At 38.9% G+C, this 144,179-nt stretch overlaps 1 protein-coding gene across 3 annotated transcripts; it reads right to left on the bottom strand.

The window, feature by feature from the left end:
- Positions 1 to 13,663: 13,663 nt before the first annotated feature.
- Positions 13,664 to 91,025, bottom strand: LOC135218372 (synaptotagmin-14-like). Of its 3 annotated transcripts, XM_064254627.1 has the most exons (11): positions 90,270 to 91,025; positions 45,086 to 45,247; positions 39,082 to 39,408; positions 38,221 to 38,540; positions 37,562 to 37,720; positions 36,824 to 36,932; positions 34,413 to 34,570; positions 32,508 to 32,668; positions 29,767 to 29,847; positions 26,049 to 26,208; positions 13,664 to 24,060 (listed from the first exon to the last, which is right to left on the bottom strand). In XM_064254627.1, exons 1-11 carry the CDS (start codon positions 90,295 to 90,297, stop codon positions 23,863 to 23,865), a joined length of 1,863 nt encoding a protein of 620 aa, XP_064110697.1. In that variant the 5' UTR covers positions 90,298 to 91,025; the 3' UTR covers positions 13,664 to 23,862. The 3 variants fall into 3 exon arrangements, with proteins under 3 accessions (XP_064110697.1, XP_064110698.1, XP_064110699.1); XM_064254628.1 differs by lacking the exons at positions 29,767 to 29,847; positions 90,270 to 91,025 and adding an exon at positions 89,945 to 90,251; XM_064254629.1 differs by lacking the exons at positions 29,767 to 29,847; positions 90,270 to 91,025 and adding an exon at positions 89,945 to 90,250 and having other exon boundaries at positions 26,049 to 26,190.
- Between the last annotated feature and the right edge of the window lie 53,154 nt (positions 91,026 to 144,179).

Consider the following 144,179-nt stretch of genomic DNA (forward strand, 5'->3'; position numbering starts at 1 on the left):
GGGGGGAGGGGTAGGCAAGGCCTATAGAGGAGCCCATAAAAGGTCTGAAAAAGGTGTTTCGCGTTGAGTTAAAGGTACAGGAATTTTACTATTGAATATTTATTTTTTATTAATTAGAATGTAAGTGTAATAAAAAATAAATGATGCATATGATAAACAGTACAGAATAATTGTTTCTGATAAAATATAGCGTATTTATTTCAATTTTCTTTGGTGAAACTACTGTGCGCAGTTTGAATGTAGATTTTAGCACGCGCCCCGAGTAAGCCGGAGGGCATATCACGCCTTGTTTTTTTCCCCTAAACGAACGAAGCACAAAGTCTTCACGGGCGCATATTTTTTTGGCAAAGACGAAACGACCAATTCGCCACAGGGCCAATCCAGCACAACTATAACCTGACAATCACGTTCCAGGCGAGGGGCTCCATTTCGTCCGCACCTCCACAAACTGATCAACCAGATGGTGGCCACGGGGATCGTAGACTACTGGGTGCAGAATGTGGTGTACATGAAAATCCTCCGAAGCAAGGCGGAGGCCGCCCACGAAGTGGGCCAAGGGCAGCAGCTACAAAGTCAGAGTCTGGTCGAGGACGAACTCCTCAGCGCGCAGCTGGTAAGTGCGTGAGAAGAGCTGGTGTTGTTTCTTTCTCTCAGCCTCTCTTTGTCGTTAGTGATGTTTCTCAAGGTAGCTTATCTTGCAAGTGTGGAGTTTTGTATTTTGGCGAAAGGGCGTATTAGGCCGTTCCTGGAGCAGGGGTGGCTAGACGGACTTTTGGGCTCCGAGATCTACTAAAAATAATCAAAAGACTGTAACTCTTTTACGAGCTACCATAGTACATAATCACATATTATTACGTGTGGGAAAAAAACAAATTTCAAATAGCGCTATAGTACGATAAAACATGAGTACAATTGCCTCACTTATATATGTGTGTGAGTAATATATATATATATATATATATATATATATATATATATATATATATATATATATATATATATCTATAGATATATATATATAGATATATATATATATATATGATACGTGTGTGTGTGTGTGTGTGTGTGTGTGTGTGTGTAAAAGTATAAAAAAATTAACTTCTGAAAAGCCACAAAGATTAGCGAATAGAACAGAACATAGGATTTAGGCCAAAGGCCTAGCACTGGGATCTATGAGGCCAATCTGCGCTGAAGCAGAAATTGAAAGCCAAAGAGTTTGAAAAATGTAAGAAGAGGATAACCTCGATGTTGCGCTATGAATCAATTGCTAGGGGAGGGTTGAGGAAAGAGAATATGCATGGATGTACAGTAAAAGCAATGAAGGTGGTAGCAGCTAGAACCTTAAGTAAATGCGGTGCACTGACGACAGAGAGAAATAGTATATAGCTGTGTCTTAATGACTGCAAAAGTCTGCCCGACGCCACTCGTCCTAATGTGTCAATGATTTCGCCAACAGGACGACGGGAAGGCCCGAGTTCTCCGTCTGGTCCACATGATGGGGGTCTTTCTCATCCTGATTTCGGGTCTGGTCATCTCGTCCCTCGTCTTCTGCGCCGAAAAGCTCATCAGTCGACGGCGCAGATATCGAAGGAAGCGTCCTCATGTTTAAAACTGCGTATGGACACACACGCACACACACACACACTCAAACACATGCACAGACGCAAAAACTGCATCTCAATATTGCATTCTTTTCCCACCAGGAATGAAATGGAATATAGTGGAGTTGAGTTGAATATAGAATTTAGGCCAAAGGCCAAGCACTGGGACCTATGAGGTCATTCAGCGCTGAAAGGGAAATTGACAGTGAAAAAAGGGGTGACAGGAGGGACACCTCAAAGCAGTTGGGCTATGTAACAATTGTTATAGTAGATTCACATCACCCGTGCATCTAATGTCTAGGCCCGTCCCTTACGACGCTCTTGATTGGCTCTTGATAAGCCAATGACAGAGCTGGAAACTCTCAGTCTCTTTCGAGAGTTCGCATAGGTAGCAAGTATGTTCCACCTCTCCTGAACCAGTCCTGACAGGCTTATCAACAGTCAATCAGGAGCGTCGTAAGGGACTGGCCTAGACGTCAGATGCAAGGTTGAGGTGAATCTACTATAGGAGAGGGTAGAAAGTAAGATGGAAGAAAGGGGGACATGAACGGAGGTACAGTAAAAGGTCAATTCGTGTATGACATACGTTTAACGAGAATCTGTCATACGGTAACCCCTAATCAGTTCAATACTTTTCACTTTCATTTTCCAGAGCTTTGGACGAAGTCGTTACACTGACTCTTTTGTATGTCAGGTTTGCTTAAGTGTTTCAATAAGATGCGGATTGTTGAAAACGTAATAAGTCTCATCGACTGCAGACTTTACCCACCTTCCACTCGTGGCGTCTCTAAACTAACCCCAAATTTAACTTAATTCACAGACACAGAACTTCAGGATGCTGTCACTTCACACTAACTTACCATAAATTAAAAGAAAAAAACCTAGTCTCAACCCATATCAAGTTTCAGCGTATGGCTGATGTCTGCCTTTCTTTAGATAACTCTTTATAAAAAACAAAATAAATAAAACTCCTTTTTTCAGTACGATTCTGTCTAACCTGACGCATTGCAAACCAATTAGGTCAAAGTTCCTTTAAAGATAGATTCGTTGCAAACTTCTGGTGATTGCGTCGACAACATTTTCGGTTAGAATCAAACGCCCTTATATTGATACTTTTGTTTGTATGATGTTTTTACTATATACAATACCAATCGAACCGTTCCGACGTCGAGTCCGCTATACAATCTGTCAGTGATGCCTTCTCCGATGAGGAAATCAACATTGCATATACGAAATGCAAAGATCTGATACCAGAGAGCATTCTCAAGGAGCGATCCGCGAAGAACTTGTCCTCTCACAAGAAAATATCGTATATCACTAAGTGGCTAAGGACCTGCTCAGTGGAAATCTACGCCGATGACCCTTACAATCTGCCTCCAAAGGGGCCTGCTGACCTAAGCTTACCTGCGGTGTACCACACGGCAGAAACTGCCTTCCAAACAGCAAAATCTCTCTCAGAAATAATTGGAAAAAAACTCTGAAAAAATTGAGGAGACAAATGATAAATTATCAAGAATCTGAGACGTGATCAAAGGACTAAGGAATCCCTAAACAGTCTTAAAACGGTGGAAACAAATAACCTCACACGGATCTGGGATGCAATCAAAGGAGTGCAGGGATCGATAGACAATCGCACAGATAGCCACCAGACTCCTACGAATGCGGCATCCAGTTTTTCCTCGCCTCCCAGCAACACGGAAGTGCCCCCGTCTCCTGTAGACCGTTCCGAGGGGACTGTTGGTCTCCCAACCTCTTCTCCCCGCCCCCCCCCCTCCCCCAGTGCCTCCGGTGGAAGATATATCTCGGTGACGATTACTAGCCCTTGTAATCCTCCCCACCCTATCTCTCCCCCCCAACCCCCCACCGTAGATGCAGATGAAAGTGATCATGAGGGGTCTGGCGGCTGGCAGATACAAACAAGCCGAAAGAAGAGAAGAACCTCTCGTTTGGCCGCTGGACCGGAGCCCAACATTCGTGTTTCACCTCGCCCGACACCTGAGAAGAGATGTCACGTAGTAATTCACAATCTGCGCTCATCGGTGACGCTAGACGCCATAGTAGAGAGAGTCAAGCTTCTCACTGGCTCTGACCCACTCATCTCTCACGAACTCCCATGCAGGATTAAACATAAAGTGGCTTACAGGATTACCTGCCTCGACGTTCTTAAAGGCGAGAATTTCGGTCCTAATATATTAGTTTCAAGGTATAAATTATTCCGGGATCAACCACACCCAGGGGAACTTACTGACACTCCAACCAGGGTCATTTCCACCGCAAGTGCCAGTCAACCCTCCACGGCGAATGACTGCCCACTCCCCCTGGCTAACCCCCCATCCACCCAAATGATCAGCGCATTCATCTCCCATCTTCGTGAGTAGCCATGGATACATTAAACATAATCTCTTGGAATATTTTTGGCCTCAAGCGGAACATTCCTCTCCTAAACATGTTCTGCAAAAACTTCAAAGGCATCATTGCATTGCAAGAAACGCTCCTCTGGCCACATGACCTTGCCATCTGCGATTCAATTCATGAAGACTTCAGAACCTTCTCGACTTCATCGATGCAAGTTACAGATCAAATCATAGCCGGTCGTTAGACAATATGATAAAGGTGATGACCTACAGGAGTGACAGATTGCTTGGGCTTCAAGTGACAGTAGGGAACTCTAAAATCCTAATTATTAATGTTTATATGCCATGGGAAAATAACAACAATTTTGATCATTACTGCATGATCTTAGGGGAGTTACACAGTATTATTCATCATTCTCCTGCTGATCATATTTGTATAATCGGGGACCTTAATTCTCACCCCACAAAACAATTTTATAATGAACTTACTCGCTTCTGTCAAAATCATGCTCTCCAAATTAGCGATGTAATGCTCCTCCCTCCCTCCTCCTATTCATATGTACATAATAGAGCGGACGCTATTACAACCTCCTGGCTGGACCACTGCATCACATCTCCACAACTTCATGATTCTATTATGACCTGCAATATTCGCTATGATCTTGCAACGGGCTACGACCACATCCCATTACAGGTGTCATTCAGTACCCCATCCCTCCCTACCGTGAACCCCCTAACTGTTCGCCCACCAGCAGTAAACTGGGATTTTAAAAACCAACAGAAAACCAGATACTTTAGGGCGACCACGGAAACCAGGTTGCGGTCAATAGTTCAACCGGCAGACGCCTTACTTTGTACTAACACAAATTGTAGAAAAGACCACCACAGGAGGGACCTGAATGAATTCTATTCGAACATAATCTCCGCTATGCTTGCTTTGGGCAGGACTGCCTACAGATTTCGTCAAGGTAATTCTCATAATATACCTGGATGGAATGACTTGGTTAAAGATCTGTATACATACTCACGAGAAATGTTTTTACTGAGGAGGCAAAATGGTAGCCCCAGGGAAGGGCACACTGCATTACTAATGAGACAGGCGAGAGCGCAGTTCAAACTTGCTCTTAAGCACTGCAGGTTAAATGAAAAACAACTAAGAGCCGATGCAATGTCTAGAAACTTAGAATCTGGTGATTATCCTTGTCTTTGGAAAGATATCCAGTCCTTAAATCCCAAAACTAAAAAGCTATCACAGAGAGTAGGGGAAGCAGTCGGACACGAAGCTATCGCAAATATGTGGGGCGATCACTTCAACAATATCCTGAATTGCATAAATGATCAAGATTCCCGAATGGATGTTGATAACCTCCTTACTGACAACATTCAGTTTCATTTTGCAGACCGTATTACGCCAGGTAACATCAGCGATGCCATAAACAGCCTACCTAATAATAAATCGCCCGGCTGTGATGGTCTTCCTGCAGAGGCCTTCAAATTCTGCCATCCGATAATTTACATTTTGCTAGCTGCCCTATTCAATGCGTGCATAATTCACCGGTTTCTTCCAGACTCCCTACGCTTAGTCCATTTGATACCATTAATAAAAAACAAGCTAAAGGACGCAGCTGACCCTGGCAACTACCGGCCGATTGCAATCACAACGATCGCATCGAAGATACTTGAGTCTGTTCTTCTAGTGAGACTTCTCCCCTTTCTACACACCACTGACAACCAGTTCGCGTTTAAAGCAAACCACTCAACCGACACCTGCATCTACATACTGAAAGAATTGCTGAATTACTACCCATCATCAGCCTCTTCTGTTTTCCTTTGTTTTGTAGATGTGAGAAAAGCATTTGACAGATAAACTACCTGAAGTTCTTCCTGAAGCTGCATAAAAGGGGCACACCCCTGTATCTAATTGGCATTTTGCATTGCTGGTTCTCCACACAGCAATTCTGTGTCAAATGGGGTAACGTATTATCTTACACCTTCGGCTCCCTAAACGGGCTTCGGCAAGGGGGCATTCTCTCTCCATACCTGTTTAATACGTACACAGATGCCTTGAATGTCAAACTGAACTCACTCCCAATCGGATGCACCGTCAATGAAACAACTATAAACAACCTCTGTTACGCCGACGATATGGTTCTGATTTCCCCATCAGTGCAAGGTCTCCAACGACTCATCGACACTTGCCGCCAATATGCAGAGGAATTTGATATAATCTACAACGAAACCAAGACCCAGTGCATGTCGCTGCTCCCGAGATCGCTTAAGCATATTGCAGAACCACAAATTTTCCTCGGAAACCATCGGCTGGAATTTGTGCACAAATTTCCGTATTTGGGTCACATTATCACCGACGACCTAAAAGATACGGCAGACATTGAACAGAGGCGTCGTAAACTATGTGCAGCTGGCAACATGATTGCAGGGAGGTTTGCCTTCTGTCACCGAGACGTGAATCTGCTGCTCTTCCGCTCGTACTGCTACAGTATCTATGGGTGTTCCCTCTGGACGAACTATACCCGAGAGACCATGAGACGCATCACTGTTGTGCACAATGACATCCTGAGACGCCTCACAAACACTCCACACTACCACTCCGCCACTAAGATGTTCTTAGAAAACCACCTGGACAATTTAAAAATCATTGTTAGGCGAACAATGTCCAGTCTGGTAACCCGAGTGAGAAACAGCAGCAACTCGCTCATACAAAGCATCCTAAGGAGTAAAGCAAGAAGATCTAAATTGTGGGAAAGATGGGAAAATGAGGCCTTTGTCCCTGAAAGGACTTAATCTCTGTATTGGCAAGATGTCATCTGCAGCTTTTGTCATTATTACATTTATTGCTGTTATTTTAATTTTTCTTTATTATGTGATTACTATCAAGTTAAAGTTTTTTGTTTTTTTACATTCGATTTTTGTATTTAGCCTGCTGGACCTGACTACTGTAACCACCTAAGGTCTCTAGTTGAAATTTAAGTTATATAATTTGTGCACTAACTGTTATTACTCTCAATGCATATTTTTTTTCTCACCAATATTATTACTGTTATTACCAGTATTATGATTACTAGCTTTTATGCTACCTCAGCTATTTTGTGGATAAGTGCCGATTATTCATTTTCTTTTTTATCATGTCTCATGTATCTAGAAAGTGTATGTTACTGTCTGCATTTTGTATATTCAATGTATATGGCCCTGAGCTGAAATAAAGCATATTATTATTATTATTCAGCAACGGGACCAACGGCTTTACGTGACTTCCGAACCACGTCGAGAGTGAACTTCTATTACCAGAAATACACATCTCTAACCCCTCAGTGGAATGCCCGAGAATCGAACTCGGATTGATACTTTCGGATCCTACGATACCTACCTTATATAACGTATTGCTGTCCAAGTCAAAAGGATCATCCCGTACCGGGGTAGTGCCGTCAGTGCAATGTAGGCATTACTTAAGGTTCTTTGCAGCGTCCCTTCGGCCCCTATAGCTGCAACTACTTTCATTCCTTTTACTGTACCGCCATTCATATTCCCTTTCTTCCACCTTTCTGTCCACTTTCTCCTGTTACACCTTTCAAACCTTTTCACCGACAGTTTCCGTTTCAGCGCTGAATGCCCTTAGTTGCCCCAGTGCTTGGCATGTGTAACAAAAGTCTATATAAATCAATCAAAAGGGTGAATAGAATGTTAGATTGGCAGTACATAAATCTACTCTTCCCTTCATGAAAGTTAATAAATATACCCTTTCACTTTGAAGGATGATGTTTGCATTGCTGTTGAGTTACGAAGCAAAAAATATCGATGGGAATATTATATAATTCATTTAATGACGTAATTCATCAAGCCTTCTGATAGCTCTTAGAGACTGGCGTCTCTCTCCCAAAGTGAGCAATTGAGGGTTGTTTGTTTTTGAAACTTTTTTTTTTTTTTTTTTGTGGGACGCTTTTCCTACATAATAAGAGAGGTCGTTTAAGCTTATGTATGATGTATTTCTCTCTTACAACTTCTACTATTTTAATATATATATATATATATATATATATATATATATATATATATATATATATATATAGAGAGAGAGGAGAGAGAGAGAGAGAGAGAGAGAGAGAGAGACCCGAGAGAGACGAGAGAGAGAGAGAGAGAGAGAGTATATTGCTTAAGTCTCGTAGTTTTTTGCATTATACCAAAGACGTGCTTAATATTCATTACATATATATATATATTATGCACAAGCTACGAATGGCCCACTTACCTCCAGATTGCACCAAAATAGACAATCAACTATAGAGATAATTTAGATTATGCAAACATTAATTAATTTGATGATAGCAACCCATTCCATATAAGCAAACTTCAAACGTTTTCCTTTAACCTATTAGATTCAGCTATCACCAAAATTTAATTGCGGGAATATACCTATAAGTAAGCAGTCTTCTCCAAACGCCAATAATTTTTCAGCTTCATATGGAAGAGCAGACGACATTCCCACGATGTGTATCACGTGACCATAAACACAAGAGAAACAGTTTCCGTGGGTTTATCGGTAAGCGTTCTACAGTCATTATCGACCAGTCACGAGCGCCAATAACCGAAACCACTTGGAACAAGTGACATAAACAACAGAATGATTATGGTTTAGATACACTGATATGGAACTTTTATATACGTATGAGATTTCTTACCTTGAGGTGGCGAATCAAGCAGCACTTGCTTTCTGACAAAATGCGCGAGGCAAACTTACTTCGGGAGTAAACACGAAATATAAACGAAGTAAACAAAATATAGACGAAACAAGGACAACAGAATTTCTAATAAAGGTTATGCGGTACAGCACTACTATGCACTCTATTGCCCAGATGCCCGAAATATAAGTTTATTTATTAAGTGAACATTATATATATATATATATATATATATATATATATATATATATATATATATATATATATATATATATATATATATATATATATATATATATATATATGTGTGTGTGTGTGTGTGTGTGTGTGTACATTACATTGTATTATATATATATATATATATATATATATATATATATATATATATATATATATATATATATATATTTAGAAGTAAACAACTCAATTACTGACTCACATCGGGATCGAACCCAGGTCTTGCAATTGAAAAGCAAGGCAGCAGCGTTGATTGCTTCTAATCATATTCACTCAGAATAGATAATTCAAATAAAATTATGTCAATTAGGTCTCTGGTGGGTCGGGAGGTTGGGTAAAACACGATGGTATGCTAGGCAGTAAGCCTGCCCAGGTAATGCCTTGGGTATAGTGGTATACTTAATTTCCAACATCTTTTGTGACTTGTGTGGTTCAGTTGGTAGTGTCCTTGCTGTCTTTCAATTGGAAGACATGGGTTCGATCCCAATGTGAGTCAGAAATTTATAATATATATATACTTACATATGTATATATAAATAGAGGTGAGGTTGCTGGCCTTACACCACCCATTTATCATCATCCTCGTCGACACTGATACATAATAACAGCCGAGTTGACAGCTTGACAATAATCTGCAAAGCTAGCATCAAGATCAGTTATCTCCATTGATGGCTGAGTGGGTGAGGTGGCTGTCACCTTTGTACTTACCCAAAAGGCATATGTTTGAATCATAAGCAGGTCAAAGGGGTGTGAAACTCCATAGTACATGCAATGTGTTGTGTCTGTCACGTTCACACTTAACTGAGTCACAGATGAAATTCGTGTGCAAAAAACTTCCACAACAAGACTTGGTTTATGTACGTACACTCACCAGGGGCTCGTCAAAGTCCCCTACACCCTCTTCTATCGCGGATGAACTTGAGTTGAAGTGAACAATTGCTTTTTGTCAAGGATTGAGAACATTCTTTCCTTCCTAGAATACTTAAATTTGTGAAAAAAAGTCATTAGCTAATAAGAAAAGCACTCCTTAAGAAGTTATTTTTCATTAACCTTAAAAAAATACGGTTAAAAGAGACTAAGGAATTAGGACCGGCTTACTTACTTTACTATCTGTACCTTGTGACCTTGACGTCTGAGACGCCATAGGAGACCTGTTTCTAAGCAATTTCAGTAATGCCTCATAGATTCTTTACTCTTCCGTGTAGAGAGACACTTGGTGCTTTTCAAAGGCCTCTGAACCTGCAGTAGTTTCTGCACAGGACAACTGACTGTGAAATCAGCACTTCATTTCATAAATAAAATATCTAAAATTCTCCATTTTCTTATTCATCAATTTGAATTATATCTGCAACACCATGAAAAATTTACATTAGTTGCAGTGGATCTGATTTACTGATAAATATTAAGAAATGTAATAAATCTGTCATAGTCAAGTTTTTCTAGAAATCTTCATTACAGTACGACACTTGAGTTGTCACTGGTTCAGGCCACTCAGACAGCTTTCATCATTACAGTACAACACTGAGCTGTCGCTGGCTCATACAGCGTCTGGAAAACGAAGGATAATCGTAAGAGAAACAACAGAGTTACGAGTGATCTTTTATTTACCCTCCTGGTTTTAAAAATGTTAAGACCGTCAGCAAATATTTATCCAAAAAACAGACTTGTAATAATGATAACCAGGTTGATGAGGAGGAGGAAGAGTTCCCGGAATCAGGAGTCGGGAAGAGACTCGCCGCCATTGAGACACGACTACACCGATGCCATCTGTTGGCTGCTTCTGCTACTACTACATCGAGACTCTCATGACAAAGGGTTAAAAACAAAAGTCGTGGCTTCTATAGTCTTCATCATTACCATCAGCTTAACTGTATCGTGTCAAAATGGGCAGAGCATTTCCCAATTTCCAAAAAGAAAAAAACCTGTTATGAGATATATGTTTATAATATATTTATGTAAATGTATAACGAGCGAAATTATTAGGAAATGTAGAACATCAAAAACTCTTTTTATTTTATTCTTTCATTTCTCTTTTCTCTCGTCACTTGTAGGTACTATGTGGATAACCTCTTTTGCACAAAGAAAATAACAAATATTCGGTTAAAGACACAAAAAACAGTCATTACATTCTTGGAATAACTATCAAACGGGAAAAATTGTTCAGCGTCTTCTAAAAGACTCTCTGGGAAGGTGAACGGCGAAGTGTACAGAATCAGATTCTTTGTCGTTTTGAAAACTTTAAAAATGATTTTCGTAACATGTCAAATAGAATTTGTTTTCCTTTGTCATCATATATATACACACTCAGGCAAATCGAAAATATATCTCTACAAAAGATATACAAAGATATATACGTCTTAAAATGCTTTCCTCACTAACTTTCTAATCAACGTATCCGGAACGTAAAGTACAGAACACCTTTAACCGATGGAAAACGAGGAGGTCGGATATTACAAATTATTATTATTATGCCATCTTCTACATTTGAGAGATTGTCTTCTTATTATCCCTTACACTTACTATTCATTATTATTATTATGCTGTCGAGGAGAGCACAGCACTTTGCACAGAAAGTTAAAAAGGAAAAAGAAAGTGTCGTACGGCGCAATCAAGACGGGAAACAAAGTAGGAAGAAAGGGGGGGGGGAATAGTTGTTCAGGTTGTACTGCTGCTTACTTTTCAAATATGCTGTTAGGTTTTTCATACTGTACTTCAAATAACAATGGCATAAAATTTCAACTTATATTTCATGTTCAGGCAGCCCCCGGATTATGACAGGCTTGGCTTATGGAGTTCAGAGCTTACAACACTCTTCAAATATATTCATAAAAAATTATTTCCCAGTTTACATCGCATGTTCCAAGGTTATGACACTTACGATACCAGTCGAATAGAAGAAATATGGCTCTAAAACAGCAGAATGATAAAAATGTTGAGGTTTCTTTGTTGAAAAACTCAATAAAAATGCAGGTTACGTTGTTTTCAATATACCCAAAGGATCAAATGTAAGGTTTCCTTAGGATTTTTACAGATTTTTTGGCTTACGGCACAGCGTACAAATGGAACCCTGTCGTAAACCTGGGACTGCCTGTATATATATATATATATATATATATATATATATATATATATATATATATATATAATATATTATATAATATATATATATATATATATATAATATATATATATATATATATATATATGTGTGTGTGTGTGTGTGTGTGTAAAGCTGCTTTTACAAATTAGTAATGAGGGCAAAGTCTTTAACATTGACCCAAGAGGAGACTGGTGGGTTCAATTCAAGATCATTCAAAGTAAAAAAGAAGAAATTTACACAAAGTGTAGAATCTCCAACAATCTCTTGCGATGATAACCCCCTTAATCATGGGTAGTTACAGATAATTATCATTTAGCTTTTGAAGGATTATAGGAATGAATTTAGATTTACCAACGGTTATTCCTCCAAGTTCGTCTAGCAGGAAAATATTCAAGATACAAAAAGAATTAACATGAATACATATGCAATGAAGCAAATCAAATTTGTCGACAACCCACTCACGTTCTCATTCATCACATGAATACGCCAACGGAACCAGCACAATGAAAATAATGAAGTCACCATACAATAATTCGGCCGAGAGAAAGCCAATGACAATAATGCCGTCGTTTCGACGAAACGAACCCTGTTTCTACCAAATCGAAGAGTTTCTTTCGAATAGGTCCGCATCTCAATCCCCGTGACGTGCAACTGAGACGAGTCCACGAGAGACTCGGCCGGCATACCGCAGGGCGGGACACTATCGTCCTTTTCCTTTCCACTTTCACTTTTCGTGAGGAAACCACTGGATTCTTTTATTATCATCATTATTATTATTATTAGTCTATTCTTGAGGTGCGCTGGGAGCTAAAACTACGATACTGTGGTGTCCAACTACTAGTTAGTGGGTGCAAATCTTCCATATTTATAATTACACAAAATGTAGGTAAAGGCATTTTATTGTTTAAAGATGTGTACATTCATATGTACATGTATGTATAGACGTGAGCGCGCACACACACGCTAGCTATATATAATATATATATAATATATATATATATATATATAGATATATAATATATATATAATTTACGTGTATGGATACCCATCTAGCAATAATTAAGAGCATGGTTATTTAATCCACATATCGATCAAATAAAAAAAAAATATATAAAAAAATGCCCATATGTTAATCTCTATGCCCTGCCTGGAACCAAGTATAAGGGCTGTTTTGCTGTTGGGTGGGGATTATGATGATATATAAATATAAAGAAAGGCGAGAGAGAGAGAGAGAGAGAGAGAGAGAGAGAGAGAGAGAGAGAGAGAGAAACGACAAGGTCTATTATAAAAATATACATTTATGAAACAGGTGAATGAACGTCGCTAAATCTACCCTACAGCGCTTTTGGAACATTTCGAAAAAAAACTGGGTGAAACTCTTCTTCTTCTTCTTACTTTCTATCATTCCCTCCTGCCTTCGTGGTGAAGTTCGCCCGACCAGTTTGAAAGGGTTCAGATAGACGGTTCAACTTCTTCCCCCCTTTTTTTTTTATCTTTCAGTCTGCTCTTCCTTCATTCATTTTTTCTGCCAGGGAAAGTATGGTACGAGACGAATACGTACTAGAGATTCGCACAGTAGAAAAGAAAAACAAGGCGCGCTCGTCATCAAACGACCTATACGTATAATATAATTCAACGACTGGACCGCATTGAGAGGGATCCTATAACATCCAGTCCTTAATTTCTTTTTCTTTTTTACAAAGTATTTATCTACACCATCAGTTCCAGAGGCTCATCTCGCATCGAAGCGAGGACGCTCTCGAGGAGAGATAGAGAGAGAGAGAGAGAGAAAAAGTTAATAGCGTCATCGCTATAGGCGACTCTCGCCGCCATTTGGAGGACGACAGATGACAAACGACTCCCCGTTTGCGTCCGGGGGGCGCGCGGAAAAACATCAAAAGTCTCAGCCTAGTTCCCGAGGAGCTGCTGCTACTATGTACAGAAAACCCTGCCAGGACACTCGGATATGACCTCTGCGAGAGCGCTCTTTTCGGGTCAACCTCGGTCGACCCATGTCTTCTATTTTTCATTTGTGGAAACTTCGAACGAACACAGGATTTAAGGCAATCTTTGGAATTTCGTGGCGCCGCGTCAACTGAGGTTTACGAGACCTGTTTTGGTCGGTTCGTCTAATGAATTTACTCCTAAGATTATTTTAGTTTTTAGGTTAAGCCAGCAATGCGCCGGCGGCGGCACGGGCTCTTGCTCCTAAAGCCGCTACCCGCAAGAACAGCTAAGCTCCATTTTCGGATTCACAATGAACTCACCTACTTTCAAAAAAATAATCCTAAGGACTCCTTATATATGACTAGGCCTAATCGCAGGATTTCCACGGTCAAATAACGGTCACACGAATTATAATAATACTCAAGGCATGCCAATAATTCACAATCATAAAAATGCGACCCCTCTGCTGACCTGTACCCACAGGTCGAGGGGTCATGACCCGCCGATTGGCATCACTGACTGTATCCAAAGTTGATATACACTAAGAGTCAAACGAACAAACATAGACACACAAACAATGTTCATACATATATTATATATATATACACTGACAAACATTAACTATGTCAAAGTGAAGGAGGGATTCAAACAGTTGGCCCGAGACCTTTTTCAGGGCGACGGAGGAAGTAATTAATTATATATGACCCAATTGTTTACTTCCGCCCAGTTTCGAACGAGACTTTGTTCCAGATTGATGCTTCGTCATACCTAGGACTATGATCTGGTGTCTGTGTGTGTGTGTGTGTGGTAAGTGTATGAGTCTATGTTGGGTGAATCCGTCTTTAGTCTGTGTGTAAGTATACATGCGTCTACGGTGGATGAATATGTCTTTAGTCTGTGTGTAAGTACATGCGGTTACGGTGGATGAATCTGTCTTTAGTCTGTGTTAAGTTCATGAGCCTACGGTGGATGAATCTGTCTTTAGTCTGTGTTAAGTACATGAGTCCACAGTGGATGAGTGGGTCTTTAGTCTGTGTGTAAGTACATGAGTCTACGGTGGATGAATCCGTCTTTAGTCTGTGTTAAGTACATGCGTCTACGGTGGATGAATCTGTCTTTAGTCTGTGTTAAGTTCATGAGTCTACAGTGGATGAATGGGTCTTTAGTCAGTGTGTAAGTACATGAGTCTCTACAATGGATGAATGGGTCTTTAGTCAGTGTGTAAGTACACGAGTCTCTACAGTGGATGAATGTGTCTTTAGTCTGTGTGTAAGTACATGAGTCTACAGTGGATGAATGTGTCTTCAGTCTGTGTGTAAGTACATGAGTCTACAGTGGATGAATGTGTGTTTAGTCTGTGTGTAAGTACATGAGTCTACAGTGGATGAATGTGTGTTTAGTCTGTGTGTAAGTACATGAGTCTACAGTGGATGAATGTGTCTTTAGTCTGTGTGTAAGTACATGAGTCTACAGTGGATGAATGTGTCTTTAGTCTGTGTGTAAGTACATGAGTCTACAGTGGATGAATGTGTGTTTAGTCTGTGTGTAAGTACATGAGTCTACAGTGGATGAATGTGTCTTTAGTCTGTGTGTAAGTACATGAGTCTACAGGGGATGAATCTGTCTTTAGTCTTCCCACAACTTATTAGCCTATGGGGAACAGTTTCTCCCTACTAGAAGAGGCTGTAAAAATGATCTCTCAAAGTTCCCTCAACCAAACTCGCAACAACCCTCCCCCCCCCCCCCAAATCCCTTTTAAGTTTAGACCTATTCGTAAACTTTGTTTATTTAAGTATCTGCAGACTTATGCTGCTGTTGCTTCATGTTAAATAACCTGTCAATTGCAATTAGGTTAATGATCTGTTTGGTGTTTTTTTTTCAGTTATAAAGAAATGTTCAACCAGCATCATCCAATCGTTTGTGCTATTGTAGATTCACATCAACCGTGCATCCGATGTCTAGGTCAGTCCCTTACGACGCTCCTGATTGGCTGTTGATAAGCCAATCATAGGGCTGGAAACTCTCTGTCTCTCTCGAGAATTCACATAGGCAGGATGCGTTCCACCTCTCCTGAAAGACGTAACCCTCCTGCCTATGTGAAATCTCTCGAGAGATTGAGTTTCCAGCCCTCTGATTGGCTTATCAACAGCCAATCAGGAGCGTCGTAACGAATGTGACGCGTTTAGACGCCAATGACATGTCTTGTCTGATACTCCTCCCACCCTGAAACGAGATCTGGGCCAACCAGAGAGTTTTGTGCATCGGTGTTTCAGTCGTTCAAAAAAGTTGTCTCTTCCTTTAAAAAAAAAAAAACTTTTCAAAAAATATTCCAACACGGTTATAAATACGCCTTTTCTTCTTCTTATTCTTCTTCTTCTTCTTCATCTTCTTGATCCTAAAACGTCGCTATCAGAAGATACGAAATAACATCTAAACCAAAACACAAGAGTGAGACCAACGTCAATATAGTAGCTCTTTCAGTGCTTAAAATACTATAATATATCTGTATAGACAAGAAGATATAATATAATATATATATATATGTAGTATAATTTATATCTGTATTTACATTCACCGGATTCAATATTTGATGAGGAAACTGGGAAACGAAGTGAAATGAAAATGGAACCGTGAATTATTGTTGTTGGGGCTATCTGGAGGCTTTTTCCGTTTTTTACACTTTAAAATCTTTATCGCATTTTTTTATTGAGAAAATATCTTTAGGTTTTTAGTTATTTAAAAAAACATATTTTTCCAGGTGGCTTAGGAATTCATGCGAGGCAATAATAATAATAATAATAATAATAATAATAATAATAATAATAATAATAATAATAATAATAATATGTAAATCTCTTAAATTATAACATTACCTGCTTCTAAGCCTCATAATTTCATTTTTAATGAATATATATAAATATATACATATGTATGTTGTATATATGTACGTATACATATATATATATTTCTTTCAGCTCCAATGAACAAAGCCACTATCACTTGAAGAGACCTCAGTTGCCACACTGGACACTACATCAAAAGTTACACTTTAAAAATAAAATGATTCCTCATCTGAAAGCCCACACAGACAGACAGACAGACAGACCATCCCTTTTCAAAAAAAAAAAAAAAAAAAAACAGACTCACAGACTTCCAATTCGGTTTGCGGTGTAAATTTCAGTTCAACAACAACTCAGTTCCACAGTGTGTACGAGGTCAGCGAGTGACTACAGTAGGTTCACATCAACCGTCCATCTGATGTCTAGGCCAGTCCCTTACGACGCTCCTGACTGGCTCTTCATAAGCCAATGATAGGGCTGGAAACTCTCAGTCCCCCTCAAGAGTGTTCACATAAGCGGACGTATGTTCCACCTCTTCTGAAAGACGTATCTTTCAGGAAAGGTGGAATATACATCCTGCCTATATGAACTCTGGAGAGAGACTGAGAGTTTCCAGCCCTATCATTGGCTTATCAACAACCAATCAGGAGCGTCGTAAGGGACTGGCCTAAACATCAAATGCACGGCTGATGTGAATCTACTATAGTTCATGAAACTTGAGAATAAGCCACGAAGACTTGCAAAGTCAATGCTGTTGTGACGTGAAGTGTGCAGGGAACGCAAAATCGCTGAAACATTACAAAAGGCTTTCGATTGTCGATATTTACGAAGCGTTACGTTGCACATTATTGAAATGGAATGAGCTGTAAGAAAGCAGCGAATGAAATGCAATGATAGAACTCATACGCTTTACACACTTATATAGTTAACAAATCATTACTTATCACTTAATTGATAACAAGTTGTTGACAAATCTATATATAAAAAAACTAAACAACACATACTTAGGCCTACTTCTTCCATGTAAACACTACTATGAGCTAACACTTCAAGAAGATGTCAACATTCTAGACGCAAAAAACGAAACTACCGAACGTGACAATCATCGTGAAACAAAAGAAGTAAGTATACACCAGAAACTGCACTACATACGAGAGTGGTAGTAGTACCTGTTTCTCGTCGAATACGCAAAAACACCACACGAATGAGCTTCCTCCTTCTCGACCATCAGCCACTACACCAAAAGATCTGGCTGCAGATCTGACGAATAATTATTATTATAAATGATTCTCCACCATCACCCCAACGCGTCCTGGCAGGAGTGAAAAGTCCGTGGATGCCAGCCAGGCATGAAAGAGACGACGCAGCAGACAGTGAAACAATGAGATAAAAAAGAGAGCATCACAGATTACAGACAGGCCTTGTTGTCTCCTCACCTACTATACTTCAGCAGTGATTGGTACTATACGTACATACAAATACACTCTTTTCCGCGTGTATATGTCATATGTAGATATATATACTCTATTCACCCATATATACATTGACACATAAACTTCGAGTTTGTCCTCGTAAATCTATCACGACAAATAATAGCTCGCGTTACGAAGAGGGGGAACAAGTTGTGCAATAGTATTCACTACCTTGTAGGCCTAACATAGCACTGGCGAGCGCGAACGAGTAGTAGGATTAACGAACAGCCAGTCAGCCCAAGCGTCCTAATCGAGGGAGCCATTTACATTATATCAAGTATCCCTATCTTCGCCTTCACAGCAGCTCAGTGACCCGTCTAATGCGAGCCTACTCCTCCGTCTTCTTCTTCTTCTACTGCCTGAGCCAGAAACCACTTCGAAAAAACCACCAAAACAACAGCCAACTTTTTGCATTTCACCGACCAACTCGAGACTACATACTGGAGCCTCCTTGGGCGCCATGTTGGGGAGGAAGAGGGCTAGGCCTTGACGTACGTGAGCACTAACCCCACCTCGCTTCGATTCTCTCTTCCGGGCAAGACCACATCGGACCACGACGGGTAAGGAAGTGAAGGGGTCCTCCGTGGATTTCAGATAAGCGTACTGGCAATGGGAGATTGGAAGAGAAATATGCACTGATTGTAATATGTAGTACGGATGCGCCGTTGCACACGGGCACTGCACACGTGGTTTTGCACGAACACACGTACACATGTGCACTTATGAATAAAACGAATGTAGGTATTGTCAGACACGCTTGTACCGGCAAACGCTCGAAGTTGAATACGTTCTTTACACACACTAAAACACACACACACACAAACACACACACACAAACTTCCTCCTAAACTGAGGTTCCATACACCATCAACAACTGCATAAAGGAGCCATTCCCCCAATCATTGCGGATGTATTTACCTGTGTATTTGCACAGTGCACAAAGAAGTGAGTCGACGCACAAAAAACCACGTGCGCACGCGCGCACAGCCACGTTGCCCCAAGACCAGAGAAACTTACAGCCGAAAACACTAATGACAAGTTGCACCAGACGATCTAAATTGACGGTATGTACAGACGCACACGGAAATGTCAGTAGTACAAAAATAAATGTACGTTTTCAAGAGCAACGAGCATAAGGAAGGAAAAGGATCTCAGAGAAAGTTTCCAGAGAGAGAGAGAGAGAGGATGTAGCAGTTGCCTAAGACTCCTAATCACCTTTAAATCTATAGAGGTCTATGTTTATATATAGGTCTAGGAGTGAGATGAAAAATACGAGCGCTGCTTGCTTGCTTGCTGGCCATCTCTTATCTGGCAAGCACAGCACTTGCCCAAGCACTTCCCAAAAACCACTTTAATTTTATACATATTTTTTCCTTCTTATTTTCGATTCCATCCAGCAGGTGATTTCTGGGTTACCAGGTTCAGGGAAATGTGAGACGAATAAGAGTTGTAAGTTTTCCAATCCGTTAGAAATAATTTGGGGATTTATTTATTTATTTTTTTTAATATCGAGTTATCATTGTCTCCACTGAGGCTGCGATTTCCAACGAATTATTAATATTGATAACAATGATCATACAATAACTTGAAATTTCAAGTTCGTTGATTCCTTTTCGTTTAAAATTTCAAACACGTTACTCCAATCTTTATTTTAGAAAATAGATTTCTATAATAAAAGCAACGAGGAAAAAAGTGTGATAACTACAGTCCCAGAGATGAATTTCATTCAGCACCGGAAATCAATCAATTTGGCAGGTTTGAAACTTTACAATAATTGCTCAAGGACATTTTTTTACCGGTCACAAATATATTGTAATCACTGCAGTCCCAGAGATCAATTGACTTTGTAGGTTCGACACTGAACGACGATTTCCAAGTCTCCGTAACCCGAGAACCATCTGGACACCTCAAAAAAGTGGCGCCACCTGGGCCCCAAAACCAAACTCCACTACAGTTGGTCTCCCGTATTTGCAGGGGATGCGTACCACATCCCCGCGAATAGCAAAACCCCGCGAATGGTTGGAACCTCTAATAAAAATGCTTAAAACGGCCTATTTTGTGAGTTGAAACTCACGAAAAACACACTAAAAACTTTTATATTTGGTTTTTTAAATAATTTTATCACAAAAAGCGCATTTCATAATTAAACTGATAACAAATAACAAAACAGGAATTTGTGGATATTTCTCAAAGAAAAACACCGCGAATGTGCTTATTCCCAGCGGATAATGGGGGTATGTTACAGAGGGAAGTCCGCGAATCCAGAGAACGCGAATACGGGGGACCCACTGTATATATACACTGAAATGATCCAAAAGATCCGTTGGTGTTTTTTTTCTCTTGTTTGGCGTTTTTTTTTTCTTTCCTTTCCGAAACAAACGCGTCTCAGGATCGTTGAGCTGGACAAGCTTATTATTATAATTATGATGATTATTGTTATTGACAACAAACAACTTTGGCCTGAATTCAGCGATTAAATAGGATACTATCCACTCACATTATGGAGAGCAGAATTAAACAGAGAGAGAGAGAGAGAGAGAGAGAGAGAGATACACACTTGAGATTCCAAAATTTTTTTTATTTTTATTATCATAGGGGCATCTCTGGCGCTGCCGAGACACTGGCTTGACTGACTGATTGATTGATTCAAGATGAGGCGCGGCAGACTCCAAAAAAGGTATATACTCTCCCACCAATCAGTGGGTCGAGTCTAATATGTACAGGCGGTGAGTCTGCCACTGCGAGAGGTATATATTATGTCAACAAACGCGAGAGAGAAGCTGGTGAACTTTGAAAGGCTCCGATCCGGCGAGTAGTCGAGTTGAGTCTCAGTGGGAAGAGGCGGCTTTCCAAAAAAACGACTTTTCCTAGAACGACTTTCCCAAGGACGACTTTTCACACAACGACTTTCCCCAAGGACATTTCATAGAACGACTTTTCAATGAAGGATTTTTCGTAGAACGATTTTTCTGAAAAGAGCCTGTTAAAGAACTTTTCACGGAACGACAGTTCAATGAACGATTTTTTTTCAAAGAAGACCCTGTCAGAGAACGACTTTTCTACCACACTTTTCAGCAAGTGAGTTTTCTCATAACGACTTTTTCAAATAACAACTTTTCAAAAGACGACCTTTTCTCTTCAGCCCGTCAAGCTATTAAAAAAAAAGTGCTAAAAGAGTGACGGCGACTGACAGATTTATATCTGACTTTCGTTCCAGACTTTATCATTATTATAATTTTTTCTTAGGCTGTCACTTGCACAGCCTGAAGAAGACATTGAAGAACACTGGGAAAAAAAAAAAAAGACATCTCATGTTCGCTCAAAATGGTCGTCGTATCGTTTCTTACGAAATCATTTCCAGGCATACGTAATTCATACGTGTACGATGTCTGTCGCTTTTGTCTACTGTAATCGGGTTTTCCAACGTCTTCCTGTCAGAGAAAACGCCCCTATGAGTTCCGCTGATGTTCAGATCGAGACTCCATACAGAAAGTCAGTATTAGTCAGTTCGTGAGGCTAAGTATCGACAATGAAGCTCGTATGATTTCCTATATATATATATATATATATATATATATATATATATATATATATATATATATATATATATCTTACCAGGTTGCTCGTGGCTTTCGCTTCTAATTCCTTCCGAGCAACGCGAGTGTTGTGCTAACATGTCAGAACGGGTTTACTGATTTACAGTCTCGGGGTTAAACAAAAATAAATTGAAAATGGAGTCATCTATGACTTTCAAGCGAGCGTCCACTCTGCACCAGATAAAATTCAAGCGAGCTTCCATTCTATACCAGATAGAGAAAAATTAAAAGAACCAGCAGGTCTCATCATTATGGCTTGAAAAAAAAAAAACTATATTAGGAAGACAACGCACCTAAGCAGTACTTTATAGTCAATAACCGAGAAAGAAGACGCTTGTCAATAAGAATTTTCCTCTGGTGACAAATTTCCTTTGGCCACCATGTGCTGGTAACGTCATCCGTGCTGTATACGCGTTCTCTACCGAATTTCGGAGTTACTGATGACGTAATAACGTAGTGTTTAAAAATTTTTTCAAAAGGCAGATCGCAGGAAAGAGTAGCGTTTCAAGAATATAGTCGAAATATTTTTGTAAATGAACACCCATATTATGTGGATTAAAGACGCCGATGTAACGTGTCATGTTTGTTTAGCTGATACTTTAGTTACGGGTTTATTTTGATAAATCCCAGGAAAAATGACTGTATGTATGTATGTATGCATATACATACATACATACATATATATGCAAATGTATTATATATATATTTATTCATTTATGTATATATAAATGTATATATATTATATACGTATGTATATACATACGTATATATATAAACTTTTTTGGTTACCAATTGAAAAATACCATTTTTGTTCACACTCCCTTTCCTAATCAATTCTCCCAATTGTATAGGCAAAATACTAAATAAACTTTGCTCATCTCTCAAAGACCAACTCTCACGAAGGAAGTCGTCTCCCGCAGCTTCGGATACACATTTCTATCCCGGGTCGCATATTCCCGAACTGTAACCGAGTACCGAACCTTCCCTGATAAAAGCGGGTCGCCATATCTTAAAAACTAACCATAGAATCTTCTTGAAATTAATCTCAATATGTTTCCCACACCCAAAATGCTAGCAGAACGCTCCTTTGAGCTGCGTTGGCCTGAGCTAACCTAACCTAACCTAACCTAACCTAACAATACCAGTATACATTTCGGGGATTTGCTTCCCGGTCAAAGAATCCTATTGATAAGATAGAGCCTCTACGAACAAGAATTCACCAAGAGAATCACAGACTAGAGAATCACAACAGAATAGACTTCCGCGACGTTATAGCAATCGTCATCCATTAACAATACAATAACTCTGGTTATAAGCATTTCTACGCAACAGAATATACCTCACAGTGTCTGCAAGGATTCAGATCGATTTCTTTCCTGGATCATTTGGTATTATGCGTCATTCATCATCAAATAGTATAATAATATTCATCTACGTCAATCGAGTGATAACAATCTATATATATATATATATGGACATCTTTAAAGGCTATATAATTTTAAACGAGAATTTGGGGGAACATCTAGAAAACATTTATAACTAGATGATCGAACGTTCTTCTAGAACGTAAAAGACCTCTGAGTGAAGAAAAATATATCTGGAGGTACTTACTCTTTTTCTCCTTATGAATGAGAAAGTTAAAACGTTATTTATAATGGTAATTAGGTTATCGGGTTAAATTTCTTTTAAGATTTTCAGTAATGAGGAGACTGACTCGAGACTAGATAAAATCACTGAAAAATGCGTGTCGGTTAACAGAAAAACTACGATGGAAGTAAACATCTCTCTCTGAGAATGAACGACATACTTTGAACACCCAAACCTAACCTGAAAAGCTTTCTCTCCGAGTGAAGGAGAACACAGTCCCGGACCCTGAGACCAAATGTTCCATCGCAGATCTCCAAGAAGATTGTATGACCTCACTCTAGACGAGGAGGGTGCATCCTTTCTCGCGGTGTTTGTGTGTGAGTCGGTTGTCCTTGAACGAAGGACTTTTGAGGAGGGGGGACTGAACCCCCCCCCTAGGATTCAAGAAGGACGTGCCACCGGCACACCTGTTCGCCCTTGGAGTCTCTCATCTGGTTCCAGTGAGCGAGTTCCTCTTCTCCCGAACTGTTGAGACCGAGGGCGAACCAGCCAATCATGTCTTTTCTCTTCATGCTCCTCTTCGTGTACACTGACACCATCAAGGTTACATCGGGCAGCTGAAACAGCGCAACCTGTGTTTGGAAGAGTGGGAGTGGAGGTTATGTTACCTGCATTGGTGAAACAAGGAGATCGTAGTTAAGAATGTGTGCTGTTCTAATATGTAAACATAGGTACTGTGCTTCTAAATACACACACACACACACATATCAGTTAAAACTGGATGGTATTGTTCTACGGATACTTGCTGATGAGGACTGTTTGGTCTTAGAAACTTGCAACATTTCCTGAATAAGTATCTTCGCTAAATACCATCCAGTTTCAATGAGGTCCTCTTAGTAATTGTATTAATGCACAGAACACTCGCGTAAGTGATCAAGTTCATATACATATAAATAAAGTCACCTCTTAATTTCAATTTCTTAATATTTTTGGATATATGTTCAACTGGAAAACCTTCAAGTTAGGAAACAAAACTGAGAAACTCATCCACACCAGAATTCAAACCCAAATCAGGCTCAGGAGAAAGTTGTTTTTATCACTATTCCCATTCTCTTGCATTTTATCATTTTGGTATTCATTTTCGACTAACTCTGAAACCTCTAAAAAAACAAATAAGTGTTTTATAAAACCTTCATAGAGTTCAATCATTGTTCGAATTGAGCAGAACAGATCTGTATAAAAATTACTGACCCAGGAGCCTTAACGTTTGGGTGGTTCACTCGAAAAAAATACAACTCATAAAAGTACTACATGGACACCACATGTTTACATAAAGACCTATAATACTTCCTTTCAGTTCTGTGACATTCTCACTTTGAAGTTTTTCTAATTTCATGTCAACTTGTATTTGTGGAATGCATGAATTATACAGCACTCTTCAACTTACTGTATTATCTACGACTGTTGAGGTTACTAAAAAAACTGTTGAGGTTATAGGGATAAATGTTGACCTTATTAGGAGGAAAACCTTTGAGGTTATTGGGAGAACTAAGACATAGGACCAGAGAGTTTGCATGGATAAATACAGTGATAGCTTTGTGAGATCAAGATTAATTGGTTGACCAGGACGTATATTTTGTCTGAGGGAGGGAAAGTTTCTAGAGAACTGAGTTTTGGGATGGAGGTGGAGGAGGAGAGGGAAATCTTGGAAATCCTGGATAGGTGGCGTTGAAAGAGGTGTTAGAAAGGAGGTGGTTTGTCAAGGAAGCGACTGCATGTGAAAGATAGAGGCTCGTAAGAGTGTGTGTGAACATATGGGGGTTCAACATTGCTGACCCCTGTAGGCATGACTTAAGGTTCTTTGTCTTCGGTCCTTAGTTGCAACCACTTTTCGTTCCTTTTACTGGTGCAACAACGAGGTTTTCCTCCTGTTACACCTTTCAAACCTTTTACTGTCCATGAATCAGTGGTTCCCAATTTTTTTTTTGTGGGGGGGGAGGGGGGCAATGCCCCAACTGATCACCGAATGATTAGATATTTTTACGTAGTTAGGAACTAATTGGTTACCTAGCAACGGGACCTACAGCTTATTGTGGGATCCGAACCGCATTCTATCGAGAAATTAATTTCTATCGCCTGAAATAAATTCCTCTGGTTCCGCTTTGGCCGAACCGAGAATCGAACTTCGGACCACCGGATTGGTAGCCGAGCGCGAAATCTACTCGGCCAACGAGGAACTGATTCCCCCTATGGTGATATATAATTCTTATATATTCACGTGGAGGAAGCCTAAAAGTTCATTAACATGGTTTTAACATTCTCAAATTGCCCCCTTTCAAAATCAAATTACCCTGTGGTGGGGGTTAGTTGGGAACCACTGTCCTAAATTCTACATTCAGTTCAATTCTGCACTGCTGATGAGCCTTCTATCTGTGTCTAAGAATCGGGTAAATGTCTTGGAAGCTGAATCTCAAGTCTAGCAGTGATCACTGTCTCGACTTCTCCCAAAACAGCCCTGAATAAAGGTAATGTTTTGGAAGCTAAATCTCAAGTCTAGCAGTGATCAATGTCTCAACTTCTCCCAAAACAGTCCTGAATAAAGCTGAGTCTTATTTATTACCTGGAACATGAAGGTTTCCTTGAAGAGTGGGTTGGGTTGTCCGCGTCTGACGGAGGTCTTGCTGTGAGCGATCTCCTGTCCACTGGACGACATCAGCACGAGCTTCACGTAGGTGTCCGGGGCACGGGTATTGGCCATGTTCCTGAAATCATCACTGTTCCTGTAAAACGATTGCACAAGGCTGTTACTACACACACACACGTGCACAAGCTGCTACTGCGAACACGAGACAGGTAGTACTAAGAACCAATCTATGGGGGACGGAGAAATGGAATTCGTGGGAGCACAAGTTAACTGGTCACGAGCACCAACTACCGAACTACGCACATCGAAGTACATGGTCTCAACTATCTGCCAACCAGCTATTACTGTGCAGCATCTACAGTGCATCAGAAATAAGAAATGGTTCAACTTTCAAATAGTACATGATCTGCAAAAAAATCAAGGTCATGGCAAAAGTACAAGCTATTTGCTCAGGGAGAATGTCTAAATAGGGAGCAGGGGCACACATCCATGGCATTTTTTAGACACCATCCTAAATTCAAGCTACTTTCTCCATGACGATGCTCTGTGTTAGGTAAGAGGTCTCCTACACTACGTCTGTTTTCAGTCAAAGAGTGTATCTCCATTTGATTACAGCAGCAGTTATTAACCGTGAATCAAATAGTCTCCTTTGGAGATGCTTTAAATCAACATAATACAAAACTAGTGCATCCATACCAACAAATTTAATGGTCACGTAACAGAGGTTTGAAATTGCATGATCTGACCCTGGGGACTGTTGGTACTGTCCTGAATTTGAGACTAAGGTACCATCATTCTACTTGTCAGTTTAGCAAGAAGTTCACTCGGTAGCTTTCATGCTCTGTCAATGCAAACTCTACATATTTCTTAAGATATCTTTCTTGCCTCTTGGTTACTCTTTCATCTCCATGTGTTTCCCATCCTGCTGTATAAGCAAAGCTTGGCATTAGTGAAGATTACTCGTGTAATTTAACAGTCCCATAACCCAGGTGTCTAAGCTGACCCTAATGATGGTGACAGCCAGCAAGAGCACTGGACAGAATTCATGAACACGAAAAGATTCAGTAACTTGAAGCACAGGGAAATATCTAAGGTCACCTAATTACAACTAAATGTACATGGAAACCAATTTCATAAATCCACATAATTATTAAGTATTTGAAAGAAGATTGGCATAAGAATACTTAGAAACTGAAATGAAATAAGTGCTCAAGTGTAACGAAGAAGCTAAGTCAATTATAAGGTGCCTGGTCCTACCTGCAATTTAAGTTTGTGCTCTGGACATTATTTAGCAAAGCTGCAAAAGCAGATGAGATGGATACGTACAAGCAGCATATCAGGTATGTATATGGAACAATACATAAGGACAGTATTTCCATCTACATACATGCATACATACAGACAGCCATACATACACTTTCATGTGTCTAAATATGTATACCTTAAGCCGCAACGGTAAATTTCTCGTATCCACTCTGAAGAACTTGAGTCGGCATAAGAGTCTTACAATAAATGTTAAAGTCTCGACTCAGACTTCAAACCCCTGTTGATTAATAAGTGCAACTCAGGCCTTACAATATTCACATCAGCAAACTACTCTTAACATTATGACTGATCTTGCTCCCTTTGATTCATATTTGGATTAACGTGATGAGAAATTTAGAATATAGATATTCGCAGTGCAGTTCCTCTTACAATACAAGCTTTCTGGAATGGTGCGATTAAAGTGTGTAAAATTTTAATATTCGTCATGACGGCTAGAATTCTCTTCCCTTTCACTTTTAATCTATCAAACTCTTTCCATACTTAAGTCTTAGAATGCTGGTGGTGAAGGTACCAACAAAACAGAAGTTGAAATGTTTCTAAAAGGAAGTAGCTGCAGTTGGGGTCTTTATAATAACTTGTTATGACATAAACTGCTGTTCATCTAGATAGGGAGTGAGTCAACTAAACTGGATAACCAGAGAAGAAGTAATGGCCTATCAGGTTCAGTCGAAGGTCTGAGACCTTCTTGCCTATTGCCCTAACCTTCAGAGGGCTTTTGGAAATAACTCCAAAAGAAAAGCATCTTTAAATTAGGGTCAAATTGACAAGTATCTTTTAGATTTAGAATGCGTAGAGCGTTCAAACCAGAGCTACAATTTTGAATCTGCAGTCAACCTATAACTCCATGGGATGGTCTAACTTTTGATATTAGTCTAGAAATTGAGGATCAATTACCTTTGAATGTGCAGTCAACCTATAACTCCATGGGATGGTCTTACTCTTGATATTACGCCAAGAATTGAGGCTCAATTATCTTTCTATGTTATTTATCCATCCCTTGTAGTTTTGCTTTCATTGTTCTTGCCTTCTATCTTGATTATATGCTTCCATTAATGCACCTGCTTCTGCTCATAAGGTGTTGATCCATTTATTTACTTAATCTCATTAATTCACTAAAGTTCTCAGTCTTGACATAATACCAGCACTTTATTGGGTTTCTTTATCACATTTGAAAGACATTTTGGTTTCTTTGCTTTATTTTAATAATAGAAATTTGAGAAAACGATTGATATATCATTAGATAACGGAAACTTTACTGGAACTACATTTTGTCGACAGAATTGGCTCAGAAAAGTTCTTTCTGCCAAAACAATATGAAAACTAAAGCCTACAAAGACAACAACCAAAGTAATGACAATAAGAGTGATGGCAATAGGGGCAAAAGTAAAACAGAGAGAGAGAGAGAGAGAGAGAGAGAGAGAGAGAGAGAGAGAGAGAGAGAGAGAGAGAGGAAAACCCATGTTTTTTCTCGTGCTAGTAAAGATACTCCTATATAGTCCCATATTTAACTTCAATAAAAACTTTTCAAATCACATCACATTTCTCAAAAATCATGACATCTTTTAACATTAGAGACGCTAAGAAAAACCTAATTCCTTGTAAGAAATTGATGACTTCTCTGCCCTTGCAATTGCACTGCACGCACCTAACAAACACAGACAGGGCAGTCAGTGAAAACCATGAAAAACAAAATAAAAAATCAAAGGAGATGGATCAAGCTCAACATACAATTGGGTGTCTTCTGGCTATTGGGGTTCCTAGGCTTAACACTCTACAAAAAAATGCCAAGCATCAAAAAGTCAAACTAACTGAAAACCTAATCTATTTCTCACAATCACTGGGACCTGGATCCCTCTGGACCAGACAAGCTACTGATCTAATCTGAGACTCTCTGTAGGGGGGGAAAGGAGGGACTTTAGAGGAGGTGGGAGGGAGGAGGAAGAGGCCTTGGGGCAACATAGGGGTGTGTCAACACTGCAGGAAAACATGTCACGAATACCATCGGCAACTTATCACACGCACATCACATTCAGGTTTAATACATGTCAACAACTTATTGGTAGTCTTAGCCATTGATTCAGAATATTATCCAGCATTTGCCAAAGGTAAGGTCCTTTCTCCACTTACTGTTGTTGACTTGTTTTAAACAAGTTTGTGATATGTGGCAAGTTTCCGACATGTGTCGATGATGTTTTCATTGTACAGTGCGGAGGCACCGGAAGAGGTCAACGGAGCTAGTAAAAATCGAACTAATCTCGGAAAATGAGAGAGATGACAAAAATAGTGGCTAAAAATCTATCGGAATCTATCGTGTCTTTTCTGTCAGACGGGGGCAAAAGGGATTTGAAAGGAAGAGAACCCATAGCACCTCATAATTGGCCCTGCTCGTCGAATATCCCTGGGTAACACTCTCCACAGTCCAGGAGGAATTACACTATCGATGTCGTTACTGCAAAGTATGGTGCAAACACAGACAAGTGAGCACAGATGCACACAGACGAAAAGAAAGAAAGAAAAAAAAAACAAGTAACATACAAAGGCAGAAAGTAAACAAATGGAATTTTAATGGATATAGTGAAATTTACCAAGAGCCTTAACGGACGTTTATGTCAGATGCAAAAGATACATGCAGAGTATAAACATTGCTTCATTACTCAAAAGGCATCGTATATACACATTATACATATATATAATTGTATATATATATATACAAATATATCTACATGTAAATACTTAAGCATTCTTTATAAAATGACTTAGCCAAATAGTTATACATTGTTGTTCTCAAGATTCCTGTTTAACGGGCAACAGTGGAGTTGCCCTTACGGAAAAGACAGGATGCACTGTATATATATATATATATATATATATATAATATATATATATATATATATATATATATATATATATATACACTGCAATATTTGATTGTAAGTTTACTAATGGTTTAACCATTTGAAAAATAAAATAATAAAAATTCTCCAATGTTATTTTTCAATCTTCAGCCTACAGAACTGCTTGAATTTAGATCATTACATAACCGAAAAGATCATATTCATCTTATTCTTTTTGCACTCTCAGATTACTAAAAAGTGGAACATTTAATTCCAACTACTTGAAGGAGTGAGATATACCAAAGATGTGACTATTCTTGGTCAAATTATGAGGAAGAGAAGACGGTGATAGTGAGAATCGTCAGATACTGGCGAGAGGAGTGAATGAAATAAAGCCGGTGTAAGTTTGGTGTACAAAGTTGGTTCAAGTTTGGTGTGATTGTTAATAAACGAATCATGGCTAAAATGAGAAAAAAACACTTAAACTAGAAAGGACGAAGGGTCATGGCATCATGCTCAGTTAAGAAAAATTACTGGTACCTCTTTTGACTTAGGCAATGATCGACTTAGTCAAAGCAATGAGTCCACCTGTCCTGGTTTCTACTTGAACAAAACTATAATAATTATAATAATTCGGGTAAATTTAGCCGCTGAAGCAGTTGAGAGGCTGTCTAGCACTTGGTAACTTTCTATTGAAGCAGAAAGCGCGTCAGAACCCCAAGCCAAAGCGTTGTTTCATAGCCTTCACTTCTAGATAGTGCCCTGTCTGGGTATTATTACTTACTGACTCAAGACAACCACAGCTAAAATTCATTGGTCTTTAAGATTGACCATTTTGTAAGCAAAGGCCTCTATCTGTTTTATAAATTCACATACATGGGACACATTTCATTAAACAACTTGGGTAGCAATCTCAAGTAAAGAGGGCACAAGCAAAGTTCTTCAAGGTCCACAATAATATACTGATGGAAGCAGTAATAAAATTTTTATAAAACTATGTAAAAGCTTTCGAACCCTACCCTGGGTTCATCTTCAGTCGACTGAAGATGAACCCAGGGTAGGATTCGAAAGCTTTTATACAAAGTTTTATAAAAATTTTACTACTGCTTCCATCAGTATATTACTGTGGACCTTGAAGACCATTGTGACGAAAGTGAGGGATCCCCGAAGAAACATTTCTAACCAATAACAGTGATTTTAATTTGTAAAGATACTCTCAAGATTAACAGCGCCTGGGTTACCAGTTCTGAAGTTTTGCTCTACTGCGGAAACTTCAGAAAACGGATTCAGAGAATTCTGGTGAAATTGAAGACAATAGAGAAAATATTCTGCTGACATTTTGGTGCTGTGTTGTTGACGCCATATATCGGCTAAAATGATGGTAATAATCTCTCGTCTGTATTTGTGCCGTTTTCCAGACATTTTGTAACCTGCACTTGACACTTGACCTTAGGATCCTAGCGTGAATGGACATTCGTCACAATGAGGCCTGAGAACCGCAGTGCCAGTAAATTAGCTGAACTGTTATCATTCATCATCTTTAACTGTCACTGAAACTCTTCCACATGACCTTAAGATTCTAGCGTGAGTGGGAATTCGTCACAATGAGGCCTGAGAACTCCTACATTATCAGTAAAACAGCTAGACTGCTATCATTCATCATTTTTAACTGTCACTGAAATTCATGAGTAACCTTAGAGGTCTTGTGTTGGTGGCAATGGGTGATAACGATGCTGTGAGCCATCAATGTAAGTTATGTTCTAGTCAGATTAAATCTCGCGACTTTCAGAAATCACTCAATTAATTCAGTTCATGAAGAAAGACGAAAAGAAATTATGGACTAATAAAATAAACTCAAGAATAAGAAGGCTTAAAAATGGTGGAATGGAAGTATCTAATGGAAAAAGTGCAGATGGTAGAGAGAGAGAGAGAGGCAACAGATCCTGGTGAAAGTGGTTGGGTGGAAAAAGTCGAATTGGTGAAAGTGGAGAAAAGTGACCAGGACTGAAGGAATTCTGTGAATATCTGGCTATCAAAGATTCCAAGTCTGAGAATGTGTACCTCGCAATCTCCCTCTCTCGATACGATACAAAGAGTAACTTGTATACGAATTCCCGGGTCATTTATTTAGAAATAAAAAATATATATAGATTCAAAAAGCAAAATGTGCTTTGGTGAGCGTGTGCTAATTAACAGCCACATGCAATGTGCTAAAAATGTTAACAAGAGAGAGAGAGGAAAAAAACTATCTTAACGGCTGAGGTTAATGTCTGACCTGAAGTGTGACCCCTTGATGACCTCGACTGCCAGCCTGCCCGTGGTTCCATTGTAGGTCAGGCCTACCAGCAGCTCTGGGACCCCGCTGTGGACAGAGTGGGTGGACCCCGTGGAATCACTTCGGGTTAGACTACAGACTTCGCTTCGGCTCTCCGAACGCTGGAAGAAAAGGGAGGGGCTGAGTTAGTCTGCATCAGGGGGTCCCCTAACCCCTAGGGGGTCTCCACACCCCTAGGGGGTATGAGAACCACATGCTGGGGGTATGGGACCTGATCTCTGGATACTTGTATATACATTTGATTTTAATGTGCCAATGTATACATGGGTAAATTTTTTAAATAAATAACTACATAAAACTGTTAATGCTTTGGATTTTCTTGCATGTTCTATTCCTAGCTATTCATGCCTAGAGTATGTATTAACTAAGTATAGTAAGTTATATTGTCAGCAAATAGGACATAAGTGGACTTAAGCAAAGGGGGTATGGAGCAATATTGGGCATTTCATTGAGGGTCTAGACTCTAGTCTCATCAAAAGGTTAAGAACCCAAAGTCTAGAGGAAAATGGTCTATACAACTTTAAAAAAAAAACACACACACACTTAGAGAAAAATATATTTAAAAAAAACGTCCTAAATCTGCGGATTTTACGTTTCAAAGTCCGATGGTGATTTGTGACCTAAGTGTTCTAAAATTCTTCATATATTAATTTGTTGTAATCTTTGGAAAGAAGTTTAACCAGCCCGAGAAGAGCCGTTGTTGGGCTCAGAGGCCTGGATAAACTTATCCTTTATATAATAATAATAATAATAATAATAATAATAATAAGAATAATAATAATAATAATAATAATAATAATAATTTGGAAAGAAGTAATTTTGAAGTTCACAGAATTCAAATTTGTTCTTAGAGAATGTACACCTACATTACGACTTTTAGAGTCGACGCTTTGCCAAAACCGTAAATTTTACGTAAGACACGAAAATGGTATTTGAATATTATTACAAAAATGTAATTTGCAGGCAGTAAGAGCAAAAAATTAAGATAATTATATATTCTACTCAGAAATTCTAAGTTATAAATTAAGATAATTATATATTCTACTCAGAAATTCTAAGTTATATTCATGGAAATCTCATTTCATTTGGAAATGTAGTGAAAATTATTGATGAATTTTACATTGAAAATTTTCCAATCTATTTCCGCCCCTTGAACTTTGCGAGGTATTAAAATGCTCATTTCTGGGTTCGACCTGTGTCTGCCGGTGAAAAGTTCCTGTAGCTCGCGAGGGTAGTAACCTCAGCATACCATGCTAGCTTTTTTCTCTCTGGTATATTTAGAATCTATATATACTAGAAAAGTGAGCTACAGGAACTTTTCACAGGGCGACACAGGTCTTCCCCCAGAAATAGATGTTTCCTTCGTCAAAATCCATTTTATAGAAATCTCATTTCAATGAGAATTTTAGTGTCATTTGATTGTATTCAGTAGTGAAATACATCTAAAATAATGTCGTCTTTTATCAATCTTATATTCAGCTGCAATCACAGATTAATAACAGTCGTTTTAACAAGTTGGGTAAGGCTTTCATTTGATTGTTTTCTCTCTCTCTCTCTCTCTCTCTCTCTCTGCTAGACAAAATCATTAGAACACTGTGAAGGAATGGTAAAACCTGCTCTTAGAGATAAGTAAGCATATGATGTCTCCTCGGAGAGACTAATAAGTCTTTGAGACACCCTAATCCTTGTAACTCTCTCTCTCTTTCTCTCTCTCTCTCTCTCTACTCTGATCAATTTCATATGCAGTTGCAATTGCAGTTGCTTTGGAATACATAATCTCTCTCTCTCTCTTTCTCTCTCTCTCTCTCTCTCTCTATCTCTCTCTCTCTCTCCTCCGCTACTCACAGCTAAGTTCGCCCTGGGTTCGAGCGTGAGCCAGAAGGTGTTCCCAAGGGTGAGGTTGATGGAGGCGAAGGGCATGATGACCTCGCCCACCATCTTCTCTCGGCGCATGCGCTCACAGCCGTACAGGCGCAGACGGACGCCTAGTTGCTGAACGTCTTCTGCGGAAGGAGAATAAAGAATCTAGGTCAAAGGCTGGGACCTATGAGGCCACTCATCAACACAAAACCACGAACAAAAATGTTTGAAAGACCTCGCAAACCATGAAAGGGGTTGCAGCTAGGGGTCGTAGGGCCGCTGCAAAGAAGCTTACCCCACCGAATCCGTCGCGGCGCGTTGCGTGCGTGCAACACGGCTATCCGTCTACAAGCGTCTCCGTCTTCTGCGCGTGTGGCCCAACCAGACAAACGAGTGACGGTTATAAGACGGACAATTCAAACTTCACCAGTACTTGCCGTTATGAAGGGAGCGCGCGAGGTTTTCCTCTGACTCGGTGCTGTCAACCAAATTAGAGGCGTTGAACAGTAGGAAAATCTGGACGTATGACATAAATTTAGAAGAGGAAAGAGTGGAGAATATGCAAAACTCTTTCATAAGTTACGATAGCGTCCAGACAAGTTTTTTTTTTTTTTTTTTTTTTTTTTTTTTTTTTATTGTCGGATAACGCCGAAAACCTTTGACTTAATTCACGAATATCAAAATTTGATACCAATTACAGAAGATCCGTATCAACGTAAGAAACTTGTAGTAACTCTGAGGGAAGGATTACTGATTTCGAAATTTGTAAAGTTGCACTTTATTTTATTTAATACAAAAATTAAGATACGTAGAATTGTGTGTGAACTGAACACTTTGATACAGGAACTTCTGAAACAAAGATATTTACATAAATGTATCCATTAGAATATAATAAAAAAAATACTTTAATCCTTTATCATAACCACAAATCATCACATTTGATTATAACTCAAAGTTGGGCAGGTGGCTCAAATGCAGGTTGTTGTAGGTCTACCACAATTTCTTCCTTCATGCGGACCCCAGCTCGGAGACGCACGTCCACGTGCGGCTAAAAACAAAATGTTTTGTTCCTTGTGAGTCTAGTCCGGTAACGCACCTGACGCCACGCACGCTCATGCGCCGTGTGGGGCCACTCGTGTTTGAACTATGACAGTTGATCGAAACGCACAAAACGCGTAGTCGTGTTGGACGCACGTGACGCGCCGCGACGGATTCGGTGGGGCCTTAGCCTAAGTAATGCCTACAGTGCACCGCATGAGATGCACTGACGGCACTAAATTCCCACCCCCTCCCCACCACCCTTTAGGGGTCTGTGATAGGAGGAATGTGAAGAGTATTACAGGAACTCATGGGGTCACAGGTCAGTGGATAATTCTGTAAGCGCTTGGTTCTGGGTTGACTAAAAGGGACACTTGGTTCACTTTTGCGGGCATCAGGGTGGTTCAAACGGGCATATGGTTAATCAGTTGGGTACTAGGTTAGCTAGAGTGGGTACATGGCTAACCAAGAAGGCTAGTGGTGCCCGGCTAGCCGAGAGCAGAACGATGGCTAACCAGAAAGGTATATATACTAACTTTGCGGAAACACTACTGAAAGACCTTTTGAATATTTTAACATTTTTTTTTTCTTTTTAATTAAACATTTCAATATTTTCATATTTGCATGGTCTGATATTTTATCATTTCAGTATCTTAATATTTCAAAATTTACCTATTTCAATATCATAATACTTCAATCCTTTACTACTTCAATACTTTAATACTTTAATCTTTTATCATTTTAATACTTAAGGGTTTCAGTAATCTAATACTTGAATATTTTAATATTCTAATATTTTTTTATCTTAAGAATTATCACAATACTTTAATACTTTAATCTTTTATCATTTTAATACTTCAGTGTTTCAGTAATCTAATATTTAAATATCTTAATATTCTAATATTTTCTTATCTTAAGAATTATCACAATACTTTAATACTTTAATCTTTTATCATTTCAATACTTCAGTGTTTCAGTAATCTAATATTTAAATATTTTAATATTCTAATATCTTCTTATCTTAAGAATTATCACAATACTTTAATACTTTAATCTTTTATCATTTTAATACTTCAGTGTTTCAGTAATCTAATATCTGATATTTTGATATTCTAATATTTTCTTATCTTAAGAATTATCACAATACTTTAATACTATAATCTTTTATCATTTTAATACTTCAGTGTTTCAGTAATCTAATATCTGATATTTTGATATTCTAATATTTTCTTATCTTAAGAATTATCACAATACTTTAATACTATAATCTTTTATCATTTTAATACTTCATTGTTTCAGTAATCTAATATCTGAATATTTTAATATTCTCATAATTTCATTATCTTAGTCATTATCACCTGGATTGACTTTGGTGAAGACGAAAGCTTCGTTGAACTGTGGATTGTCTCCTGGTCTGATGCGGGTCTTGTGTTTTTGCTTCCTTCCTGGTAACAGCAGGACCCTCACCTGGAAAGCAGATAACAATAGAATGGAATATAGAATTCAGGCCCAGTCACCCCCCACCCCCCCCAAAAAAAAAAAAAACAGTCTAAGTATCTCTTAGTTTAACCAGACCACAGAGCTGATTAGCAGCTCTCCTAGGGTTGGCCCGAAGGATTGGATATTTTTTACGTGGCTAGGGACCAATTAACTTATGAAATTATACAATTAAAAAGTTAAATATTTCTTAGTTTAAGCTGACCATTGAGCTTATTAACACCTCTCCTAGGGTACCGGCTTGAAGGACTAATAAATTAGTTATTTATTTGTGTGGCTAGGAACCAATTATAAAATTAAAAAGGTTAAGTATATCTTAGTTTAGCCAGACCACTGAGCTGATTAACAGCTCTCCTAGAGCTGGAGCGAAGGATTAGATTTTTATTTACGTGGCTAGGAACTAATTGGTCACCTAGCAATGGGAACTACAGCTATTATGAGATCCGAACCACATTATATCGAGAAATGAATTTCTGTCACCAGAAACAAATTCCTCTGGTTCCCCGTTGGCCGAGCCAAGAATCGAACTTCGGACCACCGAAAGTCACTCGTCCAACGAGGAACTACCGCCTGAAGAAGCAGGGCATCATCCCCTTTACCTGGGTATTGGTGGCCCCTCCTCTCTCCTTGCTGGGCAGGTCCTTCGCCTGGAGGACGTGCACCGTCAGCGTTTTCGTCGGAAGGTCGTAGGCGAAGCCGGCTTCCACAGAGCCGCACCTCAATAGGAGAGCCTCCCCGGCAAGGCCGTCCTCTCCTCCCTGCGAGAAAATTTGGTGAAAACTGAGTCAGTGGTCAAGAATGTTGCGATTGGAAAGAAATCCGCAATAATTATATATTATCGTTTATGGCATCATTCTAATTAGTGAATGATAATTATGATCAACATACGAGATTCTTCTAGACATTTATCATGTACTGCATAAAAATTACCAACGATTCAGCGAGATTATATGAGCTTATTTTGTTCAGTATCAGTTACAGTAGAATAAAAGTGAAATAGCCTGTTTAAGTAGCACAAAAAAAGCCGCTGCTGAAGTAGCCATTACTTTTAATAAAGTATGCTTGAGAGAGGGTCTGCTTCCTAAGTACAACAATAATAATATATTTTATAGTATAATAATACTAATTATTGAATGAATGATAAATATTATTTTAAATAACTTTATCTTATAAATAATAATAATAATAATAATATTTATGGTACAACAATAATTATTGAATGAATGATTATTATTACAATCATCATCACTACACCCACCGGCTGATACCCTTCATCGTAGGGCGACCTGTTCGGCGACATCTGGCGGTAGGCCCGGGGGTCCCTGTGTCGCAACGCCCGATGCGTTAGGAGGTCGTCGTCGCCACTGGTCGTCGACCCCGACGAAGAGGCCGACGAAGACGACACCCCGACTCCCACGCCCACGGGGTCTTCCTCCCCCGCCCCTCCTCCTCCTCCTCCTCCTCCTCCTCCTCCTCCGCCGACGCCGCCACCGCCGCTGCCCGCCACGCCCGCGCGACCCTTCTCGGCGAGGGAGATGAGGTCGCTCGTCGTGTCGCACCCGCAGCCATCGGTTCGACCTGGGGACGAGGATGAGAGTTTTTTTTAAAGGCGGTTCGGTCTTGTGGGGAGACCGGTTCATAATATCAGTGAATTTTTAAGAATGTAAACATCAGCAGGAATGATTTCTAAGGAGATTTGGTCATATGGAGAGAGGAGGACGGAAAAGACTTTAAATGATGTAGTATATTCTGGGAAAATTATGTATATTTTTTTGGAGACTTAGCAAATTGGTAAGTTGGAAACTGACGATTGTAAGCGATACAGCCAATGTCTCTGAGGCGATCAAATCATATAGGGAAAGTGAGAGAACAAAGCTTAACAATTTATATGTATATATATAAATAATATATATAATATTATAGCATTTATAGGAGTATCACATTACAAAAATCTTGTTGGAAGTCTTGGGAGGGCAGTAATAATATTATTATTATTATATATATATATATATATATATATATATATATATATATATAATAGTATAGGATATATATATATATATATACAGGCAACCCCATCACAACCACGAAAGCCCCTCCCCCCTCCCTCCTGCCATACCTGCAGAGCCGCCTTCCTCAGGAGCCGAGTATTGGGAGGATGATCTCGACGGTCCCAGCTGATGGTAGTTGAGGTGATTGTAGTGATTGTAGGAGTGGTAGGCGGAGGAGGAGGAGGAAGGGGCGTGACTGGTATGGGGGACGTGGGTGTGATTGTGGGAGTGGTGATTGTGGTGGGCATGATTGGAGTGTAGATGGTGGTGGTGGTGGTGGTATTGGCTGTTGTCTCGCAGGGCCGAGGGGAAGCTCTTCGAGGTCGACAGCCGATTCGTCAGTTCCTCCTCCGAGTCGCTCGAGCTCTCCCCATCGCCGTAGTTGTAAGCCGCACCTGCCGTGGTATAAACAAAGATGTCACTTCCATGTCATACATAACATGATATAAACAAAGTGGTCACTTCCATGTCATACATAACATGATATAAACAAAGTGGTCACTTCCATGTCATGCATAACATGATATAAACAAAGATGTCACTTCCATGTCATGCATAACATGATATAAACAAAGTGGCCACTTCCATGTCATACATAACATGATATAAACAAAGTGGTCACTTCCATGTCATACATAACATGATATAAACAAAGGGATCACTTCCATGTCATGCATAACATGATATAAACAAAGTGGCCACTTCCATGTCATACATAACATGATATAAACAAAGTGGTCACTTCCATGTCATACATAACATGATATAAAACAAAGGGATCACTTCCATGTCATAACATACATGATATAACAAACAAGGGGTCACTTCCCATGTCATAACATAAGCATGATTAAACAAAGGGATCACTCATGTCATGCCATACATGATATAACAAAAGTGGCCACTTTCCAATTATACACCAACATGATATAAACAAAGGGGTCACTTCCATGTCATACATAACATGATATAAACAAAGGGATCACTTCCATGTCATACATAACATGATATAAACAAGGGGTCCTTCCATGTCATACATAACATGATATAAACAAAGGTGGACACTCCATGTCATACATAAACATGATATAAACAAAGATGCACCTCCATGTCCATGCATAACATAAACAAGGTGGTCATTCCAGTTAACAAACACTGAACAAACAAATATTGTCACTCCATGTCATACATAACATGATATAAACAAAGGGTCACTTCCATGTCAGCATAACAATGATACAAACCCCAAGTGGCACTTCCATGTCATACATAACATATATAAACAAGTGGTCACTTCCATGTCATTTACCATAACTGATATAAACAAAGGGGTCACTTCCATGTCATTACATAACATGATATAAAACAAAGGGGATACTTCCATGTCATACAAACATGATATAAACAAAAAACAAAAAAAAAAGATGTTCCCCGCCATGTCATGCATAACATATAAACAAAGTGGTCATTTCCATGTCATACATAACATGATACAAACAAAGTGGTCACTTCCATGTCATACATAACATGATACAAACAAAGATGTCACTTCCATGTCATACATAACATGATATAAACAAAGGGGTCACTTCCATGTCACATAAACAGATACAAACAAGTGGCCACTCCAGTCATACATAACAGATATAAACAAAGTGGCCAATTCCAATGTCATACATAACATTATCTAAACAAGTGGAATTCCATGTTTTCATACAATAAAATGGATATAAACAAAGTGGCCACTTCCATGTCATACATAACATGATATAAAGGAAGTGGTCATTTCCATGTCATACATAACATGATACAAACAAAGCAGTTACTTCCATGGTATACAAACATGATATAAACACACCGTACATTTCCATGTCATGAATTATATAAACAAAGCAGTCACTTCTATGTCATATATAACATGATGTATAACATAATATAAACACAGTGGTCTCTTCCATTTGACACATAGCACAATATAAGCTTTCTGTAGGGTTTTACTGCGCTTATTATTCTAGGGATGATTTGCACACAGCCCTCGTACTGTATGTACAGGCCTGAGGTACCACCAAAGTCATCTTTGAAAACCAGTAAAACCTACCCTAACCCAACCTAATCTAACCAGAAACTACATGGCCTGACCGTATGGTCATCAATAAGACAATTATAACAGGTGAAACTGATTAACTGATTTGTGTCTATTAAAACTGGCGTCACAAAGTAACCAGTAATTCTATACAGATGATATCATGTTCCATGACATCCTGCGCTTTTGTTGACCAAAGTCCTAAGAAGTTAAATTATTAGCCTGGTTCTTCATCAACTTTGGTCAGTCACATCAATGGAGGAGAGAGTGCACATAAGGGTAGTAACCTCAGAACAACAGAATTGTTGAAAACGAACAGGCAGATGGGCAGATTTAAACAATATGGAGCTCTGGTAAAGTATGTCTGAATTTGACAGACATATGTGTAGGGTTAATTAGACAATTCATGTCCATCTTTGTATCAAAGCATGTTAGCTGGACCTTGATAGACTTACTTAATGTCCTGAGAATCCTGCCACATATATATAAATCTAATTGCAACAAAGCCCTCTTAACTTCTCAAATTCCTCACAATAATCGCCTGTCAATACAAAGCCTCTAAGATCCAGGTGAAAGAATTTCTTCACATTCTTCCATTTGGATCTGAGGTTTTGTAGTGACGTGCGTATCGAAAAAGTGTGAAGAATTCGGATAAGCTAAGAGGGCCATTGCATTCACCAACGTATTTGGTAAAAATGGACCAGTAGATTCGATTATACAGAGAGAGAGAGAGAGAGAGAGAGAGAGAAGAGAGAGAGAGGAGAGAGTTAAAGCTGAAAGGTTGAGCTCTTTAAAGTAGCATTACCACGAACAAGGTTAAGCAAAGAGATCGGTTAACCTTCACCTTTGAATTTCGTGGAAAGTGCGACTAGGGGATCAGTACCTCAATGACATTTAAAGGTATCAAGACGACGACGATGAGTCTACGAGTCTCGGCATCGTGGTACACTTGGACTGTTTCGACCAAGGTTATCTAGGTCTTGGTTTCGACCAAGATGTGTATTGTACTTATCAAACTTCATTTCCTTATCTCTCATCTCACATCTTTGCACCCATGGCTTCATCATTATTATTATTTCAGTAGATGAAACAAACCAGTTCACATGGAACAAGCCCACCAAAGGGCCACTTACTTGAAATTCAAGCTTCCAAAGAATGCTGGTTTCAACCTCTCACCCCGGACCCCACACTGCAGCAGTAACTGATCGTGGTACAAAGCCAGTGATTTTTCATTGCTCTGGGGGAGACGCGAACTCGCGACAACTGAGTGGCGTTCCACGACACTAACCATTGTATCAGCGGATCAGTCACGGCAATGTAACATAATATCAAACAACTTCAAAGTCATCATCAAATGAATATGGGGATGCTGCATCTTCTCGTACCAGGGCAATTTCGACATCAAACCAGACACTCTCCGGTCTCCATTTCTAATGCAAACTGGGCTTACATGACAGAAGCTCTGCATCAGTAAACTGTCTCTTTTCCCTCTCTGCTGATGCTATCACAAATTTTATAATTTCATGAATGCCACGTACATCTCATTTACTTTTATTCTAAAATTTCTTGCATAAGTTTACATTACCAAAAATTCAAACACATACACACACACACAAATAATATATATATATATATATATATATATATATATATATATATATATATATATATTATGCAAGTATATTTACTGAATATATACACATATATATATATGTATACACGAATACATAACTTTTTCTCTTACATATGGGTGGCTCCAATTGATCTAAGCTTCCGGTTCCTTGAAATTTGGGGTGGGGCGGGGGGATTGCTATCCTACCCCTTTAACTCTAACCTAGACCAACACAGTTAAAAAAAAAAAAACTCCAAGGTAAATAAGTACACAACTCACACCAGAAAAACCACACACAATAAACAAACGTACTTAAACCCCCCTCGTGAGATCGATCCCTTTGACAGGTGGGTTCGAGGCAGAGAAATGGAGATTGACATGCGAGGGAATTTCTAGAAGGACGCCCACGAACGCCAACGGGAGACCCCAAGGTCAAGGAATGGCATTGTCCCCACGACGAGGGGCGTCGATGACCTGAATTCTTTAATCCCCTCTTCAGGGTGAGGATCTGTGGCCACTGCGCGGGAGGGGAAAGCCGTACGATTCCCAAGAATGAGCTGGGAATGAGAACTGCATTCCCAAGAAAGAGCTGGGATTGAGAATTGGATTCCCAAGAAAGAGCTGGGAATGAGAACTGCATTCCCAAGAAAGAGCTGGGAATGAGAACTGCATTCCCAAGAAAGAGCTGGGAATGAGAACTGGATTCCCCAGAAAGAGCTGGGAATGAGAGCTGCATTCCCCAGAAAGAGCTGGGAATGAGAGCTGCATTCCCAAGAAAGAGCTGGGAATGAGAGCTGCATTCCCCAGAAAGAGCTGGGAATGAGAGCTGCATTCCCAAGAAAGAGCTGGGAATGAGAACTGCATTCCCAAGAAAGAGCTGGGAATGAGAACTGCATTCCCAAGAAAGAGCTGGGAATGAGAACTGGAATACAAGGGATTTTCCCCATTTCTTACTGAAGGACGTCGGGATTGGAATATAAAATTCAGGCCCAAAGGCCAAGCGGCGGGACCTATGAGGTCATTCAGCTCTGAATGGGAAACAGTAATAAAAAAGGTCTGAATGGTGTAACATAAGTATATCTTAGTTTAACCAGACCAATGAGCTGGTTTTACAGCTCTCATAGGATTGACCCGAAGGATTAGATATTTTTCACGTGACCAGGAACCAACTGGTTACCTAGGAACGGGACCTAAAGCTTATTGTGGGATCCGAACCACGTTACATAGAGAAATTAATTTCTAATCGCCAGAAGCAAATTCCCCCGATTCCTCGCTAGACGAGTGGGTTGCATGCTCGCCTACCGATTCGGTAGTAGCGAGTTCGATTCCTTGCTCTTCCAACGTGGGATCAGAGGAATTTATTTCTGGTGATTAAAAATTAATTTTTCGATATAATGTAGTTCGGAACCCATAATAAGCTCTAGGTCCACGTAAAACTATCTAATCCTTCGGGCCAGCCCTAGGAGAGCTGTTAACCAGCTCAGTGGTCTGGTTAAACTTAGATATACTTAACTGCCTCTAATTCCACGTTAGCAGAGAGGGGAATCGAACTCGGGATTACCGTATCGGTAGGCGAGCCCGTTAAACCACTCGAGAGGGTTCAGGAAAGTATGATGGAAGAAAGAGAATGACAAAGATAAGTGTTACAATAAAAAAAAAGGAATGAAGGGGGTTGCAGCTAGGGGCCGAAGGAACGTCACAAAGAATCTTATGTAATGCCTACAGTCCACATAAAAATGTTCTGTTACAACAGAATTAAATCTTATAAAAGGAGCCCATAAAAACGTCTATATATATATATATAATATATATATATATATATATATATATATATATATATATATATATATATATATAGAGAGAGAGAGAGAGAGAGAGAGAGGAGAGAGAGAGAGAGAGAGAGAGAGAGAGAGCAGTCTCTGGAATATAGCACTTACTTTCTATATTTTGACGTTTTTATGGGCTCCTTTTATTAGATTATAACTATTATCTTATTAGATTATTATATTATAATAATATATATATATCTATATATATATATATATATATATATATATATAGATATATATATATATATATATAATAATATATATACACAAAACATATATACCATTAAATATCACAAAATACACATACGGACTCAATTCACAGATAACCTACCACAACCCAAACCTGCCACAACAAATAAACCTTTCAGTCAGTCACTTACATCATCCCTGGAAACTGGTAAAGGCAGCAAAAGAATAATAAATAGGAGATTAAGCGACATTGGGTAAGCGAGGCTGTTACCCTATAAGACTCGCATAGAAAACGGGAATACTACACTCGAAAAGGGGGTTACTCACCTAACTGTTTGAGCTAAAAGGGGGTTACTCACCTAACTGTTTGAGCTTATCTGGCTTCGCTAAGGAGTCATCGCAGCATGGGAAGTTTCCCACGGTGTAGAAGCAGAGCTTCTTGTTCAGGTACAGAAATAATACGAAGAGAAAGACTACGAAGGCAGCAACCGCCCCCAGAAATGCTGTGGCCTCCACCGGCACTGAAATAGAGAGATGGCAAGATTAATAATAATTGGGGTGTTAGATTTTGAGACGTGAACGTCAGCGTCTTCTGGTACCTGAGTAGTTGATTCAGTCAGTCTTTCTCTCTCTCTCTCTCTGCACACACACACACACACACACACACACATATGTATAGATAGATAGATAAATAGATAGATAGATATGTATGTATTACACACACACACACACATAATTTCAATCTCAGTATACATATGCACGCGACTTCAATTATATAAGCGAATACCACAGGAAAATGACATTCTAGAGGGTTAGTGCCAAGCGCTTTCACCCCGTTCATTGGGGCATCGCCGGGCAAAAGGAAAAATAAATAAATAAATAAATAAGAGAGAGAGAGAAAGAGAGAGATCGCTTGGTAGTGACCTTCTGCCTGGCTGTCATTTTCCTGTGGAATTACCTTACATATACTATATATATATATATATATATATATATATATATATATATATATATATATATATATATATATATATATATATATGCAAACAAACATATACATTATATATACGTACATACATGTGCGCTGGTGCATGTAAGTATCAATATAGTTATAAATATACATGATTAGATTTCACTGCTACATCACTACTATTATAAAAACAAAATTAAACTAACATCTTACCTTTGATCAGAATGAGTCGAAAGTTGATGAGACTTATTCATTTCGACTTATCCAGCAAGTGGGGGGAACCTTATCATGAATTTACAATTGACAATACTCAGAATTCCTTACCTTACTTTGTAACGATAACCAGGGTTGCCATATAACCAGTAGCGTTCTGACGTCTTGGACCGCGCCATAGCTATATATAGCAATCCGCGCTTTTCCTTACTTATTAAGATATGCATACTTCTGGTCATTTTGTCTTATTATACAAAAGTTTATTTGTTGGCTGCTGTTTTTTTTTTCACAGAATTTTGAATCTGTTTACCGGTACTTTTTCAGAAGTTTTGAGAATGGTAATTATATATTAAGGATATTTTACTGAAAACAGGGCGTGGTCCGACCTTCAGCTTACTCGGAGTGCGTGCTAAAATCTACGGTCAAATAGCGCGTTGTTTCGCCCACGTGAATTAAAATAAAAAATAAGCTATATGTCATAAAAAAAATAATTGTTCTTGTTTGATACGCACATCATTTATCTATTTACATTTTCATTCTAACAGATAAATCATAAATATCCTCCCCTATAATTCCTGCATCTTCAACTCAACGCAAAACACCTTTATCGGACATTTCTAGCGATAATAATAATAATAATAATAATAATAATATAATAATAATAATATTAATATCAGCAATTTTACTGATACAAATTCATACTTCAACAGAATTGGTATATTTATTATTAGCACTTCTTCAGAAGTTTCATATGGAATTATCTGTCGCTTATAATAATAATAATAATAGAGGGAAAAAATGGATAAGTATCAAGATCTGAAAATAGAAATAAGAAGGATATGGGATATGCCAGAGTGGAAATCGTACCCATAATCATAGGAGCACTAGGCGATCGGATCAAGATCCCTGAAAAAGAATCTGGAAAAAATGAGGCTGAAAAAGTAGCTCCAGGACTCATGCAGAAGAGTGTGATCCTAGAAACGGCGCACATAGTAAGAAAAGTGATGGACTCCTAAGGAGGCAGGATGCAACCCGGAACCCCACACTATAAATAAATACCACCCAGTCGAATTGGAGGACTGTGATAGGGAAAAAAAAAAAAAAACAAAAAAAAAAAAAATAATAATAATAATAAGAAAAAACCCTTCGTCCATGATACCACACACATGGCTAATAGAAATGCCTGATATATGGGGCAGAGGAAAAAACACCATCAGCTTCCTCAAAAATACAATGCGCAACTGGAATACAATACTTACAAGCTCTGGAATAAGACTAGCAGAAGGTTAATAATCAGGAGAGGGATCTTCCAGGGCGACTCACAGTCCCCTACTACTCTTCGTAGTAGCCATGATTCCCATGACAAAGTACTACAGAAGATGGATGTCGGGTACCAACTCAAGAAAAGAGCAACAGAATCAACCATCTGATGGTTCATGGAACGACATCAAGCTGTATGGTAAGAGCATCAAGGAAATAGATACCCTAATCCAGACTGTAAGGATTGTATCTGGGGACATTATGGATGGAGTTTGGAATAGAACAAAAATGCGCCTTAGTCAACATACAAAAAGGCAAAGTAACGGAGAACGAAGGGATAAAGCTACCAGATGGAGCAACATCATACACATAGATGAGACAGGATACAAATACCTGGGAATAATGGAAGGAGGGGATATAAAACACCAAGAGATGAAGACACGATCAGGAAAGAATAATTCAGAGACTCAAGGCGATACTCAAGTCAAAACTCAAAAACGCCGGAAATATGATAAAAGCCATAAACACATGAGCAGTGCCAGTAATCAGATACAGCGCAGGAAATAGTGGATGGACGACGGCAGAACTCCGCAGCATAGATCAGAAAACCAGGAAACATATGACAATACACAAAGCAACTACACCCAAGAGCAAATACGGACAGACTATACATAAACACGAAAGGAAGGAGGGAGAGGACTACTAAGTATAGAGGACTGCGTCAACATCGAGAACGAGCAATGGGGCAATATGAAAACCAGTGAAGACGAGTGGCTAAAGATGGCATGGGAAGAAGGACTAATAAAAGTAGACGAAGACCCAGAAATATACAGAGACAGGACAATGACAAACAGAACAGAGGGACTGGCACAACAAACCAATGCACGGACAATACATGAGACAGTCTAAAGAACTAGCCAGCGATGACACATGGCAATGACTACAGAGGGGAGAGCTAAAGAAGGAAACTGAAGGAATGATAACAGCAGCACAAGATCAGGCCCTAAGAACCAGATATGTTTCAAAGAACGATAGACGGAAATAACATCTCTCATATGTAGGAAGTGCAATACGAAAAATGAAACCATAAACCACATAGCAAGCGAATGCCCGGCACTTGCACAGAACCAGTACAAAAAGAGGCATGATTCAGTGGCAAAAGCCCTCCACTGGAGCCTGTGCAAGAAACATCAGCTACCTTGCAGTAATAAGTGGTACGAGCACCAACCTGAGGGAATGATAGAAAACGATCAGGCAAAGATCCTCTGGGACTATGGTATCAGAACGGATGGGGTGATATGTGCAAATAGACCAGACGTGATGTTGATTGACAAAGTCAAGAAGAAAGTATCACTCATTGATGTCGCAATACCATAGGACACCAGAGTTGAAGAGAAAGAAAGGGAAAAAATGGATAAGTATCAAGACATGAAAATACATATAAGGATATGGGATATGCCAGTGGAAATTGTACCCATAATCATAGGAACACTAGGCACGATCCCAAGATCCCTGAAAAGGAATCTGGAAAAACTAGAGGCTGAAGTAGCTCCAGGACTCATGCAGAAGAATGTGATCCTAGAAACGGCGCACATAGTAAGAAATGTGATGGACTCCTAAGGAGGCAGGATGCAACCCGGAACCCCACAATATAAATACCACCCAGTCGAATTGGAGGACTGTGATAGAGCAAAAAGAAAATAATAATAATAATAATTTCACTTATATAAATGCATACTTCACCAGAATTGGTACATTCATTAAAAATATTTAACTGGAAAAAGGGACTGAAGCTCATTTCTACAATGGCCCTAAAAAACCAGAAGAGATCAAAACTCAGGGAAAACTCTTGGACAGACTCTTGATTAAAGTCTCCAGACCAAAGACCCTGAAAATGGAAAAGACAACTAGAGTCTTAGCTCAGGTTACTCCTTCGTGATGTTCTCATGTGCTCTAGAAAGACGGTCTGGAACTAAGCATCCGAGGAATTCCAGGATGCTCTAGAAAGACTATTGTCAATGCCCTGGACTGTCTAGTAACATTGCAGGATACTCTAGACACTTAAAAATCTTCTAGAACACTTTTGAATAGCATACACTAGACACTCTTAAAATGCTCTAGAACACGCTTCAATAGGATACACTAGACACTTAAAATGTTCTAGAACAAATTTGAATAGGATACTCTAGACACTCTTAAAATGTTCTAGAACACGCTTGAATAGGTATTTGTAGACGATAGGGCTTTTTTTTAACGATAAAAAATCCATGGAAAAGCTGTATAATATCATCTCAAAACATATTCGAATATTTCTGGAGAGATTATAAGTCACCCTGGAAATAGCCAGAGTTATCTAGAAAGTGGAAACGTGACGAAAGCCCCTTATGCCCTATGGGCTGAATCTTCAAACGTCCTAGAAAACACTTCTATAATGTCCTTATAGATTATAGAATACTGGAAAGCCCTAAAACGCCTTCAAATCATAATCAAAGGTAGAAAGACTCAAAGCTATTTAGAAGTATCCTATGGGCCAAAATCCCGTAGGAATTATGCAGACTCACATCGACAATTATTAAAATACTTTATAAAAATGCTTTAGCAGTTTATACTGAAGTCTCCCTCACGGACGCTCAAACCATTGAGAAATTTTCCAGAATGTCCTGGAAGCTCCTGGAAGGGAGGAAGGGAGAAGGGAGGCTAGATGGAGGAGAGGTGGAAAGGCCTGGTGTTAGGGGGGGTTAAGGTCACGGCTCCCCCAGAGGAGGGGGGGAGGGGAAAGGATAACTTCCGTCACACCAGCCGAGAGACGACTACTGTAATGATGCTGGGTGACGCAGTGTGTGTGTGTGTGTGTGTGTGTGTGTGTGTGACGCAGGTCTCCCCCCTCCCCTCACCCCCCCCCCGCCCCCCAATCACCCCACAAGGCCTCCCTGCCTTCCTTCACCCGGCACAATCGATAGATGACTGACCCGGGATACGGGAATTGGACGTGTAACATTTATCATCCTTTTCCTCGTACGAAACAGATGTTTCTTCTTCAGATTGGGAAAGATTGACGTATTTCTATTTGTTTCATATATTCACCATACATCTATACACTGAGAATAGTGTTCGATGACTAGAAACGTTTTAGAATTGTTAACGAAATCTCGATAAACTCTCACACAGACGCATTAGTCGTCCACTCCTACTGCAGAGAAAGAAGAAGGGGAATAAATTCCCACAACGAGTGGATATCAACATTGCTCGTGTCGTGTTACAAGGACACTTCTTACGTCAGGCAGGAACGACGTGTCTATAGTGGGGAATGGCACTGACCTCTATACGTCATTCAATTGAATTTGCTGTAAAAGAGAGAATTGAATAGTGTCTGAAGCTACCCCACCGAAGGAAAAGGGAGTGAATATCAATAATAATAATAATAAATAATAATAATAATAATAATAATATCATATATTATGTCACACTTAGAAAGAGTGTGATTCATATTTCTTTAATAACATTTGTCTCCTAAATGCTTCAGTCCTCTCTCTCTCTCTCTCTCTCTCTCTCTCTCTCTCTCTCTCTCTCTCTCGTCAATTACAGATTTATGCATGAGTTCCTATGACCTTTGTGTCTCCGATAAGGCTCAGTCAGGTTTGACCTTCATTCAACGGATAAATAATCTAGGAGAGAATACAGACTCTCTCTCTCTCTCTCTCTCTCTCTCTCTCTCTCTCTCTCTCTCTCTCTGCAGTTGGAAGCTCTCTTTGTTATCTTTGTGGTTCTGGAAACTTTTTATTATTATTATTATTATCATATTATTATTATTATTATTATTATTATTATTATTGTATAGTACGAATTGGTTTTGAAAACTGGCTTATTATTTTGTACATCATTTCCTAAAAAACAAATAATAATAATAATAATAATAATAATAATAATAATAATAACAATAATAATAATACCCCCACACTATAAATACCACCCAGTCGAATTGCATGACTGTGATAAACCCAAAAAATTAATAATAATAATAATAATAATAATAATAATAATAATAATAATAATAATAATAATAATATATAGGTAGATATATACATATATGTATATATAATGCAGCTTATGAGACTATCACTTTCAGTATAACAATAAAAACAAAAACAACAACAACAACAATAATAAATAAATAAATAAATCAAACAAACAGTATTAGGAAAATCTATTAGATAGGCTACTTGAATTCTTGTGCCTCACTGTGGCTCATTACTCTTCAAATGGAACTCCGCAGACTACTGCATTTTTTATGAGCCAAGTCCCAAGAGAGTGGCAACCTCAACCTTATATACACATCTAGCCCAGGCCCAAAAATGGATGGGCGGTGGCTACAAAGAATGAAACAATACACTGCCCGTTAGAGAAGGATAGATTATTAAATTATTACGAGTCGAGAGAAACATAAAATATGGGAAGAGATTGCCCTTTGGGTGTTACAAGGTGGGAGAATAATTCTCTCCTTGAGTTCGAAGGATTCGTAATATAATCTCTGCGTTGTTTAATTCTTTCGGCATATCCTAGATTTTGAAAGACTCTCTCTCTCTCTTATCTTCGTTCTGTCTGTCTTTAAATCTTTTTTTGCCCTATGCCTGCTCTCTTTCTTAATCCTTGGAATTTCTTTGTCTCTACTAATACGTAGTACACATAATCCTCTCTCTCTCTCTCTCTCTCTCTCTCTCTCTCTCTCTCTCTCTCTCTCTCGGTTTCCTTAAATACAGATATTCACAGCTACGGAAGATTATTATTTAGAAAGTAATAATAATAATAATAATAATAATAATAATAATAATAATAATAATGATAATAATAATAATAATAATACTTTCTGAATCATAAGCCCTACATATTTCTCGAGAAAAAGCACATCTCATATGAACAAAATTTTAAAAAATTAATAATAATAAAGTAAAAAAAAACACATGAGTGTGATTTGTGACACCTTACCATTCGCCAGAAAATAATATAATATAAAACCGTTCTATAAGTAGCTTAGGTAAGTAAAGGCTGGGCAAAGTAGCTTTACACTTTTCACTGGAAGATAAAGTCAAAACTGCTGAGCAACAGGAAGCCATTGAGGTGGGTTGGTGAGTGAGATACATTATTCCCATACATAATAAGTCACTAGAAGGTTAAAGTGTGACACACCGTCAGCAAAAGCTCTTTTAAATTGAAAAGGATTATGACGTCCTCTGGATGTTTTCGTTTTTGAAGACTTAAGAGTGAAAGTGACAGAGGAGAATCGTCTTGAGTTTGTCTGAAGCTGACTGGAAAGTACCAGTGTTATTGTATTTGCCATATTATGCATGCTTAGGTTTGGTTAGCCTACGTCAAGTTAGGTTTAATTCCGTTCAGGATAGTATGTACTCATTCTAAATTTAAAAAGAAATAAAATGTTGTCTGGATATTTCCGTATTTTTGAATAGTGGAAGCTCTTGAGTTTGTCTGCGGCTGAATGGAAGGGACCAGTGTTATTTTTTCTACAGTTACATAATATTATGTGTAGGTTTGGTTAGGCTGCAGTTGGGTTAGGGAAGGTTAAATTATGTCAGAATAGTACGTATTTACACTCACGCTGGTCTCAAAAGAGGATAAAAGGAGAGCCTAGAAGGGATCTATGTTAATTTATCAAGTTACGAAAGCGAACGTTATGTTAGTCTTGGTTAGGATAGGTTAGGTTGGATTCTGTCTTGAGATTACATATCTAGACTCGTTGCTGGTCTCAAAACAGAATCAAAGAAGAAGAAGAAGGATAAACTTACAGACTAGTAGGGACCAATGTTATTTCCACTAGCACCAGATCGCTTGGATTTGTTGCAAGTTTCCGTAACACTTAGTATCTGACTACAGGCATCGCAAGCTGCCTTTCGATGTCATGATCACGTCATGATTTAGGATAAGGCAAAAGCTAAGTCCTATTTTGATATGTTTAGCCTTGTGGCATTTGAAAAGGAGCGATGAGAATCTATTTCTGAAGCTGCTATATGCTGTATGTAAGTGGCTTTTAGGACGTTATCATGCTCTATGAGTGGCCTTAAGAAGCATCATGCTCTCTGAGTGGCCTTTAAGAAATATTATAATGCTCTACGAGTAGCTTTTAAGAAGTACTGTCATGCTCTATGAGTGGCCTTTAAGAAGTATCATGCTTTATGAGTGGCCTATAAGAAGTACTATCATGCTCTATGAGTGGCCTTCAGGTAGTAACACGCTCCATAAGTGGCCCCGGATCAAACGAAGGTAAATTTTAGCTAAGAACACTGAAGACTGGGACTAATTTCATCTCGATGGTTAATCTCTAATCTCCGGGTAACTGCCATAAAAGTGCACTGAGAAGTAGCCCCCCTCCCCCCCCCCAAACACCCCCTCCTCCCATACTCTTTCTTTGAAAGTGGCCCTTAGAAAAGTCCAAATTAATTCCTAGTTAGTTATATGTTCAGTATCGAACTCCTGGAAATACCCTCAGTAAAGGCTGTTCGATTATAATATGCTCTACAAGTTGCCTCTACTTGAAGATCGACTGTAAATAGTTTTCCTCGCTGTAATATTATGCTCTATGATTGGCCTCTATAAACGCAAATGGTAAATCTAGGTTTTTCTAGAGATTCCCTACATATTCCCTCTGTAATGTTGACAAGTAAAAATCTATATTTATCCATAATACGTTCTCAAAGTGGCATCAGCAAAGAGACCACACTTCTTCATGATCCGCTTAACTCGCTTCGTAAAAGAACAAGCAAATGCCCGGGATAGCTTTAAAAAAGGCAATTTTTAGCACGACTTGCTCTGCAGTCGCTCTCCGAAAATAGCAGAAGGAAGAAAGACAGATGCTCTGTAAGAACAGGCGAAAGGCTGCAGAGAGAGAGAGGGGCTTCACACGGTCGTTTAAACAACACAGACACATGTAGACAGAAAGACAGACAGACAGGAAGGAGCAACAGACAGCTGGAGTGAGAGATATCTGAAGAGTAACTGGATAATAGGTCTACCATAGTCATGGGTCTACCTACCAAATGTGGGTACGCCTTATCCAGCCCGTGCAATTTAGTAGCATATTGAGAGGGTATATATTTATATAGTGTGTGTATATGTGTGTATGGATAAGGATATGATCATACGTACATGTGTGCGCGTAGATCAGTGGTAGGCCTAGGCTACTGGGCTCAAACCCACAATAGTCAACTCCTTCAATTAACAACAGCGGATGAGAGAGAGAGAGAGAGAGAGAGAGAGAGAGAGAGAGAGAGAGAGCCAAGTACCAAGTATGGCTTCATCTTGACATAAATAGGGAGTGCGAACGCAGCAAATCTCCCCTGAAAACCTGAAAATAGGAATGGACGTTTTCAAGGTTTCAGCCGGTTCCGAATTTACTTTCGTAACCTATAGGGCTTATGTCTAATGTGCTCACGGCTCTCTCTCTACTCTCTCTCTCATCCTCTCTCTCTCTCTCTCTCTCTCTCTCTATGAAGGCTGAATAAATAAATAAATGAAGAACGACTAAAAACGAAAGAAAATGGAAGGAGAAACGTAAATTTTTAACGAACCAAACAAACTGCTAGACCTATATGATTAGGCACCCGGTTTGAGTACACTCAGCGTGGAACCAACCACTCTCCTCTTATAGAGAGCCCTTGATTAAGCTTATCAAAGCCAAAGCAATTAAAATGAAGGGCCTTGCCAAGAGCCACGATATATATATATATATATATTATATATATATATATATATATATATTACAATATATATATTATATAAATATAATATTATATTTACAATATAATGAAATTCGCGTGTTTCTGTGTCATCCGCTCTAGACCGCTCACTAAGTAGCATATAGTGATATCTCTACATAAAGACTATAACTGCACTTATAATAAAATCATTACAATAATGAGGTAGTTTTGCAAAACAAATGTTAACAATAAAATAAAACGCAAAAGCTTCCTCCACGTGCCAAAAAGGAGCAGTATTATCAGAACAAATGAAATGCACGCCATTAGCAGCTAGAGTAGGCCTAACACAGGATTGGAACTGCTAAGGTTTCCATCGAGAGAACGAGCGGTTCTCGGTGGGGTAACTGCCAAGATGGCAGAGTTGTTTTAACGATCATTACACATCCTTAAAACTTAATCCCATTTCCTTAAAAATTATTATATTTCCTTAAAATCTTGTTCAGGGTTATGCTTATGCCACATTCAGTAACAGCTCGCTTGAAACTGACGTAGAAATCGTCGAAGCGAATATTTTTAAACATGTTAAGGTCGAAGTCTATGAAATTTAATTTTGAAGTGATGCCAAACTCTTTGCTACTTAATATTAAGCTGATTAATATTATGGCTGTGCTACTTTCTGTTAAACTAGAGCCTAGGTCCGTGGAATTTTTTTATTTCACATATGGTTAGGTGGTAGAATTTTACGGCAATTCTTGGCATTAACCCAGCACATACGTATCCACCTACGCGAAGATTATCGTATATCATTATAATTTGTCGACCACACAATATAGAAATAGGTATGTGTATGATCCTTTGATCCCCGAGGGACTAGTACTAGACACGACGCCCCAAGGAGCTTCCGCCATGTTTAGTACTAGACCTCGGAGTGGGTGGATACATAGCGGATTAATGCCGTAATGCTCTTGGCAACTGATATTGTAAAGTAAGCTCTATATAAGTTTATTGCTGTGTAGCGTTGTAGGGTTTCATTAAAACATATGCCTACATAAGCGAACCTGAACCAATGTCAGCGACTATTTGAATCAATGATACGTACATATAAAGGAGAGAGAGAGAGAGAGAGTTATTTACAGACGCAGTTACGCTTCATTACGACCTGGTAATTAATTTGAGGGGTGAGGTTGCTAGACGGCTTAGATCAAGAGGTGCAATGAATGATCATGTTAGTGAATCATGTATAACTGTATAGAACTGATGTATGTCCTTGCGAATGTATCAACTAAACAGAATCTAGACCGATATCTGGAAAAGTCTCTTAGAGTCTAGACCTTCAGAATTACGGACAACTTCGATTTCAACAACAAATATTGTTTTCCCTTTCAACTCGCTCTGAAGGCCTTGTTTTCAGAACTCCATCCAACTTGACTGACCAACAAGAACTGGCGTCACAGCAACCTAGGTCAGTGCGGTGGTGACGCAGTTTGAAAGAGAGAGGGGGAGAGAGATAGAGAGAGCGCGCGCGAGAGAGAGAGAGAGAGGGAGAGATAAAGAGAATTCCCGCTGACGTCAAAATTTGCGAGAAATGCTTTTGAAGTCTGTTCTAAGAATGGCTTCGGCGTTGACTTGACGAATATCGATTTCCTGGGTTTGAAGGAGAGGAAGCGCTTGTGACAACAATCAAGTGTGGTATCGAGTAGGACGATTGTTTAACATTCAAAGACGTAATCAGTGATGAAGCTGTGTTTCAGAAGCAGCAGGCAGTGATACTGCGATTGTGATCAATGATCAACTGTTTCAGCAGAAACAGCAGCTGTCAGTTAGTTGACTCAGTTCAGTGGCACCTTGCTGCCAGCTGCAATGCTTCCAGGGACGTTTCCTGGTGCCTTTGAATGCTTCTGAATGCTTCAGACACAACTAAATGGTGCGATTGAATGCTTCAGATACCGCTGATGATGTATTTAAATGCTTTAGATGCCATTAATGGTGAATTTAAATGCTTCAAATAGCGTTCGTGATGTATTTAAATGCTTCAGGTACTAATAATGGCGAATTTAAGACCGTTGGTGTTGTATTTAAATGCTTTAGATGTCACTAATGGCCCATTTAAATGCTTCAGATACCGCTGATGATACATTTAAATACTTTAGATGTCATTAATTGTACATTTAAATGCTTCGGATAACGTTGATGATGTATTTATATGCTTTAGATGTCACTAATGGCCCATTTAAATGCTTCAGATACCGTTGATGATGCATTTATATGCTTCACATACCGCTAATAATGCATTTATATGCTTCAGATACCGTTTATGGTGCACTGAAATGCTTCAGATGCATTCAATGGTAAATTTGAAAGCTTCAGATACCGCTGACGCTACGTTAAATGCTTCGAATAGGACTACCGATGCTTCGGACAGCTAGCTAATATAATGTGCGAGTGCTTCAGACTCGGTTAATCATGCGCATGAATAACTCAGGAGATACGAGGAGTTTGAATACATGATGTGTCACAGCGTTCCGGACACTGTTAATATGTGATTACTGTAGGTTTACGATCTATTGGCAAGTTTGATTGCCACTTTGACATTGTATTCGAAACTTCACATTAATTAAACGCCGATTTGGAATGCTGCGTATGCTTCAGTGGTGCGTTCGAAATGACTCAATACAATCTACTGATACTCTCTTCAAATATTTCGTACACTTAGTTAAACGATGTCCCAAATGTCAAATACAATGTGTTCGAGTGTTCCCACATAACCAAGGGTATTGCGTTAGAACACTTCAGTACAAGTCAATAACCTCGTCGAAAGGTTCACTACAGCCAATCAATGGAACCGCGTTAGAACTGGTTAGCGGACAGATGGTAACGGTTGGAAATGGCGTGAGAGGCATTTCGTATTCTGGGGTTTCCTCTTTCTGAATTATTTGGGATGGCGTCTGTAACGTAGACCAGGCGAAGAATGTAAAATCTTTACCGAGAAAGTCCTTCTATACTGTCAAAATAAAATGCAGTAACTTGAATCTTCACTGGAGTACTCAGTGATGCTTCTAGGCCTAAAGAGGTTTTTTCTCGATTTAACAAACGTCTGGGATACTGTAGCAAATAGCGAAGGTGAATAGGAATTAGGTTAATCGTGCACTGCACAGTCGCATTTAATGGAGATCCAAACTAGGACTGACCTAGGATTAACCAAGGATTAGAATATAATATTATTCCTGATTCTTGGGATTGAAATCTTTAAAAGACTTGACTTAACTTTTGCAGTGTTTAGTACTTTCCCCTCAGCGATCAAAGATACCGTTTATCAATGTATAGAAATACATAGAAATGGGTATATATAACGCTTTGCTCCCTAGGGACTATAGTAGATTCACATCAACCGTGCATTTGACGTCTAGGCCAGTCCTTTACGACGCTCCTGACTGGCTGTTGATAAGCCAGTCAGGGCTGGAAACTCTCAGTCTCTCGAGAGAGCTCACATGGGTAGGATGTATGTTCCACCTCTCCTGAGGGATATGTCTTTCAAAAGTATCCCTCAGGAGAGGTGGAACATACATCCCGCCTATGAGAACTCTCTCGAGACTGAGAGTTTCCAGCCCTGTGATTGGCTTATCAACAGCCAATCAAGAGCGTCGTGAGGGATTGGTCTAGACATCAGATGCATGGTTGATGTGAATCTACTGTAGTATTAAACACGGCATCCCATTGAGCTTGCTAAACGAGCTTTCTCAGGAAACGTCTTGCAGAGTCCTCCTGTTTATCCTAAGGATCCTAGGTCCTGAAGAGCATCTGCAGCGTATCTTATATGGTATCCTACCAACCTACTGACCTTACAGAAGCCTAATGGATTCACACAACAGTGAAATATGTTAAAGCATGTCAGGAACTTGTCTTATACATATCAGAAACAGGTTGAAACAGATTATATTTTTTTGAAGGTACTATAGCAACTTAGTACGAAGGTTCGGGCAGCAACTTATCATGACGGCTCTTATGGTATCCTATCATGAAGGCTCTTTTAGCAACTTATCATGAGGGTTCTGATAGCAACTTATCATGAACGTTCTCATAGCAACTTATGAAAGTTCTGATACTACCTTATACGAAGGATCTCATAGTACTATCTTATCATGAAGGTTCAGGCAGCAACTTATCAGGAAGGTTCTGATAGTATCTTATTATAAAGGCTCTCATAGCACTATCTTATCAGGAAGGTTCTGATAGTATCTTATTATAAAGGCTCTCATAGTACTAACTTATCATGAAGGTTCTGATAGTAACTTATCTTGAAGGTTCTGATAGCAACTCATCATGAAGGTTTCGATAGTATCTTATCATGGAGGTTCGCACAGCATCTTAAAGAAAGGTCAGTTCCTGTTTCCTTAACAGATCCCAAAGAGCAAAAACATCAGTTACAATAACAACGATAAGATGTTCAAACCCTTACAACCAAAAGGCTATGGAAGAGAGAGAGAGAGAGAGAGAGAGAGAGAGAGAGAGAGAGAGAGAGAGAAAATCTATGAAAACTCCAGCCGGGAGCGTCCTTCGGGCAATTGATTTCCAAGCAACAGTTTCATCGATGGAGACGAAGGTCTGTGGGATCGCTTCCGGCGTTTTGGCTTTAAGAGTACGACGCCCTTGGCGCCAAAAAAGGCGAGGGGGGAAGGAGGGAGGGGTTCCCTGAGAGATATTTAGTATCCTATTGTAACGCAACTTAGCATAAATGGGTACCGTCAGTACAGATATACATATATAAAAAATGGGTGATTCGTAGGCTCCATTGTAAGACATTGGTGCCCAAGACATATAACGGTTTTCCTATGGAAGTTGCTCTCTCTCTCTCTCTCTCTCTCTCTCTCTCTCTCTCTCTCTCTCTCTCTCTCTCTCTCTCTCTGTGGCCAAAACTATACCAGGAAAAATAAGGAAAGCACACAGGACATTAATCCACTACGCACCAGCATCGATAATGCAGCGTCTATTCAATGCGTTGCCAGCTCATCTGAGGAATATATCAGGAGTGAGCGTAGATGTGTTTAAGAATAAGCTCGACAAATATCTAAGCTGCATCCCAGACCATCAAAGATTGGAAGATGCAAAATATACCGGAGGATGTACTAGCAACTCTCTGGTAGACATTAGAGGTGCCTTACACTGAGGGACCTGGGGCAACCCGAACAAGATGTAAGGTCTGTAAGGTAAGGTCTCCTTCAACTGCATTCCAGTACAACTGAATTACTACTAGAAATGTAGAATATTAAAGAAAAAGAAATTCGAGTACGTCTTTTTATTCTGCGGTCACTATATGCCGAAATGGGTTTGAAATCCCATAAAGTCTGATTTAAGAGCAAGAGCCCGTGCAAGGTGACACTAGAAGGATAAAGTAGTGTTGTGGAGTTCAAAAACCCTTCGGAAAGCCAATAATCACGCTTAGCTGAGCTGTAGTACTACAGCATTGTCTTATAGTCTAATACTCCTGGAGATCTTTCATTCACCTATAAAACCCCAACAAAGTAGACAATCTGGGTGACCTTTTCCAATGTATCTCGAACATTTGTGTGACCTTTTTCCATAAAAAAGGTGTCTCGACCATAGACCTAGTATCCTACACCTTCCGCACGGAGAGAGGGCGTGTGAGTAACTGACCTTCAGTAAACGTGATGGGAATAGGTCTATCCTTCTTTAAAAAAAAGGACGGATTATGGGTCTACCAGCACCGCAACCTCCCCCCCCCCCAACCCCTACTCTCTCCTATACATCAATACCACTACGAGGCTGTATCTGTAGGTCGGGCTGAACCTTTAAATAATTCGACTGATTCTGTCGTAGTGTTTCCAAAATCTAACTCTTCAGTTTGCTTACCAACTCGTTTCTTCGGATAGCTTCTCACTAGACCCATATCTCCGGGTTTAGTCTTCTTAAAACAGCAGATTAATGACCATTTTCGGGTTTGGAGAGACATACGACGGTAATGGAAGCCATTTTACATCACAGATCATTATCATTCTTATCATTAACGTGAATGAATTGATATGGGACTACCACTAGAAAGCCGCTACTTGAATAGAGTCATATGGGACTACCACTAGAAAGCCGTTGACGTGCAGGACAGTTATGTGAAAAATTAATAATAAAAATTCCAGTAGCTATAACGCTACAACAATGAACCAAGCCACTTTATATAAAAAAAAAGAACCCTAATTCCTAAGCTACAGGCAATTGTTATAAGATTAAATAGACTGTTTACGCAGAAAATGAGGCGTTTGTCTGCCCCAGGTGGTATAGTCTATCACAGAACTGACAACTTCGTAGTCAAGACATCATGAATCAATGAAGATGAAGACACGTAGTAATTGGTGGCAGATTTAAACCTTAACGTTTAAAACTACTTTTGAAGGTACAATGTGAGAAGTATTAGTATATTAGTATTAGAATTAATATTATTTCTATTATAGTTTGCTTTTCCTCTATGATCAGTCTATGGAATCATTCAAAACCGCCTTTTTAATTCACACGTGTTCCAACCGACTCAGTCCAGTGCTCAGTAGTTACCAGTTCCAAGGTTCGTGACCTTGTGGACATTCCAAAAGCTCTCTCTCTCTCTCTCTCTCTCTCTCTCTCTCTCTCTCTCTCTCTCTCTCTCTCTCTCTCTCTCTCTCTCTCTTTCTTTTTTCTTTCTCTCTTTCTCTCTCTCTCTCTCTCGGGGGTATCTTTTTCGCTTACTCGAGGAATAAGCCTACAAACTGCTTTGTTGTTGTTGTTGTTTAGGGGGGTAGGAAAGGTCGATGGAAGGGCCTACAAAAGGTCTGATAAAAGGTGTTTCGCACTGAGTTAAAGATACAGGAATTTTAGGATAGGATATTTGTGATGTATTTATTAGAATAAAGATGCAAATAAATAAATAATGTGAATGTTAAACCGTAAGGAACAATTATTTCTAATAAAATACAGCGTATTTATTTTAATTTTCGTTGGTGAGACAAGGTGCTATTTGACTGCAGATTTTAGCACGTGCCCTGAGTAAGCTGGAGGTCGGTTCACGCCTTGTTTTTTTTTTTCATAAAACCCAAGATACAGAAATAAATGGTTACCGGAAGTCTTTCCCATATTGCTTAGTGAATGATTAAGACCACAGGCCCCATAGGAGGAGTTGTGCCACCAGTGCTCCTCATACGGTGCACTGTAGGCATTACTCAAAGTATTCTGCAGCGTCCCTTCGGTCCGTAGCTACAGCCCCCTTTCATTTCTTTAACTGTACCTCCGTTCATATTCTCTTTCCTCTATCTTACTCTCCATCTCTCCTGAATGACCTCATAGGTCCCAGCGCCTGCCCTTCGGTCTAAATCGTTTATTCCCATTCAAATCACGGGTCATAACAAAGGGATTAGATTATAGAATTTAGGCCGATGGCCAAGTGCTGTGACCTACGAGGTCATTCAGCGCTGAAAGGTGAAATGGACATAAGAAGGTTTGAAAGGTGTATAAAAGGATGAAACCCTCTCAGTTACACTGTGAAATAATTGTTAGAGAGGCTGTGTGAAATTATTGTTAGAGCGGGTGAACAGTCAGAGGTACAAGAGAATATGAGCGGAGGTCCAGAAAAAGGAATGAAAGAGGTTGCAGCTTGGGATGCTGCAAAGAACCTTAAGTAATGCCTACAGTGCCCCACGTGAGGTGCACTGACAGCACTGCCGCCCCAAGGGGGTAATAATAAAAGAACCCTAGCGCAAGACTGTTTAGTACAGAGCCCACTAAGACCAAACCCTGTAAGACCAAGCCTTCTAGGATACAACCCTTATAAGACAAAGACCTCTAAGTTGAAACCCTGTAGGACAAAGTCCTTTAGGGGCAAAACCTTGTAAGGCAAAACCCCCTATGATAAATCTCTGCAGAAGGAAGTCCCCTAGGAAAATACCTTATGAAAAAAAAACTTACTATGATAAAACCTTCCAGGGCAAAGCACACTAGGACACACACACAAAGACATAACCCTCCAGGACAAAAAGTCCTTCAGGACAAAACCCTAAAAGACATAACCCTCCAGGACAGAACTTAAACAAAACTCTATGGAACAAAGTCTCCCTAGAAACAACAAACCTTTTTGCAGAAACAAAGTCTCCTTAGAAACAACAAAACCCTGCAGAACAAAGTCTCCCTAAAAAGCAACAAACCCTGCTGAACAAAGTCTCTAGAACAAACCTCTAGACAAACAGAAACTGCAGAAACAAAGTCCTCTAGAAACAACAAACCTGCAGAACAAAGTCCTCTAGAACAAAACCCTGCAGAACAAAGTCCTCTAGAACAAAACCTAAAGCCTTGAACAAAGTCCTCTAAGAAAGCGAAACCCTCGCAGAACAAAGTCCTCTCGAACGAAACCTTGCAGAACAAAGTCCTCTAGAACGAAATCCTGCTGAACAAATCCTCTAGGAGCCAAAAATCCCAGCACAACAAAAGGAAGTCTCCTTAGGAACAAATCCCTGCCCTGAACAAGTCCCTCCCTTAATAAAACAAACCTTGCAAAAGAACAAAGTCCGTAGAACAAACCCTCTGAACAAATAAAAGTCCCTCTAAGTAAACCAATCCACCCTGCAGAACAAAGGTCCTTCCCTAGAACAAAATCCCTGCTGAACAAAGTCCTCCCTAGAAACAAATCCCTGCAAAAGAACCAAAGTCCTCTAAAGAACTGAAAACCCCTGCTGGAAACAAAGTCCTCTAAGAAACCGAAAATCCCTGCAAAGGAACAAAGTCCTCTAGAACAAACCCTTGCAGACAAAGTCCTCCTAGAACAAATCCTGCAGAACAAAAGTCCTCTAGAACAAAACCCTGCTGAACAAAGTCCTCTAAGAACAAATCCCCTGCAGAACAAGTCCCTCTAGAACAAAACCCTTCTGAACAAAAGTCCTCTAGAACAAAGAAACCCCCCCCGTCTCCCTGCAGAACAAAGTTCCCTCTAGAACAAACCCTGCAGACAAAGTCCTCTAGAAAAAAGCAAATCCCAGCCAACAACAAAGTCCTCTAGAACAAAGAGCCTGAACAAAGTCCTCTAACAACCCGAAAACCTGCAAAAGACAAAGTCTCTAGAACAAAACCCTGCGAACAAAGTCCTCTAAAGAAACAAAACCAAATGCAGAACAAAGTCCTCTAGAACAAAGCCTGGCAGAAACTAAAGTCCTCTAGAACAAATCCCTGCAGAACAAAAGTCCGCCTTAATAACTGAAACCCTGCCCTGGAACCAAAGTCCTCTGAACAAATCCCTGCAGAACAAAGTCCCTCCTAAACAAATCCCCGGCAAGAACAAAAGTCCTCTAAAACTAAATCCCTGCAGACAAAAGTCCTCTAGAACAAAACCCCTGCTGACAAATTTCCTCTAGAACAATCCCTGCAGAACAAAAGGTCCTCTAAAGAACGAAAGTCCCCTGCGAACAAAAGTCCCTCTTAACCAATCCTGCAAAAAGAAACAAAATTCCTCTAAACAAAACCCTCAGAAACAAAGTCCTCTAGAACCGAAAAGCCCTGCAGAACAAGTCCTCTAGAACAAACCCTGCAGAACAAAGTCCTCCCCTATAACAATCCCTGCAGAACAAAGTCCTCTAGAAACAAAACCCTCAGAACAAGTCCTCTAGAACAAATCCCTGCAGAACAAAGTCCTCTAGAAACCAAAAACCCTGCTAATCACCGTCCTCTAGAACAAAATCCTCAGAACAAAGAGAACCAAAACCTAGACAAATCTGCCCGAAACAAAGTCCTCTAGAACAAATCCCTGCAGAAAAAGCAAAGTCCTCCCTAAGAAGCAAAATCCGTGGCAAGAACAAAGTCCTCTAGAACAAAAACCCTGCGAAACAAATCCTCTATAACAAATCCCTGCAGAACAAAGTCCCTTTAAGAAACAAATCCCTGCCTGAGCAAAGTCCCTCCTAAAGAACAAATCCCTGCAGAACAAAGTCCCTAGAACAAACCCTGCGAACAAAGGTCCTCCTAGAACAAATCCCTGCAGAACAAAGTTCCTCTAAACAAAACCCTGCTAACAAAGTCCTCCCTAGAAACAAATCCCTGCAAACAAAGTTCCTCTAGAAACAAAACCCTGCGAAACAAAAAGTCCTCTAAACAAATCCCTGCGGGAACAAGTCCTCTAGAACAAAACCCTGCGAACAAATTCCTCTAAACAAATCCCTGCAGAACAAAAATAAAAAAGGTCCTCTAGAAACCCGAAACCCTGCAAAGAACAAAATTCCTCTAGAACAAATCCCTGCAGAACAAAGTCCTCTATAACAAATCCCTGCAGAACAAAGTCCTCTAGAACAAATCCCTGCAGAAACAGAAGTCCTCTAAATAACAAACCCTGCAGAAACAAATCCCTCGCAAAACAAAGTCCCTCTAGAAACCAAATCCCTGCAGAACAAACCAAAGTCCCTGTCCTCTAGAACAAAAAACCTTGCAGAACAAAGTCCTCTAGAACGAAAGCCCTGCAGAAACAACAAAGTCTCTATAAACAAATCCCTGCAGACAAAGCCTCTAGAACAAAACCCTGCAGAATAAAGTCCTCTAGAACGAAAGCCTGCAGAACAAAGTCCTCTAGAACGAAAGCCTGTAGAACAAAGTCCTCTATAACAAATCCCTGCAGAACAAAATCCTCTAGAACAAAACCCTGCAGAACAAAGTCCTCTAGAACAAAACCCTGCAGAACAAACTCCTATAGAACAAAACCCTGCTGAACAAAGTCCTCTAGAACAAAACCCTGCAGAACAAACTCCTATAGAACAAAACCCTGCTGAACAAAGTCCTCTAGAACAAAACCCTGCTGAACAAATTCCTCTAGAACAAATCCCTGCTGAACAAAGTCCTCTAGAACGAAAGCCTGCAGAACAAACTCCTATAGAACAAAACCCTGCTGAACAAAGTCCTCTAGAACAAAACCCTGCTGAACAAAGTCCTCTAGAACAAAACCCTGCTGAACAAAGTCCTCTAGAACAAATCCCTGCAGAACAAAGTCCTCTAGAACAAAACCCTGCAGAACAAACTCCTATAGAACAAACCCTGCTGAACAAAGTCCTCTAGAACAAAACCCTGCTGAACAAAGTCCTCTAGAACAAATCCCTGCAGAACAAAGTCCTCTAGAACGAAAGCCTGCAGAACAAAGTCCTCTAGAAAACCCCGAAAAGCTGCAAAAGAACAAAGTCCTCTAGAACAAATCCCTGCGAACAAAGTCCTCTAGACCAAAACCCTGCTGAACAAGTCCTCTAGAAACAACCTGCAGAACAAAGTCCTCTAAATAACAAATCCCTAGAACAAGTCCTCTAGAACAAATCCCTGCGAAACAAAGGTCCTCTAGAACCAAAAACCCTGCGAACAAAGTCTCTAGAACAAATCCCTGCAGGAACAAATCCTCTAGAACAAACGCCTGCAACAAGTCCTCTAGACAAACAAATCCCTGCAGAACAAAGTCCTTCTAGAACAAAACCTGCAGAACAAATCTATACAAACAAAATTTCGAACAAAGTCCTCTAGAACAAATTCCTGCAGAACAAAGTCCTCTAGAACAACTGAACTGAACAAATCCTCTAGAACAAAACCCCTGCTGAACAAAAGTCCGCTAGAACAAATCCCCCTGCAGACAAAGTCTAGAAACAAACCTGTAGAACCAAAATATAATAAAAGAACAAACTGGAACAGCCTCTAGAACAAAACCCTGCTGAAACAAACAAAACTAACTCTAGAACAAACCTGCAGAACAAAGTCTCTAGAACGAAACTGCAGAACAACCTATAGAACCCCTGGAAACAGACAAAGTCAAATCTAGAACAAAACCCTGCTGAACAAAGCCTCTAGAACAAAACCCTGCGAACAAACTCCTATAGAACAAACCTTGAAAATGACAAAGTCCTCTAGAACAAAAACCCTGCGAAACAAACTCCTATAGAAAACAAAACCCTGTGAACAAAGTTCCCTAGAACAAAACTGAGCAAACTCAAAGTCTAGAACAAATCCCTGCTGAACAAAAGTCCTCGAGAACGGAAACCTGCAACTCAGGTCCTCTAGAAACGAAACCTTGCAGAACAAGGTCCTCTAGAATGAAACCCTGCAGAACAAAGTCTCTAGAACGAAAAAGCCTGCTGAACAAAGTCCTCTAGAACAAAAACCCTGCAGAAAACAAAGTCATCCTGAACAAAGTCCTCTAGAACAAATCTGCTCTGAACAAAAGTCCTCTAGAACAAAAATCCTGCTGAACAAAGTACCTCCTAGAACAAAACCCGCAGAACCAAGTCCTCTGAAACCAAAGTCTCTAGAACAAATCCCTGCAGAACAAAGTCCTCTATAACAAATACCTTCAGACACAAAGTCCTCTAGAACAAATCCCTGCAGAACAAAGTCCTCTAGCACAAACCCTGCATGAACAAGTCCTCTAGAAACAAAAATCCCCTGCAGAACAAAGTCCCCTAGAAACAAAACCTGTGAACAAAAGTCCTCTAGAACAAATCCCCTGCAGAACAAAGCTCTAGAACAAAAACCTTGTTAGAACAAAACTCCTATAGAACAAAACCCTGTGAACAAAGTCCTCTAGAACAAAACCTGCAGAACAAAAAAAAAAAAAAAAACAAAAGTCCTCTAGGACAAAACCCTGGAACAAATCCTCTAGAACAAAACCATGCTGACAAGTCCTCTAGAACAAAAACCCTAACCTCTGCTGAAAACAAACTCCTCTAGAACAAACCCTGCTGACAAAGTCCTCTAGAAAACGAAACCCTGCAGCAAACCAACCTCCTATAGAACGAAACCTTGCAGAAGAACAAAGTCCCTCTAGAACAAACCCTGCGAACAAACTCCTCTAGAACAAAACCTGCTGAACAAACTCCTATAGAACAAACCCTGCTGAACAAAGTCCACTAGAACAAAACCCTTCAGGAACAAACTCCTATAGACAAAGACCCTGCTGAACAAGTCCTCTAGAACAACCCTGCTGAATCAAAGTCCTCTAGAACAAATCCTGCTGAACAAAGTCCTAGGGAGAACGAAACCTTGCATAACAGAGTAGCCTCTAGAAACGAAACCTTGCAGAACAAAGCCTCTAGAATGAAAACCCTGCAGAACAAAAGTTTCTCTAGAACGAAAGCCTGCTGACAAGTCCTCTAGAAAACAAAACCCTTGCAAAACAAAGTCCTCTTGAACAATAGTCCTCTAAACAAAAACTGCTAGAACCACGTCCTCTAGAACCAAATCCTGCTGAACCAAAGTTCCTCTAAGAACAAAACCCTGCAGAACAAAGTCCTCTGAACAAGTCCTCTAGGAACAAATCCCCTGCAGAACAAAGTCCTCGATAACAAATCCCTTCAGAACAAAGTCCTCTAGACAAAATCCCCGCAGAACAAAGTCCTCTAGCGCAAAACCCTGCTGAATCAAAGTCCTCTAGAACAAATCCTGCAGAACAAAAAGTCCTCTAGAACAAGAACCCTGCTGAACAAAGTCCTCTAGAAACAAATCCCTGCAGACAAAGTCCCTCTAGAACAAAAAACCCTTAGAACAAACGTCCTATAGAACAAAACCCTGCTGAACAAAGTCCTCTAGAACAAAACCCTGCAGAACAAAGTCCTCTAGAACAAAACCCTGCTGAACAAACTCCTCTAGAACAAAACCCTGCTGAACAAAGTCCTCTAGAACGAAAGCCTGCAGAACAAAGTCCTCTAGAACGAAACAGCTCCTGCACAGAACAAAACTCCTATAGAACAAAACCCTGCTGAACAAAGTTCCTCTAGAACAAAACCCCGCTGAAAACTCCTCTAGAACAAACCTGCTGAACAAAGTCCTCTAAACGAAAGCCTGCAGAACAAAGTCCTCTATAACGAAACCCTTGCAGAACAAACCCTCCTATAGAAAACAAAAACCCCTTGCAGAACAAAGTCCCTAGAAACAAAACCCTGCCCTGAACAAACTCCTCTAGAACAAAACCCTGCTGAACAAAGTCCTAATAAACAAAACCCTGCCCCTGAACAAGGTCCCACTTTTAGACAAACCCTGCCCAGAAACGAACTCCCTATAGACAAAACCCTGCTTAACAAAGTTTCCTCTAGAAACCAAAAACGCCCTGCTGGAACCCAAAGTCCTCTAAACAAATTTCCCCCTGCTGAAACAAAGTCCTCGAAGAAACGAAAAACCCTTGCAGTAACAGAGTCCTCTAGAAAGCGGAAACCTTGCAGACCCAAGTCCTCCCCCCTAGAAATGAAAACCCTGCAGAACAAAGTTCTCCTTTAGAACGAAGCCGCTTTTTGGAAACAAAAAAGTTCCCCCCCCTCTAGAACAAAACCCTGCATAAACAACCAATTCCTCTTGAAAACAAAGTCCTCTTAGAAACAAAATCTGCTGAACAAAGTCCTCCCCCCTTAGAGAACGAAACCCTGCAGAAACAAAAAAAATGTCCCTCCTAGAACGAACCTTTGCTTGAACAAAGTCCCTCCCCTAGAACAAAACCCTGTCAGAAAAAACAAATTCTCTAGAACCAAATCCCTGCTGAAACAAAGTCCTCTGGAACAAAACCCTGTCAGAAAAAAGAGCCCTTCAGAACAAAAACCCTGCTGAAAAACAAAGTCCTCTAGAACAAATCCCTTCAGAGAACAAAAAAGTTTTCCTCTAAGAACCAAAACCCTGCCCCTGAACAAAGTCCTTCCCTAGAACATACACCCCTGCTGAACAAATTCCTCTAGGAAGCAAAACCCTGCTGAACAAAGTCCTCTAGAACCCCCAAATCCCCTGCGAAAAAACAAAGTCCTCTGAACCAAATCCCCTGCTGAAAACAAAGTCCTCTAAACCCAAACCCTTGCAGAACCCCAAATTCCCTCCTAGGAAACAAAATCCTGCCTGAACAAAGTCCCCTTTCGAGAAACAAAACCCTGCAGAAAAAAGTCCTCTAGAAACAAAACCCTGCCCCTGAACAAGTCCTCTAGAAAACAACCCTGCTGAACCCCAAATTCCTAGAACAAAAACCCTGCTGAAAACAAAGTCCTCTCTAAAAACAAAATCCCCTGCAGAAAACAATAAGTCCTCTAGGAACAAAACCCTGCAGAACAAGGTCCCCTCCGTAGAAGAAACGTAACCCTGCAGAAAACAAAAGTCATCTTAAACAAACCCCTGCCAGAAACCAAAGTCCGTCCTAGATAACAAAACCCTGCAGAAAAAAGTCCTCTAGAAACCGAAACCCTTGCAAGAAACAAAAGTTTCCCTCTAGAACAAAACCTGCTGAACAAATTCCTCCTAGAAAAACCCGAAATCTGCCCTGAACAAAAAAAAAGTCCTCTAGAACAAAAAAACCCCCCTGCTGACAAAGTCCTCTAAAAACATAAAAACCTCCTGCTGAACAAATTCCCCTTAGCACCAAAACCCTGCTGAAACCAAAAGTCCTTTCTAGAACCCAAATCCCTGCAGACAAAGTCCTCTGAAAACAAAACCCTGCAGAACAAAGTCCTCCCCCTAGGAACGTAACCCTGCCGAACCAAAGTCCCTCTTTAGAACAAACCCCTGCAGAACAAAGTCCTCTAGAACCAAAACCCCTGCAGAAAAAAGGGGTCCCTCCCTTAGAACGAAAACCCCTTGGCAAGGAACACAATCCCTCCCTTAGAAAAAACGAAAAATCCCTTGCAGAACAAAGGTCTCTAGAACGAAACCCTGCTAGAAACAAAGTCCCCCCCTCTAAACGAAAAACCTTGCAGAACAAAGTCCTCCCTAGAACGAACCCGCAGAAACCAAAGTCCCTCTTAGAACGAAACCTTGCAGAACAAAGCCTCTAGAAAACGAAAACCCTTGCAGACAAACTCGCTCCTAGAACGAAACCTTGCTTGAAAACGAAGTCCCTCTAGAACAAAACCCCTGATGAACAAAGTCCCATATAGAACGAAAACCTTGCAGAACGAAGTCACCTCTAGAACGAAAGCCTGCAGAACAAAAAGTCCTCTAGAATCAATAAAAAACCCTGCTGAACAACGTCCCTCTAGAACAGAAAAAACCCTGCTGAACCAAAGTCCTCTAGAACAAAATCACCCACTGAAACCAAAGTACCTCTAGGAACAAATTCCTGCGGAACAAAGTCCTCTAGAACAAAACCTTAAGAACAAAAAACGTCCCTCTATAACAAAACCAAAACCTTGGGGCTAGAAACAAAGTCCTCTAAAAGGAACAAATCACTGCAGAAACAAAGTCCTCTAGAACGAAACCCTGCAGAACAAAGTCCTCTAGAAACAAACGTCCCTGCTGAACAAAGTCCTCTAGAAACAAATCCCTGCAGGCAACAAAGTCCTCTATTGAACAAAACTTTAGATAGAACAACAAAGTCCTCTAGATACAACAAAAACCCTGCAGAACAAAGTCCCTCTAGAACAATACCCCCCCAACGAAAAATTTTTGTCCCTGCAGAACAAGTCCTCCCCTAGAACAAAATAAAACCCCTGCAGAACAAAGTCCTCTAGAACAAAAACCCTGCTGAACAAAAGGTTACCTTCCTCTAGAAGCAATCCCTCCGGCGGAACAAAGTCCTCTAGAATTTTCTTGAAAGCCCTTGCAGAACAAAGTCCTCTAGAAACAAAAACCCTGCAGAACAAATCCTCTAGAACAAAACCCTGGCTGAACAAATTCCTCTAGACACAAACTCCCTGCGGAAACAATAAAGTCCTCTAGAAACGAAAGCCTGCAAACAAAGCCTCTAGAACAAAAAACCCTGCTGAACCAAAGTCCTCTAGAACAAAACCTTGCAGAACAAAGTCCCCTAGAACAAAAAAAAACCCTGCAGAACAAAAGTCTCTAGAACAAAACCCTGCTGAAACAAATCCTCTAGAACGAAAGCCTGCAGAACAAAGTCCCCTAGAACAAATCCCTGCAGAACAAAGTCCTCTAGAACAAAACCTTGCAGAACAAAGTCCTCTAGAACAAAACCTTGCAGAACAAAGTCCTCTAGAACAAATCCCTGCAGAACAAAGTCCTCTAGAACAAAATCCCTGCAGAACAAAGTCCTCTAGAACAAAACCTTGCAGAACAAAGTCCCTATAGAACAAAACCTTGCAGAAACAAAGTCCTCTAGAACAAAACCTTGCAGAAACAAAGTCCTCTAGAAACAAAAAACCCCCCCTGCTGAACAAAGTCCTCTAGAACGAAAGCCCTGCTGAACAAAGTCCTCTAGAACAAAACCCTGCAGAACAAAGTCCTCTATAACAAATCCCTGCAGAACAAAGTCCTCTAGAACAAAACCTTGCAGAACAAAGTCCTCTAGAACAAAACCCTGCTGAACAAAGTCCTCTAGAACAAAACCCTGCTGAACAAAGTCCTATAGGACAAAACCCTGCAGAACAAAGTCCTCTAGAACAAAACCCTGCTGAACAAATTCCTCTAGAACAAAACCCTGCTGAACAAAGTCCTCTAGAACAAAACCCTGCAGAACAAAGTCCTCTAGAACAAACCCTGCAGAACAAAGTCCTCTAGAACAAAACCCTGCTGAACAAAGTCCTCTAGAACAAATCCCTGCAGAACAAAGTCCTCTAGAACAAAACCCTGCAGAACAAATTCCTCTAGAACAAATCCCTGCAGAACAAAGTCCTTTAGAACGAAAGTCTGCAGAACAAAGTCCTCTAGAACGAAAGTCTGCAGAACAAAGTCCTCTAGAACAAAACCCTGCTGAACAAAGTCCTCTAGAACGAAACCCTGCAGAACAAAGTCCTCTAGAACAAAACCCTGCAGAACAAAGTCCTCTAGAACAAAACCCTGCTGAACAAAGTCCTCTAGAACAAAACCCTGCTGAACAAAGTCCTCTAGACAAAAACCCAGTTCTGAACAAGTCCTATAGGACAAAGCCCTGCAGAACAAAGTCCTCTAGAACAAAACCCTGCTGAACAAAGTCCTATAGGACAAAACCCTCCAGGACTAAAACCTTATAAGACAAAGCCCTTTTAGGACTAGACACTGAAAAGTATCCCACAGGAATTAAGAGAGTCCCAGTAAGGAGCAGCCCATAGGGGGATGAGAGGAAAACTGGCCCACTTATAATATCCATCATGGGTCAGGTCAAATCAGAAATAACGGATTACCCGAGAGCTTATGTGGTAATCTTGATAAGGAGAGATTAATTTAATGTAAAAGCTCCATAAACATGTAGTATAATATATTATAATAACTTATATATAATTATATATATATATATATATATATATTATATTATATATACTTATTATTATATAATATATATATTATTATTTAATTAATTTATATATATACTGTAACTGTATTGTAAATTTTTAATTGTAAACAATGTCAGTTTAATCCTTTCAATAAAACATGAAAAAATGGCTTTAAAAAAACTAATTAAATCTCACTTGTGTAACTTTGCACTTTGTGAGTATGGTGACTTAAAAATACTGAATTGCAGGATAATACGTTTTAAAATTATTGTATTACTTCGAATTTTCCTAAGTTCATAATTGTCCTATTTTCTGTTACTGTTTCTCCACGAGAATATTTAGTCCTAAAAGGGGCTTCTTTGTATATACACGTACAGTAAGTTCCAAAACTGAAGCGACAAATTTCAGAGGATTTCGTTCGAAATTCACTAACTGGCAACTACAACTCGTAGCTGAAAAAAACTTCTACAGTGAAAGCTCTATCAAGCAAAATACAGCTAACATATGACGCACAAATATCAAATCTATGATATTTACAAAAATCATAAGAAAAAATTACGGTAATAGTAATTGTTGTCAAGTATAAGCAATTACTTCAAACTATAGAAACGAAACAATTTGAAATTCTCTTTCAACACAGGATCACCAACATTACCAATGTTTATCTCGAGCAATGTGGAAACAAATATTTAATATCGTAGTGCATTATCAATTATTTTAGCGAAGATTCATAAAACCATGGAAGTATCAATAGAATGTAAAGGGAAAATCTCCGTGACATTAAACATAATCAACCATGAATGCACCTAGATTCAATAGAGAAGTTGGGTGTGGTTGGTAGTTCTGATTCTAGCTTCTAGGACCGAGCATAAAACACCATCCTCGAGAAAGGCTCTAACCTCTGCTACTACCTTCAGGTGACTAGGCCTAGTTCCGGGCATTGCAAGGCTTACAATGCAGGGCCACTGTCTGTTATTTGGGCAAAGATAGAACCTTCAGGACCGATACCAGGACCTGTCCTTGCACCTGGAAAACAGACTCGCTAAATAAAAAATAAGCAAGACGGTCGCAAGCAAACAGAACACCCCACCCCCCCACCCCTCTACCTCTACCCACAATACTAACTCCACCTTTTTCACTTCAACCTATTACCTCAAATCTTCGAATCATATTCCGACCGTGAAATTTAAGACTGAATTTGTGTAAGTGGGCGTATCGTAAGAGAGTGATATCACCCAAATTCATATTTCCACGGACAACCAGTAATCAGTTCAATCCAGTCAAGCATTATTGTATAACAGAATTTATGATTTTTTTGGGGACATATATATATATATATATATATATATATATATATATATATATATATATATATATAATATATATAAAGAAGCACCCGAGCATGACCAATAGGCCTAGTGCTTGATTCTTAAAACAGACCTCTGGTTATTCCTGACTAGGTCCTGAGAGAGAGAGAGAGAGAGAGAGAGAGGAGAGAGAGAGAGAGAGAGAGAGAGAGAGCATAACAGGAGATACTCGAATTAAAATAATGCTCGCCAAGCATATTCGCACTCCGGATCGTATGGACAAGAACAGTCTCACTTATGCACTGAAAAAAAAAGTGGAAACCTACGAAAATACTTGTTTGGTGCGACCCTCACATGTAAAAATTTGCACAATTGAGAAATTCGATGAAATTATTAACTAACAAGCTGGAAAATATATTTCCTTGATTCTTGAAATAGGCCTAACCATGTTACCAATGCTAAACGCGCACATAACTTGGATTTCGTTTTTTTTTTTTTTTTTAATCAGATGCTAAACTTCTCTGTGCTTTATCAAAAGAAATCATAATAACTTCCGATATAACGCTATAAAAGTAGAAAGTTGATTTACCAATATGAGGCCAATGCTTATGCACACGGTTCCTGCTGCCACTCTATGGTGAACACTACATATCACACAATGAGAGCCGCAGATGTTTCTTTGGGGAAATTCTTTTTTTTTTTTTTCTTTTAATAAACAATTACTGAACTAACATTGATCATTCACTGGGGAAATACTTTGTGCGCTTATACAGTTAATCACTGATACGTATTATCAGATAAATAGGATGACAATAATTGGAATAAAATATACTGACTGGCAACCCCATGAGTTTCTATAGAAGTACGATCAATTCTGAGATTTGTCGCTTCACTTCTGGAACTTACGTACAAGGCGGGATTTTCGTCCTTCAATTGCAGAGAACATCTCGACGATGGGGGTTAGAGAGAAGGCGAAAGGAAAAATGAAGGGAAAAGGTGGAGCGGCGGGTGGACGACGTTGGATGGGTGGGGGAGGGACGTGGTTATGGTAAAGGGGTGAGACCCTAGGAGGAGGAAGTGGACGGCTGCCCCACCTTTTCCCTTGCTACAAACCACTTCCTCGTGTATCCCGTGCATAGAGCTAACATGGCTTCCTTAAAGATCTCCGGGAACTCCCACAATATATATAAGATCCTTCCCCGGCTACATGAGTTTTTTTTTTTTTTTCAAAAGGGAAAAAAGGCTAGCGGCTTCAGCCTGACTTTGACCATTTGCAAGTTAATGCTGAAATTAACGTATGATAGATTCTCGTAGACGCACAAAACCAAGCCAGCGCATTGCTATGGTGCTCTTAACACGGACAGGTTTTATCTTAGCTTGCATGACTCCATAATTATACTCTTAATGCCCTTATGATTGTTCAGTTTGTAGGTAATGTGATTGCGAGAAAACATGATACTAAGCTTATGTTCGTCGAAATATTCGAATGACTAACCCAAAACCAATTCAGGAAGAAAATTGTACTAGTGGATGTAATATTCATCGACTGACAATCCCGTCTCTTAAAAAGGTTCAGTTTAAATTTATTCAAGAAACATATACAACGCAGTCGACAAATGAACTCTAAGAAAAAAAATTAAAAAAACTACGTCTACAGAGACTACGAAAGCCTTGGCAGGTTTTCAATGACACCAGTCCATAGAATCACAGGGCACTGCTCAACAGACCGATAGACCGATGTCTGTTGAAGCAACTTACACAGGCGAGTTTGTTATCAATAGCGATCAGTAGACTTTGGTTTGAACATTTACCACGACATGAAAACTGGCACATATGCGCAGTTGAGGACATGGCAGTAAATTGAAGAAAAAACATTACTCGGTCTAATTTCAGCTCGGCTGTGCAACGCGGAAGTGAGCGAACTCACCGAAGAAATCGTATTGAATGTCGCCGTCATCTTATCCCGTTTCGCGCGATGAGGCGCATTAGCCGTTTACCGCAGCGCTGCTTATTTTAGCACCAATCAACGATCACGAACGGCAAAAAAAGGGAATGCACGATCGTTTCAAGGCGCTGTCGCAAGAATCCGCACAAGTGTCGACCTCCATGCTACCACCAATATTACCGAAAAGGTGGTCGCGGCAAAAGCGAAAGCAACCCGTGTGACGTATATATGTACCGACAAAAGGGGAGAACGAGAACACGAAACGAGAACACGAGCCATTCTGTATTTGCTGATGACTATCTCGAAGCAAACAAACAAGTGGTTCCTGGACACAGCGGAAATCAATAGTTGGGGAACGTCAGATGGGAAGATAGAGAGAGAGAGAGAGAGAGAGAGAGAGAGAGAGAGAGAGAGAGAGAGAGCAGAACGTTCCCGTTAAAAACTGCGTTTAAAAGGAAAAATGATGCAACGCAAGTTATTGGAAAAATTAACTGGCTTAGCTCACCCAAGGTTGTGCAAACCGGAAATAGTGCAGTTTCCACCACTGCACTACACACACACACACACACACACACACACACACACACACACACACGCTGACATATTTTATTTATTCCTTCAACAGATAAGCAGACAAAAGTTGAGAATACAATAGCCTGCCAAATTTATGCTGTAGAGGTTATATGAAGGGGGAATGTCGTCTCTGACAGAAATTAAGTAAAAAATAAAAAAAATAATAATATTCAAAAGTTTCTCGTAACGGAATCCTGCCATATATGAAAAAAAATGAACAGCTATTGAGTTTATTGAGTCTCCACGACTTTCAGACCCGCTCTTTGTGAACGTACTAGACCGATAGCGATGAAAAGCAGTTCGTCCGTTGGTGTTTTATCTCTTCCATCTAAGATGTCAGTATTTAGGCAACACGACAAAGAGATAAGCCGAGGACTGCCAGCCAACGCCTGGTTTTAGACTTATACAGGACCTGGACTTATGCAGTAAAAGGTCGCTGTATTTTCCTGGTGGCAAATATTATTGGAACCAATCTTTTACCGTATAGATTAAGCTTAAATTTGATTAATAATTTGAATTAATTTGATGAAAATTTTGAGTTGATTTGATGAAAAAGTTGAGTTGACTTTATGAATAATTTTAATTGTATTGATAAAAATTTTTGGTTCTTATGAAAATTTCGAGTTTTTTTATGAGAAAGTTGAATTGGTTTTATGAATAATTTTAATTGTCTTGATACAAAATTTGAGTTTTGATGAATAATTTAAGTTGATTAGATAAAAAAAATTGAGTTCCTTTGGTGAATAATTTGAGTTGATTTGATGCAAAAATTTGAGTTGATCTGATGACCAACTAGGGTCCAGTTCTATCTCATTCGAGATTATAGGCTACAGGTTGAAAAGTCGCCAATACCCACCACTTGAATTAATAAACATGACTACATACAATTCCACGCCTTGTTTGGTAATAAAGAAGAAGGCATAGTTGGCATACCAAGAGCATCCAAAGAGCACCAAGTAAGGCAACAGGAATTACCTGTTCACAGTTAGCGCCAAGTTGGGTAAAAAAAAGAAGAAGAAAATTTACAAGGTGAATAGTTGCCAGTAAGTTCCAAGAAAGGTAACAGGAAATTATTCACCAAATACACAAACCGGATGACTCACAACGCTGAGGAATGGTGAATATTCAACATGTGAGTCAGTAAACATGACGCAGACATGATGAAGATCCCATGATACTGATGTTGATGCCAGTAATGGCATCACGAAAAAGATCTGGGGTATGAGATTGTGATACCATCATTAGAAACATGAAATACGAGAGAAACTGAAAAACAGCATCCAATTTTTGGAAATATAAAACCATCGAGCTGAAATGGGAGGAATTATGGATATCCAAGGGAAAGATAATGATCAGAAGACTTGGAATATTGCGAAATGAGATTGTAGAATTCGAGCTCTGGAATATTATTCCAAGTTCTTTCGTGTGAGATCAGATTATGCATCATTCCATGAAAATGTCTTTTCCATTCCTAGCCAACTTTGCGTTAGGATACGACCAGGACGTTCTTTGAAAGTGAAATTCAATATTAATGCTGAAAGCGACTGGACGGCTGAATCTATACTCTGTTTTTTTTTTTTTTTTTTTTTGTTTTTTTTTTTTTTTTTTCATCTGTCCATCCGCCTGTGGTGTTTGTGTATGGTAACACTGCGTCCCGGTCTTTAAATAGTTACGCTATGTGTAAGTTTTAGGTAAATAAAAGGATATCTGGGTGTACATTTGCAACTGAAAAGTGTTTTAATAAATTACTGTATGCTAATTACACCGTTAATATTCGAACTAGGATATTATTATTATTGTTGAATGCAAGCTGAATGTAACTATCTAAAGCCCGGGACGCAGTGTTACCATACGCATACACCACAGCCGGATGGACAGATGGAAAAAAACAGAGTATAGTCACGGAGTGGACTCAGAATCCCCAACCATGAAAACTTAGAAATTTATTGATGGTGACATTATCAAATGAGTGATGACAAACAAATAAAGCTTATTGTGACAAGTGGGGGAGCACTGTGTGTGTGTGTGTGTGTACATACAAACACCCTCACGTTCATACCCACCTACAAGCAGGAGTTACCCGCGTGAAGAACTGCATAAGCTTTCAATTCCATTGAACTCTTATTCATGCGGTTCCCCAGAAACAAAATGGCGGCCGTGTGACAAACACCAGATTTCCTAGAACGGTTATTGGATGAATAAGCTCTTCCCGGAACGTTACAAGTTTGAAAAAAACAAAAACAAAAAAAAAAACAAAAAAACACCTATGTTTATTTACCGTTTACGAGAACCCTCGACAGGATAGGATAAACAGTTCGTGTGGACAGCCGCTCGGTATTCACCCTTTTGTTAATTTATTCATTTTTATTCATTTATCTATTTTTCATTTTATAATACTTCCCCGTTGGACGAGTGGTTTACGCGCTCGCCTACCGATGATTCGGTAATCCCGAGTTCGATTCCCCGCTCTGCCAACGTGGAGTCAAGAGATATTTTTGTTTCTGGCGATTTGGAATTCATCTCTCGATATAGTGTAGTTCGGATCTCACAGTAAGCTGTAGGTCCTCCCGTTGCTAGGTAACCAACTGGTTCCTAGCCACGTAAATAAAAAAAAAAAATCTAATCCTTCGGGCCAGCAGCCCTAGGAGAGCTGTTAACCAGCTCAGTGGTCTGGTTAAACTCAGATATACTTAACTTTTTAATTTCAGAATAATAATAATAATAATAATAATAATAATAATAATAATAATAATAATAATAATAATAATAATAATATGACAAATCCTTTGCTGGTAAAAGAGACATGACGCATGAGGTATGAAAAGAGAACAAACTAAAATATATAAATAAGATTATAACCCCATCTTATTGAAACTCTCGGATTCAGTGTTTGCATCAGGAAGTGTTTCTCAAAAACTGCAAATCTTTTGTTGGACCTGAATATGAACTTTAGGTCATTCAGCGCTGATAGGGAAATTGACAGTAAAAAGGTTTGATTGTTTTGTTTGTATGGTGTTTTTACATTGCATGGAACCAGTGGTTATTCAGCAACGGAACCAACGGCTTGACGCTTCCGAACCACGTAGAGAGTGAACTTCTATCACCAGAAATACACATCTCTCACTCCTCAATGGAATGGCCGAGAATCGAACTGGCGACCACCGAGGTGGGACGCCAACACCATACCAACCACGCCACTGAGGCGCCTTAAAAAGGTTTGAAAAGTACATGAAGAGGAAAACCTCAAAGCAGTTGCACTATGAAGCCCCGCCAAATGGTACGAGAAGACTAGCGTCCTGTCTAGCCCAGGCTCGTAGATAACAGTAAAAAGTGGATTGTATAAATGCACTAATTGTTTATTGATCCTAAAACGCCTCGAAACGAATCTGTGGCTCACACTCTCCATCCCGAGAGCCAAGGCCTGTGGTAGAAGGAGAATGGTGTATATTTCTTGCCCAGGCTCGAAGATGACACGCAAAACATGGAAAAGAATGACGTAAGGCGAGAGGGGCATAACTTCGAAGGGAGCGAAAGACCCACTACGGCCTCTGGAGGGGAAAAAAAAAGAAAAAAAATAAGGAAGGAAGGAAGGGTAGTATTTCAGAAACTCGTGCCGTCTGACGTTCTGACGTCAGAGCTCTCGAAGTTTCCAAAGAATGTGAAGTCTTATCTTCCTGGATGGAGGACAGGCCAAGAAACTATGAAAAAAGAAAATAAAAGTTTCTTTACAGTTTCTCTCTTAGTTTGATATATATCAAGAGAGTTTCACTTCCGCAAGTGTTACAAAACCCTTATTAAATCAAGCATCCAGTAGTCAATGCAAATTTTTATTTTTCCATAACAAGTTGTGAGTGGGAGGGGTTGGTGTAGCCTACTAAAAGGTGTGGAGGCCTGGAATGGCTCCACAAAGTGTTCATAAGCCTGGAGGTCCAGCTGGAATCGACCCACCACAGTCGACTAAATGCCAATTCAATGTTTTACTGCTCTCCTCAACAGGAGTCCAGCAGGCCACTTGTTGGTGTGTTCAGTGTCTCCTAAGCATCCATCTCTCTGTCTCTGTCTGTCTGTCTGTCTGTCTCTGTCTGTCTGTCTGTCTCTCTCTCTCTCTCTCTCTCTCTCTCTCTCTCTATATATATATATATATATATATATATATATATATATATATATATATATATATATATATATATATATATATATATATATATATAAGGAGCCCATAAAAACACCAAAATATAATATTTGTCTCTCTATATTTTGGTGTTTTTATGGGCTCATTTTATAAGATGGAATTCTGTTGCAACAGAACATTTTTACCAGTCATATGTATATATATATATATATATATATATATATATATATATATATATAAAATACATAAAATCCGTTCGTTCACCGATGAAGCAAACACTACGGAACCTCTCTCTCTCTCTCTCTCTCTCTCTCTCTCTCTCTCTCTCTCTCACACACACACACACACACACACACACAAACACAAACTCCCAAAGAGCTCAAAAAAAAACTACAAACCACCGAATCATTATAAACAAACAAACAAAAAATACAAAAAAATTAACACGACCTTTATATCTATCTCTGCATGACGACGCGACGCACAAAAGCGACGACAACGGAAAAGAAAATCTCTGGTCGCTGATTCTCCCCGGCGCGTCACATAGCTCTTGCTTGTTCGCCCGGCGTAAACAGACACTTCCCCCCCCCTCCCCCTCCCCCCAAAACAAAGCCGCTTCTCTGAGGAAATGACGAAATCGCCTATAAGCGCGCGGGAGCCCATGACGTCATAGGCATTGCGAAATGGGGAGGTCGCTAATATACTGATATTATGATTATCTTTCAGTGTTTGTATTGTGCACATGACGATGTGCTGAAGTATGATCTACGTTTCGTTTGGATTATAAAGATGGTCCATTACAGGACAAGGTAATAATAATAATATAATAATAATAATAATAATAATAATAATAATAATAATAATAATAATAATAATAATAAAATCTTGATGCTGAAGTAGTTCCAGGACTTATGCAGAAAAAATGTGCTCCTAGAAACGTTACACACAGCGAGAAAAGTGACAAGGTAATTGACTGTCAATAAAATAATAATAATAATAATAATAATAATAATAATAATAATAATAATAACAAAAAATAGATGCTAAAGTAGCTCCAGGACTCATGCAGAAGAGTGTGCTCCTAGGAACAGGGCATATAGTGAGAAAAGTGAGGGTCTCCTAAGGAGGCAGGATGTAACCCGGAACCGCCACACTATACAAACCGCCCAGGCGAATAATAATAATAATAATAATAATAATAATAATAATAATAATAATAATAATAATAACGTCTACATTTCATTACCAATAAGGAAACCAGCCCAGTAATGAAGAAGAAATAAAGAATGTAAAGAATGAACGACATAAGGGAATTAGCAGAGGAAAACAAATTAGATGAAAAAAAAAAATTGCAATTAAAAAATTAGACTCATCTCAGAGTCATATATCTGAGACTTATCTCTGAGACCTCAAGGGGGAATGACGTAGTCTAGGGAATTAGGATTGCAAAGGATAATGGAAAACATGAAAAAGCTGATAAAAGGAGGAATAATAAACCATCTACAGGAAACTGCTGCAAATGAGTTAAAAGATAAGGAGTAAGAAATTTGATGGCAGTAGAGTTTGAATCCCAAAAACGAAGACTTTTTTTTTTTTTTTTTTTTTATGGTGTTTTTACGTTGCATGGAACCAGTGGTTATTCAGCAACGGGACCAACGTTTTTACGTGACTTCCGGTAAAACTAAGATATACTTAACTTTTTCTTGAACTAACCTACCCTAACCTAGAGCCACGGCAAAACAAATACCGGGGTTGGTGGTGCAATACTTGTATACATTTCTGGAATTTGCATATCCGGAAGAAGATGACCAAATCACTTCAGAGGAAGAGAATAAACCCCACTTCCTCGTGTTGGAAAAGTCTGCAGACCGGAATGAACTCAATTCCCTCAATTCTTTGGCCAGCTGTAAAAAAGAGATCTACTGGGCATGTTTGAGGAACGCGAAGCTGAAGAAGGATCGTCAATGAAATGATCTGGGTATGGCCGCCCCCCACAGTACCCTCAGGACCTGATAACAATGAGCAGCATTTTCTGGCTAGATTTCTGTTAGAGGACCTGCACCCACAGGTTTGCTGTTGGGAAATGGAGTTTGGTATCATCTGCCCGAGGAATTCACTAGTTCTCTTGGCCAAATCATGTGTCTATATAAACCCAGTGGGCCATTTGGAGCACCAAAGACTACAAAAAAGCTACCTGTGGATGGATCTCTTGGTTTAAATAGGTAACGCCTTTTCTGTAACCTTTCCCTTACCTATCTGAAGAGAGAGAGACAGCAGTCTCAGAAATATATGATACTTACTTTCTATATTTTGGCGTTTTTATGGGCTCCTTTTATTAGATGAAGTTCTGTTGTAACAGAACAATTTTACCAGTCATATATTCCTTACATATATAGTCCTTCATAAACGCTCCAAGAAGAGGTCCATTGGAGGACGAAACTGTTGAGCATTTTCTGAATTAAACCACTTTCATTTTCCTACGTGGAATACTACTGAATTACCATATCTTCGTGCCTAAGAAGATCACCGATACAATATATATATATATATATATATATATATATATAATATATAGATATATATATATATATATATGTATATGTATGTAGTATTATATATATATATATATATATATATATATATATATATATGATGTATGTATGTATGTATATATATATAATATATATATATATATATATATATATATATAATATATATATAGGATATATATATATATAAGCGTGTGAATGATGTCCTGCCTATATCACTTTGCCTGCATCAGAACAGTAATCTGAGCATTGTATTTGTTTTTTCAGATCAATGGAAGGACACAAGCAGTTACTATATATTATTCTGTCCCCTGACGCGTCATGATCGACACACAGCAAGGCGCGTGAACGCGCTGGGTTACGTTCGTGGGCGTATTTGTATCTCGATAAGTTTGGCTTCCCAGGAGCTTAATATAGACCCACTGCTGCTGGAAGAGAAGCATTGTTTGCTCTCGCAGAAAAAAAAAAAGAAAAAATAACGGAATTGAGGCGTCTGGTGCGAACGGCAATATGTCAAAAGTTAGGCTCGAGTGTCATGCAATGTAGTGAGTAACGGTGTGTCAACATCACAACAAAACATGTCATAAAAATGTAATAAATATGTTATAAACAAGTCGGCGACTCATCGCATGCGATGCATCACAAGTATTGTTGCATACAAGTCACACAGACTTCATTCGATGTAGTCCTAACCAGTACTTCGTACGATTATAAATCCAGCATTTTCCATAGATTCGTTCTCCCCTCATAGTCGTTGACCTGTTTTCTAGTTGTTCGTGATATATATATATATATATATATATATATATATATATATATATATATATATATATATAGTACTGGTAATCTTCTTTGGCACAAAGATATGGTAATTCAGTAGTATTCCACGTAGGAAAATGAAAAGTGGTTTATCTCAGAAAATGCCCGTTAAACAGTTTCGTCCTCCAATGGACCTCTTCTTGGAGCGTTTATTAAGGACTATATATATAATATATATATATATATATATATATATATATATATATATATATATATATATATATATATATATATATATATATATATAAGGAATATATGACTGGTAAAATTGTTGTTACAACAGAACTCCACCTAATAAAAGGAGCCCATAAAAACGCCAAAATATAGAAAGTAAGTAAATGAGTGGCATCTCATCGAGACAATAACTGTTATTCACGAGACTTATTATTTATCCACATTTCCCCTCAGATGAGACTGAGAAATGAAGCCCTCAGAACTGTACTATGGCGACTTCCTTGTGTGTCAAGACCCGATAAAAAAAAAATTGCAATTAATATTGTGAGAAACGCTGCCAACCACTTCCCAATGAGACTAAATGGCATTAAATGACATTAACAGCAAAGATTTTTTTTTTTTTCGCTGAGGGTTGTAATCCCTGTATGTCTTTTTTTATTATTATTAATCCAGCTGATTGTCTGTCTTCCTTTATGTCACTCTCTCTCTCTCTCTCTTCAAATCATGCGTGTGTATGTTTACTTACATACGAATATATTTTAAAAGTAAAAGTTCTCTCTCTCTCTCTCTCTCTCTCTCTCTCTCTCTCTCTCTCTCTCTCTCTCTCTCTGCGTGGGTCCGTCCGTCTGCGTTTACTGAATTATTATTATTATTATTAGCAATTGTATTAGTATTAATCCATAGTAGAAAGCCAGTCACAGGGCTGGAAACTCTCTGTCTCTCTCTCTCGTGTTCACATAGGCAGGATGTAGCTCCCCCTCTCATGAGGGATACTTTTGGTAGACGTATCTCTCAGGAGAGGTGGAACATACATCCCGCCTATATGAACTCTCGAGAAAGACTGAGAGTTTCCCGCCCTGTGATTGGCTTATTAACAGCCAGTCAGGAGCGTCGTAAGGGACTGGCCTAGACATTGGATGCACGGTTGATGTGAATCTACTATGGATTGATACTACTACAATTGCTAATAATAATAATAATAATAATAATAATAATAATAATAATAATAATAATAATAATAATAATAATTAGTATTAGTAGCATTGAGAATATGTAAATATTCGTGAGAGCAAGAGTATGGAATAAAGTTTAAACACTAAGCCTGGGACCTGTGAGATCATTCAGCGGTAAAAGGGATAAATCGAGAGAAGAGAAGGTCTGAAAGGCGTAACAGGAGGAAGAAAAGTAAGACGGGAAAAAAAGGAACATAAACGGAGGTACAGTAAAAAAAAATGGAAAGGGTTGCAGCTAGAGGCCGGAGGGATGCCGAAAAGAACCTTGAGGATTGCCTACAGTGCACCGCGTGAGGCATTGGCGTATTTAAGGGAGTCGGGGGGGGGGGGGGGGGGGGGGGGCAACTTGGTTACGTGCCGACCTATGGATATGAATAACAGAACATTGTTTTCTTTCAGTAAATCATTATTAGCAGGAGATATTTGCTTAGTTAATGATTATTTCAACAACAGCAACAACTAATGTGTATATGTGTACACGTTATATATATATATATATATATATATATATATATATATATATATATACTATATATATATATAAAATAAACCTAGTGGCTTCCCGCCCTCCCCTGTCTATGCCTACCTAGCCTACCTAGGGTGCTACTCACACTTGCGTTGCAGTTTTCGCTATATCCTAAGTTCTTCTTATTCAAAGGTCAGCTTCATACAGCACTAAATATCCTTTTACAATAAAGACCCGGAAACTTTGAATTGACGAGAATGAAAAGGAGTGGCACTTACCACCCCGAAATAAAGTCATCTTACTATAATGGCTGTTATGTCTGTCCGTCCGTCTGTCATTCAATCACAGCCAAACGGTTGGTCCGATGGGCATGAAACTTGGCAGGGTTATAGTGGGGACTCCTAAGATGGTTTATAATGGGGTTTCATCCTACCTCCACCGCCTCCGAAGCGGGTGAGGGTGAGAAGGGATTCCCTGAAATGGAGCTGGTTCTGCTCATGAAACTGGGCTGGTTAAGCCCGTAGACTTAAGTTACTTTAAGAATATACCATACATAATTTCTGTATACACGTTTGTTAGTATTTTTAACGCTTGAAGAATCCTGGGAAGCATGAAAGAGTCAGGGAAATCAGAGCCGGAAAGCGAATTCCAAAGTATCCGAGTCTTTACAAGAACGAGGGATTAACTGATATAATTTTTCGACTGGCGTCGCTTCTGAAGCTCGATGGATACGAGTCAGCGTAATAACGAGGTTGAAAATGAGGCACAATGATTAAGGAGACAAATACAGAGAAACATAGCTATCTCCTCACTCCCAAAAATCAAATCTTCAGGGGGTGAAAGCAAATGTGGAATAGGCTTTGGAAAAGAGAGACTTTCCGAGAAACCTGAATCACTGAAGATGGAAAAATACGGAACTTGAATTGTACTATTGATTCCACTTCAAGGAAAAAAAACCTCTGTGATCACTTTGATTTCAGATATGGAAACTTTCACATGATCACTGATTGAAAAATGTGGTACAATGTGGTACATTATTATTATTTACATGAAATAAGCGACGAATAAACATAAGTCCGCATAACAAACTCAAGCCAAACTGTGACAACAGAGGAAGTAATATAAAGAAAATAACAGGAAGTAACATAGAGAAAATAACGATGTAAATAACATACTATATGAATGAAAGTGATCAATGCCTCAAGTACTTGACTGTTTATACAAGAGTCACCTTCCTAGGGTCTGTTGCAAGTTCAAGCAATGATTGTAACTGAATTATTGTAACATCTTCAACTATCTCCCCATGCTCTAGGCCACATTTGTATTTGATGGAATATTCTTCTTTTATAAAGATACATTTGCCCTATAGAAACAGGGAGGTTATGATCAAGGAATACAGAAGAAGACAGAAGAGGCCATATTCAGGTTGAGGAGGATATCATTGACCTATCAAAGCAAATGACCCTTGAGTTCACGACTGTACAGATTATATCACTTTGCAGTGATTACTTAATCCGAGGCAATGGGTATTTAGTGTGCTACTGATGAGTCCTCTGCTTATATAAAAAAAAAAGCAGTTAATACCAATTATGTGGAAAAAAACACGTATGAAGACATTCTGACAATAATCGCTGGGACTGCATCCGGGAGCCCTTCTCTCATCTTAAAGATAACTAATCTTATTTTTTCCCTTTGCAGAAGTTCTCTGACTTTACCAAATACAATATAGCCTAACCTTACGTTATCATAAAAAGAAATTACATATTGAGGTCCATACTAACCTAACTGTAGTACTCTGATAATCTAACCTTAACCAAGCCTAACCTAACTAGTGTAAATTTACCTAACCTAAGAGGTATAGGCTAACTGTTAAGCGATCATTCATGAACAGCAGCAGTACTGCCTCGCAATGTCCTAAATAACATATGGTCAGCATAAAAGGCTGCTGAATAATCAGCAATTATCAACACCTCCCTCCACAACAACCCTCAATGGCTCATGGGACAGGGAGTTTATATAGCCTATGGCCTAAGTGATGCTGGCATTCCAGACCCATCTTAAACCGAATTGTCGGCCTCTACCGCAGCGCGACCACCTTCCCGAAAAAGTACTTTAACACGTCCAGTAACCCAGGATAGACGTTAGTTAAGAGCCAGCGTCCCTCGAAGCAACACCTCGAGTCCTGTATTTTCCCCTCGTAGTACGTTTTCTTCTCCCAAGTCACAAATTAAGACAATAATTTCCGATTTCCGGGAAGGTGGTCGCGCTGTGGTTATAGCGGCCGGCCATTCGGTATATATTAGCCAGAACTGTCCTAACCTACCTACCTTCATCAGTCCTAAAATAAATGACGTAATTGATGCTTACTTTATTTCCATTTAAGTAAAAAAAATTTACACTAAACTTAACTAACCCAGGCCTGAAGCCTAACCCCACATTTTTCATGGTTTGTTAAGGCCTAAAAAGACTTAAATACTAGTAACCTGGAATACCCCAGCGGCGAGTCAATAGATAATAATGGTAGAGAGGTATTAACGTAAAACTAAATAAAAAAAACTATACTTGAAGTAAAATATGGATTTTGGGATATTTTCATTCGACAATCATTGACCAACAATGTGATTTTTCGATGGATGAACTATAGACCAAAATAACACACAAACAAAACGGTCACACACGACTGTTTAGCTAAGGCATCTCGCGTTCGAAGAAAGAAATACTACTACTAATTTTCATTTCGAGTTTAGTATAAGTATCTGACGAACGCAAGTTAAAGTATTATCATGAAATAAAGACATTTTTGGGGGGGCTCTGGTAAGCCTTTCAATCAATCTATCCCTCAATTTCCTTTCTATTTAATTGGCCACCAAAACAAATCTATAACTCCCATGCTTTCATATGTTGATCCTATTAACCCTTGTATGTATAGTATGGAGACCCGTAAAGAGTTACAATGAGGCTTGAGATCCCACTGATTAACAGAGGTCACCAACAGTTGTAACGCCAGATAACTCACAATCAATCTACATAGGTCACCGGACGGTAGCGAAGACGTAGACAGACCTCTACGATACACGAGGCCGGAAGGAGAGGAAAGGATGGTAGAGGGGAATGTGGGGTTGGGAGGGGATGGGGGGGTCGTAGGTGGCTGGGACGCGTGGCAATGCGGTCACAATGAGACCAGAAAGCCAGCCAGCAGTTTTAGAAGTAGTATACTAGACTCTGAGAATCAGTAGCAGTACTGATACTAATCGATTATATCTACCGATCCACATCTCCCTATGAAAAACCTTTATTAATACGTCATAAAATAACAGCTTGTCTTATTTTCGTTTCAGAAGTATAGCACCATGATGATAATATTCAGTTTTACCTAGAAGTTTACTAGAGAGGTCATGAAAACTCAACTATAGAGAAACGTAAATGAAGCTAATGGCCTTCGTTTAATAGAGTGTATCACCAACAATCACAATCAGAAACCAAACAGCCATATTAGTATAATGATATCATAATAATAATAATGCTTTTAAGAAATATATAATGCACTCAGTCAGCTTCACCTTTCGACGAGTATGGCAACACTGCGAATACCATCCCTTCAATTCAAGGTGATTTTCTGATTATTACGTCATCAACCATACATACCATATGAGTTTTGCTCAATCTATACATCAAAACGAATAATACACGTTTATAAGGATTGGCAAAATATGGCGTTTTCTTTTTCTTAAAATAAACATATCTACGTCTAAAGAAAGGGTTGCAGTATAAATCTTTCTGCATCAGAGAGAGAGAGAGAGAGAGAGAAGAGAGAGAGAGAGAGAGAGAGAGATTATATTAAAGACAAAACGTAAAATACTGCAGCCACATTGAGATCCTGCAGAGAGAGAGAGAGAGAGAGAGAGAGAGAGAGAGAGAGAGAGAGAGAGAGAGACTTACCTGAGGTGGAGTAGAGAGGCCAGCACAATCCCAGTGATTTTACAGCACCTTTAATATATGACATTTGCTTTCGTTTTCTCTCAAAACTGCCGATGCCAAAAAGAACTTCTCATTCTCCTGTATTATTCTTTATTATCTAATTTGATCAATACTGAATTTTTTTTTTATTTCTCGGCTTTTCATGAATTTTCATGCTGTTGGCTTTTGTTAAAAGACATTTCTTTTATTTAGAGGATGGGGACATTGGACTAGCTTACACACTGTGAAGATGTGCGTCTTACACCTTCCTTCGCATCGTACTGGGTATCTGCGGCTGACATCTTACCTTCGGACACCCCAGGCGAGGACAGCATGGTTACGTCCCCTCCTCTACATAGTGCCAACGAGTCCTCGTCCAAGGCATCGGACGCCAGGCAGGTTTCGCCGCTGGACGTCAACAACACGGCCACCGGTGCATCCGTTGCCGCTCCGAGTCGAGACACTTCGCACACCCAGTTTCAAAAGAGAGAGAGAGAGAGAGTTGGGGGAGGGTGAGAGGAGAGAGAGAGATAGAGAAAAAAAAAAGGATCCCTCACACCACGACAACAGTTAAAACTCCCTTCCTCGAGTTTTCCAAAGGCCGCCAGCAGCAGCAGAAGAAGAAGGTCGCCTCCTCTCTTGGCTTCTTAGCGGCGGCGGTGACCTTCATTGAAAAAGCGCGTGCCTGAGCGAGGGAGCAGCGGTACGAGAAAAAACCGTTATGGCTGCTGCTGCTGCTGCTACGTCTGCACCATTTCCTAGGCCTAATAACAATACTACTACGTCCTCGGGTCGGTAGCATGAAGGACCGTTCGGGAGAAAAAAAAACGCGCACGCACTTCGGACTTCCCTGAGGGGGATCACAAACCGAACAGCATCTGGTACAACAACACCATCCTCCTCCTCGCCTTCGTGTTGTCAATTTCCGCACCGCAACTCGGAAATTATCGATCGAAATGTGCTCTTGGGCGCTCTCTCTCTCTCGGCGAGTCGCTCCGTTCCTCAGTCAGCACTGCTCAACACACATTTACCGCCACCTGCCACCACCGAGCTGCCGTGCTGCCGCTGCTGCTGCTGCTGCCGCTGCTGCCATGACTCAAAACATACACACACACTCACGCACGATACGTACACACACACACACACACACACACACACACTTCAACATAATACACACAGACAATCGCCGGTTAGGTCATGGCAACCTGGTGGATTATCTTTTCCATTAGTTACGTTTCAAAAACTCACTTTTCGTTTCACAATAAAGCTCATGTAGCGCTTTGGAATCGTCGTTATCATAACAGCTCAGTCGTCATTGGTAACCGTCATTGTTTTTGGAATTGTAGAATCGTCAGGAGTGACAACGTTTCATAAAAAATAAGCAAAATAAGAAAGACTTCGTGAATTCGGAGGGTTCGGGGCTGACAGAGCCAGTGTTGCCAACATGACCTATGGGCGAAATCTGTCAATGAATTGAATCGGCTCTAAAGAGAAGACGACCATTAATATACTTTTAGTAGGCCAATGAATATTACTTGACAATGATTATTTAACGTTATATATATATATATATATAGTATATATATATATATATTATATATATATATATGATATATATATATATATTATATATATATTAGCAAAATACTAGGAGCCGTCCATGTTAAGACTAAAATATACGTATATAAATTGCCTTAAATTTATAATCAAGATTAAATTTCGATGCGACCAATTGCCCTTTATAGTATGACCTTGAAGCTAACTTTATTCGGCACATCGTGCCCATCGGTATTACTAGTAGATTATGCATACCAGATATATAATGTCTCTCTCACAGTTACGAGTTATGTTCGAAGGAAACTTCCTGTCTGAACTTTTACCTCTGCTCTTGACTTCACTATGGATCTTTACGTAAATCTCCCAGCGGGTATAGCAGTGTAAATTATGATTCCTCTCTCTCTCTCTCTCTCTCTCTCTCTCTCTGCTCTCTCTCTCTCTCTCTCATGATCAGAATTTTAATGTCATTAAATCTACGGTATTTCATCCCCGCATTTAACTTACTTCAAAATTTGTATACTGTAGTACTACAGGATGCTTAAGTCTAGGCCTATAAACATCATTATTTATGTGCACACGCTATGTTTACTCATTCTTATTTTAATTATATCACTTATGAATGTTTTTGTGTACTAAATTACAGTTTTCACTGTAGAAATTCTTTTGTTGTATACTAAAAAATATTCCGATGTGCAGATACCAAACCAATGTGTCTAGTTCAAAGTATGGTACGAAGCGCGCTTACTTATATCTTAGATACAATTACATCAGTGCGTTGACCGAAAGGAAAAGAAATTAACGTTCCAAGCTATTTATTTCAAGATTAACTCAAATTTAAGAATCTGGCAGACTACTGAATCATATTTGACGTTTCAGATCTGTCACAAATCACATTTTTTACGTTTTTCCTTTGGTCTAATTGAAAGAGAGAAAGAGCAGGGAAGAAGGTCCTTGGGGGTAGGGGAGTAGGGGTTAGGGGGGTCGATTCCCATCAGAAGAAAATTGACACCAGCCGGACACCGGATGCTGCGCGTGACATCATGCGCAGTAAACCTGCTCTCTAACGTTTAGATGATAAACATTTTGACTGACAAGTTAAAACAAATTTAAAGTTTAGTGATTATGGCATTATTGTGAGCTACCATCATACACTAACTTTCTTCTTTCTTTCTTCTTTTTGTCATTATTTCTGGTACGTTTCCCCCAAACCGGAAGTGCAATCACTCCTTGGCTGACGGGTGGAGGTTCCGTCCCCAACCCCACACCAGCACGCAACCCCCTACCCACCCTCCCCCACCCCCACCACCCCCACCTCACCTCACCCACCCCTCTCCGTAGAGATGAAAGGGTCTACGCGTAGTATAGCCTGCCTCCCGCTGCGTGAGGTAGACCGATAGATCTCAATTTCGAAATGCTAACATTTTGAAGTTTATTTGCGAAAAGGTAGAATTACTCAGAATTCAAAGATGAATAAAGAGATGAATAAAGATAGCTATAAACAGATGAATGAGTTTACAAATAATGAGAGTACTTTATCCCCAACCCTGTTGATATTCTCTCCACCATGAGTGTGATCGATTACGAGTTGTGCTAAGAGTTGATATTCTGTTGTTCGTTACATTGTATTAAGGTTTTTGTGTACATTTCTATATATGACTACAAGTAAACCTAGTGGCAATCTGCTAGAATAGGCTGCTCAGGAAGATCTAAAATTGTTAAGAGTAAGAACAGACATATGCAATTGATTCCGATGCATATGTGATGCATATTTATTCCTACTTGCTACGTTTAAAGTAATTTGCTGTTACTTATATTCGCGTTTTCATTGTAATGCTACCGCACCTCGCTATATATTTTATACGGCTAAAGCTGTTTTGCATAAAATTTACAATATTCTTTGGAACTAATTCTCATTTATAATATATATGTATATATACATATATAGTTACTATATATATATATATATATATATATATATATATAATATATATATATATATAAACAGTAACTGTGTATTATTATTCCATATATACAGTTACCACCTCATCTTTTCTACATTTATTTATTTACATTCATTACACACATTTCAGCTGCGCTAAAGTTAATTCACTTATACCCTTCTGCAATCACACTCACCGGTCAACCTTTTGATTCAATTTTCAGCCACGAATTTAATCGAATTTGGCAACTGCTGGGTGCTGAACTTCATTCTAAGACAGCTGCACAACAGAAACTAATAATAATAATAATAATAATAATAAATAATAATAATAATAATAATAATAATTAATAATAATTAATAATAATAATAATAATAATAATAATAATAATAAAAGTTTAGATGCTCCCAATCCTCGAAGCTCATCACCATAGGGAGCATTAGTCTAACAGACACATCAAGTAAGCGGTTGTAAGGCATAGACCCACCCATACAGGGCGCGTGGATTGTATGGGGGTGGTGATGGGGGAGGGGAGATGAGTTTGCAGGTGCATGTAAGGGAGAGGGAGGGATAGGGAGGCTCAATAGAAATGATAATGGCGCCATCATGATTGTTGTGTCATTAAATACAATGGTTGAGCTGTTGTCGATCAATAGCTCTTGGGGGATTCTGAGAGCGGTCCTTGATTGTAACGTAATTCAGAAAGAGAGAGAAGAGAGAGAGAGAGAAGAGAGAGAGAGAGAGAGTGAGAGAGAAGAGAGGGGTGGGTGGTTGGGGGGAGGTTGTTGGGAGGTTGTCCTAGTCAGTCTATAACCATGTACAGAAGAGAGAGGAGAGGGGGGGGGGTCCAGCCAGTCTATAACCATGTACGAGAGAGAGAGAGAGGTCCCAGTCATTCTATAACCATGTACGAGAGAGAGAGAGAGGTCCCAGTCATTCTATAACATGTACGAGAGAGAGAAGAGAGAGAGAGAGAGAGAGAGAGAGAGAGATGGTTCCGCAGCCTATAACCATGTACAGAAGAGAGAGAGAGAGAGAGAGAAAATGGTTCCAGCTAGTCTATACCATGTTACGAAGAAAGAGAGAGAGAGCGAGAGAAGTTCCAGTCATTCTATAACCATGTACGGAGGAGAGAGAGAGAGGTCCCGCAGCCAGTCTATAACCATGTAACGAAAGAAGAGAGAGAGAGAGAGAGAGAGAGAGAATGGTTCCAGCTAGCCTTAACCATGTTAGCAGATAGAGAGAGAGAGAGAATGGTTTTCCAGCTAGCCTATAACCATGTACAGAAGAGAGAGAGAGGAGAATGGTTCCAGTAGTCTAACCATGTACGAAAGAAAGAAAGAAAGAAGAGAGCGAGAGAAGGGTTCCAGTCATCTATAACCATGTTACGAAGAGAGAGAGGAGAGAGAGGTACAGCAAGTCTATAACCCATGTACAGAACGAGAGAGAGAGAGATGAGAGAGAGAGAGAGGAATGGTGCCCGCCGTTAGCTCTTTAACCATGTACAGAAGAAGAGAGAGAAGAAGAAATGGTTTCCAATAGTCTATAACCATACGAAAGAAGAGAGAGAGAGGGAAGGGTTTCCAGTCATCTATAACCATGTACGAGAGAGAGAGAGAGGAGAGGTCCCAGAACCAGTCGTTTAACATGTACAGAAGAGATGAGAGAGAGAATGGTTCCGTAGATATTAACTGTGCGAGAAAGAGAGAGGAGAGGAGAGATGAGACGAAGAGAGATGATAATCGCAGAGAGAGAGAGAGAAGCGTTCCATCCTGATTCTGTAAACCATTTTACGAGAGAAGAGGAGAGAGGAGAGAGGTCCCAGCCAGTCTATAAACCATGTACAAGAAGAGAGAGGAGAGAGAGAGAGAGAGAGAGAGAGGAGAGAGAGAGAGAAGAGAGAGAGACGAGAGAGATGAGAGAGAGAGAGAGATGAGAGAGAGAGAGAGCTTATTTAGTGGTCGTTCAGGGAAGCAATAGAAACTGTGATCGAAAGAAAGGGACATTTTGTCATTGCCCGAGGGTTTTTGTGTATCAATGGAAAATATACTATAATATATATATATATATAATATATATATATATATATATATATATATATATATATACACTGGTTTAAATCACAAGGGTCAAAGAGTATATAAGAAGTTCGCAAAATTCGAGGGTGGGGTCACAAGGAACAGCAGAGAGCGTTTGTGGTTATAGGACCGTAGGAGGAAGGAATAAAAACAGTAAATGGTGAGAGAAAAGACTAAACTGAGAGATAAAATGAAGGTAATGAAAATAGAAAAGGTGTACAAAACTATCAGACTAAAACGTTGATCTACAGGGAGGTTAAGTTCATTGAGAGATATCTGAAGTAGGCCTACAATCTTAATGTGACAGTAAAAAAGCTTAGTGTGAGGTGACTAGTGTTTGGAAGTGACTTGAGAACACTCGAAGCTCAAATAGATAAGAGGATATGGAGTTTGGGAAGACATTCAGAGTTGTTGCGACTAAAAAGGTGTCATGGTACTATAGCGGCCAATAGGTTATTGAGTGGTTGACAAGGGTTTGAAAGGTGCCTCTGGATGAAGGAAGGGTTTTGTGTCTGGTTGTATAGAGATGAAGGCGAGAGAGATAGATATTCCTACTCGCAACATGGATTAACAGTTTTATAAATGAATTTTTAAACGAAAATTTAGAATGTAAAATTCCTAGCTGTGGTTTCATGCTGAGATGGTGTTGCTATTTTTGTGCTATAGTGTTTTTAAAACCCAGCAGTAGACTTTCAAAGTTTGGCGTGAGGAGAAATTGGTCACATGGCGGCACAATATACGTATATATTCTATTGACTGAATGAGTGTGGTAAAGTGGTTTCCACTGTTGCTATATTTGGTAGTCATAACGCCTGCCTACATAACTGAGTTTCCCACCAGCAAATAGAAATGCTTGTCAGTCCTGTCACCCCTTAGCCTTCAAACAGATCGATCTATGAGACTAAGGAAATGTAATCTTCACAACGGCTCCATCGAGAAGTTTCTCCTATGCTTCAGGAGGGGCAGCAGTACGCAGCGGATCACTTCCAATGTACCCAATAACCTGCTTTAGAGAGAGAGAGAGAGAGAGAGAGAGAGAGAGAGAGAGAGAGAGAGAGAGCATGTTATCAGTAACAGCCGGCGTTCTTCTCTCTAAAACTAGCACCCCTTTCCTCTTCCCCCCCAACCCCCTGGACAAACCCCAAATCCCGGCGGATGGAGCCACGGTGTGCTGCTCCAAGCACATGCAACCACGTGATATCACCGGCTTTGGTGTAAGAAGCCCGTGTATCAAGAGTATTGTCTGTTATTTATGGTTTCTTATTTGTTACTAGAAGGATACCATTAAAAAATGAGATGAGTAGGCCTATCGAATGCAGGTCAGTTTGGGTTAAGCCTAAAGACAGCATCTTCAGTAGCTGCTTGCCTGTTTTTCGACGAACATGAGAAGACCTCCAATGATTTAGGTAAGAGTGGGTCATTAAGTTGGTCTATAGATAGCAAGCGATATGTCTGCTGAAGAGTTACCAGTAAGAAAAAAAATCCGAAGTTAGGTTAGACTAGGTTAAGCTAGCTAATCCTATATGTGAAAACAAAAATGTCTATACTATATGTCATCCTAGGTCGTAAGCTAGAATAATTCATTTTCCATAAAAAGGGAACGGTTCAGAAAAGATGTAGATGGGCCTAAGCGTACCTCAGTTGGCTTATTTTAGATTAGTACTACATCTGACAATCAAAATTAGTAACAAAAAAGAAAAAAATAATTAGGCACACCAAAATTTCGGACAGGTCTACCCAAATTACAAAGTGCACATCATTTGCATAATCTGATCTCCAGCTAATGGCAACTATGCTAATTACAACACTAGCACGGATAATCTTTCTCAAAATCGTCTGATTCCCTCTATTCTGGAATGGTGGATCGAAGCACTGTATCCCAGTAACTAATCGAAGAGAGAGAGAGAGAGAGAGAGAGAGAGAGAGAGAGAGAGAGAGAGAGAGAGAGAGAGAGAGCTGAAATGCTAGAATTGCAAATAGAAGGCTATTGTCCCGAAATATCTAAAAAACACTTTAGAAATTTTATTTGAGCACCATACAAATCAGCGTCCTTTTTAACTAAGCTGTAAGGCAAAGCCCCTATAAAACAGACATATCCATATTTCAATGAAAAGACAAATCAGGAATGAAATTAAAATAAGTGGTTGAATACAATAAACGCCTCTGGTAAGCTCCAGACTGCGTCGCGTATCACAAAATTTAAACGAACCCTTATTTTTATTTTTACTTTCGTGTTTTACCGGTTATTCTTGCCATTGTGTTGTTGTCCAGGTAATCTGTTCACAACTCCACAACAGGTTATAGTGAAGAAGAATAAGAAAATAGGCATAAAAAACAAAACCTAGTCCTAGTACTAAAGGTCTGATTAATCTACCGTCAGGAGAACTCGGGGTTTAGGATCTATCTCTTTTTATGCACCTGCAGCAGGACGATGACGACGCCCACCGGTGATCTTACAGTAATACCCCGCGTTTCATAACCTGGGACCCCTCTTCCCTTCACCTGCCGGCAATCCGAGTTTGTTTTTTCTCTTTTTTTCGCCCTTTTTATTTACAGTTTTGCTTCGCGTCGCGACAAAAGCATCATCACCAACTCTACGGCACGTCAGAGCTTTTGGTCAACAGCTCCTGGAATGCGGAAGTAGTAGCTGAACGTCCAAGCCCTTTGGACGCAGCTTGAAGCCTGAAAACGAGACGCTGAAGCTTTGGATGCTAAGCTTAGCGGATGATAAAGAAGGAAGAGAAGGCATGGAGAGACACAGACTCCAGACAGGCAGTAGTAAACATAAAGAGTTCTTGCAGTCGGTGGGCGTGGCAACACTGGCATCCTATTGATCCTCCCCCTCTTGCGGCGTTGCCACTTCACTCTTTCTTCCACCCTCGCTCCGCGCATTTGCATTCGGGTGTATTTTATTCTTTCGTTTTCTTTCTCTATATTTTTTTTTCTCTCTCTCTCTTTTAAAGAGCGTTGTTTCTATCTGTTTGTTGCTATGGTTGTTTGGAGATAATAGACTGTAGATAAGCGGTGTGCAAATGAATTTCTGAAATTCATCTCGCCGATTTAAAGACAAATAAAAAAAGGAGGGGGCTGGGGTGCGGTTGGGGGTGACATACAGTTCTTCCTTGGAATTGTAGACCAAGAGAAACTACGAAGTATTGACGAATGCGAATGACTCAGAGCCGAAGAACGATAGACGGATAGGTAGGTAAATCAGCGCAAGTCTGGCACGTAGATCTATAAGAGGGCGTCATTATGGTACACAAAAGATGAGCATAACACGCATTCTTCAGTTGTGGGTGGCGGTTTTATTCCTGGTAGGGATGAGGAACGGTGGGGAGTGGAGGAAAGGTAGAAAATACCTGGCGTTGGGTTCCCCTCGCCCTCTTCTGCTGTCTCCACCCACAACCTGGTGGTCCCCTTCCAGATCTCTCTCTCTCTCTCTCTCTCTCTCTCTCTCTCTCTCTCTCTCTCTCTCTCGTGGTGTATCAGGATGAATAATAGTACTAACTTGCAGACTTATTTTCCTACACCAAATCGTTAATTATCTTTTTTAATTAAGATATTCCCTTGGACTCCGAATACTTAGGATGACATGAAAACAAATGGGTTGTCTTTCCCTTCACTGACCAAACTAACTGGTCCTAATTTCTCCCTTCATTTTCGACCTGAGTTGTGTTTTCCTTCAGTTACCAGCCTAACCCTTGTTTCCCTTCACTTAACAACAGGATAGAATAGAATTTATAGGATTTAGGCCAAAGGCCAGGCGTTGAGACCTATTAGGTCATTCAGCACTCAAAGTGAAACCAAGAGCAGAAAGGTGTAACGGGAGGAGAACCTCGCAGTTGCACCATGAAACAATTAATGGATAAGAGAGGGCCAATAGCAAGACAGAGGAAAGATAATATGAATGGAGACACAGCAAAAGGAATGATAGGGTTGCAGCTATATGAGACGAAGGGACACTATACGTAGTGCCTTGAGTAGTAATGCCTACAATGCACACCGCGTGAGGTGCACCAACGGCACAGAGTATAAATTTGTTGTGGAGGAATGTTCCGATTGTGTAAGAAATTCTAATCTCTAGAATTACCTAAACAGCAATTAAATCATTTCTTTTTATGGACATTGCAGGTATTATAAACTAATCATGAATGGTGCTAAGGAATAGATGGTTTTATATAATAATTATAAGATAAAAAAAGGGTAGATCTAGGATACTTATCCGCGGCGGCCTAGACTATGGCAGTTGCGGTTTTTCTATGCAGTTTTACCTACTGAACAAGAATTTTAAGTAATATTTATTCGGACGACTGTAATTAAACCCCCAGGGGCCAGTACTAAATACGGCAAAGTACATTGGACGTCCCAATCCCTAGTGGATGTCGTATCCGCGGTTACGTTCCTTGCAGTCCGTGCGGACTGCTTCTGTAGAAATACCAAAAAAAAGGACTACAAGAACCCAAAGTGTAACGACTGCATGGGCCCAATGTCTGTTTTTTTTCTATTTGTGGAAATTCGTCCACCCTTCGGCCTACTTTTCACATTTTTCTTTTAATATTGTTTCTTATCTTCCCTTTTCATTTACAAATCTTCATGCGTCTGACTCGTGCGGGAAGCCGTCTTTTACTGAAAAGAACAGTTCCTTGTTCTACTCTTTGCTTTTGCTTGTCCTCTGTAATCTGGAAAGACCGTTAAATGTCCTTTATTTTCAAAGTTTTCTAAAGAAAACCCGTTACCGGTATAATTTATGCATAATGAAAATACAATCTACATTTTCAATAATTATTTTGTAGAACATTTTGCACATTTGCACCTATCATGGGCATCGTTGCCAATTTAGTGGAAATTGACACACGCCGATGCCTTTACAACTGTTTCCATGAATTCTAGATGTCATAGTAATGTAATGATGATAAAACTGCTCTAATATTTATGTATATATATTACAAATAGATAAGCTAAATTCATTTATCTCCACGGTTTTGTGTAAGCCTTATCCCAAGTGTGGAGGGTAAACACAAACCAATTGGCAACAGTGAATTTATGGGTGTTAACCATTTCTCCTGTTGAATCTGGAAATAACATGAAATGTCCTTAATTTTGAAGGAAAAAAATCCTAAAAAAGCCATTACCTGTATAATTTATCCGCAATGATGAATTTATAAATATGTGCTTTTTTAATTAAATATTTTGTAGATCATTTTGCAAATTTGCTTGTAACATTATATGATAATTATTTCGTTAATCGTCTGCACAAAACGGTACTAACTGCTGAGCGTATTTAATAGTTTGAGTGACGCTTCACTTCACTTAAAAAAATGGGACTCAGTTGGTCCTGTAGGCCATTCCTGTGAAATAAACCATCACCTCAGGGCAAACGTAAACCAAGTTAGTTTGTGAAATTATGAATTGTTTACCTGAGATTAACTGAAATATTATCTCAATGCCTAGTTGGAAACGGGGTAAACTAAATCCTTGACGTTGTGTTACGTTTTAGGCCACGATGTCGTCAAGGCTATAGGCCTAGGCCACCTCTGTGGCGAGATTGGTAAATTTGACGTGGTTTGCGGTTCACGCAAAGTATTAGGCCTAGCCGCTGGATACCTATATATTTGGTTCTTTGCAATATATAAATCTTAAATCTCAGAGCTAAACCTTTGAAACTACTTCCATGAGTATATTAATTGAACACTTATATAGGTACTACTCCTGGAGGTAGTAGCTAGCCTATACTAGGCCTAGGTGCATTCTAGCCCATACAACAAAGAATGTTGGTGTCCAGCGTTATTTTAATTTTATTGCGCGTCTGTTTACTAAAATTTAAATAACTGTTACTAATTTTTTTTCAATGATAAGAGCTCTTTGTGTTATTAATATTGTGCTCATATAAGAAACAAAGTGCATTGTTACGTACTTAAACTTTGATAGGCCTATGTGTTGTAGCCTACACGCAACTTTTAAAAAAAATCAGATGTTCATGATCCTGAAGTCAGAGAACCATCTGCCAGTTCTTTAATGGATGATTATCTTGGAAGCCAATTTGAATTGGAAAACACTTTAATAGCTCCGGAAATGGGGAAAGGGATCAAATATGCTGTGTAGTAGTTCAACACGATTAAAAATTTGTAGTACCTGGATTCACAAGTAACTGCAAAGACATCTAGTATATATTAACGCGTCCCAGGCAATTGTAAACAAGACTTCATTAGTTAGATTTGCGCTACATAAAGCTGTAGGAGATATAGCTAGCTAGAATAGGAGGTAACGTCGCTGGAACTCTAGGTATTTCTACAGAAGCAATCCGCGGTGGCTTAGACTATGGCAATTGACTGATTCCTATGTTATTTTAGTTACTGTACAAGATTTAAAAGTAATATCCATTCGGCCGGCTGTAACTAAGCAGTAATTGACCTTTGAAAGTGACATAATAGCCGCACCAAACTCAAAGGTATATTAAAGTTTAGTTCCAACCAAACGAAAAAAATATTCCTTACAACCCTTGTAAAGCAACTAAAATAACATAGAAAATGTCAATTGCCATAGTCTAAGTCACCGAAGAACGGTCCTATAGGAAGGTACCAAGTATTCGTTACGGTGAAGGAAATGTAAACACAGCCGCCATGTTTAAATTCCCCAACCACCACGGAGCCATATGTTCTCTAATGGGGGGGGGGGGGGGGGTGGGGGGGGGGGGGGGGGGGGGGGTAAGGTGGAAGGTACGAGTTGTCTTAGCAACACCCCACTGAATAGTAACATACCTTGACGCAACTTTCGGCGAAAGCCTAACACTCACTTTCCTAAAAAATAATAAAGAATAATGTTTGGACCTTACCTTAAAGGGGTGGAGGGTACAAAGCAGCAGCTGCCTTTAAGAATGCGTGTAGGCGGGTCTTGGGTTCCTCAAAATGCAGCTTGAAATAAGCAACAGCCAAGTACCCGACGAAGTTATACATTCTCCTCCGTATCTTGGAGTCGACTGCCGGAGTTCCCTCCACCTCCTCTCGATAGTATTAGTATGGGCACCGGTTTCTGGGTCCACAAAGTTCATCGAGTGGTTGACTGTCAAGTGACATAACCTTCATCTCGCAGGCAGTCATAAGCCCTCCAACAGTCAGAAATAATAGTGGTACCGGCACAATGTATTCTTTGATAACTTGCAACGCAGAGTCCCACTTGTCCTGTCGGGTACGGGAACAGCGAAAAACTCCCGGGTCTGCCTGCAGATACCACCGAATACCCACTGGCCTTCGATGAGGCGACCTACGTTGTATTTTCTTCTCCCAAACTTCGCCTCATCGATTTCAACAATTGTGCCGGGCCCACCTATTTGCTTCTTCTGTTGGAAGCACCAATTAACTATGACCTGAAATAAAAGTCAGTGTTAGGGGAGGTAATTAAGTAGGGTAAATTTCATAATAATACAAGGCAGGTTGTGTATGAGAGAGAGAGGGAGGGGGGGAGAAGGAGTGGGTAGGAATGGAAAATGGTGAGGGGATAAGCAAAATGCTTACTTCCCGGGAGAAGCTGGCCCAATCATTAATTGTTGAGTCCGACAGTCCAAGTTCTGTTCTCGCAACCTTGTAAGAAAAAAAATCACTCACATACAGGTATGCGAAGAACAGAATTGTCTCAACATCAAGGTGGGACCCAGAGAACCAAGTGCCCTTAAACAAGGAAAAGTAGTAAGAACAGCGTTTCTTTGCTTTCTTACTATGCGGTCGATAAGACCGGTCACACCTAAAGGTAAACGTGGAGGGAAAAATACCAATTATAAACATGAAAATATGGAGTAGATCATAAATGGTATAGGTGTAATACAATATTGCCATTAATCTAGGGCCGGGTCATATCACGGTTACATGTAGAATCCAACAAACTATTCGTAAGGTATTTACCTAAAGCACTTCTTTTGCAGATCTAGGCGGCATCATTCCCACAATGGGGGCAAAAGACCTGCTTCCTCAGGAGGCCGTGGTCCTGGCATAAAACAGGACCAGCCGTTCATAATTACCTGAGTAATAGGCAAGAAATAAATTCTTTGTAACTGAAATGGGGGCAAAAGGACCTGCTTTGATCAGGAAGGCCCGTGGGTCGCCTGGCAAAAAACGCCGATTAGTCCGATCATAATTACCACTGAGTTTAATAGGCAGAGAAATCTTTGTCAACTCATGTAACAATTGTTACATGAAGTTGGCAAAGAGTTCCTGGTGAGGGGCTGGGGCGAGCGTGAAGTTGATGCAGCAGTGGATATCATGGCGGCAGATTCAACAGTGTTGGAGTTCTACAGTTAGGAGGTGGCAGGAGGCCAGACCGTAGAAAACAGGGTAGGAGAGGTGGGGTGGAGTAGTAAAAATGCTTTGATGCTATTGGTTGAGGCAGGGTGGGGCTGAGGTAAATGAACAAGCACTTAACAAAATAAGTTGGCAATGTTAAGGGTAATAAAAGTAAAATGGGTAGTTAGGAACTAAATGTAATTGTGGGATGGGTTCAAAATATGAATTAATACAAATCATATATAATGGGCCCAGGAGGGGGTGGGGGTGGGATTTAAGTCCTGGGTGGTAAATGTGTAATAGGGCCTAAAGTTGTTTTAATAAATACAAAATACCAAATTAAACATAGGTTAGCATATAACAAAACTAATTAAACTTGTAGGGGATGTTGCCTGACCAGGGGTGGGGTTGGACCTCCTGTAACCCCCCTTAAAGAACCAAACCAACGTAACATAACCTAACCTAGCAGGGGATGTAACCTTACTTAGTAGGAAACTTAACCTAGTAGGAAATGTTGCCAAAGCCCCCGTACCCCCCCTTAAAGGCCTAAACCCCTTTTACTAGTAAGGAATGAACCTAACCTAAAAACCTTAGTAGGGAACTTAACCTAGTAGGGAATGTTGCCTGACCGGGGGGGCTTCGCCCCCTGAAAGGCCTAACCTAACGTAGTAAGGAATGTAACATAACCTAGTAGGGAAGTTAACCTAGAAGGGAAGTTAACCTAGAAGGGTTGTTGCCTAAGTGGGGGGTTTGGCCCCCCATACCCCCCCTTCAAGACCTAACCTAACCTAGTAAGGAATGTAACGTAACCAACCTAAACCTAGTAGGGAAACATTGTCTGCCACCACTAGGGGGCTTCGCCCCCTGTTACCCCCCCCTTAAAGGCCCTAACTAACCTAGTAAGGAACGTAACCTAACCTAACCTAGTAGGGAAATACTAGGCCTAACCTAACCTAGTAAGGAATGTAACCTAACCAACTTAACCTAACCTAGTAGGGAATATTGCCTGACCAGGGGGCTTCGCCCCCCCCCCCCGTACCCCCTTAAAGGCCTCCTAACCTAACCTAACCTAGAAGGAACGTAAACCTAAACCTACCTAGTAGGGGAATACTAGGCCTAACCTAACCTAGTAAGGAATGTACGTAACCAACCTAACTAGTAGGGAACATTGTCTGAACAGGGGGGACTTTGCCCCCACCCCCCTACCCCCCTTAAAGCCAACCTACCTAAGTGGAACGTAACCTAACCTAACCTAGTAGGGGAAATCAGCCTAAATAACCTAGTAAGGAATGTAAAACCTAACCCACTTTAACCTAACTAGTAGGGATTGCCTGAACCAGGGGGGCTTCGTAACCCCCCTTTAGGCCCAAACCTAACCTAGTAAAATGTAACCTAAACCTAACCCTAGTAGAAAAATAGGCCTAACCTAACCTAGTAAGAAGTAACCTAACAACCTAACCAACCTATAGGAATATTGCTGACCAAGGGGGCTTTCCCCCCCGTAGAAATACCCCCCCCCCTTAAGGCCTAAACCTAACCTAGGAAGGAACGTAACCTAACCTAAACCTAGGTAGGAAATACTAGCCTACCTAACCTGTAAGGAATGTAAATAAAACCAACCTAACCTAGTAGGGAATATTGCCTGACCAGGGGTGCTTTGGCCCCCCGCAATTACCCCCCTCCCCCCTTTAAAGGGCGGCCTAACTAACCTAGTAAGGAATGTAAACCTAACCTAACCTAGGTGTAGAAAAATACTAGGCCAAATAACCTAAACCTAGTAAGGAAGTAACCTAACCAACCTTAACCTAAACCTATTAGGGAATATGCTGGGAACCAGTTGGGGCCTTTGCCCCCCGTTTAACACCCACCTTAAAAAGGGGGCCATAAACTAACCTAGTTTAAGGGAACCCCCGATAACCTAACCTAACCCCCCTAGTTAAAGGGAAATACCTAAGGCCTAACCTAACCTAGTAAGGAATGTAAACCTAACCAACCAAGGAACTAAGTAGGATAATTGCCCTGAACCAAGGGGGGCTTTGCCCCCCGTAAACCCCCCCGTAAAAGGCCTAACCTAACCTAGTAAGGAATGTCGGGCCTAACCAACCTACCTAACCTAAAACTAGTAGGGAAAATTGCCTGACCCCCAGTTACACCCCCCCCTTAAAGGACCCTAACCTTAACCTAGTAGGGAATACTAGGCCAACCTACCTAGTAAGGAACGTAAACCTAACCTAACCTAGTAGGGAAATATTTTTTTTTTTAAGGCCTAACCTAACCTAGTAAGGATTGTAACCTAACCAACATTTAACCGTTAACCTAGTTAGGGAATCTGTGGGGCCTGACCAGGGGGGCTTTGCCCCCTGTACCCCCCTTAAAGGCCTAACCTAACCTAGTAAGGAATGTAACCTAACCAACCTAACCTAACCTAACCTAGTAGGTAATGTTGCCTGACCAGGGGGCTTCGCCCCCCCATACCCCCCCTTAAAGGCCTAACGTAACCTAGTAAGGAACGTAACCCCTAACCTAGTAGGGAACTTAAACCTAGTAGACCAAATATTGCTGACCGGGTAACCTAACCTAACCTAGTAGGAATGTAACCTAACCTAAACCTAGTAGGGAATATTGCCTTGACCTGGGGGGCTTCGTCCCCCCGTACCCCCCCTTAAAGGCCTAACCTAACCTAGTAAGGAATGTAACCTAACCAACCTAACCTAGTAGGGAATATTGCCTGACCATTGGGCTTCGCCCCCCCGTACCCCCCCTTAAAGGCCTAACCTAACCTAGTAAGGAATGTAACCTAACCAAACCTAAACTAGTAGGTAACCAAGTAGGGAATGTAACCTAACCAAACCCCCCCCCCGTATCCACCCTTGAAGAACTAACCAACCTAGTCTAACCGGGTAACCCCCTTCAAAGAAGTAAAACTAGTAGGTAAACCAACAAATAACAAACTAACCTAGTAGGGTATGTTGCCTAACCGGGGGAGGGGATTGCCCCCCAGTTCGGCCCCCAGTAGGTAAAATGACATATAACCTAACTTTGATGGGTGTGGAAGTGTTGTAAAATGTTAAAAGTAACCATACATAACTGCATAATAGTAAGGAAACTGGAAGTTAGGTGTAAATTGTAATGTCTGTAAAACTGTATAATGGAATATATATAAATGTAGGTTTTATAATAATAATGGCAAACTTTAATCTAGGTATTGGTATTGGTGAGAAATGCATTGTAAATGGTGTAACGTAAAGAGCCAGTCGTGAATACTGGAAAGGGGAGGGATTGACTTGTGCTAAAATGATATAGGGAGTGTGTATGTAATATGCAACGCAATGTGCAATTTCACATAACAGGTAGGTAGGTAGGTATCGAAACGTCCTAAAACTGAGTTCTATATCAACACGTAGGCATTTTATTTTTAGGGTGTCTGTCCTCAATTATAACATAATATTTTAAGTTATATATGGTGAAATGATTAGATGGGGATATTTCAAAACAGTTATTATACAAATACTATGGAAAAAGGAAAAGGAATAAACACTAGAATTCACATAACATGTTCTTTAATAAAACAAATTAGGTAAATTCTTTTATGTAACTCAACGTATGGTTACCCAGCCAGGGTTCCCAGATGACACCACTACCAACCAGCCAAAGTCTACATGAAACCAGCCAAAATCCGCCAAATGGAAATCCAAACCAACCCAAATAACCGGCAAATATATGTGCGTTATATTTATCTTTATAAATGCATATTTTTTATCATATATATGCTTGTATAGTGGGCATCATAGTTTTAGTTAGATAATATAAACTAATATAAGAATACAGGAAAAAAACGAGAATGAATTGAAATTTTGAAAAGAGGCTCGTTCTCTGAGAATCCGGCGGCCTGTTTTGTGGTCGTCTGGTGTGTGTGTGATTTTTTATTTTTATTCATCTACATATTTGCTTAAATGTTACCAAGTTTTTACTGAAAACCGATTCAAATTCCCCAGATTTTCCTGAAAACCTTCAACAAAAATTCCCGCCCAATCTGGGAGAGATTCCTCAAACGTGGGATCACTGTTTAGCTCAAATAGAAAGTTTTTGAAAACCAGCCAAAATACCACTAACCAGCCAAAGTGAATTTTACCCACCAAATTAGGAAAAAAAGCCAAATTTGGTGAGAAACTGCCAAACAAATCTGGGAACCCTGTTACACCCAATCCTTCACTCAGTCCGGTAGCAATGTAGGGGTCATACTGTAACGTGTTTGGCTAAATACATGTATCCCTCCCGTAAACCCCCATTTGTTTCCTCACTAAGAAGTCTGAGTTTAGGCCAAAAGCTCCCTTACAGTTAGCGCATGCGCAGTAGCATTAGCGCTATGCGTAGTAGGATTTCAGTTGTGGTAGTAGTAGTAGTAGATGAATATGGATGTGGAACGGCTCCACTATCGCTAGTTTTGTTATCTCTTATTTCCGCCTGTATTTCGTGTTTTTAAAAGTGATAAATATGGGAAATACCACAATAACATGGCAAAAACTCCCCCCAAGTGGTTTCTCCCCACCCAAAACCCCGGTTCCCACTGAGGGTCCCCCTTACCGTAGGATAGAGTTGGGGTTTTGTCCCCACCCAAAACCCCGGTTCCCAATGGGGATCCCCTTTACCGTAGGATAGAGTTCAAAGGTAAATTAGAGTCGTCCGAATAAATATTACTTCAAATTCTTGTTCAGGAGGTAAAACTGCATAGAAAAACCGCAACTGCCATACTCTGGGCCGCCGCGGATAGGTACACTAGATCTACCGAACTGTATACCGGCCCTCGCTAAGAAAGGTTGTTGTGGTCTTAGTCAAACACGTGGTTCTGAGCCCTCTTTGAGACTGCTCTTGGTAGATATGGGGTAGTTTATTTTATAAAAATAGATTGTGACGTCTATACTCTGTTTTTTTCCATCTGTTCATCCGTCTGTAGTGTTTCCGCATGGTAACACTGCGTCCTGGGCTTTAAATAGTTACGCTATGTGTAAGCTTTAGGTAAATAAAAGGATATCTGGGTGTACATTTGCAACTGAAAAGTGTTTTAATAAATTACTGTATGCGAATTACACCGTTAATGTTCGAAATAGGATATTATTTAAAAGCCCGGGACGCAGTGTTACCATGCGCAAACACCACAGGCAGATGGACAGATGGAAAAAAAACAGAGTATAGTTAAAATGCCATCCAATGAAAAATACAAGTGGGATTATGCCCGAGCAGTGCTTATATAAAACAGCAATATGGAAGGTTCCCCGATCTACTGAATGTGTCATCTCCAACGAATACTCTAATAACGAAAAGAAAGCAAGTGCTATAAGAGAAATGCCCTTTCATTAAAAATTCTCGAATCGATTTGAATCACAGGCCGGCGGCACGAGTGTTGTCATTCAACAGTGAAAAGTAATAGGTCTAAAAGCAACTGGGAATTCATTGATGCTATATACTTCATGATTGGATGTGCCAAAACTTCCGGAACCACCACCCCAATCGCGGTAAGTTAAACATTGTTTATATCCTATAGGCTATATTTGATCGTGTATATTCTACATATGACCTTAACATTTTTTTTATATACCTGTAAGATGTAAGTAACCTCTCGGCATTTTCGAAAGTTTAATAAGGATTAAAGTTAAGAGGTCATATCTTAATATATATTATATATATATATATATATATATATATAATATATATATATATATATATATATATGTGTGTGTGTGTGTGTGTGTGTGTGTGTAAATGAGAGATGTATCGAATGTCTGAAAATAGGATTTGTGGATGCAGATCATTTCTTTTTCTTTTCTTTTTCTTTTTTTTTTTTTTGCAGATGCAAATTGGGATGCCGATTTCAATCTTAAATATGTGGATGTAGATGCAGATTATTTGGTGACCATACCCTGTGCATACGGATACTTTGTAAATCTAATAATTTAGGGATGCAGGCTTATTCAGACCTTGGCTGATTCGGACCATTTGCTAGGCTGATTCGGACCCATACTAATAATTTTATATTATAGCAATGGGTATTTCTATATAAGCATTCCGCATCGTTCGTCCCCGCGAATACGAAAACCACCAGGAATTGGGGCGTCAAATGTATTTCGCCGTGTTTAGTACGAGCCCCTGGGGGTTAATTACAGTCGTCCAAATAAATATTACTTAAAATTCTTGTGCAGGAGGTAAAACTGCATAGAAAAATCGGCCAATCATATGAAGGTCTGAATAAGCCTGGATAAAGGTCCGAATCAGCCTGGTCCGAATCAGCCAAGGTCCTAATAAGCCTGGATAAAGGTCAGAATCAGCCAAGGTCCGAATAAGCCTGTTCCCATAATTTAGATATATATGATTGTTAAAGACGATATTCAGCCAAATAATTCAAATTAATATTTAATTGTTAAAGAATAATTAGTGTATTAATTGAAAGTAGAAACAAGTAATAGTCATGTATGTGTGTATAATTTCATATGAACGTACAGACATAAACAGCGATACACGAACGTTTTAATTGACTATTAAACATGTTCATTCCATGATAGGGGTAACAAAACAAAGACATTTTTTGAATGAGAGTTTCCTAAAAATGCAATATATACCCTGCCTGTATGATTACAACTGCTCTAAACGATATGAAACTACTTGAGCAAATGCTTTAAGACAAAAATGCTTTAACAGAGCTACTTAAGAAGTATATGTACTGTATGAAATGTGCAATTGTCTCATGTATTCTATAAGACGAAAAATCCAAATTTAGCAAAATACGAAAACAAAATAACCCACTATTAGCAACAATGCACAAGTATGAACGATTAAATACTGCTCAGGGGTGATATCCTCATACTTGCATTCTCAGATGCGGATACAGATGTTGCTCACAATATTAACTCGGATGTTTAGAGATTGTCACTGCGGATGCGGATTTACAAAAAATGCGAATAATCCACGGATATGGATATCCAATACAGATCTGATAATATATAGATATATATATAGATATAGATATAGATTATAGATATATATATATAGATATATTATATCTATATATATATATAGTATATATATATATATTATAGTTAAGAATATATATATATATATATAGATATGTATCTATATGATATGTATAGATATATATATAGATATATATATCTATATATATATATATATATATATAGATATAGATATATATATACAGATATATATAGTATATATATATTATAGATATATATATATATATATATATATATATATATATATATATATATATATATATATATATATATATATATATATATATATATATATTTATTTATATATATATATATAGATATATATATAATAATATATATATATATATATATATATATATATCTATATATATATATAGATATATATATAAGATATATATATTATATATAGATATATATATAGATAGATATATTATAGTATAGACATATATATATATATTGACTTGTACATTTATAGATCGTTTCGTCTACCCCGAAATTAATTAATTAGTTTGATTTGGAAAAGGCAGCCATTTCCTCCAAATATCAGCTGATTTTTAGGAAATGCGGGAACCAAAACCCGCCACCCAGAGGTAGGGAGTTCCCCAGTCTTTTGTCAGCTTTAGGGACGTATCTCAAAGGGAAGGATGTAGGCAGATTGGTACTTCTTAGACCTATATCTTAAGCTCTTTTTCCTGTGACCCCTCTGCTGGCTGTATGTTCGGTTTTCCAGGATTTGCCTTGCTCGTGGGGGGTTAAGCTGAATCCCAACACCCAAGCAAACCGCCTGCGATCTGCCCCAGTCGACTGCAAGACGCGACCTCGGACGGAGGTCCGACCACCTGCCTTCCTGTTAGGCCTATCCAGGGCGTGAGTGGCGCACCAATAGACCCAGGCCTAAGACAAAGCCAGGCCACGTTTTTCTACAAAGATCCACGGAACACGACATCCAGGTACGTCTTGTGAAACAGCATATTGCCAGTTCCTTACCTCCTATTATCTATTTGATCCTCATTTTTCCCAATTCAATTTCAAAACCAAAAAGAACTCATCCTTTTGTTCCCTCTCACTGCCTCATGGCCGCATGCTTCCCCTTGTGTGATCGTCCCCAGACAAATGAAGTCATTGCATACCTCAGTGATACATTAAAAAGTTCCTTTTCCCCAGTGTTAGAGAACTAAACAAATGAAATTGGGCAATAAATCCTTTTTCTTTTATCTTGTTTAATCTGGGATTCTTTTTCCAGATTCCCTGAGTCACGTGTCACGTCTCTCTGCCCGCAAGTGTTGCATTACCCAAGTTTATGAAACCAGCTTGTATGAATCACATCTTAGCCAGCTATCCATTTGTGAGAGATTATAAGTCCCAACGTGGGGACCAATAGCATTTACTTTTCTCCAGGCCAGTACGAGCCTTTTGTAAATAAATAGCTGTAAAGTAACAAGTTGAGTTTCTGGCGACCTATTCCTCTAGATTAAATATTCATTAATAATCAGTTTTACGGTAAGTTCCATTAATTCCTCTTGTCCTCCCTCAATTATTTCTGTTTACGTATATAGCCTCTCTCAAGGCCAGGCTAATACGTAACATTGACGACTGCTTGCCAGCATCGAATCTGGGCTTGCTTAAAAAAGCTTGTAAATCGCATTATCCCTTGTAAAACTAATGTAAATTTTTTTCAAAGCGCAAAATCAAAGCACATTTGCAGAGGAAGACAGACACTGACTCACGGTAAGGTATACCATTCCTTTAATATGATTATTTTATAACAAATGTTATCTTAAGGTACGTTTAAGTATTTTTATTTTCGAAGTGTTTAAAAGAGTGTAGTTAGAAATATTATATTGTAACGGCCAGAGTGCCGAGTGAACTCTATTTGTAAATCGCATTGTTCTCGTCTGTCGAGACACTAACACGTGTGCAGAATAGATGCCAGAAAGGACCAGATCAAACTAGGAAGTGCTGTGCCAGGGTTTATTGCTGTGTTGGAAAGCCTAGCTAGTTAGGAGTGTTTTACTAATAGTTACAGCAAAAGAAGTGTACAATTCTTTTGTCTGTGATATGTTAGGGAATTCATTTTAACTTAGTTTCATTCCAAGTGTTGGTAACCGCTCTCTCAGGCTAGCTTCTCAGCTTCGCGCACGCGCACTCTCATGTCTGCCAGCCAACCTTCGGCTCACTCACAGCGGCAGCCATGTTTGTTATCTCTTTAAGAATTATCTAAACGATTTAAGCAAAGTAACGTAAGTCTTGAAAGTTTAACGTAAATAATATTAACCTCGGTACTAGTATCTATCGTTCTGCCAGAGAAATTAACGTAATTCGCCTTGAATAAGAAATTAGAATTTCGTGTTGTAAATTGCCTCCGCGTTTACAGAGAATCAGCTGATTCGCCATCTCTGCTATCCCGCCCTGCTCGCTCACCGCGTTTCACGTCGCATCGCTCACTCGCTCGCTGAGCGAAAGTTTCATTTCACTTCGTACTTAACATAACCTCATTCACAAATGTTTGCTAACATTTTCATTTTAAAATCCTTACCGTCATTTCACTGTTCACAGGGACCTAGTATACTTACGTAAAGTTAACGTAAATCTTAAAAGTAGAGTAAATTACAAGAATTGTTAACATAAAACGCGTTTTTGTGAAATTCATATTGAAACGCAAATCATTTCATAAGCGCAAGCCACTACTATTAACGTAAAACTCATTCACCGCGAGCGCGTTATCATTTTCATAAAACATTATCCAAAGCAATTCTTTCATTACACGTTAACGTAAGTAAATCATTTAACGCAAGTTGCGTCATCTTAAACTAACATTAGTAGTTCAATTCAATATAAGGGAGTTCATTCATATATCATTTTTCACCCTCTATCTTACCATTAATTATAGCATGCAGAATTAACATTATTTTAGTCTCTTGTGTCTTTCATTTACACTGAGCGTGATACGTACGCGCCTGTGTCCATTGCAGTTTTGCAAGCATTTATTTATTTCATTTACCGAGTACTTCAGCGAGGGACTGAGCATTTCTAAAATTATCATTACCTGTCGTTGCCCGAGTGGTCTTTTCATTTTCTTTATCACAAAAGACTTGCGTATACCGCAAGCACCACCCGCACAGTGTGCCACGCAAATTCATTACTTCCAGACAGGGAAGTCGTTACCAGTTTAGGACTGGCCACCACCAGTGCACGTCAGGTCTTACCATTTCACAGTGCCACTAATTCTTGACACTGTCCATCGACTGGCTGCTGAAGTACTCCCACCTTTTACTTTCTCTCTTCCACTATTACCCTCTGCCACGAACAGAGTACCATTTCACTTCAGTATATTTAAGTATACTGCATGTAGTGTCCGGGACACACCAGCACGCTACCAGTGCCCAAAAGGAACGCCTCCTCATAAGTGCCATTACACCTGTACAGGCCGTACAGGTAGCCATTATACCTGCGTGTCCGTCCTTACGGAACGCCCAAGTAAACCTGCGTGTCCGTCCTTACGGAACGCCCTATTCTTTAGTGTGTCCATGTACGAGGATCAGTGATCTTTCGGACCATTCCAAGGGAACGCCTCCTGAAGTGCCGCAATACCAGCCCTAAGTGCTGTCAAACCTGCGTGTCCGTCCTTACGGAACGCCCAATTCATTAGTGAATCCGCTATCCCGGATCACCCAATCAAGGGAACGCTTCCCGAAGTGCCGCAATACCAGCACTACTAGTGCTGTCTCAAAAAGGAACGCCTCCTGAAGTGCCACGGCACCTGTATAGACGTACAGGTAGCCCTATACCTGCGTGTCGTCCTACGGAACGATCCATTCATTAGAGTGTCCACCATTTTGGATCACTGAACCAAGGAACGCCTCCGAAAGTGCCGTGCACCTGTATTGGACCTACAGGTAGCCCATTCCAGTGTCTCCAAAGTTGGGAACGCCCGTAAGTGTGACGTACACCGCACACTCCATGTGATTCTTTCGCCTCATCAGAAGGTGCCATTCGCAAAGTGCCACCGAGCACCCAGTCTTTTCAGACTTTTCATTACCATTATCGCAGAACCCATTTCCAAGTGAGTGCCGCTTTCCACAGTAGGCACTCCCATTCCATTCAGTACCCTTCCTGGCCATTATTTTCATTTTCATCAGAGCCTCTACTGCAGCCTAAGGGAAATGTCTTCCCCTGCTTCCCGCGACTTCTTTACCATAGAGCTAGAGAAGCTCGGAGCCCACATAACTCTGGGCAAGGAGGCCGGTTACACTGGACCAGCACTTGACCAGTGGATAAAGGCGCAGCAGGATGCCGCGCGCCTACAAGAAAGGGAAGAAAGAGAAAACAAGAGAAGAGCCAGAGAAGCAGAAAGGAAGGCACGTGAAGAAGAGAGAAAGCATGAGCTAGCTCTCAAGGAACTCGAAATCAAGCGGGAGAAGGCCCGTAAGGCGAGTATCTTAGCTTCAGCCACTCTGCCAGCTTCGAGCCCTGCACCCACTGTCTCTCTTAGTCCCGCCGTCTCTGGTCAGCCTGACATCTTTTCTATTTGTGAGCATGGTCCTGATCCAGTGCTCAAGATAGAAATTCCTGCCGCATCCTGCCAGCCTTTTACCATTTTACCGCCTACCTCCTCCACTTTGGAAGAGGTAAGCCCACCAGTTGACCCCGGACTTGTTTCCGAGGGTGATTCAACGGAGGTTTCCTTAGCCTCCCCACGTCAAATCACTGCCAGAGAGGACTCTTCACCTATGCCAGAGCTCACTGCCAGCCTTGGTGACTCCACAGATTCGCAACCTGTGGGGCCATCTCGGCCTTACCGTCCAGTGCCACGGAAGAGGTTCTGGAACAAGTTCTGCCGAGACTGTGGCCGCAAGGGTCACATATCTGCCAATTACGGAGGGTGCGCAAATCACCATATTCCCGCCATCGCAATGGCCGTTACAAATCCTTCTTCACTAGGACCCCCGGCTAAGGGCCCTATAACCGTCGCACCCCTCCAAAGCCATTATCAGCCAAGCCACGTCAGAGCCTACGACGACTCTGGCGCTCAAATCTCCCTGATACGGGAAGACCGAATCCCCCGAGGGGCTAACGTCGATAGACGTCATTTAATCACTATTGAAGGTATCAATCATATTAAACTGATCTTCCGACCGTCCAATTGAGGGTCATCAGACCTCACTTCTCCAGAGTATGTACTCTTGCAGTTGCAAGCTACATTCCAGGAGGTTACGACCTCCTCCTAGGGCAAGACATGAAGTCTCCCTCACATTCCAAATAGCCTAGGGGTCCTAACCCCACAACAAATCACTCCAAGGCAAGGAGTCATTGAAATTCTACTTCCTAAAGGAAGTACATCCACCAACAGTCTCCCCCCGTTACCAAGGAGGGAGATTGATCATTCACAGTTCCGTTGCAAGACCTGCAACGTACTAGGGCACTCCACAAATTGGCCTAGATGTCCTAGCCGACTACCAGCAGCGGACAATGTCCATTTTCCACAAGGCCTAGCCTTCAACAAGAGACAGGAGCCTCTGTCTCCCATTTCCAAGGGCACGCTGAGAGGTATTGCACCTCCGGTACCCACCACAGGTCCAGTCGACCTCAACTCTCTGCCAGTGCCACTTGGCAGCACTTAGCAGTGCGGCCAGAGAGACGTGACACGTGACTCAGGGAATCTGGAAAAAGAATCCCAGATTAAACAAGATAAAAGAAAAAGGATTTATTGCCCAATTTCATTTGTTTAGTTCTCTAACACTGGGGAAAAGGAACTTTTTAATGTATCACTGAGGTATGCAATGACTTCATTTGTCTGGGGACGATCACACAAGGGGAAGCATGCGGCCATGAGGCAGTGAGAGGGAACAAAAGGATGAGTTCTTTTTGGTTTTGAAATTGAGTTGGGAAAAATGAGGATCAAATAGATAATAGGAGGTAAGGGATTAGCAATATGCTGTTTCACAAGACGTACCTGGATGTCGTGTTCCGTGGATCTTTGTAGAAAAACGTGGCCTGGCTTTGTCTTAGGCCTGGGTCTATTGGCGCGCCACTCACGCCCTGGATAGGCCTAACAGGAAGGCAGGTGGTCGGACCTCCGTCCGAGGTCGCGTCTTGCAGTCGACTGGGGCAGATCGCAGGCGGTTTGCTTGGGTGTTGGGATTCAGCTTAACCCCCCACGAGCAAGGCAAATCCTGGAAACCGAACATACAGCCAGCAGAGGGGTCACAGGAAAAAGAGCTTAAGATATAGGTCTAAGAAGTACCAATCTGCCTACATCCTTCCCTTCGAGATACGTCCCTAAAGCTGACAAAAGACTATATTCCCCCAACTGGGGAACTCCCTACCTCTGGCTGGTGGGTTTTGGTTCCCACATTTCCTAAAAATCAGCTGATATTTGGAGGAAATGGCTGCCTTTTCCAAATCAAACTAATTAATTAATTTCGAGGTAGACGAAACGATCTATAAACGTAGCAGCTCCCCCTGTTAAGAAGGCATTCACTCCCTTTCGGGCGTGAAGGTCTTGGCTTAAATAAGTTGATCGTCTCGACTACCCAGTTCTCCTACTCTAACTTGAAGTTTTTAGAGCAGCGATACAGCTAACTACGGTGGCCTACCTAACTTATAGGCGGAGATGCTAAGTGTACTAACTTAATGTAGTAATGTAGTCTAGCCTAAGTAATAACTACGGGTTGTCTTGTGACGACAGTCTACTCTACCCCTAGATGAGGTTACTTGAAAATTTTACTTGCTACTAGCCTAATGCCCTGGTACTAAATCATTAGCCTAGCCTACTCAATACAGTTAAAGGGAGACGCAATCATTCCAGAGTGTGGTACGCACAGCAGTAATGTGTCTCCGGAATTGTTAAAATACATGAGGTGAGGTAATGATGCGTGAGGATGATGAGTGGTTAGTGCATTACCAGGATGGAAATGTAATGAGGTAAATATATTTAAGTGAGGGTTAGTATCACCATTTCTAGGGGTTAGAGGGTTAGTTTACTGGCAGAGATCAGGCTGGCTACCTTCTCTGGGTAGGTGCCAGGATCACTCTGCAAATGAATGTGACACTGTACCTCGGGTACAGTGTCCAACGGAGGAGCATGTGGCTCTTTGGTTAGTGTGTTAATGATTTGTTACGTCCCTTCTTCTTCTTCTTCTTCTTCTTCTTCTTCTTCTTCTTCTTATTCCTCCAGGACCTGGCTATACCAGTCCTAGGAGTAGACGGAGGCACCAACTCTGGGGAAAGGCCAGAAACGCCGGCAGGAGCAGATTATAAGTCCCAACGTGGGGACCAATAGCATTTACTTTTCTCCAGGCCAGTACGAGCCTTTTGTAAATAAATAGCTGTAAAGTAACGAGTTGAGTTTCTGGCGACCTATTCCTCTAGATTAAATATTCATTAATAATCAGTTTTACGGTAAGTTCCATTAATTTCCTCTTGTCCTCCCTCAATTATTTCTGTTTACGTATATAGCCTCTCTCAAGGCCAGGCTAATATTGTAACAATATATATAGATATATATAGATATATATATCGATATATATATATAGATGATATATATATAGATATATATATAGATATATATATATAGATATATATATATCTAAGACGTACATATATATATAATAGGAATAGATAATATATATATAGGATGCGATTATATATAGATGTTATATAGATAGCTATTAAGTATATAGATATAATATATAGATATAGATATATAGATATATATTAATATAGAAGATATATATATATAGTTAATATAAAATAATATAATAATATATATCTATATTAATATATTATAATATTATAATATATATATATTAATATATATATATATATATATCCATCAAAACATACATACATAATAAATTACAACATACATACTACATACACATACATACACATACAGGCAGTCCCCGGGTTACGACGGGGGTTCCGTTCTTAAGACGTAAGCCGGAACGACGTTGGAAAATGTCTTAAACTAATAAAAAGTTATAAAAAAACCTTACTTGTAATCCTTTGGTTACACTTCATGTTGTTTCCTGTAGTTTATGTACAAACCTGGAGTTATTTTCATCAAAAATGCTGGTTCTTGAAGGTAAAAACTATTGTAATCCTCTAGTGACACTACATTCTTGAAGTTTATGTACAACCTGGAGTGATTTTGCCAAATCTTGAGGGCTACAAGAACAGTTGATTACTATTTACGTATCATATAGACTAATTAAAGTAAACATATCTTTAAATAGGCTTATATATTAGTATCAACAAAACATTTACTGGCATGAGTCAGAGGCCGTTTAATGAAACGAACACTTCTCTGTCCTATCTGTTCAGAAAATTAATGTTACGTCAATCCCCAAGACCATTGTTGCCAAGACGCCTCTCTCTCTCTCTCTCTCTCTCTGATCAAGTTACTGGATAATGTCTCTCTTTGGATACTTCGATTTTGCCAAATCGAACGACGGAAAAATGTCTTAACCCTCTTACGCCGAAGCCCTAAAAATCAAAACCTCTCCTGTATGCCGGCGCCGGTTTGGAGTGAGCGCGGAAACCGGAAAAAAATATAATTTTTTCAAAAAATCACAGCGCGCTTAGTTTTGAAGATTAAGAGTTCATTTTTGGCTCATTTTTTTTCATTGCCTGAAGTTTAGTATGCAATCATCAGAAAAAATGGAAAAATAATATCATTATCATATGTAAATAATGCGATATATGGTAACGAAAAAAAAAAAAAATTCATAGATAATTGTATTCAAATCACGCTGTGCAAAAACGGTCAAAGCTAACGAGTTACTTTTTTTTCGTTGTATTGTACACTAAATTGCAATCCTTTTGATATATAATACATAGTAAAACAATAAAAGCAACACCGGAAAAATATTATCACAAAATGATGTACGAATTCGTAACGCACGGACGTAAAAAAATGTTATTTTCAAAAATTCACCGTAATTCTAAATAATGTTCTAGAGACTTCCAATTTGTTTCAAAATTAAGACAAATGATTGAATATTATGATACTGTAAGAGTTTTTAGATTAGAAGTTGCAGATTTCGACCATTTCGGACAAGTTAAATTTGACCGAATGTCGAAATTTTAATATATATATTTTTTTATATGCACATATTTTCAAAGATGGTAAAAAGCTACCAACCTTCCAATTATTTTTTATTGTATTCTTCATGAAATTGCGCACATTTTGATATATGAAACTCTATAAAAAGGTAATATGAAAAGGAGCAAATATTAGGATAATGCGATTTACGTATTTCGGAGATTGCGGCCGCGAATCGGCGCGCGGAGTGAAGGTAAATATATTTTTCAAAAATTCACCATAAATCAACAATATTGTTTTAGAGACTTCAAATTTGTTTCAAAATGAAGAAAAAATGACGGAATATTACTAGGCCGTAAGAGTTTTAGCTTACAATTGCGTTTTTCAACTAATTTCGGTAGAGTCAAATTTGACCGAACGTGGTTTTTTTTCTATTTTATCGTGATTTATATGCAAATATTTCGAAAAAAAGAGGAAAAGCTACAACCTTCAATTATTTTTAGTTGTATTCTACATGAAATTGCGCACATTTTCATATATAAAACTTTATGTAACAGCTAATTTTAAATGGTGCAAACATTTCGACAATCGCACAAAAAATTCCTGATTTTTTCGGAAGAGTTGATTACCCGCGCGAACGTAATGTTTTTTTTTTTTTTTCATAAATTCACCATAAATCAAATATTGTGCTAGAGACTTCCAAGTCGTTGCAAAATGAAGGTAAATGATTGAATATTACTAGAATATAAGAGTTTTAGCTTACAATTGCGTTTTTCGACCATTTCGGTAGAGTCAAAGTTGACCGAAAGTTGAAATTTTTGCACTTAACGTTACTTTTATATGAAATATTTCAAAAACTGATAAAGCTACAACCATGGGTTGTTTTTTGTTGTATTGTGCATGAAATTGCGCGCATTTCCATATATAAAACTTTATGTAACGGCAAATTAAAAGGTGCAAACATGAGGACAATCGCACGAAAAAATTTATCGGAAGAGTTATCGCACGAACGTAAGGAAAAGTTTTTTCATAAATTCACCATAAATCGAATATTGTGCTAGAGACGTCCAATTTGTTGCAAAATGAAAGGCAAATGATTGAATATTACTATAATATAAGAATTTTAGCTTACAAATTGCGTTTCTCGACCATTTCTGTAGAGTCAAAGTTGACCGAAGGTTGAAATTTTTGCACTTATCGTTATTTATATGAAAATATTTCAAAATTGATAAAAGCTACAATCATGAGTATTTTTTTGTTGTATTTTAAATGAAATTGCGCACATTTTCATATATAATACTTCATGTAAAGGATAATTTAAAATGGTGCAAAAATTATGTCAAAGTAACGAAATAATTTCCGAGATGTGTCACTGATACTTTTTGGTGCGATAAGAAAGAAATTCGCGCTTGGCGCGCCTGCGTAGCGATTGTAAACAAAACAACGCTTGATCCGTGAACTCCCAGCATCCCCCAAGGCGCGTGATACAAAAGTTTTCGGCTGGTAGGCCCTATAAGTATTTTTTTCCGCGAATTTTAAAAAAAACTTTTTGAGCCGACGTATGATACGTCCAATCGGCATACGGGAGACATTTTGACTCGACGTTTAATACGTCCAATCGGGCGTAAGAGGTTAAACTAATAAAAGTTATAAAAAACTTACTTGTAATCCTTTGGTTACACTACATGTTGTTTTTCCTGTAGTTTTATGTTACAACCTGGAGTTAATTTGCATAAAAAAATGCTGGTTCTTGAAGGTAAAAACTATTGTAATCCTCTGGTGACACTACATTCTTGAAGTTTTATGTACAACCTGGAGTGATTTTGCCAAATCTTTAGGGCTAAAAGAACAGTTGATTACTATTTACGTATCATATAGACTAATTAAAGTAAACATATCTTTAAATAGGCTTATATATTAGTATCAACAAAACATTTACTGGCATGAGTCAGAGACAGTTTAATGAAACGAACACTTCTCTGTCCTATCCGTTCAGAAAATAAACGTTACGTCAATCCCAAGACCATTGTTGCCAAGACGCCTCTCTCTCTCTCTCTCTCTCTCTCTCTCTCTCTCTCTCTCTCTCTTCTATTCTCTCTCCTCTCTCTCTCTCTCTCTCTCTGGATACTTCGATTTTGTCAAATCGAACGACGGAAAAATGTCTTAAACTAATAAAAAGTTATAAAAACCTTACTTGTAATCCTTTGGTTACACTACATGTTGTTTCCTGTAGTTTTATGTATAACCTGGAATTATTTTCATCAAAAAATGCTGGTTCTTGAAGGTAAAAACTATTGTAATCCTCTGGTGACACTACAGTCTTGAAGTTTTGTGTACAACCTGGAGTGATTTTGCCAAATCTTGAGGGCTACAAGAACAGTTGATTACTATTTACGTATCATATAGACTAATTAAAGTAAACATATCTTAAAATAGGCTTATATATTAGTATCAACAAAACATTTACTGGCATGAGTCAGAGGCCGTTTAATGAAACGAACACTTCTCTGTCCTATCTGTTCAGAAAATAAACGTTACGTCAATCCCCAAGACCATTGGCAAATGATCTCATTTGCCAAGACACCTCTCTCTCTCTCTCTCGTCTCTCTCCTCTCTCCGTCTTCTCTCCTCTCTCTCTCTCTCTCTGTTCAAATTATGGATAATTTTCTCTCTCTGATCAAATTACTGGATAATGTCTCTCTTTGGATACGTGGAATTTGCGCTGTAATCTAACCAAAAACTTTGTTTTGTTATTATTACTGGAAACAAGCAATGATTTTTTCATTATTTGCGCTTTTGGACTGTTATAAACTTTGCGCATCCAAGCTAGTATTCATTCGCTCGGAAACTAGTTCCGCATATGAGGCATCACTAAAAAACATAGAAAAATACGACATAAAAAGTGTCGAAAATCATCATAACCTCAAAATTTTTGTTGCAATCTAACCAGAAACTTATTTTTATTAATATACTGTGCTAAACTATAAAGGATTTTTATCATGGTATGCGTTTTTTAAAAGCGTCGTTAACTCGGAGCGTCGGAAGCGTCAGCGTCGGAACAAACGTCGTAACCCAGGGCGGATTTTTCAATGAATATTTAAGAAAAAGTGTCGTAACCTCGGAACGTCGTAAGCCGGAGCCGTTGTAACCCGGGGGGGACTGGGGACTGTGCCTATATATTAATATATATATATATATAGATATATATATATATATACACATATTGTACTTATTAAATATTTTTGTTATTATAATTTTTCATTCTTTAGGCTTTCCATTCTCGAGAGAGAACTTTTTTCTGCTATTTTTGAAAATCATTCTCCTACCTTATTTGGAAAGCCATGCCAGAAGAAGTTATGCCAGGTATCACAAAGGATGTAGGGTTATTAGCTCATTTACATATTTTAAAATGGTAAATTTTTATGTGTAATAGTTACTTAACAGCAAAGTATTCATAATGAGGAAACCTTCTGCTGTTTAATTTTTCACTCCTATAAATTATAACTTAAAATATGCTTTGATTCTGTAAATGGGTTTAATATAAATTAGAATATCAAATGTAGATCAGAAGTAATCTGAATCACGTTTATATATTTCTCAGAAATAGTTAACTTTCGTAAAATCTTCCTTTTTGATTTATCAAGAGCAAAGTCACTATTTACGTTCTTATGTGATACCCTGTGCAGTTCATCGCTTTCTTTTCTCATGACGCCAAGCACAGTTAGTTTGCCTTGAGATGTGATTGCCTGTGCTTCATGAATTTTTTTTTTAGATGTTGCTTCGTATAAGGGAAAGTTAAATGATTCTGGTCTTGGAAGATTATTTGATACAGGTCTTTGTGGCAAAATTGTCAGGGAGAGATGTGTTTGACGAAAGCATGGAAATGCTTCAGTTCCCCTTGTAGGTTATTATCAACTACAGTGGTACCTTGAGATACGAAATTATTCCGTTCCGAGGCGGCCTTCGTATCATGAGTTTTTCATATCTTGAACCGCATTTTACATGTAAAATGCCTAATCCATTCCAAACCCTACAAAAACACCCCAGTAAATTATATTTCCAGGCCTACAACACATGTTCTAGGGTTACGACGCCGATCCGACGGAAGAAATGACTCCAAAAAGGCAAAATACTGTACATACTTGAGTAATATTCAACTGCATGTAATGTTCAACCCCATTTTTATTGCATATATTAGGACTTTAGCATATGTCTCTTAGCAATAAGGCTAGCCTATGTTAGTGGTTGCTACTGTAGCCTAGTCTATGATTTTGACATCTAAACCTAAGAAGCTAAAAGCTTAGAATATGCCAATAAAATGTATAAATAATCAGTATGCACTCATTTCAAATAATTATTAATTAATCATTAACTATAATACACAAACAAACAAACAAAAAAAAAACCTTCCAATCGTTTGTTTACATTCAGCTCTTACGAGTACCGAACGAACGCCAAGCAATCACTTTTCCTAGGACACAGTAAGCCATAAATTTTCATTAGTATCTCTCTTCAATTAATGAAACTACCAAACAGTATAATAACCATTCATTTCTATTCTTTATTCTATCTTTCACTAATGGAGATACCGAGTTTACTGACAGCTATAATAAACATATACGTAACGTAATATTAAAACAGAAGAATTCTAAAAAATACGTATTTGTTGGCAGTCTGATTTATTTTATATTTTATGATATCTAATTCACATTTTTTTAATTAAATGTATTGCATGTACTCATTTCAAATAATTATTAAGTAACCATTAACTATAATAAACAAAAAAAAACAAAAAAAAGCTTCCAAACTTCTGTTTACATCCAGCACTTACGAGTATCAAACGATCGCCAAGCAATCACTTTTCCTAGTACACAGTAAGCCATAAATTTTCATTATCTCTCTTCAACTACTGAAACTACCAAACAGTATAATAACCATTCATTTCTATTCTTTATTCTATCTTTACCTAATTTTTTTTTTTTATTAAATGTATTGCATGAATAAGTTTTTCAATTTACAGCATCCTTTTACCAATAGAATACTTAAAGCACAAGGGGTAGATGCTGACCAATAGGAGAGCAGGATCTTATGGGGTGACTAGCATCAGGAACCAATGGGAGAGCGGGAGGATGGTGGCGAGTTTACTCAGTTGGCGGCGCGGGAGTTTTAAAATTGTTCTCAGTGGTCTGGGCAAATCTCGGGACTTTACAGCAACAACCTTTTGTAACTTGAGCAATTTTCGTATGTAGAGCCGTAAAATTTTTTGTATTTGCTTTCGTATCTCGAGTTTTTCGTAAGTTGAGCCTTTCGTATGTCGAGGTACCACTGTACTTGCATGCTCTTCATCCAAGTCTCTACTGCCCCTCAGGATAAATTGTTATTGAAACAGTTTATCTTGAAATGCAGTGGTAATGGAATGTTTGTACTATGAATATAGCATATCTCAAGAGCACTGACATTGTAGCCTTTTTTGGGCAGGGGGCCAGTTGGTCTCACTCTAACGACCATATCCTATTCAATGAATTGAAGGCTGCTTGCAGTCACCACACATAACGTAAGAACTTCACTAAGCAGACTGCATTTAGTTAGGGCAAAAAAACTCACATTTTTGCACTCTCGCAAACATCTTGGAACCTGCATTTACGTACATATTTTATTCTCAACTGAAATCTGAGCTCATAGTGCAATCAGGTCATTCATGTTAAACTACCCAGCATGTAAACATTTTCATTGCATTTGGGAGAAATTACTATTCCTTGAAAAAAAAAAAAACAGAATTTGCTTCCTGAACTCTTTTCTCAGTAGAATCATCAGTTAGTTGTTCATGAAAAGTGTCACTGTTTATACCATGCTTGATGTTTTTGATCCTGGGCCACTGATCAGTTTTGATGGTTCCATATGGCTAAGTTTGCTGAGCAAATTTATGGAAATGCTATTAAAACGTTGAATTTGCATATCTTATATGCAGTTTGCTGCCTCAGTACAAGTTCCAGTATAGTATCCCTGTTTGTAGCTTTTGCAACTGTCTGATGTCTTGCAATTTGTGCCTTAGTTTTCAGGGACTGCATCTGTGCATTTTATTTTGTTTTCATGAGCTACATCTCCGCATTTTAGTATTTTGTTTTCATACTAGGTTATATTTGCTACATACCTATCTGCAAAACTTGTAGTTGATCATCAATTAATTCTGATTAATCCATTTTTCTGGAGAACAAACTGTAGTGAATTGCATGGTTTGGTATATTTTATTGTACAGGATATACTAGTTGTATAAAAGTTTGTGTCATTGCAGTAAATTCTAGTAGAAACTACAGTACCTGTAGATTGCTTGTATTATATATAATATATATAAATATATATATATATATATATATATATATATATATATATATATATATATATATATATATATATATATATATATATATATATAGTATATATATATATATATATAATATATCATATATATACATATATTATATATATACATCATACATACAACATACATACATACATGCATACATACATGCATACATACATATATTATAAATATATATATCTATATATATAATATATATATATATATATATATATATATATATATATATATATATATATATATATATATATATAGATATATCTATATATATATATATACATACATACACACATACATATCCATCTTTGTATCCTCCCAAGTACCATCCTCCGAGATATTACGTAGTTGTGATCATTTATTATGTCATTCTGTATTGGCAATTGAATCCATTCTTCTTCCTTCCTCTTGCCTTCGACATAGTGGTTATTGTGCATTTCTTAAGGAGTTTCATGTACGACAGTAACTTATGAAAGTTTGTCCTGTAGCAGGAATGTCAGCAAATAATAAAGATCCAGTTTCAATATTTCTTAACTAACGAGAGAGAGAGAGAGAGAGAGAGGTAGAGAGAGAGAGAGCGAGAGAAGAGAGAGATCCACTTATAAACCTTAACAACCAATTTAGTAAAATATGTAACAGTTTAATTTAATTATTTATTATTTTTTTTTTTTGTTTTTTCAAAGCATGACTGAAGGCAGAACCAATGGTCACTTGTCCCCTGAAAATTGTACATACACGGGGCTGGCCAAGCCTTTATGGGGTCCTAAGCAGGATTGCAGGATTGGATTTGTATGGGACTCTAAGCAGGATTGGATTCCCCCCCCCCCCCCCCCCCCCCCCTTTATTGCCACCACCACCAGTTCTTAGCTTGGCTCGAATACTTATCACTTCGAGCACTATAAAAGCATCAGTAACCATATAAGGGTAGCAAATTCCCAAATATTGTTCAGTGACTTTTCAGTGACTTATTAACTTGCATTTGTAAGTAACAGAACAAATTGGCAGGCAAGTCTACATTTACAATGCAAGAAGCTAACCAATTTAATTGCTTATATTAAAAAAATGGAGAAGTTATTTTTTATATACTTATTTTGTATTTTGTTTATTTAATTTTGCTTTTCTAATATTAGTTGATTTAATATTGTGCTCTTGGGTGACCCCTAATGGTGGGGCCCCCAAAGCAGCCGCTTGGTTCGCTTATTCCTTGGTAGTACTTCATATCTTTCCATTGTTATTAGTATTTCATGAATGACATATCTGGTGCCAAGTAGAAGTAGAAGGATTTGTGAGAACAAATTTAGTTTTTCTCTTTTTATTCTTTTATTTTATTTCAAGACATTCAAAAAATTTGAGGATGACATTCAATCAAGGCAGAACAGAATTCAAAGCTATAAAAGATAGACAGGGAAATTAAGGGACACACATTCAATGTTTTTTCCCATTTTTTTGTGCCTGTTTCCCTACACACTTGAATTTGCCAGTGATACTGTATAATGACCAACAGATTTAAATCAGCTCAGATAATTCAGAATTCATTATGGTACATACAAACTTTAGTTCAAAATGACCTGTCATTCATTCCCCCTACCCTTTTATTTTTTTACCCCAGAAGACCAATTTCAGTAAAGAAAAAATACTATATTCCCTTTATTTCACTCCTACCAAGATTAAATTTGAAAAATTTAATGACTTGAAGTATATACAGTATACTGTGAATTATTAAAGCATAGCATAAGTTATCAATAAATCACTGAAATTTCAGTGTTCAAGTCGGTTTATGGTTTACAGTACATCCAAAACTTTCACGGGTCACGTGACCAAAGTCAGCGCTATGATGCACTGCCCACTAAGGCATTGAACAGCAGCCGGATAAATATAAAAATGAGAAAATGCCCTGCGTGGGTGTTGCATTTACCATGAATGCATTCTAATAACTATCTGAACCTTACAAATTTGGTATCAGCCGGAATTGGATGGCATTAAGTGCTATGTGTCCAGCAAAGCAGATATGGTATAATCACTCTAAAGCACTGCAGGACCTGGAAGGATTTCAATTCTTTACTTGCTAAACATGTAAAAATAGAGCTTCCAAAACTGTGTGAAGAGTTGCAGCTTTTAGAGGCTCACAAACTATCTTGGTAAACTGGATTTTGAGGTTACCTCATCATAAAAAGTGTTAAACTACCCAAACTATATGTGACCTAGATGATCTTTGATGATTAGTGACCACTGTGATGAATATACAGTACAATGAAAACCACTGTTAACTTATCTACCTCTTTCCAGTGAGAGATATTCTAATGGAGACTCCTATGATTAGTATATTAGCTGCATTGATGGCTAGCAGCAAGAGAACACCATGCGATCTGATAGTCTTATCATCCTGTGTAGTACTTGAAAGACTGGTTAGTAGTTACAGACTGAAATCATTGTAAACAGAAGGACTTTATGACATACACTTTGTTTTGAGGAATTATAAATTTTATTTCCAAAGGATATCAAGGAAAGCTAATTACCTTCGATTGGCTTATTTCTTAAAATACTAAAATTCGTGGACAGGACACAAACAGTTATGGGGAACTTGATGTACCTTTGCTGCTAGCCATCACAGTTTGGCAGTGGTTGTCAGTTGCAAGTGATGGGAGACTGAGGCATGATGGCACTCTCAATTATTCACATCCTATGAAAGGCTTCTGTACCAGTATTTTGCTCATACAATATATTGGCTGCCTAACAAAAAATTCATTGTAACATCAAATTAGAACACTGTATGAAAAATAATTTATTCAGCAGATGAAGAAGTCCTCATCCATTAAAATTTATTTAGATGAAACATAGGAACCCTTTGTGATCATTGGATAATTATTATTTAGTGTTTATGTACACTAGTATTATCAGCTGTTTTTACACAATCAGTAACTACTCATCAGATGTAGTTGAAGAAAGCCATGAACAACATGGCATTCACAAGATTTTTCTCTGCTTGTTTATCGGAAAACTGCCCAATATACCTGTTACTTTCTATGTAATGTTATTCCTTGAAAATTCACACAATAAACCCAATCAAGACTTTTTAAATGATTTGTAAAAATTTGTATTTGGGAGTTGATTTTGCAATTATTGCAAGTTTTTGAAGAATATTTTCATACAAAGCCACACAAACTCCAACTTCTGTTTCACTGAGGGTTTTGAAATATATCCTAGTTTCTCAGTCATACAACTAGAGTAATCACCAGCTGCATTTTATTCGCAACAAACTAAGACTAAAGTGAAATCTTGTAAAAACTTGACACAGTTTCTATTACCCACACTGACAATGACACCTTAGTTTTGTCTAGAAAGGGATTGCAGGTGTGAGAAGTACAAATAAACAGAATCAGGCTAAGATCTGCATTCAGAACTAACATATCACGTTATGGCACTAATCTCAAACACATACACATTGCTTATCCACTGTCAATTGCTGCACTATACAGACTTTTCCAGCAGTTCAAAGAATTGTATAGTACTAGCATGGTAAGTGTACTACAGTGCTCAGGTATCTAAATTCATTAATAATGAGGCTACCATAGCAATCAAGTCTTATTGGTTTGTCCTATACCTACTACATCTTGTTTCTGCTGTACGATTGTAATATGCCTAAAGGAATGTCCAAACTAACATTATGTTGCTTACATTCCCATGAAACACAAACTATGGCAACTTGAGTGGAGGATTATGTCCCAGCTTTGTAAAGAAATAAATCTTTACTGGAACTTAAACCAGACCGTAGATAGTCTTGTGTGAGTGGCAGTGTGTCACAATAAGACCCAAGATGCCATCATAGTAAAAACAAAAGTGTGATAGCCTAAGTATGAGCAATATGCTGGAACAAAAGATGAAATGGTGTTACCTAACTTCATGCAATGTCTCAACCTACGTGATTTATGAGGCATCTTCTCTAAGTGTCCAAATATTTGGTCATGTCTCATGATGGGAAATACACCGTGTAGAGGTGAACAATGAGCTGCCTATTCATTTCTTAACAGGAATTTGGACAAATATGTGGAATGTACTAGAATGACATTCATTAATGGCTGAACACAAATGTTTACCGAAATGTCTGAGATGACTGAAGTGAAGATGCACAGCTCAATAGTAGTACATACTGGGATACCTATAGCAGAGGAAAAGACAGCACAGCCAATGTACTGTAAATGGAAGCATAATTATGACAGTATACTCCATACCACTGTATTCCATAGCAGAGTTGGCAGAATTTCAGTTTGGAGATATTTATGGAAATGTCATTTTTATCACTTGACTCTATTTTTCGTAAATCCATATTTTCTTTCTGTCTAAGCTGGATTAGAATCTAAATTCCTAGAACAGTATACGTATGTAGTTCTTGTTCAAATAGAAAATAAAAATAAGTTAATTCTGTTAATTTACCTAATAAAGTTAAGCCATAATTATTCTCTAGACAACACACTTGTTAACCAAATTGGGAGACTTTTCTTAATGATCATCTCATATCTCCTAGAATAGACGTAACATTTAACCATCATGATCTTGGGACCTGTTTTTCTCAAAGAACTTTGACAAATGGCTTTGATCAAGGTGAAAGTCAGTAATGAGGTGTCCAGATTAAACATCCATACCGAACTGAATGAGACCTGTATGATAAAATGGACTTCAGATGACCAACTGAAAACATTTTCATTTTTTAGAACCCTCCTTGAAGTTTTTCTTTAGGTCTTTTGGGGTTATAGGAAACATATAGAATCCTGGAAATGAAAACAACACTGTTTGCAAGTGATAGTGACCAGGAAGCAATGTAATTGAAAGTGAACAATGATCTCAAGACCTGTTTTTCTGAAAGAACAGGGATAAATTTCTAAGATCAAGGTGAAAGTCGATAAATAATGAGATGTCCAGATTAAACTCCCCTACCTAAGTGAGTGAGACCTGAGTGATGATCACCTCAGATGACCGACTGGAGACATTTTCATTTTTACGACCCTCCATGAAGATTGTTCTGTAGGTCTTTTGGGGGCTAAAAGAAACATATATAGGTATAATCCTGGAAATGAAATCAACACTGTTTGCAAGTGATAGTGACCAGGAAGTAGCATGAATTATAAAGTGAACAATGGTTGAGAAAGCTTACTGGCACTGTATTGAAAGAAAATTGTTAGTATACTAATGTAATATGTATACATATAAACATTTTCTTAATGAATAAATCTCGGACAGAAACTCAAGAAGTGAAAAAAGTCAGTGTACTGTACAGTACTAGAACTGAGCCTGTTTATTAGAGTTTGACAAAAAATACTACCTGTCAACATGGCCAGCTCAGCTGTTGGTGTGCACATCAATGGCATGGCTAGTGTCAATCAAATGAAAAGTGAGAGGTAATCAAAGTTTCTAAATGATATATGCAAAAGTACTCTATATATGTACATATATGTACAAAAAAATGATATACATACACAAATACTGATACTGTCATAATATAAAACAGCACACAAAAAAGATGACTTCCATTCATAATACAGTATTAGAATACATTTAAGGCAGTAATATAATGTTTATTAAATTCCATGTTGATGCCATTATTATTGTGTAACTACTATTTCAGGAAAATGCAATTGCCACTAAATACATACAGATGTTCACAGTCAACAGTGTTCAAGCAACTACGTGTAACATCAGAGTAACCAAAATCAGGACAGCTAAAAAAAATTCACTTAAATTGGCGCTGTAACAATATCAGTAAGGAAAGTAAACCATCAAATTGATAAGGGGAAAAGTAGAGGGCTGAATTAATATTGCCCTTGTTTTTTATGCAAGCAACCCAGCCTTATGCGAATTAAGAATTTCGATTTGGTAGACTAGTTAAAACACCCAAGATTATTATTGGGAATTTTTCCAAACCCACAAAGCAAGTTGCTGACCTAGATGAATTTTTCACCCCCTGTTTCACTCACAATTTCCACTGTAATCATGGTTACAGATGAAAATGTTAATTACAAGACTGTCCACTTGCAGTAAAACACTCCTTAAAAATATGTGGTGTGCTAATGTTTCAGTTACAAAATGGAAAACATAAATCACTGCAAAGATATGTTTCAAATTTAAATCAGACTGCCACAGGTCAAGGGTTCTGGTAAAATGTTATTCTTTTAACCTGTATTTAATGAGAAATTGTTTTCAACGTCATGATTAGGGTGCAAGTGTCCTTTGAATTTTCTCTGAAATGGCATGTAATAGCTCTCTGGATAAATGGATGTTAGAGTCAAAGCCTTGGTTCTTGGGCCAGCAGGAGGCTACTGGGAGTCAGGTTTCCTTAGGAAAAGTTTCCAAAATATTTCATCGTAATATTTACCAAAAAAATTTATATTTCAAATGGTTTCATTGGAATGTAACTTTTTTAATCATCTGTCAACAATGGGAACCAACTTTAAACTAGCTGAAACTTCTAGGTATGGAATTAAGTTTGATAGTTTAGGCTGAAGACCAAAATCATCTTTTGATAAAAGTTACTAATCTCTTCAAGACAAATTATACAGTTTTAAAGATTTATGTCAAATTTTAATTTGAAAAGTCATATAGCCCACTTAATAACCAAGTTCATTAACTTGGGCAAAATTTTTGGAATGTTACACTCACTTCTACTAAAATGAATAAAATCTAAACTTCTGCTTGATTTGGGTGATTTGTATATATATAGATACATATGTACTTAAGAAGTAGCAAAATAACCAAACTTACTGTCAACACAGCATTTTACACAGTTAACTTGGGTACACAAATCAATATCTTATTTAAGAATAAGAGTTAACATTGAAATAATACATTTTAAATACCTGTAGTAATTGGATTCAGCTTAGAAGCTTAAAGCAAGAAACAATCTTCCTTTGTAGCCAGTTTTACTTCCCTAACAGTGGGCTATACAAAAACACTTGAATGTCTAGAACAAAGCTCTTAATATAAAAGAAGTTTTGTTTCATGTTTGGTTGATAATTCTTGACCACAGACAGCATATTCTAGCCTCCATCAAGCACCATCTACTAGATTGTTTGTCTGGTGAATATGAGATTTAATCTGATAACTTGTCATTGTCCGATTTGAAGTCCTTAATTCACGTCTGAGCAGAAATACATTAACTTAACTTTTTGCATTGCACTTTGAACATAAAAGTCCTCAAAATATCAGCATGTAAATACCAGTGCTTTAACAAACAGGCTTGCTTACACCAACAACTGTACATCTATACATGAAGATTAATTTAACATCAATAAGGATGTGACCAAGTGTCTGACAGTGGTCCAGGACCATGACCAAGACAAGGGGAACTCAACTCAACATGCACAATATACCTTAATTAAAGTTCAGAAAAATGTTTCTCCATAATACTAATGACAATTGAGATATGAAGGTGGTTTCTTTCAGGAACAGAAATTTATAAGCTATTTTTAGTTGAGTAGGCTGGACTCTTCAGTAAGGATTAAGGTGTCCTAGATGTTTCAGTCTTTGGTATTTTTTATTTTATACATATAAACCTTACTTTTTCTTAAGCCTTCAATGACCAGTTACAGTGGACAGACCACAATCTGAAGAGCTGCTTGAAACAAGCAGTGCTTTATAAAACAGGCGAGACCTATAACTCAAATCTCTCACGGTAGTGACGGGAGATCAGCACTACCAGTAAAAATGAGGTTTTTGCCAACGTTTTTTAAAATAAAATTTATGTAAAATTATGAGATTTCATACCCTAATTTTGAACCTCGGTCTCCTTTGCTTGGGAGAGTGAATTCTGATTCTAATGCAGCTCTTCAGGTACCATTTCCAGTTAACTGAAGATCCCTGACATTGTAAAAGGTAATTTTGTTTTATGGTCTCTACTTAAAATGATTCTCTTGTAAAACTCGTAGTTGTGTGGACAAGTCAGTAGCAAGCCATAGTAATCCATTTGAACACAGACAATGCAGAAACTACATATGTCCACTTACTGTCTGTTTAATACCATGGGTGCATGTTGGCTGTTTTGTTGGTATCTGTGCTTACCATGCAAGGTCAAAAGAAATGAAGTTATGATGATGACGAGAGCTATACAATAATTGACTAAAACATAACGACTGGCTCAAGTCAAGTGAAAATGGATTCACAGAGTCAATGGGACAACTGCTGTCCTTTTTCACATCAATCACTCATGTGGCTGATCTCCTCATTAGTATCAACTTTAACAAATTATCCTTCAAAAAATTTGTGGTAACTGGTGTTTGCAGGATCTTCCAAAAAGCTCCTGGGATAATGCTATGAAAGATGGCATCAGTGGGATGAAGGTGTACGCCACTGGTCATGGGAGCTGTTGTCTGTTCAGAATGACATAGCCTGAGAACAACCACCAGGTTTGACACTTTGGGAGACCAACCAATCTACATACAAAGAATCATTTGGCAGATTTGGTCACTTGAGTAGAACCAGGACAAAGCACCCTTTCCCTTGCTGACTGCAAAAATGATTCTGCCAAACCTATAACAAATACACACACAGTGAAGGAAAAAGGGAACAGGCTACACTTAACAGACCAGTTTAGTGACCATAGTTACATAAAAATATACAAATACTGAAACAAATGCTTCTCACAATGTGAAGATTAATAAGCGCCCGGCATTCTAATGGGAGAATTCATATTACTCAACATAAAAGACCATTATACATACTATATACTAATACAGACACTTGAAATGAATAGGATAGAAAATTAGGGCATGTCGGTGACAAGCAGCCAGAACACTTTATGTACCTACTGTTTCAACCAGCAATTACAGAGTGTATGTTGTCCACCCTAAACAAGTATTAAAGCATAAGTTAAGGATTTGAAATTTAATTCTGATGTATATCTTTATATAAAGTTACAAAGACCAAAATTATTTAATTGATTCTTTAAATAAATAATACTACTTTCCGTCTTTGCTAGTTAAAGGTGTTTATAATATCCTTAGACCCCTTTCTGGAGACTAAAGATCCAGTTGCCTCATTACTTGGCCTCGGTACTATATACTATAATGTTTTAAAGTCTCTTGCTGTGACAGAGTTTACAGTAATTCTTTTTTTCAATATTTCTGTTTCCATAACTATGAAAGACTTTACCATCTCAAAAACATCTAAAGATTTATAACTGAATAAGTAGCAAAGCTGGATAAGTAGCAGTTCTGATGCCAAGTCAGGTGTTTGGCCTTAGTCACATACTGACAAAAGTACTGGCAGCACTCCAAATGTTCATGGATTTTTATTCTGCTCGATGGCCAGCTTTGAGGACTTGATTGCTTGTTATCAAGAGTGATGGATTGTTCATTTCTTACACAGGCTGGAATGTACTGGCAGCTGTGGACCACTTTATACCTTTCCCAAAGGTCTGATATCTCACTAATAACATTTTTTTCTTACAATTTGAAAACTTTGTCAAGAGGACTCTGTTGCCAGATACTTCTTTTGTACCTTAAGAAGTAACCACCAGTTCAGCAATAAAAACCGGCAAGATTAACAATCGGCTGTACGTATTAGCAAGTAAAGTGCACTGGCTTATACCAGTACATAATACTACATAATAGTACAAATCAAAGATAAAAGGAGGCCTATGTTTGAAAAAGTGAAAGTGACCAACCTTCTGAGCTTTGGGGAGGTTCTTATCAGAGTTTCTTTGTGACTTGATCACAGGCACTACGTATCTGTTTGATCACAAGGGCTGATTTCAAGTTATTCACATATTTGCTATGTAGACATCAAAGCTCCATGAACAGTCTGTATGAATGAAAGCAAATCCAATAAGCATACACAAGCCTATCTACTTGGGCAATGCTCCAAGACACAGTAACTCAAGAGGCACACCATTTAAAGAGCTAAAGGAACACTTCCACTGTTAGGCGCACATTTGCGAACTGCAGCACCACCAACAACTGCCAATCATTTCCAAATGTCTTCACTCTGTCTGCACCTAACATTGCTACTTCTAGCTTGTTTTGGAAATTTTGTCAATTATTGCTCTTTTTTTTCTTTCTTCCTTTCATTCTGCTCTTTGTATGCTTACATTTCTCATGTTTTTGGTGTTGTTGTTTTTTGAGGGGTGGGGTGGGGCCAGGTTTCACTGGTGAAGGAACTGCAGTCGTTTACTTTACATGTCTTGAGAAAGGGATGGAATGGTCATCTTTTAGTGGTATGAGGTCATTGGTCAAAGGAGGAAAGGGTGCTCCACAACAATTTCTTAAGAGCTGAAAGTTGTCTTCTTCCATGCCCTTAGGGAATTCTTGAGCCTTTTGTTCAGACAAAAAGGGACAATTCCACTACTATTGTAGTTTACCTGTGAAACAAGGGATATGCATCAACTGGCAATATAGATCTTAACCCCTCCCCTGTCTCCTTCCTCATCTTCATAAAGCTATTCCTTATTTATGAGCTATTTCTCTGAAGGCTGTTGAAGTAACACTTTATGGGAGGGATAAGCATATTATCATATTGCTTGGCCAAGACAAAGAAGATTGTAAACTATAGACCTGTTTACAAGGAACAAGTCCAACTATTATATGAAACATTATTAGCCTAAAAAATTCTTTGTCCAGATCACATTCACCCCTGCTGGTGTTCCAATTGTATAAGTTTTCTACCAGTAAGAGTCCTGTCCTCTTAAATGGCTGCTCAGAGTCATGCAGACTAATGGGATTTGTGTAAAGTTTTTTCCTGTATATGAGATAACTGAATTTATTTGTTTTAATACAAACCCATGTGTTGTTTGACAAGTCCTAACATTACATGGTAATTATTGCCAACCATTGGTGATACAAGGGTTTTCAGTTGTTTGGGTGATGGAAAGTGTTCTTCATTATCAGGTGTGTGTCTTGGAAGTGCTGATCACTTACATAAGCTTATGTAAACTGACAGGTTTGCATTAAACAATAGATTTTGTAGTTTTCATACAAAAAATTGTGTAATTTTTGATAAAGGAATTAAAATTGAAAATGGGCCAACTGGGAAAACTGTTGCAAAGTGGTCACATAAGTTCCAGCTTGTGTAATAGTTACTTGTTAACAAAACCATCTCCTTGGGGATTTGAAATGCCAGCTGCTCAAGCAGTAGGCTAACTTGTCCTTCACTCGGCTGCACATGACATAAAAAGAGAGGAATCAGATATGAAACCTTAGTTAAAGTTGCAGTGGTACCTGCCATGATTCCTTGCATATGCAATTGCAAGTCTTGTCCTTTTCCTTATATGGCTTCTGTAGCCATGTAGATTAAACATTGGTCTACTGCTTACACGGCCACAGTTCAAACCCCAAGGAGGTGGTAGGTCGGTTTAGATTAAGCTGCATTATGCATGTAGGCTATGGGACCTTGCCTTAAGACAAGTTCTATGACCATGTGTGAAATGGATTAGGAGGCCTAGTGTGGACATCTGGACTCTGCCCAACAATAAAGTCTATTCATTGCCTACTTATAATGTTTTCCAATGTAGGCTTTAAAATTTCTGAATAATAAGTCACATAATTTCTAACTGAGAAGGGGACTTTAGGATATTTCATCATCTGTCCTTTGAAATTTGAGAATAAGCTACAAGACTTCTGTGTCATCTCAGTGTCAGAGAAAGACTGAATATTGTAGGCATTGCCTCTACCAACAACTAACAAATGACATACTCTGTGATCTGGACTCTTATCTGATCTTTATGAATATTTACAGTACACTGTACATCAGTTATTTGTATCTTTTACCTATGTTGACAATATTTGGATAGAATCCACCATTGCACAGTTGGTTGGCCACTGCTGTTAGTAGACTTCCAAATCCACATTGTTAAAGGAAAAATCTTCCCCTTCATCACCTCAGTTTGATAGATTCATACTTTTTATTTGGTTGATCAGTTGTGAGTCTAGTTAATACCACTGCACATTAAAAAAGGCATCCATAAAAAGCCACAATATGTAAAGATAAAAACAAATATTTCACATCCAGAACACACTTCAAATTTTACATTTAGTACACACCACTCAATAAAAATGTCATAAACAGTAATTACCTTTGCAAGTAGAAAAACTTCAGTATGAATAAAATTAAATACCATTGCATTTATAAAACTAGTTTCTTTTTCATAAAACCCCATCTCTCACATGAGCTGACATTCGTGATCTTTTTATGTCCCTAGATACACTACACATTTTGTCCAACAGATAGAAGAAGAGTGATAGAAAGAAGCTCAAGGCCAGGCATGCCTGGAACCTCGAGTACCCATCTGCCACCTCCCTCACTTTTCATGTACTAGTCTATACATATATAGGTGCTGCTCTTGTTTAGTGCACTGGGCTGATGGGAAATCATTTTATGAGTTTGAGGGATGAAACTATTTTTGTCATAGAAATATTTGGTTTGTTTCTTCACCACCACCCCATCACTCACTCACTCACTAACGTGAGAATCACAATTTATGTTAGAGGTCCCAGGTGCTGGATGCTCTCAGTGGTAATCAACACCTTTAGGGTATAGGGAACCATTTGTGGACTAAGGTTAGGAACTCAATGCTCCACTAACTCACAAGTCTTTATGAGTGAAAGAAAAATCCCCTTTGTTTTACAGAATTAAGGTGTATGTATATGAATAAGTGGAATAAGTGGCAGGTGAACAGGAAAGAGGACATGTACATAGTAGCACCTCAATGTACCAGATGCTTGATGGTGTGTTTATAGCCTGCACTTGAATATTGTCTAGATGTCTTACAACTAACAGAAGTTTCACATTGTTTCTAACCTAAACTACCCTTTACTTTACACTCAACATTCAGTTTAAGAGATTTATAAAAAAAAAAAATGCATCACCTAAAATATTAGCATACCAAAAAAATAATCATAATAATATACATGATAAGTACAGAAGTCTGTTAAAAGTAGAGGTGTTACTAGATGCTACTAACTTTGGGAGTCTGCGTACATCTCTAGGATGTAATAAATGAAGGAGTAAGAGGTAAAAAGTGTTAACAAAAAGAAAAGCGATTCCCCAAAGTCCATCAACGCAAGTCGACCTGCTGCCTCCACCACTCCTAAGGAAAGTGTCCAGGCAATTATGAGTTGCATGTCTATAGTAAAATCTGGCGAAAGAAATAGGTTCTTCCAGGTACTATACCTGCATTTAATTCTTTGAAGTTGTGTTGATGTCAAATGACATGTGCTAATTTCATCTATTGAGTTTTTTTTTGACATCAAATAATGTCTTGCAGAAAGTTTGTAAAAGTTAGCCACAAAATTCTGGCATATGCAGCATTAGGGTACATCTGGAGAGTGTTGGGGGATAGTATAACTCTTTCTTCCATGCCCATAGCATTTGTTTTAAGAATTAATATTAGACCCATCCAAATAGAGTCAAAAAGAATTTTGCTTACTTTTCCTTATGCTGTATTCCTTATGCAATAACTGGCATCAACAGCAGTAGTACGTACTGCAAAGGTTATCTATCATACCTTTTCCTGGTGTAAAAGGAATTATAAATCTCAATGATGTATTTTATGATTAATTTATGACAAGTAAATAAGTTTCTTTTCTTGCTGATGTCAATGTATCATTTGGCTGTATATACATATATATATATTATAATATAATATATATATATATATATCTATATATAATAGATATATATATTATAATAGTATATATATATTTTTTTTTTTCTTAGGACACTTCAGCTAAATAAAAGGGGGGTCACATTTTGCAAATGAGGACACTGTTGGAGAAGTTGCACCAAGTTGGATGAGGCCTCCTTAGCAATTGGGCTAGGTACGCAATCAAGAAAAACTCAGTGATGCTGTTTTTGATCTTCCCCTGGCCTGTGCAACATCGTACATCAAAGACAGAAAGATATAGATGGCACACTTAAAATCCAGTAGGGATACAAGAGACCCATAGTTGTCTCAACCCTCTTCATTGTGCCTAATGGAGCGATGCCTGCACTACTTGTATTGTACATATTCAGGGCTGCTCTTCACTTGTATAATATCCTCCATTTGCAGCCAATCCTATCAAAACATTTTTCAGCTTCTTTTCTCCATCCTCAGTCAACATCGCAGCAGCTGGGTAATTCTTTTGTTAGTTCCTTGCCATGGAGAGCTAGTAGGAATGAGTCTTAGTAGCCACCAGTAGGATGTTTTCAGGGAATGTAAGTTGTCAGAGAACCTTATGAAAGCTAAGAGGATGGCAATACCTCTTGGCTGAGGTTCCATTTTCCACATAAAGGTGGTTCTCTGTCTTTTTGTCTTGCAGTCTTGGTTATGAATGTATACAGTAGGCCATCCAGGCAGTTAAGGTACTTCTAGCACCGGAATCCTCTAGCAAGGCACCTAAGCCATCCTAATTGCTAAAATCTTCGACCTGCATACCACAACTGGCAATAATATTACTACTGTTGCTTGAGTCATGGCTGGGGAGTCTCCTACTGCTGGCATCCACTCTCTCCACATGAAGTTCCTGGAAATTCTCATGACTTCTACACAATAACTCTGAATTGCTGGGTGTGTGCACCTCTGCTTCCATTTGACTTGTTGGTCCACTTTGAGAAGGTTGACATGACAGCTGGGACCTGGAAGCAGGATGTCTTCAAGCCTGTGCTGCAGTGGTAGGCTAATCTCTGAAAATGGTGGTGAAGTAAAGATATTCTCATGAATAAATTTTCCTAAGTCCAGAAGTGAAAAAAGAGGTACTCCCTCCAGCAGTAAACGTAGGTATCATTTACAGCAACTGGAACATCTGCTGGCCAGGTCACTAGCAAATTCTGACATATTGGGAGGATGGCGGGGCCACGCCTGGCCCAGTCATTTGCGACATTTGTCTGGCGACGGCAGTCCCCGTAACCACAACTGAAGAGCAAAATCCTCCTGCTTGTCTTGAAACCTAGATGGAAGAATTAGGCACACTCATGGCAACACAGCTAGCTCATCTCATCTTGCTGGGTCTACTGGAATAAACTGACCACTGATCATGTGACCAGAACCTGCATGTCACACATGAGAGGTCAAGCAATGATAGATGAACACTTCTAATATCATCTAGTACTGAGCTACCACTGCTCTTCTACTGTATGTCAGACAAAATGGTACAGTGTTTGGGACATTCTAAGACTACAAAACTGGGCAAATATATGTGACAGGGTTGTGATGAAACAGTTTCTAAGGAAGTTTTTGTAATAAATCGGTTGAAACAAATTTACAGGTTTCATCACAGGAATAAACTGCATTAAAATAGTTTTGTCATTAAGTCTAACCTCAATTACATACCCTTATCTTAAACATATAAAGCCAATAAGTATTTGCTTATTCTTTTTAACCACATGTAAGACAAATTTTCATAACCTAGATTTACAGTCAAAATGGCATTTCAGTAATTGGACAGACATCATCTTATGGTAAGAAATAATGCACTTGTCTACTCTGTCAGACTGTAAAATAAGGAAAAAATAGAACCATCTTTATATTTCATAGATAATACCCATTATTTTACAATAGATGTATTTGCCAGATGACATGGATAATTATATGTTCATCCACATTGAGTTGGTAAGGAAGTACCTGTAGAGTATGCCTCCAGCAAGAGGGTGACCCCATTGTCACTAACCAAAATAACTCTCTCTCTCTCTCTCTCTCTCTCTCTCTCTCTCTCTCTCTCTCTCTCTCTCTCTCTCTCTCTCTCTCTCTCTTCTCCTCTCTCTCTCTGTGTCATCTCGATCATCTCTCTCTCTCTCTCTCTCTCTCTCTCTCTCTCTCTCTCTCTCTCTCTCTGAGGTTAGAGATACTGTTTACTGTTGGAGAATGTAAGAACAAGCTTAACCTTAGAAAATGAAAAAAATTCCAAACATAGACATCAGAAAAGTTAGGGATAAACAATAAATTAAAATATCTATTGCTCTTGCTACTGCTGAGGCTGATACAGTATGTATTCAGAATTTATCAGTTGAGTATTATATTTAAACAGAAAAGTACTCAGAAAAAAATATGGTAAAAAAACTAAGGTAACATTCTGTGTCAATAATATCTAAAGAAAAATTATGATTAAATATGAAAAATACTAAAATTCCGAAAATAAAGGCTGATAGTGGCATTATGTACTACTAACCCTGAAACTTGTTGCACATTTACTGTAACAATTAGGGGTGTATTGCTTATATCTCAGATGGTGTTAAAGGTTATTTGCAGTTTGTATTTCTTCACTGCAAGCAGTACTGTTTTACCTTAGTGTTGTTCATCTAGCCCCTTTGGTTGCTTCTTATTTAGATGTAGTACTTCTTTAACTTCACTGCTCCAACTTACACCCCTCATTCACGAAAAAAAATCATTTGGGCAAGCCTTTAAAGAGTTAAAAAAGATGCATCATTGGTTTCAAGTTCACTTAATTGTAAACATTAGATATTGTATACACAAATCAGTAACTACTGCACTTTGAAATTTACCCAAAGCAGTAAGTATGGACATAAATGATGCAAAGGAACCATGACAGAGTGAAATGGGTAGAAAAATCACTTAAGGCAGGGAAGGGTCCCTTCAATGATCCTTATAATTTCAGACTGAGCAAAGAGCAAGTTGTTTTGGTAAGTGGCAAGGTGTGTACCTTCAACCTGCTTTGTCATAAAATGTGCTAAATGTGGATTGCAGTTCAGGCTCGACTACCCGTAACTGGCAAATACAACCATTGTAAACTAGCAGCGCTGTATCTCAAATGAACACATGGCAGTTTCCTTTACCTGGTTACATGTAAAGGATTTGCTCCTTACCTAACAAACACACATACACATACCCAAATTCAACAATGAAAACACACCAGGACAGATTTGTTAACACCAATACATTTCTTTAGGTGAGGGGTTAAAAGGAGAAGAGTCACTCCCTCCTGTCTACATGAAATTTAGAATTACAACGGGAAAACCATTGCTAATTTTACTCAGTACTTATGCTAACAGAGCTTTAACACTGACAGATTGAAAGCTTTGTGAGTTTCTTACACACTTTCGCATAATGAAGGCTTATTGACTGATTGGGATGGCTCTAATTAAAAATACAGCTTTGTAGAATTAATATTGGAGAAGTGAAAGGGAACTAGATTTAGGAAAATGAAAAAATTCTGAAAACAGAGTAGTGTAGCAGGCGTGCAAAAGTCAGAACAGCCTACTGTATACAGAATAAACTAAATCACACTGATATTGTTAACAATTTACATGATCATAGAAAGGATTTTGTCAGCAGAATATAACATGTAAATGATTAATCTGTAGACCTAGGAAAGTTGATCAGCATATAGGATATGCCCATATCCTATCATTAATGTTGAAAGACATGTTTTGTGTGACAGCAAACATGTTTTTGCCTACAAATATCCAAGCAATACATACTTTAGCATAGATTGTCTGATCTGTTTTTTGCATACTTTTAGTAGCCTCGTTTATTGATGCCACTGATTAACATGACTTTTGAAATTGGGAGACATTCACCATTTGACAAAATGTCTTCCTAGACTTCCAAGGACTAGGTTGAACACAAAAATTATACTATAGGGTAGCCTTGTCTTAATAAAAATGTAACCAAAGGTTTTTGGGAATTAAATTATGTACGGACACTTTCTTGAACGCCTAAAAGTCACTTTTTTTAATGATTTAATTACATATAAAAAAACCCATGTGGGTCCATGTAATGTTTTTGTAGGTGATTAGTCCAGTCCAATACATGTAGGTTTGTTCCTCAGTGCTCCAGAATTACGTAGCCTATCTTATAAAAAAAAAAAAATTACATGAATTGAGTTTATTTCATTCATTCCTAATACTTAAAAACATTACCTGGTACATATTGGTGTTGCGAATCTAGTCTAGTGAAATAATTGGGTCTTCTGGAAACATCCAGCAAATGCTTTATCAAATTGT

The sequence above is a fragment of the Macrobrachium nipponense genome, chromosome 9 (assembly GCF_015104395.2).
Source record: "Macrobrachium nipponense isolate FS-2020 chromosome 9, ASM1510439v2, whole genome shotgun sequence".
Classification (NCBI taxonomy): domain Eukaryota; kingdom Metazoa; phylum Arthropoda; class Malacostraca; order Decapoda; family Palaemonidae; genus Macrobrachium; species Macrobrachium nipponense.

Bases quoted from the DNA above. Each gene is read 5' to 3' on its own strand.
- LOC135218372 (XM_064254627.1), bottom strand. From the start codon at position 90,297: ATGCTGTCCTCGCCTGGGGTGTCCGAAG. The intron at 32,669-34,412 runs GTGAGTAGCGGA...CTTTTCTTCCAG, and splicing joins AACCCAGGGCGAACTTAGCT to CGTTCGGAGAGCCGAAGCGA. The intron at 29,848-32,507 runs GTCAGACATTAA...CATACTTTGCAG, and splicing joins ATCAAGGGGTCACACTTCAG to TAACGACATCGATAGTGTAA.